The sequence below is a fragment of the Esox lucius genome, chromosome 4 (genome assembly GCF_011004845.1).
Source record: "Esox lucius isolate fEsoLuc1 chromosome 4, fEsoLuc1.pri, whole genome shotgun sequence".
In the NCBI taxonomy this organism is placed as follows: Eukaryota; Metazoa; Chordata; class Actinopteri; order Esociformes; family Esocidae; genus Esox; species Esox lucius.
The window spans coordinates 26,238,972-26,347,535 of record NC_047572.1 but is presented as its reverse complement, the minus strand read 5'-3'; the positions used below and the strand labels follow the sequence as shown (position 1 = coordinate 26,347,535).

At 42.3% G+C, this 108,564-nt stretch overlaps 2 protein-coding genes across 2 annotated transcripts; both read left to right on the top strand.

Moving 5' to 3' along the window:
• The first annotated feature begins 18,123 nt into the window (after window positions 1–18,123).
• Window positions 18,124–45,002, top strand: LOC105027796 (synaptopodin). Its single transcript, XM_010900078.5, has 4 exons — window positions 18,124–18,277; window positions 26,849–28,509; window positions 34,904–37,164; window positions 40,715–45,002. The coding sequence occupies exons 2-4, from the start codon at window positions 28,320–28,322 to the stop codon at window positions 41,618–41,620; spliced, it is 3,357 nt and encodes a 1,118-aa protein (XP_010898380.2). The 5' UTR covers window positions 18,124–18,277; window positions 26,849–28,319; the 3' UTR covers window positions 41,621–45,002.
• Window positions 45,003–49,016: 4,014 nt separating this feature from the next.
• tspan17 (tetraspanin 17) lies at window positions 49,017–73,531 on the top strand. Its single transcript, XM_034291862.1, has 8 exons — window positions 49,017–49,670; window positions 59,914–59,964; window positions 63,486–63,632; window positions 64,508–64,678; window positions 66,154–66,279; window positions 66,421–66,468; window positions 69,024–69,140; window positions 69,384–73,531. Exons 1-8 carry the CDS (start codon window positions 49,578–49,580, stop codon window positions 69,447–69,449), a joined length of 819 nt encoding a protein of 272 aa, XP_034147753.1. The 5' UTR covers window positions 49,017–49,577; the 3' UTR covers window positions 69,450–73,531.
• The last annotated feature ends 35,033 nt before the right edge of the window (window positions 73,532–108,564 follow it).

Genomic DNA, 108,564 nt, shown 5'->3' with positions numbered 1-108,564 from the left:
GGTGAAAAAGGCTCTGTCCTACGTAGGGGATAGTGTCATTTGGGACACAGATGGAACCTACAATACATTGAAGGGGAGCGTTTTTCTCAGTGTCTGGTGATTTCCATAGAGGAGTCAAGAACCTGTTAGATGTCAGGTTCACTGGGGAGGTAGGGAGAAAGGGGGTGGGGGAGTAAGGTCAGAGGGGAGGAGGGAGAGGAGGGAAGATGACTATCCAACACTTACGGGAAAAAGGAGTCATCTAGGAGTGTGTGTGTGTGTGTGTGCGTGGGGGCGGGTGTGTGTGGAGGGTGTCTTTCTGAAAACTGGATGAGGACATGTCTGGAGAGTAAATGGGAGAGCCCAGCATGGAAGAGAGATGCACTTGAATCATACACACACACACACCTCAATCATACACACACCTCATTTATACAAACACACCTCAATTACACAAACCCATGATTTACACACACACCTGAATTGTTTTTCTTTGCTGAATTGCTGGGGTAATAGGCCTGTGAGAAGATTTATCTTCTCCCAAGTCGCCAGACTCTTGTGGACTTCAGCAGATTTTCTGTACTTTACTGCATCCATTTTGCCCTTTATCTTCACAAGCTTTCCAAGCCCTGACACAGAAAAGCATCCCCTTAGCTGCCGCCACCATGCTTCATGCTAGGGATGGAGCATGGAGCAGCCATATTATGTTCATATCTAATAATGGACTTGACTCTGGGGGATATTCAATGCCTTGGAAAGGGGATCTGTGGGACCTCAAAGAGACAGGTGTAGTTAACCTGAAATAAGATAAAACATCTTAATTGCACAGAGGTGGACTACATTCAACTAAATACATGACGTCTAAACGACAGTTGGTTACACCACAGCTCATTCAGGTGTGTCCTAGGAAAGGGGGTAAGAAGCCTTCCTGTTCTCCATTCATTACCTGTATTAACTGTACCTGTTTGAACTCGTTACCTGTATAAAAGACACCTGTCCACACACTCAATCAAACAGACTCCAACCTCTCCACAATGGCCAAGACCAAAGAGCTGTGTAAGGACATCAGGGATAAAATTGTAGACCTGCACAAGGCTACATGGGGATGGGCTACAGGACAATAGGAAAGCAGTTTGGTGAGAAGGCAACAACTGTTGGCGCAGTTATTCGAAAATGGAAGAAGTTCAAGATGACGGTCAATCTCCCTCGGTCTGGGGCTCCATGCAAGATCTCACCTTGTGGGGCATCAATGATCATGAGGAAGGTGAGGGATCAGCCCACAACTACACAGCAGGACCTGGTCAATGACCTGAAGAGAGCTGGGACCACAGTCTCAATGAAAACCATTAGTAACACACTACGCCGTCATGGATTAAAATCCTGCAGCGCACGCAAGGTCCCCCTGCTCAAGCCAGCGCATGTCCAGGCCCGTCTGAAGTTTGCCAATGACCATCTGGATCCAGAGGAGGAATGGGAGAAGGTCATGTGGTCTGATGAGACAGAAATAGAGCTTTTTGGTCTAAACTCCACTCGCTGTGATTGGAGGAAGAAGAAGGATGAGTACAACCCCAAGAACACCATCCCAACCGTGAAGCATGGAGGTGGAAACATCATTTTTTGGGGATGCTTTTCTGCAAAGGGGACAGGACGACTGCACCATTTTGAGGGAAGGATGGATGGGGCCATGTATCGCGAGATCTTGGCCAACAACCTCCTTCCCTCAGTAAGAGCATTGAAGATGGGTCGTGGCTGGGTCTTCCAGCATGACAACAACCCCGAAACACACAGCCAGGGCAACTAAGGAGTGGCTTTGTAAGAAGCATCTCAAGGTCCTGGAGTGGCCTAGCCAGTCTCCAGACCTGAACCCAATAGAAAATCTTTGGAGGGAGCTGAAAGTCCGTATTGCCCAGTGACAGCCCCGAAACCTGAAGGTCTGTATGGAGGATTGGGCCAAATCCCTGCTGCAGTGTGTGCAAACCTGGTCAAGATCTACAGGAAACGTATGATCTCTGTAATTGCAAACATTGGTTTCTGTATCAAATATTAAGTTCTGCTTTTCTGATGTATCAAATACTTAAGCCATGCAATAAAATGCAAATTAATTACTTAAAAATCATACAATGATTTTCGGGATTTATGTTTTAGATTCCGTCACTCACAGTTGAAGAAAACCTATGATAAAAATGACAGACTTCTACATGTCCTTACACAGTCCTCTGGTCTTGGCCATTGTGGAGAGGTTGGAGTCTGCTTGATTGAGTGTGCTTGATTGAGTACTCTGGGGTGGAGGGTATACTGGAGTGGCTGGTATTCTGGGGGGTATACTGGAGAGTTCACTGGGGATGAGGGTTTACTGAATAAAATAATAATTATATTAGCAATTGTAACTTCCTCTTGGCTACTTACAGCAGTACCAGTGCCAGCTTGGATTTGACGGAGTCCAGGTTTTTTAGCCTGACCAACGGCAGTGAAGGGTTAGCAATGGAACAGGTAATTACAGTTCTCGTAGCAATGGACTGGGTATGATTAGTGTGAAGGACATGTGTGTGCTTTTTTGCAGCATCATTATAAATGTGTGTAGATGTTCTGTGTAATTGTGTGTGAATGGAGTGTAAGTGTGTGTGTGTGTGTGTGTGCGGGTGTGTGTGCTTTTTGGGGTTAATGACCACCTCCATGGTTTTGTCTGTTTCTAATGTGTAAGGTCCACCAGCAAGCCTTTGTCCACTGGATGAACTTCTATGTCGCTTCGGAAAAACACCATGCATATAAACAGAACTGAGAAGAGCTAATAAATTAAATTGCAATTCTAATCAGACTTTCTCCAAAATAACAGAGCAGATGCCAAGAGACACAAACAGATGAGGATGCAGTCAGTTCAGACAGTGGACTATATAATTTAACTAAGGCTTGGGATAACCTGACCCCGTCCAGCTTCAGGCCAGGCAACGATGTGTGGTCTGGGGCAGTGCTACCAACTATGACCTGCATGCATGATTTTGATGCATTATCCGTTGAGATTTGTGTCACATTTTCAGGCCCTTTAAGTAGTTTGTTATTTACCCAAAGCAGTTTTTCTGTATTTCTAATAAATAAATGTATCTGCGCCTCTTTTGGCCTTTAAAACAAATTTCATTCTGATCACCTGTTGTTGTAGAAAACCTTGGCCTGCTGATCAACCCTGAGAAAGCTTGGCCTGGTCTCCTTGGCCCTATACTGGATACCACAGAGGAAGAGGTGGGTAGCAGCCTTGACCAGGCCCCTGTCAACAACTGGTAGTCTTGTCTACAATACATTGGCCTGGGTCAGAGTGTGTGTGTGTGTGTGTGTGTGTGTTTGTGTGTGTATATGTCAGCCTGTGCTACTCACCCAAGAGAGGAATTTCCTTTGTTTCAAAGAGCACCAGGAACTGAGGGAGGGGAAGGAATGGTGACCTGGCCACTTTGACATTTCTGGAGACTCCTGGAACTTGAAGACTTGTGTCAGTCTCCTGGGCGTAGCTCTTTCAGTATGGATTAGCCAGTTTATGATTATATATCTCATTTATATATTAGGATTTCAACCCTGGATGGAAAACAAACATTAAGCAATTCTATCTTGCCAATATCAAGCATTGGCAGCAAATCGAACTAATACAGCTAAAGGAGTAGTCAGAGCTTTTTAATGAAGTCCTTTATTCTTAAACAGGAACGTGTGGATTGCGTTTTCTTTTTCTCTGTGCTTTGAGTTTGAAGGACCTTTTCGATTAACCCGTAATGCCTAACTTTAAACTCTATAAACCTTTTTCCCCTGAATCTGTCTCTCAAGCCTAGACATGACATTTTTCTAACTGGGGACAGAGAACATTTTCCCATTAATCAAATGTTCCTGGTTTAACAATATTACATATGCCTGGTCAGACATCAACTCCCTCTCTGAGGCTGATCCCAAGCAGCTTCAGCTCAATATTAGCATTTTGTGCTTGGTCCAACAGAATTGGTTGCATGGATAACAAATTCCATTACATTGCAATTTTAATATAATTGAGTCAAGTTTAAGTTCAGCTTTAGTTGGCTTTATATAGAATGCATAAAGAGACCTGGAGTCTTATCAGTAGCACATGGGCTTGTTCTTGAAAATGCACTTCTTAATTATAATGCACAGCACTACATTTTGTTGAGGAACTCCCAAACTTAGTCCAAAGTTGAATTTTTAAGGGAAGGAGTTAGACAATCAATTGACAGACACAGCTGACAGAGATCAATTGACATAGGACATTTCAGCAGACCACAGTGGAGTACTTAGAGTCAGTCATTTATTTTACTTGGAGGTATATGCATGTATGTATTTATCTATGTTGGGAACCTTATCTTACTATTCATTATGCTGCTGTTTTAAGTTTCTCAGGAGCCTTGCACCTTCCTCGTCTCACATTCTTTCCTGTGATTTTGAGCAGCTCCAGAATAAAGGGATGTCAATTCTGCTGTACTGGCATTGATAACTGACGGAGAAAAACTGTGCTTGTGTCCCAAATGGCATCCTATCCAGGGCCCAGTCAAAGATGGTCTTCTTTACAGGGGATGAGGCGCCATTTGTGACGCAGCCCCTTGCGGTTGCACAACCCAGAGAGCCCGGGGGATAAATAAAATGGAATAATTTACGAAGCCCCTGGTGAGTGTGTGTTTCGTGCGATGGCTTGGCAGTGGAGTGGCCCAAGAACCAGCAACAATCAACACACAACATCTACTGTCACAGTGACATCTTAACGGCTTCACCTCAGAAGATGAGGCAGTATGAAAGTATCCTGAGCTCCAGAAAGGAAAATATTTGACCTGGCCTCTTAATTCATGCAATGAAATGTAAAAAGGCCATAACTCTGATGGGCAGTAAGGGTGGGGTTTAATCACTCCCAGACCCAGACCGGGGGAGACCCCCCCCCCCCCCACCCCCCACCCCCCACCCCCCAGAGAGACTTGGGTAATGTAAACCTGGAGTCAGAGTCCAACCTCAACTCCCTTGTGGTCTGAGTGGAATTGTTTGGCCCCAGAAAACCCTAGGTTCTGTACTGATTTGGTTTCCATGTATTTGGCCGATCACTGATCAATAAAGGGGGTTTATTAAGAGGTCCAGAATCTTATTCTGTGGGACACCACGTTTCATTCCTCCATGTTCATTTCTCAGTCAACATTTGAAATTCTCCATATCTAAATGGGATGGTTCAGATGTTAGTGCAGGGCTTTTTGTCTCCGGCCATGGACCTATTAAAAGACATTGGATACATCCCAAGCACCAGCCACATCTCGCACTCCAGAAATACTGAGGTCATGAATCTCAGCCCTCCCCTAAAAGTGCAAAAACTGAGTTTTATAATCTGTTTCAAAGCATATATGTTAAATATATATATCTCTTCACAAAACTTTGTGTAATACTTTCTAGCCTTCATGATTTCACTGTTATATTTAAACCCAGAAAAATATAGCTTCTTCTCTTGTTTGTTGAAATAGACAGATATATTACAAGATTTAATCAAAAAGATGCCAACTGTCTGTGCCTTTCTGTTTCTCTTCTCGGGACCCCCCTTTCTGATTTACTGTTTTATTATACAAATGCAGTGGTCTCAATTTTTTCCGGATCTGTATATGTGAGATTGTATAACTTTTTCAAGTTAGAAATGTGTCAGGAGGAGCATGTATAGCTTTCTTAATTAATATCTGTTTTATAAAAATACCAGTATTCTGAAAATGCCTAAATGCTGTGAACACAACAGCAGATTTCCCCCGCCTAGTGTGCACATATTGTCTGTAAAGGCCTTTTCCACAAATTCCCACACTATTTAACCTCTTTAATTACAAAGAAAAGCAGTTCCTACCAAACAACATCATTGTTCTGGCTAAACCTTGTGGTCCCTTCAGTTTCCAATGATCTTGACAATATCTGCAAGTTCTCCATCATTTCACTTTCTCTCTTTTTCTATGCTTTCTATAGTTTTTTATTGTTCTATTTTTCTGTCTCTTGCCATCCCAAAGTTTAGGTGTACCTTTCCATTTTCGTCTCTGTAGGTCAAGAAAGGATCTGGGTCAAACGCTGTATTGATTGCTGTATGTAACAATAATTATATCCCCCCAATATCACACTCACTCCTATAACCTGCCTTTTTATTAGGACAAATACATTTACAAAAGTACAATCCCATATCCAAAAAGATTTGGGACACTGCATAAAATGCTAATAAAATCTGAATGCAATGATGTGCTAAACATCTATACCTGTATTTAATTGAAAATGGTGCAAAGACAACATATCAAATGTTGAAACTGAGAATGTTTTTTTTGGTTTTTGGAATAATCCATGCACATTTTGAACTTTTCAAAAAAGTTGTAACAGGGGCATCAGAGGCATTACCTCTTCTTTTAACAACATTCTGTAAGTGTTTGGGAACTGAGGAGACCAGTTGCTCTAGTTTTGAAAGTGAAATCTTTTCCCATTCTTGCTTGATATAGGATTTCAGCTGCTCAACAGTTCGGGGTCTCCTTTGTCGTATTTTCGTTTCATAATGCGCCAAATGTTTTCAATGGGTGACAGGTCTGGACTGCAGCCAGGCCAGTTAAGCACCCAGACTCTTTTACTACGGAGCCATGCTGTTGTAATACATGCAGAATGTGGTTTGGCGTTGTCTTGTTGGAATAAGCAAGGCTTTCCCTGAAAAAGTCGTTGTCTGGATGACATCATATGTTGCTCCAAAGCCTGTATATATTGTTCAGCATTAATGGTGCCTTCACAGATGTGCAAGTCACCCATGCCATGTGTACTAATGTGCCCCGCCATACCGTCACAGATGCTGGCTTTTGAAATGTGCTGATAAGAAGCAAGATGGTCGCTCTCCTCTAGTCCGGAGGGCGCGGCGTCCATGATTCTGAAAACAAACTGTTGATTCATCAGACCATAGAAAAGTTTTGCATTTCGCTTCTGTCTATTTTAAATGAGCTCGGGCCCAGAGAAGGCAGCGGCATTTCTGGATCTTTTTTATGTATGGTTTTTAACTTGCATTTGTGGATGCTGTAACATACTGTGTTCACAGACAATGTTTATCAGAAGTGTTCCTGAGCCCATAAAGTGATTTCCACTACAGAATCTTGTCTGGTTTTAATTCAGTGCTTCCTGAGGGCCATCCAACATTGGTTTTTGGCCAATATTGATCATGACCATCCAACATTGGTTTTTGGCCTAGTCCCTTGCATACAGAGATTTCTCAGGATTCTCTGAATCTTTTAATAATTTCATGTACTGTAGATAATGAGATCTTCAAAATCTTTGCAATTTTAAGTTGAGAAACATTATTCTTAAATTGTTGCACTATTTTCCTGCACAATCTTTCACAGAGTGGTGAACCCCTACCTATCTTTTTACTTCTGGAAGTCTCATCTCTCTCTTTTTATACCCAGTTATGTTACTGACCTGTTGCCAATTAACCTAATTAGTTGTGAGGTGTTCCACCAGGTTTTTTTTAGCATTACACAACTTTTCCAGTCTTTTGTTTCTTCTGTCCCAGCTTTTTTGAAATGTGTTGCTGGTATCAAATTCAAAGTGGGCATATGCTGTATTTTTCAAGAAACAATAACATTTCTCAGTTTCAACATTTGATGTATTGTCTTTGTACTATTTTCTATTAAATATCGGGTTTAAAAGAATTGCACATCATTGCATTCTGTTTTTACATTTACATTTAAAACAGTGTCCCAACTTTTTGGGAAATGGGGTTAATAATATAGAACAGTGTCTGTGTGTCTCTTCACAGTGGTATTGATCCTATGTGTTATTTTGTTTGCTTTTTTAATACGATTACATTTTCTTATTTGATTTACCTAAGGTGGTAGATATTTCCTTGCAGCTATGGCTTGCATTTAGTGCTGTGGGCCTTCCAGCTTCCATTATGGACTTGGGAACTGTGAAAATACCTCTGATGATGTGCTATGTCACATCGATTGGTGTTTTAACCGATGACCTTTAACATATGAACACGTCTTACTTGTTAAAATGCAAGCTAGTTTTGAATTGGAGACTGAAAAAGTTGTCGAATGTTCGCAATTTCCACATAATTCTTTTGTCATGATGTGTCCAAAAGAAAAGAAATTCAACCCCTTGAAAGATGTCCAGGTCACAGTATATTATCCACAAAAGAATTCACTTTTCCTGTTGTTGCCTTGTTTTTCTCCTTGCTCCGATTAAGACCTAGCATCTGTAGAGGACTTGGCAGCGTACAAAGGGTTCCTTCTTCTCCCAGACGTGCACGCGTTTTCACAGGCACACACAGACACGGCTGTGCTGACTTTGGAACCTGGCGTGTGGAGCGATGTCGCGTGTTTGAGGTTATGATCTGTAACACTGGGCACAGACGACACTCAAGGACCACGATAACCACAGTGTAATGCTGATGTGACGACAAACTAGCTAGTAACACAGACACAAGCGCACACAAATGTTTCATGCCCAGTCCCTAGTGCAATTAGGTTTAATGGGAAAGGAAGAAGAATACCTAGTTCATTGTTTGACATAGCTGATGCATGCTTGCCTGTGTGCGTGTGTTTAAGGGATGTGTTTGCATGTGGAATCGGACCAGCCTAGACTGTGCTGGGACTGATGTTTGGGCTATGTTGTTTGTGTCTCCTGTTGATAGGATTTTGATTATATTCAAGAGAGCGTTGAAACAAACAAAGAGAGAGACTCTTGTTGGGAGAATAATTCCAGCCTTGTTCCCAGACCGAACCAGAGAGAGAGGAGGCTCGGCCCAGAGAGAGAGAGAGAGCGAGCGAGCGAGAGAGAGAGAGAGAGAGAGAGAGAGAGAGAGAGTGGGGGCCCAGTTCAGAGAGAGAAGGCACTGAGTGAGGTAGGAGTGGGGTGCAACAAGCCAAAAGGGGGAGGAATGGACAAATGAGCTTTGGATCTTTATTTCAGCCAGTTTTTTTACCACTGTATAATCATTTTGCAGAAACAGGGCATTTGGAATTACTTTTTTGGAAGTTGCTAATTGGCCCATGAAGCAAATTTAATCAGACACTTAAAAAGTGGACTTAATAAAAACATGTGTTGGCTACAGCAACAGGATGACATAATTTACATTTACTTAATGAGGGTTAGGATTATGTCTAATCCTAACCCTAGGAAATATCCGTTCCGTTGAAAAGTTGATTTATATAGCATAAATTAAAACATTATTTTGAGAAATACAGCATTCACAGGTTCTTTGAGGTGAACAGTACCACTAGTCTTAGGTGGAAGTGTTTTTTCAGTAGGTTTCCACTGGCAATGCAGCTTTTGTAGTTCAGGATGCACAGTTTGAATTCTTGAATCTGGACTACTAATACTCCTGGCTGGAACAGAGGCGAATAATGGCTTGTTGTGAGAAATGACTCCATGGGTCTTGACGAACAACTCAAAATAAGCGTTATTTCACCCAAGTATGAATCTAGGTCAAACTGCCCCTTTAATCTCATTCCCATCTCACTTACACCCGCATTTGTGGAAGGTCAGTTTAAAGCAATGCAGAAAGGCAGAGTGTTTTAAGCTCTTAAAGACACCATGTATTCATTTGGTGTTCTGCTATTTATTTATATTTTTTCCCGTATATTCCAGGTTTAAAAGCCTTTGAAAAATGTGTAATTTCCATTCTAAAATGTCAGACTTGATTTACTCAGACGACAAAGAATGAATGAACTCCCAGACATTGTTTTTTATTTAATGATAAATCACATGAACAATTCCCATTTCCTGTTGCTACAGGATTAGTTTCCAGCTGCAATACACTGGGTCAATTAAGATGCAGCATCTGTGCCCTGTATTTTCTCTCCACCCTAGTCAGTGTCGACTAATAATTGCTGTCCGAACCATTTCAAAACAGTTATTAAGTATTTGGGGAAAAGGCTCCCACCCATTTCCTTTCATTCTTTAACACTTAGGAATCGTAATGCTAACCCTTAACTCCTTAATACTATAATCGAGGGAGTGAAGAGGTAAACACTGCAAACCGACAATGGCATCCGGAATGTCTTGTATGCAATACCAAGTGCGACCTGTAATTTTACACACACACGTACAATAACTAATTCAGTCACACCTCTCCCCAGACTGGCTTGGACAGCATGCTAGACATCAGTGAATGTCGTTTTGCAGAGTGCCCTTTTAATAAGGCAACGCGGGGTGCATAATTGAGAGGATATGAACGATGATGGTGAGATAACATTGTTATGTCACTGGAAAGACGTCTGATTTTCTCCCTCTCTTTTGTCCTATCCCAGCAGCATCCGGTGTTTGTTTGTATTGGTGTGTGGCTGTAGCCCGCTGTTGCCTGCTGGTGCCCTGACTGTATGCGCTGAGCGTGATAATGTACTGAGAACATGAACTGATGTGTCTTATTATAAACCCATGCAGAACAGGAGGGAGGGAGACCATCTAAATAACACGGAGAGAAGTCGAAAGAGAGGGACAACAGTAATAATGTGGATTGACTACGGCTGTTGTGTGACTGTCCCACACAGGAAAGTTCAGGATCGTTGCACTAACTGCAAATAGATTAGAGTGTCTGCAGAATGTAAAATGCTATTGAAGTTCTTTCTAGTAGTCTTGCCGGGCTCAGGGGTCAGAAGCGTGGTGTGTTGAAGAGAGAGTTAAGGGAGCACTTTTCCATGTATTTCTATATGAAACTCCACACAACCTTGAAAGTGTCACAACCTCAATCTCTCTCATGGACTTATCTGGACAAATAATGTTCACAGATCAACATGGGTCTTCCCACTTGGTACGAGTGTCTGAAGAATGTTCAGGGTGTGGAGTTGACCCATCTACTTCCTGAGAAGCCTGTTGTCCTCCCCCAAAGGCTGAGATAGAAAAGAAACACTTGGCTATTTTTTTTGTTTTTTTTGTTATTCTAAGTTCTCAGAAGAGAGAGACGAAGCTGAAGCTGAAATAAAAATAAACTGAGAGAAAGAAAGAACTGGAGGGACAGAAAAAGACAGAAAGACAGCTAGATAGATAGAGAGAAAGAGAGAGCTAGAAATACAGGCCCAGGACCTGCTGACTGTGGTTGAGACAGTCTTGGCCGAACCACGGACGCTCCCACCACATCACCAGCTCAAGAGCTCAAGTCCTGCCCCGCTCAGCCCTGAGCTGTCTGCCCAAGCCATTACGACCACACAACTATGTCAGCGCTGGCCCAGAGCAGTCTTACAGTACTATTAGACTCTACAGGGTATGAGAACCTCGGCTTCAGAATGGGAGCCATGTTGGAAATGAAAGTGTCAAGACCATAACATTTTAGTAAAAACACAACAGTTGGTATATAATTCCATGCAATCTTTGTCTCCAAGGACAAACTATATTCCCCATTCTGTGTATTCAGCTGAGAACCCAAATGTGGCAGGCTGAAGCTCTATGTGGCAGGATGGGAGCTTTATTTAACAGGTTGAGAGCTTTATGTGTCAGGATTCAAGAATGTCTTCGTATTTGTCACAGGGAAACACCCAGCCTCCCTACCAAACAGCACCCTGTCCACTTTACCATGCCCTACTCCTGACCAGAGATATTGAAGTAGATTTCTGCCCCTTGTGGGGTGTTTATTGTCAGTCTGTTAAACATACTGAACTGTACATGTATCTTTTGTGTTGTGTGAAAAAAAAAAAAAACACGATACTTGATAGAAATGATAGTGAACCTACAGAACATCTATGAAGTTATTTGTGTCAAATTAAAGCCTGACTGTCTTGGTTAGAGGTTTATAACACGCTCACATGATGATATAACTTTTATCTCTTTGTACATTATTGAAACTGAATGATTGACATTTCAGTCACTGACTGTAGGAATTCTTTATTGGTTTGAGTGCCTTGGACACTATTAAAGCCAGATGAATATGATGTCTTCATACAAACAGCAAAAACCTTATGTGATCTTCTGCATCCGTCAACAGCAGCACAATGTCTTTCACATCAAAAACAGACATCTCAGATGTCATGAAGATATTTATGTGTGACGTAAATATTGCAATAATTCTCGCAATTCAGTTGGCGAATATCAAGTGTTGTGAACCTGTGTCCAACTGCTAGGTAACCATAAATCCATGTGACTGCGGGCTACAGAACACAGACAGCTTTTCATCATGCACTTTTCTCTCTCTCTCTCTCTCTCTCTCTTTTTTCCTCCATTACTTCCTCCCTTCACTCTCTCCTTCCTTTACCCACTTCTCTTACCCCCTCGTCCCTCTTTCTTACCCCCCCCCCCCCGCCCCCTCCATCATTGTGGATACTCTAAAGCTTATATGAACTGTCCCATGACTGTATCACATATCCTACTGTGATCTTTTCAAATGGCGGATGGTGGTTGTGACTTATGGAGCCTTATGGAGTAAAACAGAAGAGATGTGTATGATTTTAATCAGAGCAGTCCAGGCCTCATGCCGCATCAGAAATGACAGCCTGTTCCCTAAGTAGGGCACCTCTTTTGACCAGAGCTTATGGTTTAAAGTAGGTGCTATGTAGGGAATTGCATCCCATTTTGGACACATACTCAATCACAGAAGACCTCTGTAAAAGCCTCTCCCAGAGGTGGAGGGATATAACTGACTAGTGAGGGAATGCAAACCAGATCAGTTAGGAAATTCCACTCTGCTCTCTCACTCCATTTGTCTGTCTGTTTGTCTCCCTGTCTCTCTCTCTCAATCTGCAGCAAAAGCCCCTCTTTCTTCTGATGGAATGTGTGCTAACATTTCACATTTCCCCTTGTCCTGTCTCATCTCCCTCCCTCTGCCTTTCGTTCTCTCACCCACACACACAGCTGCCCCTAGGAGATGAATGCCAGCACAGAGGAGAGGTGGAAGAACAGAAAGGTAGGGAGAGCAATGGGGGGAGGGGGGGTGGCCGCAGGGAGACATTCTAACATCCACTCCACCAGCTGCACAGGGTGACTACACACAAACATGACAGCCAGGGTCAGAGCTCAAGTCAAAGAAGAGAGAGAAGGAAGAAGAGAGAGGGATTTAAATTGCCAGGGAGACAGAAGGAGACAGGAAGTAGAGAGAGAACATGACTTGTGGAGGATAAAGAAGGAAGAAAGGAGGTGAGATGAGCGACATGTTGGGGTGACAGAGGTGAAGAAGTGGATTGAAAAGTGTGAGAGTGAGAGAGGGATGAATGAACGGAGGTTAAAATAAATCTAAATTACTGTAACCCCGCGACTGCTCAACAGAAAGCCAAAACATCCCCAACCAACTTTGCATTCACTCGTCATGTCCTGAATTGCATTTTGCCTATTTCCACATTCCAGGGGGAATCTGAGAAGTCTTTGGTCTCAGCACTAACTTCATGTGGTTTTTAAAAAGCCCTGTTTGAAAACAGCGGTGTACCACATGCAGAAGAAATGCACCATTAAGTAAAGTGAATTCATCCTCTATTCTCAAATGTATCCTACTGTACATGGCTTCAGCCTGATGAAGTTATTACTCAAGCTCATAGACTCCTGGATCATTGTCTTTCTCTTTTGCTAAACTCGGCTGGCTTTCAGGCAACAGCCGGAGTCCTGTGTTCACAGCAGTTACATGGCATGGATTCCTGGATAAAACATGCCAAATGATGTGGCTACTGGGCTGCGTCTACTAGGTGTGTCCTACGGGTTTCATAAGACCACATTAACCCACTGAGCTTAAGCCTTGGAATCTTATGGAGATGAGATTTTCTTCCACATATATTTAAAGTAGACACCCCATGAATGTCAGACCTTTTCATGACTCTAGTACCAAGAAAATGTATTCAAAATAGATTAAGCATAATTGTTTGGGGGAAATGTGGTAATGTTTTCAATTCCTGGAATATGTCTCTCTTGGAGATATTTGTTTTTTACCCAACAACGAGATGTTGAATACATATTCAGTTGAAGAGACAACTCAGACTTGAATGACAATGCACATTCTATTTATTATACTCTCTTTTAATGGGCGGTCAGGAGGTAAACCCGTTTTGGTCAGTCCCACAGATAGCAGTGGGATGGTCTGATTTGGTCTACTGCATGGAACGCAGAACTCAAGCCCAGAAACTGATAGTGGGTTAATCTGCTGCCGTGACCATGTAATTTACAACCTTCACCACAGCTCTCAGTACTGTCCATGGGCTGAAGCAAAACTGGAGAGTTTAATAGCTGTTTATTTAGATTTTATTATGAATGAGAAGTTGGAAATAGGCGGGTAGTTTGATAATATGTTCGAGTCAAAGGATGGTTTCTTTGTCAAGGATGTGGATAGTGAATGTATCTGCTCAGTGTGGAAGACTCCTTGGTTTGGTTTGGTACCAAATCGGATGACAGTGGCCAAACCTTTTAAATTGTGAAGAATAGGTTCGAGGAGGCCACTGGAAGTTTTATTTTTTGGGGGGATTATTTATAAGACAGGAGCAGGTGACACAACAGCAAAGTTACTAAGACAATATGTACACCATATGCTTTTGGTCAGGGAGAAGCCAGAGTGGTGAAGGGGTTGGAGGACACAACGTTCTTTAAGGTAGTGTTGTACTTCATCTTTTAAGAACTCATCAAAGATGTTGTAAAAAGTTATCACACCCCTGGTACATTCTTGAATTAAACTGAGTCATGCCAAGAATGGCAAACTTTTAAACCAGTGAGGAGTGCATTTTTTAAACTGCCTTATGAATTTATAATGACCCCATTTATAACTGCACTGGTGAGGGTTCAGTTAAACAGGTTTTTAGAATGTTTAGAAAATATATAAAAAAACAAAACAGAAATATCACATTTACAAAAGTATTCAGACCCTTTGCAATGACAGTATACAAAGAGTTTAATGTGCATCCTGTTTCCATTGTTCATCCTTGAGATGTTTGTACAACTTGACAGGAGTTCACTTGTGGTCAATTCAATTGATTTGACCTGATATGCACTTTGAGATTATTCCTTTATAATGAAAAGTGCTTTACAAATGCAATAAAAAAAATGTTTTATTATTTGGAAAGGCACACACCTGTGTACAAGGTCCCACATTTAACAATGGACATCAGAACAAAAGCCAAGACATGAGGTTGAAGATATTGTCCGTAAAGCTTCAAGACAGGATTGATTCAAGGCACAAATCTGGGGAAGGGTATCAAACAATATCTGCAGCATTAATGTTTTCCAAGAGCACAGTGGCCTCCATCATTCTTAAAAGAAAGATGTTTGGAACCACCAACACTCTTCCTCGAGCTGACAGCCAGGCCAAAGCGAACAGTCAGGGTCCTTGGTGGTGATCTAGAACCTGATGGTCCGGACTTTGACAGAGCTCCAGAGTTCCTTTTTAGAGATGGAAGAACCTTCCAGAAAGACAACGATATCTGCAGAATTCCACCAATCTGGCCATTATGGATGCCATTCCTTAGTAAAAGCACAAATGCAGCTAAAGGCCTGTCAGACCATGAAAATCAAGATAATATGTTCTGGTGAAACAAAGATTCAACTCTTTGGCCTGATTGCCAAGCATCACGTCTGATGGAAACCAGTCACCATTCATTACTTCAGCAATGCCATCCCAAAGGTGAAGCATGGTGGTGGCAACATAAATCTGTGGGGAATGTTTTTTATGAACTAGTCAGGATCAAGGGAAAGAAGCAAAGTACAGACGTATCACTGATGAAACCTGACAGTGGTTGAGAGGATCTGCAGAGAATACTTTTTTGAATCTCCACAAATACAGGTGTGCCAAGCTTGTAGCATCATATCCAATAAGACTTAATGGTGTAATCACTGCCAAAGGTGCTTCAACAAAGTACTGAATAAAGGGTTCTGTAAATTTTTTGGGGGTTGATACATTTGCAAAAATTGATAACGAAAAAAGAAACGTAATCCATTTTAGAATATGGCTGTAATGTAACAAAATGTGTAAAAAAGTGAAGGGGTCTGAATACTTGGCAAATGGCTGTACATCAGTCAGGTTTTAGGCCATAACTTTGCAAAGTGTCCAGCCCCACTGGAATACTTTATTTTTCCTTGTAGTTACAAGTCTATTTTTCCAAATTATGCCCATGTTGCTTTCCCCTCTCTATTATTTTATGCTATATATTTGTAGATGCTGATGTAAACAACATCACAAATGGGGCTCTGCTCTTTGTTTGCATTACCACTGAATTAGTGGAAATACAAACAAAACAAAACAAAACACATGCTGTTCTACAGGACCTTCCTACTACTGTGGGCAGACCACAAATATAATTAGTTCTTTTATATGTTTTTCTGGCTTGATGAGTAGAACACATTTTACTGAATTAGTAAAGCAGCTTAAGATTTTCTTATGAATGTTGTGTCATTATACAAAAATTTTTGAGTTTCTTATCTTCTCTTCCTGCAATTTGTTGTAGTGATTCAGTGAAAACGAATCTTTACAAGCTGCATAGCTTTTAGTATCATGGTGCCTTAAGTCTGTGGATGTTGTAGAAAATAAAATGTGTCATTCTAAAATGTATCTCCATTTTGTGAGAGTTGAGAGGTCTTAGGTTATGTCAAATTTAAATACTTTAAGCTGAAAACTGAGTTGAAGTTATAATATCTTGTGTCTTTAAGCTAATTGAAAAGCATTTTTAGAAGTTGTACTTGAGAACATATGTGTCTTTTAGATGTCTGATTGTGTGCTTGCTTTTTGAAATGTTTCTGTTTGCGTTGGTTAATCTTTTTGCAAAATATGTATTGTGTATACAGGGCACACTTGCAAAAGAGAATGCGTTCTCAATGTGGTTTCACTGATTAAAAGGAAAGTTAAATAGAAATGAAATAAAAACAACTCATCACCAGTTACTGGCCCTATCCAATCCTAAACCTTAAGGTGTTCAACCTATCTTGAGGTCTCGATCCTCCTCTTGTAAAAGGTATTATGCTTCAGTTACCATAGCCATGTCCTGAATGGCTTCAAATTCCTAGTACAGCTGTGGTCTGTGTGAGTTCTAAACCTTTTTTTGTAAAAAAAAAAAAAAAAAAAGAAGTGGCAGTTAGTAGTGAAAGTGTGATCATTCACAATTTGTTCTTATTTTCAAAAATACATCCGGATCACAATAGTTATAATTATGCTAATATTAATAATGTAATTGATACAAAATTGACACTATTTCTCCTGATATATATTAGATGGTAAAACGAATCAGAAGTTATTCCTTTAAAGCTTTTGACAGTGTTTTGTGGTCTCTGAAAAAGGAATGGCTGGGGACCACTGAACACAATACTCTTACATTGCTGTTAGTACATTGCTCTAATCTACATTGCTCTACTATGAAAGTACATTGCTCTACTCTGCATTGCTCTACTATGATATTACATTTCTCTGCTATGATAGTACATTGCTCTGCTCTACATTGCTCTACTATGATTGTACATTGCTCTGCTCTACATTGCTCTACTATGATAGTACATTGCTCTGCTCTACATTGCTCTACTATGATTGTACATTGCTCTACTAAACATTGTTCAAATATGATAGTACATTGCTCTACTATGATAGTACATTGTTCTGCTCTACATTGCTCTACTATGATAGTACATTGCTCTACTATGATAGTACATTGCTCTACTATGATAGTACATTGCTCTACTATGATAGTACATTGCTCTACTATGATAGTACATTGCTCTACTCTACATTGCTCTACTATGATAGTACATTGCTCTACTATGATAGTACATTGCTCTGCTATGGTCTCTGGTCAGAGAGAGTGCACTCTATAGGCCTGTAACTCACAACACTCAGAGATCACAGTTGATCAGATCACTGATCATTTTGGGGACCAAAAATGATCAGTGTTTCCCCTCATATCCATGGTGCCATCCTATTGTTATATTTCCTTGCATAATGTCTTTCTTTGTGTAGCCAATTTTCAGCCTTTAATTTTGTGGAGGGAAAACGGGGGCAGAGAATGAGAAAATCGGGGGACGGATGTTGAAAGGGCTACCCTCTCATTCGTCCCTCTGTTGAATATGAAAATACATTATGGCATAATGTGTTCAGTATGCACATTTGAAGGAAACCATATGAACAGGCGACCAGACAAAGAACCTACTGTGCTCCAAGTGCCGCTACTCAACCCCTCCTCTCTTTCCTCCTCTCACCCCCCCCCCACCCCTTTCTTTCCCCTCTGTCTGATTCGATCAAGGGAGAAAGAGAGACAGTCCGACCCAGGGAGAGGGAGAGAGAGTGAGACTCTGACCCAGGAAAAGAGGTGGAAGGGGGAGGTTTACCCAGCCTAGAGGAGCAGAAAAGGGGCCGTACAAACTAAATGTGTGCCTCACACAGACACAGACCACCGTAGTACAGGTGAGATACGACTTCTATAAAACAACTGTTATTTAGAAAATCTGCATGTGTTTCAATTGTTAGGCATTCTATTTTCTTTATTTTTTAACCTGCAGTCAATTGTGTTTATCTGGTTGTAAAATGTGTCTCTCTCTGGGGCGGGAACAGAGAGAAAGCGTGGGACTTAAAAAGAAAGAGGGAAACTGAAATGTAAACGCATGTTTCAACTGACTGATGACAAACATCTGTCGGTACTGTTACTCTCTCTTTGTGGAGGCTACAGACTGGCAGAAGAGGGTGGGTTACGTTAGCTCTGTGATCATTTATTGCTGTCACTGATAGTCTGTCTCAGAGCCATGCATTTAGAGAACTGGATCAATGCAGTTTCTGCATGATGCTGAATTTATGTTGACACTTCAACAGTATGAGGGAGCCATGTTGGCTTCCCCTTCACAACACATGAGCAAATTCATGTCAGCAATGCCTTCTAAATAAATGTCCATAATTAGAACAATATCCTTGACTCGGACAGTTGCTCTAACTCTAAATTCTGTGTATACATTAGATCTGACCTAGTGTATAATCTTTGCTGACTGGGTGTAGCCAAGCTGTGGCTCACCCTGCTGAGGGACTGAGGCAAAGGGGTTCTGTAATGCTAGAAGGTGTATCGGATGGAGAGGATGCCTGGAGACCGTATTGTCTTACAAACAGCAGTCATTCCATCCTGTAGTGCAACATGTCAGGACCAATGCAGAGGTTGTACCGGCACTATACAGGTTCTACAGGGATGGTTGGGGGTTCTACAGACATGATACAGGTTCAGCAGGGATTATAGGGGTTCTACAGAGATGGTAGAGGTTCTAAAAGGATGGTAGGGGCTCTACAAAGATGATAGGGGTTCTACAGAGATAGGGGTTCTACACAGATGATAGGGGTTCTACATGGACAATAGGGGTTCTACAGGGAGTTTAGGGGTTCTGCAGATATGATAGGGGTTTTACCAGAATGGTAAAGGTCCTACAAAGATTACAGGAGTTTTACAGAGATGATAGGGGTTCTACTGGGATGATAGCAGTTCTACTGTGATGGTAATGGGTTTCTACAGAAATTATAGGGTTTCTGCAGGAATGATGACACCAGTGTTTTGTTGTATGTTGATGCATTGTGTCTTAGTTATTGAAGACTGATGTGAAGGACAGTGGCTCTCAAACATGTTCACCCCCTTGCACTTTTCCCAGTTTTATTGTGCTACAACATGAAATCAAAATGGATTAAATTAGGAGTTAATCATGCAAAACAGTCATGCAAAAGTGAAAATTTAAAATGTACAAATTATTCTAAATGTATCAAAAATGCAAAACATAAAATATGTGGATGCATAAGTATTCACCCCTTAAGTCAATATTTGGTAGATTCACCTTTGGCAGCAAATATAGCCATCAGTTTATTTAGATAGTCTCTTGTTTCCAAGCCACTCCATTTTGTTTTGGCTCTATGCTTGGGGTTATTATCCTGCTGGAAGATACATCTTCTTCCAACTCCCAGGTCACTTCCAGGATGTCTCTGTACTTTGTTGCATCCATTTTACTCTCTTTCTTCACAAGCTTTTCAGGTGGTAATATAGAAAAGCATCCCCATAGCATGATGATGTAGAGATGGTGTGCAGGATGCTAAAAAGCTTTCTTTTGATCTCATCAGACCATAGAATATTCTTTCTCTTGGCATCAGAGTTTCCCACAAGCCTTTTGACAAACTCTAGCTCAGAGATATGGGTTGTTTTCTTTTTGCCATTCTCCCATAAAGGCCACTTTTGTGAAGCACCCAGGCTATTGTTGCAGTATGCACAGTGTTTCCCAGATCAACTGAGGAAGACTGTAACTCCTTAAGAGGTGCCAAAGGCCGCCCGATGATCTCCCTGGCTGGTGCCCTTCTCATCTAGATACTCAGTTTGTGAGGACAGCTAGCACCACAGCTCAAGTAAATTAATACTAATCTAATCAATTGTTTTCAGCTTTACACTTGTAATAAATGTAAACCTATTTGTTGATTTAGTATTTCACTTTGATATTGTTGAGAGTTTTGTTTGTTCATCAGTGGATCATTAAATCCATTTTCATGAAATTTTGTAATACAATAAATTGTGGAAAAGGGGGGAGAATAATTTTGAGAGCAACTGTATTTGACACATGGCTTGGTAGTCATGGGTTTGGTGAACTTTGTTGATGTCTTGGGAATTTAATAGACATCTAGATAACTTTTTGTTAGAAGCTAATCTCAGTGGTGGGGGGTTGACAAAAATTGGCAAGGGGCCACAAATATCAAATATTAGTTTTCTCAGAGATGTCAATCAACATACTCCCCACCCCCTGCCCCCCCGTTGATGCTTTAAACTTTTGAGTGTTTTATTCAAGGCTTATCTTTGCATGCCATGTTGGTCTTACACTTACATTACCCACTGTGAATACAAGCTGTGGACATGCGCTTTTCCTTGCAAACTTAAAATGCTCAATGCTCCATATGGTACACACTAAGTTACAAGCTTTGCCCTGAAATAATTCACGAGACACTACAGGCTTTTCCTATACAGCAATGGGAAGCGAGAGGGAAAGAATGAGACCGTGGGGGAGACAGCGAGGGGGAGAGAACATCATTTCTGAAGTTCTTTGAAGTTTGTAACCAGTGTTTTGATTGTCAGTCATCACCTCCAACACAGGCCAAGTCATGCCTTCCTCACCCCTCCTCTCTCCCACCTCTTTCCCATCTCCTCTCCTCCCTCCTCTTTCCCATCTCCTCTCTCCCTCCTCTTTCCCATCTCCTCCCTCCTCTTTCCCATCTCCTCTCTCCCTCCTCTTTCCCATCTCCTCCCTCCTCTTTCCCATCTCCTCTCTCCCTCCTCTTTCCCATCTCCTCTCTCCCTCCTATTTCCCATCTCCTCTCTCCCTCCTCTTTCCCATCTCCTCCCTCCTCTTTCCCATCTACTCTCTCCCTCCTCTTTCCCATCTCCTCTCCTCCCTCCTCTTTCCCATCTCCTCTCTCCCTCCTATTTCCCATCTCCTCTCTCCCTCTTATTTCCCATCTCCTCTCTCCCCCCTCTTTCCCATCTCCTCTCTCCCTCCTCTTTCCCATCTCCTCTCTCCCTCCTCTTTCCCATCTACTCTCTCCCCCCTCTTTCCCATCTCCTCTCTCCCTCCTCTTTCCCATCTCCTCCCTCCTCTTTCCCATCTACTCTCTCCCTCCTCTTTCCCATCTCCTCTCCTCCCTCCTCTTTCCCATCTCCTCTCTCCCTCCTATTTCCCATCTCCTCTCTCCCTCTTATTTCCCATCTCCTCTCTCCCCCCTCTTTCCCATCTCCTCTCTCCCTCCTCTTTCCCATCTCCTGTTTCCCTCCTCTTTCCCATCTACTCTCTCCCCCCTCTTTCCCATCTCCTCTCTCCCTCCTCTTTCCCATCTCCTCTCTCCCTCCTCTTTCCCATCTCCTCTCTCCCATCTCCTCTCTCCCTCCTCTTTCCCATCTCCTCTCTCCCTCCTCTCTCCCTCCTCCCTTCTCCCCCTCCTACCTACAGGTCCTGTGAAAGTTAGTTATGAACCAGGAATGGCAATTTTGGAGCACAACATTTCTGAAGGTCGTTGAATGGCCTTTTGTCTGAGCAGGAGAGAGTGTGACCTGCCATAAGTGTGTTAGCGTGCATGCTTTCATGTGTGTTTATGTCTGAGCGGTGTATGCCAAACTGTAATGGATATGTAAGTAGACCAAGAGACCACCAACAAATAGACATTCTACAGCCTCCAGGGATTCGTCATGGCAACCTGGAAATTATGGGCTAGGTAACAGATACACTTGAAATCCTGTCAGGAATGCTCTCCCTCTCTTTGTCGCTCTCCCTCTCACCTGAAACTCATGTAGACATCAGGCATTCTCTTATTACCACCTACGCAATGCAGGGAGGGGTTGATTGTTTGTATATGCATCTACATAATTATAAGTGCACTTTTAATACAAATTATCAGCTTGAGCTTACATTCAAAATATGAGAGTAATTCTACCTTTAGCTAAGGTAAAACATTATATAATTCACAACCAAGAAATAAATATTGTTCACAAAAACATACAGTTATTAGCACCCCAAGACGTTCTTACGAACCAAATCTAACAGAAGTAATCTCCCTATTGATATACTGATATGTGTTTCAAGTTCATCACAGTGATTAGGAACTCTTTCATATTCCGATGTACTTATCAATCATTAGCATAACAATACTGAACATATTGGTGGAATGATTCTTGAGACATGACACTCTCATCTGACCTGCTGAACACCCCACACTCCACCCTCACACATAGAGGGGTAATGTACCAAATAAGGCAGATTGTATTGCAGTCTGTTTGTGTACGTACGTGTGCGTGTGTGTACGTGTGCGTGTGTGCGTGTTCGTAAGTGAGAAAAGGTAAAGTTGAACACTTGTTTTTGACTCAATACACCTGGAAAGCCGGTTTGTTGAGTTCGTCAGTCACTGGAGTGATGGACATCCTTTGGACCTCAGTACAGTGTCTTGGTGTCTTGGTGTCTTGGTGTCTTGGTGTCTTGGTGTCTTGGTGTCTTGGCCCATCCAGTAAACCCATCAGTGGGGGAGGTACACAGGAAACACAGCGTCCTCCCACAGCCAGAGGATACAGACAGTATCAATTATATTCTTAGATTGAACCCGGGGAAGGTGTGTGTGTGTATGTATGTGTGTGTGTGTGTGTGTGTGTGACGGGAGCAATGGGATCGTTGAGAGTTGTCTAGTGTCATGTTTCATAGCTTTACATCCATAGTTCAACATCATAATTCAAAAACACATCCAAAGTCTCGGCAACCAGAACAAAACATTCCCCACTGGACAGATTGGCCAACAGGTGATTAGGGGAGAGACTATCCAACAAAGAATCTCATCGGTGAATTTATGGGTGGCTCTGAATAAGGCCAAACAGTTCAGGATTTGAGGGTTATATATAGTTGTTTTTTTATTTTTTTTTATGTTCTTGCTGATGTTTCTAGCAGAATACAGCCAACCACTGTGGATTTACTGATAGTTATACTTTCAGGGTTTCGAGGGATATACTCTTAAGTCTACAGATGTCACATCTTAATTTGATCAGCCTGTCGTTAAAGTTATTTTCCTGAACATCATGTATGACAAACTTCATCATGTATGAAAAAGTCTGTTCAAAGTTTTTGTGATTGCCTTTTTTAAATGTCAGACTACAGTATTTGCACTAACAACAAGGATGTGTTAACACTTTTATTGTTTATTTTAAGGTAAATTACATTTGAAATGTTCAGTTGCTGAAGGATAATTATCTTGCTATGTGATACTGGCTCAAATATAGACACAGTATCTGTATTAAGACTTTTTTAGATAGTGTTTTCTGCATTGCCAGATTTTCATTTATACTTTCCCAGCAACAGTGGATTTATGACTACTTCAAAAGTGGAAAGAAAAAAAATTAAGTTTGTTCCGGATGATTTGTAGAGAGAGTATACCATTTGTGATGTCCTGATGATGGTTTACTGAATTTTTTGTATCTCTGTATTGTGAAAGAGTTTTGCAGTACAGAATTTGAGGAATATACATTACGACATTCAGCTAATGTTCCTGCTAATGCAGACAGACTTAGTAACTCGGGGCTTTGGCTATTGATATAGGTCTGATGAATTCCAACTCCCGCATGTTCACTGTCCTGTGGTGCACAACTTTTTACACATTACATCAAAGATTCCAATCAGGACCGAATTCTAGATATCATTCCTACAGATGGCCTCAACCGAGCAGATGTTGAGATCAAATATTGTACATATCAACTGGGAGTGAAAGTGTTGAAATCTACTCATCATAATGATGGCATGAGCGCACAATACTGTATACTGAGACATCCCAAACCAATCACGTATGATTGCGAAACATGACAACGTTAACAGGACGATGAGCATGTTGCCACAATGCAACATCCACGATATGCTAAGCCATCTAAATGGCATCCAGATTGACGTCAACATGTGCATGCGCTCCCTTACATCAAAAGGCATCTAAAAGGGCCGTTGTTAGTGAGCCTAAACAACACAATCATTCTTCTCTGACGGGTCTCAGTGCCGCCCAACTCCTCAACTATTGTGTGAAATGCATTGTTTTGTTTGTTTCCGTGTGTGGGCATGGCTGTGTTCTGGGGAGGGATTGTCTTTGTTTTGGGGTTACAGGGGGGGTTATAAATAGAACACTTCTCTGATTATTTGCGAGTCATGTCTTGACTACCACATCAACTCTGGCTCAGAAACACTGCAAGCTCAAACCCCATCTGCTCTGAAAACAGCCAGGTTCGATCAGGGATGACTCACACACACACACACACACAATTATTTTTCTATCCTTGTATGGACCAAAAACCAGAAGTACCTATTCTCCATCCCCTACACTTCACCTCAGTAACCAATCCTTTACGTGTAAACTTAAGCTAGCCCTAACACATAACCCTAAACCTAACCTATTATGCTTGAACATAAAAGGAACCTAAATTCTAACACTGTCTGATTCGTTCATTGTATTGTTTCACTTACACCTAACACCTTACCCAGGAAATTGCGTTTTCCCTCTTGGGGATCTGCCAAAAAACCTTCTTGGGACCTACAGGGGCTGGACAAAATAACGGAAACACCTAACAGTTTATTAACATCCATGACATAATACAGAGTAGGGCCCCCCTTTGCCTTCAGAACACCTCCAGTCCTTCTTGGAATGCTATTATACAAAACAGTGTGCGCTTGCATATTGCGACATTCTTCAAGAAGAAAAGCCTCCAGTTGTTTGACTGATGATGGTGGAAATCTACTTTGCACTCATTGCTACAGAAAATTGTATAAAGGTTCAGTGATGTTCTGATCTGGTGATTGGGGGGGGCCACGAGAGGTGTTTGATGTCAACCAGCTGTGCATACAACCACTCTGTATCAGACATGCTCATTCAATTTGGTGGTAATTTATGAGGCATTTTGCAACTGTCCTGTAAAGTATCGGTCTGTCTCTATCGATCGACTCGCAACCCCTGTTTCAATGCAATTCTGTCAATGTTCAGCATATGCTGTCATTATATTTAAGGCTGTTCTCCTTCAAACATTGACATATTTTTGTAGTTTTTGTAACTGATGCATGTGCAGTTCAGGCACTGACTATTTGGCCTCTTTGGAACTCTGTTGGTTGCCTCATTTGAACACTCAAATATGAAAGTATCAATTGTCAGACCCCTTTTATAGCTGACACATATGTACTGCTAACAGGGAACCTACTGACTGTGACCTCTGCAGCTCAGTTTGTGATTATGATCAAGCTGCTTCAAAGTAACAGTCCTTTTTCTATGTGGTGTTTTTGTTATTTTGTCCCTGTATTTCCTCTGTATTTCTCATGTTTAACCTGGGCACCTGAACACCATGACCTGGATCTTACACACTCATACACACACATACACATGCACACACATGTTTATCATTGGAGACACCGTAAGACAGACAGACTGACAGGGTGGTGTAAGAGATGTGTTGTAATACCCTCCAGGAGAAGAATGACACTCCTTGTCTAATGTAATAATTTAGAGGCTGAGACATGACAGGTGAGGGATAGGATATGGAGAAGTTCACAGTATATCCAGGTCTTGGCAGGGATCCCACATGACTGGTGACAGGCTAGTTATGCCTGTATAGTACTGAGCAGTGGTATTCTGGGTCAGCGGTGTAGGCCTTTTGAGCAGTGGTATTAAAACACTTTAACCACAGCTTTTTTTAACAATAAATAAAATCCTAATTTCACATGACAATTGACATGTTGGATTGTAGGATCATTTTCCTCTGGTGTGAAACCGGCTCAAAGTGAGACGCTGCCTCTGAACAACACTACATTTCCTCTTTGGCCTGAGGCAGTAGAGATAATGCTAATGGTTGACAGCTTTTATTGTGTACAGAGATTATCTTCATCCAACTACTGAATGAAACAAGGTCTACCTTCCTGGAACAGAAGCTCCTGGAGGTTGTCATCACATTCACAACTCTTATTAAGACATCAAACTCAGTCCAATCCAATAACGTGTGTATGTGTGTGTATACAATTGTGTGTGTGTTTGTGTATAGTTTTTCAGTCTCTGACATTAGGTGGGTGGTTAGTTAAGATATTCACCCTATTTGGCAGTAAACAAGTGCTCATTAAAAAGCATTAGAACTCTTTCAAACCAGAGGAACAGAGTACAGTATATTAGATAAAGATGTGGAAACCAAAAACCTCTCAAAAAAGGAGCCAGACTTTGTTTCGACACACAAAACTCTGCTCGGTTTATTTTCAAGTCTCCCAGGCTCATGAGCACTGTGAATCTGATTGAATACAGGACCGTGATGATTTGGCATTTCACTTAGTGAACCAGTGGACACTTGAGGATTCATAGGTCTGGAGACAGACAAAGGTGTGGACTGCATTTTGTTCTGCGTCAAACAGCTGTTTTCCAAAGGTACTAATGAATTTAGTTGTAAATGTGAATGCAGAACCCTTATTTTTTTCTTATTCTTCTGTATTTCAGGTGGAAGATGTGAACACTCTATGGACTCAGAGAATAGTCTCTCATACCAGCCTTTCGCTCATGAATCCTTCATCAGAAACGTCCTCCACATATCTCCTTAACAGAGAATGAGAGCTAGTCGCTTGGAGACTGATATATTACCAGCAGTAAGAGTTGACATATCACCCAGACTGGATAAACAACTTCCCTTCTCATAGACATCGTAATCTCAACTGAAACAAGCAAAATAAACCAGCTGACAGCTTGAATGGGAGCGGGATCTGAAGGAGAACTGGGATTTAGAGCTTATGACTATGCATAGATATAATGTATGGATAGAATGTGTGGACTTAACTAGCTAAGAGTAAGACTAGCTTGACTCCTGCATGATCAAAAATCTGGCTCCAAGTAAGATATTCATCTTTCTGTTTACAGAAGCTTTTGTTGGTATAGTGTATCTATATACGTAAAGTATGGTACACGCTAATGTATATTAAATGTCACACAGGAAGCCAGTTAAGATATGATTGTCTCAGCGAGCAGCGAGTCTCCAAACTGCTCTTCAGAGTGACCTTTCTGGAGTGAAATGTTGTTTCTGACACAGTCCGAACAGAACAGCAGGAAGCTTTGAAACACGACTACCCCGGTCACCTCCTCCTGGCTCCTACAACACCGTTTAGTTATGTTTTTTTAAGATAAAGAGACGCTTGATTTCTCCACAATAAATTATCTGCCTGGGAGAGATTGTGATGCAGCCGACAAGAATGTTTTGGTGGCTGGCATGAGGGAGAATACAAAGGATTGAAAGAGGGAAAAAGAAAAGCCTGGGTTTTAGCGAAATAGAGAGCAAGAAAGAACTAGAGAGAAATAGAAAATGAAATGTGATGGTTTCTCAGCCTCTCTCCTTCAGAGATTTGCAGCAGAGATCATTGTTGTTGTGAAAGCGTCTTGGCGGTGTTCCATGGGAACTGATCCAGAGTACTGTATGTCTGTGGATCTGTAGAGCACCCGGGCCTGGATCACTCTCCTGGGAGGTCCCTGCATGTCTTACTGGTAGGTCCTGAGTAAACCGCTGCAGTGTCAGAGTCAGGCCCAGAGGAGGACGAGTGTACATCTCCATCAGCCCCCACCATGCTTGACTAAAGGACTAAACTACTCCCTCCCCAGCAGTCACAGATCATTCGCTTTAAGACATAACCTCAGGAAGGACAACTGCAGAAAGTCAAGGAGAGATTGTTTTCCGGCAGCAGGAGAAGCCAACGCAAACCGCAAAGCTTCTCTTCGTCTCCATTTATGATAAAACATTTTGCTCTGCTTTCATCTGAGAGAGGTCTCTCTGAGTTGTCCCTGAAAGCTGCCCAAACTGCGAGACTGAAACGGACAGAAAGGAGCAGAGACTGCAACTGAGACAAAACCAGAGGCGATCCAGAGCTCCCCGGCAGAGTGAGCGACACATCTCCCCCCTGATCGAGGCACTGCACTGGGTATAGAGATGGAGAGGGGTCATATGTCCATGAGGAGGGGTGTCAGCTTGAGCCCAGCAGGGGTGAGGAAGCCAATTCAGGGCGGAGACACGGAAACCCTTAACAGACAGAATGATTCCTCTTGGGAGAGGAGGGACTACAGAGGGGTCAAAGGACAGGTAACCTCAGCCTCAACCAATCAACTGGGTCGGAAAACCAGTAAGTTTAATGTTTGTTTTATTTCCATGCCTTTGTAGTTTGGGTTTGTAGTCGCCCACAGGTTCTTGTTACCTTACCGGCTACAGTTCATCAGCATGTGGGAACGTGACATATGAGGAAACCATTTCCAAGACGAGATGGCTGGAAGGCCTTTAGATGAAGGACATACAACTGGCTTAAAAACATTTAAGTGACTTTACAGAGTTTAGATATATCCCAGAGTATTCCCTATTTAGAGATTAGTCCTGGTAGAAGAAAGGAAAAGGCTGAACAGAAATAGTAGACATATGGAGAGACCAGATTTAGAGTCACACACACACACACACACACACATACACAAGGCTGAATTTCAAAGGGCAATCCCCAAAATTCCAAATACCCACTCCAACAACCAGACCATAGTGGTCTAGTTTGTGTGGAAACCGTTTTGGAAAATTATTCCTAATAAGTTTTCTGGATCATTATGATGGTCCTGTCATGGCAAAAGTAAAGCAGTTTCTACTTTTAGAAAATGTGTGAAAGAGAAGGATCCACACTTCACTGAACAAGGAAAAACATGCTGCGCTAACTCATTAGAGAGTAATGTGGAAAACCCCTCAAACCATGTGTGTGACTGTGTGTGTGCGTGTGTGTGTGTGTGCGCGCGTGTGTGCGTTTGTGTGTGTGTGTGTGTGTGTGTGCGCGCAACTGTGTGTGTCATACCCAACTGTGATAAAGATTGGCCTCCTAGCGTTGAGGCAGTGAAAACATTGTCAGAACAGATGAGCTCATTAGAGTGACTTACAAAGACTACATCCTAAATAGCGCCCTATCCCCTTTTCTAGTACACCACTTTGACCAGGACCCAGTGGGCACTACCTAGGGAATAGTGTGTCAGTTAGGCCCCAGAACAATGTTGTGCTTTAAAGGAGAAACACAGGAAAGATGAATGTAACAAACTATAGAGATTACATGCAATCCTTCCATTAGTGTCATGTTCAACCCACTGAAGAACTGAATGACTATTTCGTGCACAGTATAATGCTGATTGTACATGCAGTCCTGTAATAACTGGAGACTGAGACGTTATGCATCTTACTCAATACGGTAAAATACTAATTCAATAATACAATGTAGACAATGTCAGTGAATCCAGCGCCAGATGACAGTGGGTGAGGAAGGCTTGTTTCCCCCTGGGTCTTGGAAAGGGATGAGTCACATTCATCAAGGCCTGACCCCAGGACCTCTACCTTAATCCACGTCTTTCCACACCACTCCACATTAGAATGCTGTCATCTCTCTCCGCACACTCCCCCACCCTTGCCTCCTCACCCAGTCACTCACCACTCCCCCAAACGAATCCCGCCTCTTCCCTTCTCCCCCTAATTCACCCTCCCTCCCCAACCACCCCACCTCCCCTGTTCAAATGTGTGAGACAACGTCCGACAGGGTAATCTGACCTTTGATGTACACGTTTCAGCCACCTCACCCTCATCTCTGCCATCATCCCTACTTTATCCTCTCTTCCCACTACTCATCCTCTCCTCTCATCCATCCTTCATCCACATATCTTCTTCTCTCCTTCAGGCTTCAGGTTGAAGGTCACAGAGGGCAACGCCTGAAGCAGGCTGACAGAAAGACAGACATACTGATGGGGGGGGGGGGGGGGGGGGGGGTCTGCATTGTTCAGCATTCTCAGAAAGACATTCTCCATTTCTCCAGAGTGGCAGACAGCCCCATAGAGAACAGAAGCTCAGGTGTCAGTCTGGGGAGAAAACAAAAAAATGCCTCAGGCGTGTCTAATAGACTGGCCCATTTTCTTTTTTGAGGGCAGAATAATAATGTTAAGCCTAAATATGGCCCCACCCCAGCAGTACAAATCATTACACCTGACGTTCACCCCATGGTTAGATGATAGGGGTCTTTCTCATCCAGACAATTTAGGATGAGAAAGTGGTCTGCCCCCAATGAATCAAATGGATGCCACTGTTTGTTGCTTATGTTTATGATCAGCATCAGCTGAGACAATAAATATGTGTGTATATATACACACTTAAATAATGAATCCCTCAGTGGACATTTCTAAAAGTGGTTTAAAGTTTAAACTATTAAACTTCTATTACACCTACTCCCTCTCTCACTGGGGTTCTAGGGGATTTCTGTGCGTTTGTCTGGTTCCACTCTCCTTCTGAGTGTTACCTCAAGTTTATTACATCTGGGAAATATGGTTAGGTTTAAAACGTAAAAGTATTCTGCGTCTTGTAGTCTACATATAAAACGGAACTCAGTTAATTCACTACTCAAGATTTGGATCTAGATGCCCAAACACACCCATATTCTCTCTCCGCGCTACAAATCAGTCAGCAGAACTCGGCCAGTCACTCTCAGTGTGCGCTAGACTAGATGGAGGCTGTATCGTTCGCTCTGTAGGGACCAGCAGCATTTGCAGCGAAAACGAAATCCGATCCACTGTCGAGCAGCAGAGGGGGTGTGGGGGAAGCAGATAGAATACAGATAAATTAGAAAAGCTTGTGGAAAGGCAACAAAAGCGCTGAGCTCTCTACTGTAGCTGATCTTTTACAAGGTAAGGCGATAGAGAAGGAGAAGAAACTTTTTAACTTCCTCCTTGAGCTGAAAACTTTTCCCTACTTGGTTGTATCATTCCTGACGATTTCTTTTTCCACTGGTGGAAATAACCTTGAAGTTAGAGCGTGTGATGTGTGTATGCGTTTTATTTATCTCATTCTGTGCGGTGAAATAACGGTTTATTGGATGCGTATATTTTCTTATGTATAGGAACATTTGGATGTGAATGCACATTATATCAGTTGAATTCATCCGCGATGAACGTTCCACCATGTGATGTGGTAATTCTATGTACTGAAAGTAAATGTGCGCTATTTCCTGGTCATTTGAAATATGCGATCTATGTCCTGATATTCGTATCGTATAGCGGTTTAAAGTTTGCAGAAACATTTGGAAAACGCGTGGACTGTCATAGTTATTCTTTGGAGAGGTTTTTTACACGCATCACTTTTTGGCATCAGTGCGTAATGGATTATCCAAGTAAAGTAGCCTGTAACATTTTTATTTTCCTGACCACTAATTTGTAATGCGCAACTTCAGAGTCCCTCAGTTCCATAAGGCAAAAATAGCGACGATATTCAAAAGCAACTATTTTGGTTGGTGATTTTTCATTGTCATGCTCAGTGACAGATCAGTGATTAGACGTTTGGATGTTTGCGTAACTATTCGTCACCTGATAGGTGGGTAGCATAAATGGCCCTCTATTCCCTATGCACTACTAGATCTCTATGGACTCTAGTCAAAAATAGTGCACCCTATAGGGAATAGAGTGCCATTTAAGATCGTCTCTGGTGTCTGGTAAGGCAACCACACCACTGGTTGAGGTTACCTTACTTATGCCATCTGCTAAGTGTTATGCAAGGACTGTGATGTTATGTCCTTGGTAGAACAACACATAAAATACTTTATCGGGTTGTCTGGGACCCTAGAGTTAGTACTGCCACTCACCTGAATAATACACATACACACATGCTGTATCCTTCACTTGAGTCAGGTTGGGACAGCAGGAAAAATTATTCTGCAGCAACAGGATGTCTTGATTAAGTGGAAAATAATGTCTGACGTTGTAATGCAGGAATTATGAACTTTAGAGGCTTTATATCAATTGAACAAATTAAGAGACGGAGTCAAAGTTTTAGCACATCGAATTCTGTCTGGAATTTTTGGATTTTTAATTAGCTTGCTCTCATTTGTTTTGTGTTGTATTGCTGCATGTATCTAGGATTCAAGAACTTCAGGGCCTCCACTGTGCTGCTGAACTGTAATTGTAAAAAGCAGGGTAATTTGTGTTCCAGGGTCCACTGTAGCACATCATGGAGAAGGAATTTGGTAATATTGACATTGATTCCCTTCCTCCTGGTCATGCCACTTTGATTAGCCAATCAGTACGTACATTCTAACACTTCAACCAATGAGAGATCATTGCTAACTGCCCACAATTAACATAACCTGGCATGCATTTCTGCCCGGATGTTTATAAGCAACACTGGAATGGGTCACTCAAGCACAGCCAAATAAACAACAGGACGTTGTAACTAGTTGGGTCTTCTTATAAAATACTTTGTCTCTCTCTGTCTCTATCTTTCTCTCACTACCATCAGTCTCTTTCTTTCCCTTCTCTCTCATCTCTCTCCCTCTTCTCTCCCTCCCTTTTCTCTCTCTCTCCATCTCTCTCTGTGGGTTAGGTCAATTAAGGTCCAGATGCAGCCTGTAAAATCAAACACAGATGCAGATTACTCCTTGTCGGTCAGCTGCTTAGGGCTGCAACGATCACCATGTATATATGAGACCTCCTCTGAGCCAGGAAAACGTGCTTTCAAGAACACCCTGGACACGCTAGTCCATGTCTCAGACACAAGCTTTTTTTTCCTCACATAGGGAAGCAATGCCGGCCCATTTTTTCGATACAGTCCTGAGACATAGAAATCATCTGGTTGGCTGCTTCAGGCGTTGTTGTGATTGGCTCATCCACTGTGGTCCTATCACCTGTGTGACTACCTGCGTGGTCCTCATCGTGACAAGGAAGGGGGTTGTTTCGGTGCCAGGGTTCACAGGTGTTTTCTTCTTATTCTCACTGCATGTCAGAGGACATAGGGCTTAGTTGGAGGTAGCGTGCTAAAGGTGCTTGGAAGAAGCTTTTGTGGTTCTAAGAAGTTCCTTCAATATTCATGCATTCAACACATTCTAATATAATAATATGAAAATTGATTGACTAGTTGGGACAAACCTATTCAAATGCCAGTGCTCAACCTAATGGGATTAAAATAAGAACAGAACAGACGAACACTAATACAACTTGCTCTAACAGGTGTAAAATAAAATAAAAACATTCCCCTAATAAGCCACACCTCCACTTCAGAGACCCTCCGGGAACTTGTTGATATAAAGGTTCATCCCAGAACCAGTACATTAACTAAAGGTTAGCCAGGGTTCCTTGAGGATCTGCAGAGGTTCTTTGAGGATCTCCAGGGTGCTGAAATTCCTATTCAGTCATTTGAAAAAGGCCATCCTATTCAATAATATCTCTATAAAATGTACAATTTAAATGTTATCATATACATTACTTGATTTGGACCCAATGGATACAGATTGATGGACATTTACTTAAAGGAGCATGCTCCTGGTATCCATAATCAGGGTGGTTGGTTGAATATGCCCACACACACACACACACACAAACTAGAAATATCCTCACATTCCGTTCAGTTTACGAAAAAGCCTGAAGTAGGAATATTTTCTAAAGGTTTTCAAGCTCAGTCCAGGGGCGTTCCCAACTCTAGTTATACTGCTGATGGAGGGGTACCTGAAGCTGTGGCTGAAATGGTTTATGACTAATAAAGAGTTGAGCTACAACCTTGAAGACATTACCAAAGGCATGCCTGAAGCTCAGATGCTGAGACAACGAATCGGTCCCAAATGGCACCCTATACTCTACATACAGGACTTTATTGACCAGGGCCTTATGGGCTAAAAACTGTCTGTACTATGTAGGGGATAGTGTGACATTTGGAACAGAGACAGGGAATTTTCTAGGCAGTTGAGGAATGCTTGGGGAGGGACCATTGCTGATGGTAAAGGAAATACTCTCTCCTGCTCTGAACAGGGCTCTTAAGCTCAGACAACAAACCAAGCTGCCATTTTCAAGAGAAAGAATGTTGTTTTATCACTGTCAAAATAACGAGCCAGACTTTCCAAGTCATCACAGTCGAGATGTCATTTAAACCTGAAAAAGAGCTAATTTGTCTGAAACGCCTCGTTGCTAAACCTGAAGCTAAGAACCCAAACCTGAGAACTGAAGCCTGTTCTGCAGTGTTTGTTCAGCTTTAGTCCAGTCTGCTTTTCACATTTCTCTTTTGTGAAAGTGTTTATTTGAACGTTTTCCCTAACTGTCTACAGTAGGGTCTGGCTATAAATCACCAGTCTGACTATGAACCACCACACCAGTCTCACCACTGTCTCACCATTTCCCCACCCCCCCATAGAAATGACAGCACAGGGCTATTAAAAACATATGCAGCAGAAACAATTATGTGGCTTTTTAAATAGTATATGACTCCTCAGACTTGTTAAGAGCTTGTCCTCGTTGGTTCCCATTAGTTTTAACATTTTACAAGCACGTTGAGGGGGAACGTTTCTAACAGAGGGGTTGAAATGGTTTCCTTGTCTTTTATGCTATATGATAACTAACACCTACCGGGTGTTGTGGAGTTACGGAGTCACAGAATGTGTTCCAAGGTTGTGTTGCCGTCATCAACTAATGATCTCTCTCCTCCCCCTCACTTTTCCCTCTCCTCCCCTCCTCTCTCTCTTTTTCTCCTTCAACCCCCAGACCTGACTCGTAGTGCCAGCCTATCAGAGAAGGAGTTGAAGGAGGCGAGGGTGAGGTCACACATCATTGCGACTCAGCTGACCGTCCCATCGTCCGGTTCCAACTCACGCGGCGTCCAGCTCTTCAACCGCCGCAAACAGCGGGTCAACGCCTTCACGCTCGAGAGCTGTGGGGAGCAACCAAAGGAGGAGGAGGCCAGCCCTGTGGAGAACGACAGAGAGAAGACAGAGGACGGAGACGCCAGGAACAACAACCTGATATGGAGAGAAGAGAGGGGAGGGGCCAGTGAGACGGACAGAGAGCTGAACTCTAAAAACAACTGCAGGACTAAACCACCAACCTGGTTGTTTACTTCTGGAGGCCGAACAGAAAGTGAGGTCACAGTTGGGGACATCATGGAGGATCCCAGTAACGAGCACATCTACGAGGAAGTGGATGTGATAGAGGAGAGACATTTCCAGCCCGTGAATGTGAGAGAAGAGGAGGAGAGGGAGAGGGAGAGGGAAAGAGAGGTGGTATATGATGATGTAGAAGGCGAAGTGAAGGATGAGATTATCCCAGTAATAGACAACAACACCTGTGCGGTCAGAAAGGAAGCGGGGGCAAATGCGGGGTCATACAATGAGCCCGCAGCTCCCCCTGTGACCCGCAATGGCTTCCACAGCACCCAGACTGCGTGTCAAGAGATCCAAAATGGCGAGCGAGTTTCTGTGTCCCTGTCCGGACAGACCCCCGCCATTCTCAACCGAACAGCCAGACCCTTCTTTTCTCCACCCAATGTCCAGACCACAGCCCCAGGGAGTAACAGCATTCCCCCAGCCCCCTCCTACCCCACTCCCACATTTCCTCCTGCTTCTTCCTACTCTACCCCCTCTTGCCAAGCTTTCAACACTGCCTCTCGTCCTGTCACCTTCTCCTCTCCTCCCCCTCCTCCCTCATACCCCATGCCTCCTCTCCCAGGCTTCCCTGGCAATCCTCCTTCCCAGGCTCTCTCCTGTCCCAACCCCATGTCTCCTGTCACGTCTCCTCAGGCCTACCTCGTACCCCAGTACAGTCCTGCCCCTCCAGTTACCCTGGGGTCCCAGTACCTACACCCCAACCCAACAGTCTCCCAACACGTCCCCCCTCCAACCTACCCCAGACCCAACACCTTCATTCCCTACACCCCTCAGTCAATTGGCCAACAGCAGCAGCCAATCAAGACTGGCATCCTGGAGGAAGGGGCAGCAGCCATCAGGCGGTCGTCGACAGCAAGAAAGTCCATGTTCACCTTCAAAGAGAAACCCGTCATAGCACCTAACCCTGAGCTGCTTTCCCTTGTCCAGGGGAATGACGAGAGAAAGAAACACGGCCCCCACTCCGTCGCTGATCAGGCCCCAGAGGAAGAACTCTTGGCTCTCGGGGCAGAGGCCTCAAACTTCCTAGCCAAGGAGGAGGTTAGGGCAGAGGCCGCCAAAGTGCCGGAGTGGTCCTCCTGCCTCAAGAGCTCCAGGACCAGGGAACCTAGAGGCCAGCACCAGCCAGAGCAGACACTGACAAACGCATCCGGCAAGGGGGCCGAGCTGTTCGCCAAGCGCCAGTCTCGCATGGAAAAGTACGTAGTGGAGAATTCCTCTGGCGCTGGCCAGATGAGGCCCCTGTCTCCCACAGCGTCTCTGCCTCCATCATGGGTCTACCCATCCAACATGCCCGGCCGGGTCAAAGCCATCGCTAACAACGCTGATCTCAGCGCCCAGCTGGCCCGGCCCTTACAAACTGCTCAACCACTTAAAAGACGCCCCAGCCAGCAGGCTCCAACCCCAGATCCAGTCCCAGAGGAGCCGCCTCTGGAGAACGGCTGCACCAAGATAGAGATGGATCTCTCCAGGCACCGGCCTTACCAGCTCAACCCCTCCCTGTTCATCTTCAGCCCTGTGAAGGACCCTACCAGCACTCTGCCACGGGGGGCCCCACCACCACCTAAACCCCTGGTCTCCAGTGACATGTACTCCAGACAGGCCACCTCAAACCCTTCCTCGCACAACTCCAACAGCCTGCCCCGCTTCAGGACGAGCCAGTCGCCCTCATCTCAACCCGCACCGCGAGGGGTCGGCGGTGGGGATTATTACCCTCCACGCCAAGGGGGCACTGCCGGGCCAAGTGACCCCCGGATCACCTCGCCCGTCTCCGCCTTCTCTCCGGAGAAAGTGGTCTCTCCAAAGCCAGGCGTCCAGGCACCTCGGCCCACCTTCTCTGCCAAGAGGGCTGGGATTAAACCGCAGGTGTGGACGCCTTCTTTCATCTTCTACCGATAGATCTAGTCTGTTTCTACTCTGAACTCTACTCCGTTTCCACTCTGAACTCTATTATGTTTTACTTTTTTTTCTTCTCTGTTTCTTCTCTGAACTGTTAAGACAATCAAAATAAATAATTTTCCTACACCCAAGCTAAATAGGTTTTTGCTGGAGTTCCTTGTGGAAACCTAACTCTAATGTTTTGGATTTTCCCTACTTTATTAATGGTTTGAAAAACAAACAAGTCTGGTATGAAATGAGAAACAAACCTGTCCTTTTATGTCAGGGATAAGTGTATGTAAAAAAAAAAAGAAAAAGAAGAACCATTAATTGGTCTAGTGTTTGAAAAGACTCAATACTCTAAATATCTTTCAGATGACAAGTCAATTCACACATTTCAATGTTTTTCCATTCTAAGTCTCCAGAAAGAGATGGAGAGAAAGAGTGGGAAAGAGAGAAACAGAAAAAGTCCCAGAAATCTTACAGAGCACTTTAGCAGATGCTCTGGCGTCTACTTTATGATCTATGATATGCTATTTAATACAAGCTCACAGACATGAAAGACGCGGGCAGGGAACTCCCTTTAATGTCTCTGTTTCTGCAGGGGAATATGGACAGACTGCTGTTTCTAATGGCACACTATTCCCTTAATAGGGCCCATAGGACTCCACTCAAAAGTAGGGCTGTATATAGGGAATATGGGGCCATTTGGGATGCAGCACTGATGTTTTGCTGTTTCTCTGCCCTTGGACAAGAAGTACCAGATTACAGAGCACTGCCCTCTTGGCTCATAGACATCACAAATTTACAACCTGCACTGCTGCACACAATTTGACGCGATGTAACTTTTTACAACGTTTTCCGATTCAACCAAGCAAAAATGTCAGCTGATTAGTTATTTTGTAGAGAGAAAACTAGATGAAAACAATGTAATTGGAGTGTTTTTAGATTTAAAACATTGATTGTGCAATCTAATAGGGAAACCTTGAAAACATCTGTTTGAAACTAGTGGACAACATATAAACTAACTTTCTGTTATGTCTTATGCGCCATTTTCTGTTTTAATTGAAAAACAGCATAGAATGAAAATATATTTTGAGGGTTCTCAGATGTATAATGTCAATCAGTAAAGCTAGTTGACAATAGGTTACACATTGTTCTTGTGCATTCATTTTTGATGCGTTTTTTTCTCTTATTATTAAACTTATTTTTCTGATGGACCGTTTATATTTCTCTCCTGATTAAAGCTTATTCCTTTAACACCTTCCTGTGGCCTGCTTTTTCTTTATCTTTTCTTTTTCTTTCTTGTATCCTTCTGGTTTCCACTCACCTTTAAAGTTCTTTAAGCATTACTTTTCTTTCTCCGCTTTTCCTTTTTCACAATGTTCATATTTCAGTGCAATATGCAATACATTGAACAAATGTATTCAGTTTGTTGGCAAGACAACATCTGAAAGCATTTAATGAACGCAGCACAAGTCCATTTTCCGGAAGGCTGACAATCACTTTAAAACTGAAATGCAAAGACCCAGCTGTGTATACAACTGACGCTGCATATATCAATGTAAAACCAACTATTTTAAACAGAAGTAACCATTTAAAAGCTGGTTTCTCTCTGAAGGAAAAGGATGCAGCCTTTACAATGTTAGTGATGACAGTGCATTTCATTATCTGATCTTGGGAAAGGAAGGATCATAGCTTTCTAGAAGCCCCTGAGGTTTTAAAAGCATTCAGACGAATGGTAAGACCCATTGGCCCCTACCTTCAAAAGAATGGCACAACCCACTGGCCTCTCTTGTCTACCATGAAAACTATTCAGGCTCACACACCCTCTTAGGCTACAAGGTGACCTAGTCTTGCTTAACCGTGGACTTAATACTTACATGGCTAAATACATGGTTCAATTCTGTGTCTATGTGTGTTAGGAGAGGAAAGCTGAACAAAATAGCTCCATCCCTGTAACTCTGAAAGGTATTACCAAGGCAACTTGTTGTTTTATGACAGATATACTGTACCATTTTTGTTAACCCAGGCTGTCCACAACAGTTAAAGGCATGGACAAACCGGTAGAATGTTCCGGCTGAGAATAACGCTGATGAATCAGAATGCCGGCTGTAGCTTGTGATCCGACTGCAAAAAACAAATTCTACATCTAGAAATAAAAACAACATCTTGTCTGTTGTTACCGGCAAGGGTCATAAAAGCATCTAGTGCAAGTCATGAACAAAGAGCAAGTGAACGGCAGACTGTCATTTGGTGAAATGCGCCTTTATGCACAGTTCCTGAATCAACACAAGTTCTTACGCTAACCATTATGAATTCAAACAGGTTATCAAATCGAATCCATCTAGGGATAGCTTCATCCTACACAAAGTGCTCTTGGGGCCCATATGTACAGATCCTAGATCAACCAACTTTTCTTAAATCCTACCTGTATTAACCATTGTGGAGTAGGCCCTGGGCAAAGTCTATATAATCCAGAATCTGCCAGGAGGGGTTAAGATTTGTGAGATAACAAAAAGCATAATTCTTCATCACTGACTATTTGGTCAAATCGCATTTGGGTGAAGACTGTGCTTAAACTGGGAGCAATTTGCCCTAAGGCACAGGATAAATAGTTTTTTTTATTCGCAAACGTCCCAAACTTCATCTTTTACATTCTGAGAATCTGTCAGAGCCAAGCTCTTCAGGAGCACAGGGAACAGCAGGCCTCCATAAAGGTTAGTCACCTCTGTCAAGCCAAACTATGGAAACTTGAGAGGATGATTAGAGACAGTACCTATCTCTGCTGGTGTCCTGTTTTTGCTGAAGGAGCACAAACACACACGTGCATGGACACGCACACACAAGCAAACAGATTGGTTACTATGTTATCTGTGTCAGCCCAACTTGTTGTCAAGGAAACAATGTAGTCAAGGGGGTAGGAGCAGGAGGGACCAAGGGGACATGCGCCCCCCCCCCCCCCATGTTAGAAAGCAGGTAAATTGGTGCCCCCCATTTGCAAAGAAAGATCAAATGTGTCCCCCCTTATCAAACTCACTTCTGCACAATTGAATGTTGTAAAGTAGAATCGAGAAACATTTCCCAGGTCAGTTTCCTAAATACACTGAGCTTCATTTCTTAGTAGGTCATGAGTTTGTGTGTGCAGCAGTATGTGTAGGTAACCTAGTGTTCCAAAAAACTGGACCAGTAAACGAAAGGTCACTGGTTCAAATCCCTGAGTCAACTAAGTGAAAAACAATGTGGATCGGTCCTTGAGCAAGATGGTTTCCCCTAACTGCTCCCTGGCCCTTGCTGTGAATAGGAATCTGTTCTTAGCACAGTTACCTGCTACAGTAAAAACAAACCTTTGTTTACAACGCTTGTCCGAGGTCATTCAGTAGCTGGTACATTTAAATATAGCCTGGGCGGTTTAAAATGGTCCATTATAGACATCATCATTACTACTTTCAGCACACAAAAAATCTCCAGTAAGACCTTATCACAGTTTATTCCTTTCACGTCTTCACTTATATTTTTCCTTGTACTCTCTCCGCAGATGGAGTCCCCTCCAACCATCGCCTCTTCTCCAGCCAGGACACCCCAGTTCAGCCGTCATTTCAACAGCCCAGAAGGAAACCCCTCCAGTGTCGTCTGGTCCCCCACCCCTCAGTCAATAGTATCCTCTTCCAGGTCCCCTCGCCCAGCCGCCGCCGCGACCAACACCGCAGCCACCTCCTCTGTCGCCCCGGCTTGGGAGACACGGTGCCAGTCCCCAGGTGTCGTCAACCAGACCACCAAGCCCTTCTCCACAGCTTCTTTACCCAGAACAAGGTCATCCTCTACTGTCACCTCACCTATATCTCCCTATGGCTCCCGGTGCCAGTCCCCCAGTCCCAACCAGACCACCAAGCCCTTCTCTGCCACCGCCATGTCTTCCACCGCCAGACCCTCGCACCCAGGCTCCGTCAATTCACCCCTCTCCCCTTCTCCCCTGTCCCCTCCCTGGGGTTCCAGATGCCAGTCCCCCATTGTCAGCCCCGGCACAGGCGATTCTAAGGCCAACCACCGCCTATTGGCCAAGAACATCATCAATGCGGCCAAACGTAAAAACAGCCCGTCCCCTGGCGCCCTGAGTGGGCACAACACTCCCATCTCCCCGGTCGGCGGCAGCTCGGCTGCACAGCAACAGCGGAGCTCTAAGCCCCCTTTCAGCCCCTTCCAGTCCAGGGCCCTGGGATGCCGGTCTCCCCCCTTCGCCAGCCCCCCTGCCACTCCGACGGGGATGATCCGTTCTCCGGTGAGGCTCTACAACACCAGGTCCCTCACGGACTCAGACGCATCGGTGGAGTCTGAGGACTCTGGCCTGAGGTCGCCTGGCCTCCATCGTTCCCATAACACCTGCCCCCGGGGCTGGGGCGGCAGTTTGCGGGTGAAGAGGGGCAGTGTCGGCGCCGACCTGTAGGGGCCACATGGCCAGTTATTTAACGCACCGCGAGAGCTCAAGGTGCAGGGGACACCTCAGAGACAATCCACAGAGGCCTTTGGAAGAGACTGGATTTGGGTGTGTTTGTTGCTTTTCAGCATCCACACAGGAAGAAATAGTGATGTTGACCACAAAGAACAGACACAGCTGCCCTTACTGAGCAGCCAGGATACTAGTAGGGGCAACTTGATTGCTGATTGATGATTCTAGTCAGCTAATATCCACTGATTTAGCTGCTGACTGTAGAAGAAGAATCCACTGATTTGGCTATTTGGCTATAGAAAGGAAATCTATTGATCTTGCTGTCTGGTTATTAAATGATAATCCTTTGATTTGGCCTTCTGGCTTCAGAACGATCAGGGAACAAAAACATCTGAGATAACTCAGAAGTAGGATTACTAAGAGTGTAAAATACTTCATAAATATAAAACACCTCAAAAACACATTGACGGGATTCTTAAATCCAAAGCGGCTATAAATCCAAGCAGTCTGTACATTTCTATATGGACCATGTAATGGACAACAAAATTCGTAGTTGCAGACAGGTGTTGCTGAAATGTAAACCTAGCTTACTTGCATTTGACTACCACCAGCGTTCCATGAATAATCGCATTAATACAGTATTTTGCCTATGTTTACTCTAATTTGTACCAAAGAGTCTATGGGGCAAGAGAAAAATACCAAAGGTGATATCTGGCCTGGTACAGTGTGTTCAAAAACATACACTTTTCCTCCCAGATAATATTGCACTTGTAGACAGCCTGATGAGGTGATGCAGTATATAGGCTTTTGCAGTTCTTTTATATATATGGTACCAGTCAGACGTTTGGAGACTCCTGCTCACTGAAAGGTATTTCTTTCCAAAAAAAAAAAAAACAACATCTATATTTTAGGGTGTGCCAAGCTGTCAGTGAGGCACATTATCTACAATATGAAACGTATTTTGATCTGTTTAACTTGTTTTTGGTTGCTACTTGGTTCCATATGTGTTATTTCACAGACTTGATGTCTTCACTATTATTCTACAATGTGGAAAATTGTAAAACTAAAGAAATACCGTTGAATGAGTAGTTACGTTCAAACTTGTGATTGTTAGTGTATGTTTTTGTTAAGTTGCTGCCTATGCATTGGAGTGAAAAATAATTTAGGAGGCATCCCAAATTACACTCATTCCCTATACAGGCTCTGGTCAAATGTAGTGCGCTATAAAGGGAATCGAATGCCATTTCGGGACTCCTTAGTTGAACCCAAACAGACTGACATGATGTTTGCAGGTCTGACACAGGTCAAGCTGGGGATGATAGGGGGAGGCTGCATTAGACATGAAGCCCTCTTACCTACATAGTGACCTCCTTTTGACCAGAGCCCTCTGTTGCCTGGGCGAGAGTAGTGCGCTAAAGAGTGAACAGGGCGCAGTTGACTGGGTGGCGATGGATCAGTTCCATTACAGTGGTGGAAGTAGCTTTAAGTAGTGTGAAAATATAACATTGTATCTTACTGGTCTATACTTCCATCAAGAACACATTTTGAAAGTTGACATGGTAGATTGTAAAAACAAAGACTTTGCTCCGCAGTGGATGAGCTCTGCGTGGGTAGGTGGACTGGTTCCCACTCAGGCTGTGTGTGACCCTACGCTACTCGGAGCGCCAAGTCAAGCTGGTCCTTTCATTCTAAGTGATATGCTACCAGGACATGGGGGGGGAAAAGCCACAGTGTAACGCCTTCATTCCATAATCTCACTATGCAAATGACCTATAGGAAGTTTGATGTTAATGGTATTGGCAGCAATACTGAGGACCAGAATATACATTACAATGTATGCAATGCAGCACATCCTTGAAAATAACAATTAAGGGGAAAAAAATGCTTGTTATGCTGTCTTTACTTATCGCAGTGCAATAATGCCTATATAGGTGCTGTATCCCAGTTTGATTATCCTGCTGCAGGAGTTGAAATGGCAACATACAGATACTAAACCTGTATCATCTCTATGTATATAACATGACGGTTTGTTGTTGAACAGCTTTGTTTTAAATGAATGTACTGATTGGCAAGTAGAGGAAGGAGACAGCAATGGACAGTGTTGACTTCATAGAAAGTGTGTGTAGGTTTACAGAATACGTTAACCAGTGGGACACAGTGTTACCGTTTCTAACAATGTTGCGCCTACTTGCTAAAAAATGACAAGAAATACACCATTCGTGTTGTGGCCACTATAGTTTAAACAACTTTTTTTTACCATAACAATGATGATCAGATGTAGCCAATAGGGAAGAGCAGTGAAACGGCAATTCCTCAAGATGGTTGAGTGAACGTTGCAGTCAGACGTTAGGTTGGGATCGATGTTGGGACCGGAGGGCAGGAGTTAGTTTGTTTAATGACTGTCAGTAGAAAGAAAGACCTGTATTCAACAGAAGATACTCTAAATTTACATTTGCTTAAGATCTTCTATTTTATTTAATTTTTTCAAGTTTTGAAAAACTTTGCACTTCTATTAATTCCATTCCTATTGCACACAGTATTGCCTTACTGATCGGCTGAAACAGGTGCCGTTCATGCAACAAAACCACACTTCTGTCCATATTCTACCGAGCAACAGACACTAATCACAACACACTATATCGTCTCCTTATGTTACAGGGTAAAAGCAATTATCAGTAAACATAACCGTTGCACTTCAAACCCTCTGCAGGTATTGTATTTCAAGACACCCAGGCCGCCTCGTTGCCATTCCATCCTTCTCTCGGCCCGTGGCAGATTTCATGGAGGATCGCACACGAACGCGATCAGAGTTCATGCAGGGTTCTAGCCTATCTATCTCGGGTTCCTTGATACATACTATGTTCAACCAAAACACATCCTGTTGAAACTGGGATATGTAGTGCAATGACCAAGCTGCCTCAGAGCCGTGACAGAGTTGCGTCGTAATTTTTTGTTGCTAAATGTTTTGGCACGTTTTGCCCTATTGAATGCGTTCCCAGGGTTTACAGCGGTAGCAGTGGTTTGGACCCTGATTGGTCTGTTGCGCTCCTTTGACAGACAGGGACAGCAGGTGTTCTGGTGACTTGGCATCTTAGGTTAGCAAGAAATGACCTTCTGACTGTCAAGTCAATGTCTTCCTTATTTACCAGGAAACAGATTTAGCTAGATTGGTTTCTACAAATGACAGTTTGTCAGAACATTCACAACATTAAAAGGCTAAATGTAAACAAAGTTTTAAAGATAATAAATATAACTAACAAACAATGATTTGGTGTGATGTGCAACAACTGGGTTTAGCATCATCAACAATATCTCATCATATACCGTGCCTTCATTCTGTAATATTTAAATAACTGAAAAATAAAATTTATGACACTAATTATACAAATGTCATGTATGTGATTTCTATGTTGTGTTCTCACAGCACACTTCAGTGGCATCACAACAAACACTTCAGAGACATTACTAACACTTCAGTGATATCACAACACATTTCAGGGACATCACAACATGCACTTCAGAGACATCACAAACACTTCAGTGATATCACAACACATTTCAGGGACATCACAACACAATTACACTGGTGGCATAATAACATAATACACTAGCAAAACATACACATCAGTGAAATCTCAACGCACTACAGTGATCATTACTCAATACACTGGAGACATCACCCAATGGTACACTAGTCACAACACAATTCTGTGAGAGCAATGGTAAGAGGCTCTCATTACAATTTTTTACAGGCTAATATTGAAATATCCAAATTCAGGGTGCTTTAAACCTTATTTAGAAATAATGATTACACCAAACACATTGAGCAGGTCACTGAAGTTGGTACTGAATTATCTCAATCATAAACAAAACGGGACTGTTTCATGAAAATAAAGGTTTCAATGTGTTCAAGTCCACGTGTCAAGGGTTCACTCTAAACACTGGGCCTTTACTTTGGTACCCAGCATGACATGTTCTTAACCATGCTGCTAGCATTTTATGCTACCTGATAAGGAAAAGGATTACATCACCACTACAGAGTCATTATAACGTGCGGCAGCACACCAGAAGAAAATCAATACAGACAGCATCAGGCCCAGATGGCACTCTGTTCCCAAAATAGTGTACTACTATTCAGCAAGGCCCATGGAAAAACAAGCCAAAGGTAGTGCACTATATGCACTATATGCACTACATATAATAGTGTGCTATTTGGGGCCGAGGCTCTCCCACCATCTGGCAACATGAATATATTCATGAAGGAAATCTGTCATCCACAAGGCCAACCACTGAGGACCAACTATGGTGTATTGATTTTAGAGGGCAACATCCCCCGGCTATAGGAGCCTTACTGAAAGAATAACCAGGAACTAAATAGGCCTCAGACAATCCCCACAGAATTAAAGAGCACACTATATTAAGTGGATTTCTCATCAGGTCATAATGAAAACATTGCAACACAGCAGCCTCGAAACATCACGCTGACCTCCAGACATGGGGGACATGTTTCCAATGTATCACGTTGACTGAAGTGAACATAGATAATGTTGACTGAAGTGAACATAGATAATGTTGACTGAAGTAAACATAGATAATGTTGACTGAAGTAAACATAGATAATGTTGACTGAAGTAAACATAGATAATGTTGACTGAAGTAAACATAGATAATGTTGACTGCAGTGAACATAGATAATGTTGACTGAAGTGAACATAGATAATGTTGACTGAAGTAAACATAGATAATGTTGACTGAAGTGAGCATAGATAATGTTGACTGAAGTGAGCATAGATAATGTTGACTGAAGTAAACATACAGTAAATCAAGTAATTCCAAAATCTCAGTGAAACACCTTTTAATTTGGACCATAGGATTGGGATGGTTCTTACCAGAGGTGTCGCTAGGATCACAATACATTCGGGGCTTAGCCCCACCACCTCACCCCACGCTAGCGGCCTACACGTCTACATTGTCAAAACGCACGTTCAGAATTTTAGATGAATAGATCAGGTTTTTTATTTTTTATTATTATTTTTCTGGTCAATTTGAGATCCGGGGCTATTCATAAAAGATCTGGGGCTATAGCCTGGGTCTCCCAGGCCTAACAACACCACTGGTTCTTACAATGAGCCTTGAGTGATTTAAAGCCATGCATAGACTGCCCCCTATAGGACTAAAAAGCATGGTTAAAAAACTGCATAATATGTTCCATCTAATGTTTATGTTGTTAATTGACGCTAATCATTTAATGCTTGAGGTTGTATACATCGAAGGGGTGGATTTTAGACAAAAGTCTTGCCTAACTATAGTTGCAGAATGATAATTATCTGGCTAACAATAATGGAATAAAATAGGGAGTTCCAAGCTGAAAGGGCTACTGTGAGCCTTTGTGTGAAAAGCAGTGTGTAACAGATCCACTGGCATAACTATCGGGGGTGCAGGGGTTCCATGGTGGTTGGGTGGCCCGTGCTTGTCGTCTATAATAAGAGTTTTTTGTATTTTCATTCTATTTTGTGTTTTTCTATCTGGTTATCACAGTCAAACGCCGACTGTGGGTTTAATCCACGCCAGGATCGGCTTTACATGCGTATATACTGCATCCTAATTTGTCCTGGCGGGGGGGGGGGGGGGGGGGGGGGTTCTGTAAGGCCAGCTTGCACCCCGGCCTGTCATCATCACATTACACCAGTGAACAGATTCAAGGGTGGATTATTCTATAATCACAGTTGAGTAGGAAATTGCAAGTTGTGTATTTGGCCTTGTTTTCTTTATGCATATGATTATTAAAACTTCTTACAGTCTGTTATACGAGAAGGTCAGAGAGGAGGGATCTCTGGCTTCCTCATCCAATGAGTTTTGAGATGGAGGCAAGGAAGGATACATTCTCTAACTAATTAATTCCTTTGGATGAGGAACCTCCCTTCTGACAATCTCGTTCAGCAAACCTACGGAAACATCTGTTCCACCAAATACAATACTATTTACCAGAAGATTGTAGATGGCATTAAGTATGGTCATGATAGAAAGTGTTGATGATTTGCTCAAAGAAATTAATAACAGGAGGATGGTTGGAGCTGTACTGTTAGGCTTCAGGGACTGATATTGATATTGTTCAACCTGTTGCTGAGAAAATGAGGCTTTAAGCAGATATTTTGATTTTAAAGTTACTGGCCGAATATAATAAAATACGTAGAGGGGCCGCAGTCCAATCAAATTTTTTCTGAATATATACCCTAAACCAGGGGTATTCAAATCTTACCCTATGAGCCTGCTGGTTTTCTATTCTATCTCATCATTAATTGGACCCACCTGGCGTCTTAAATCTGAATAAGTCCCTGATTAGGGGATTGCAATGAAGAAAGGGAATGGAACTGTCTTCGAGGGCCAGATTTGAATACTCCAGCCCTAAACCCTTGCCCTAAACATTTCCCTCTGGGAATCCCAGTCAAAACCAGATGCAGTTTGACCGCCATCTTGCGTGCTGGTCTAATTCACAAAAGCTGCCCCCTCTGCCCCTGCCACTTAGCTTGAGGAGGGAGGGAAGGTTTGGTGGTCGTACTAAACGTGATGTATCATTTACCTAAGAGATACCCTAGAGCCATTGAGCATCTGGCGTTGCCATCACCCATAAGCTGTTAAAGTAATGATTCCTTTGGAATAAATGACAGCTGCTATACTACCAGCTTTGCGACACGTCCAATGGCAGCATCCAAGAAAAAAGGCAAGGCATCGTTTATAATGTATCTGCTCTGTAAGAACTGAGTCTTCCTGATTTACGTAAATTATATGAGACCAGCCTGATATACACTGATGAGAGAACATTGTATACAGGTAAAACAGCAAAAGACATACTGTAAGTGAAATCGTGAATGAGGTGCTTCAGTCAGATTTGGAATGGTTAACTATCACAAAGCTGGTCCTAATATCACAAAAAAAGCTTCCCTGGCTTGGATTTACAGTAGGATTTGACAGTATGTAAATGACATTGTACACCACTGGTATGAAACGACATTACTTATACAGCTCCAATTGCGTTGGAAACAGGTTAATGAGGCATCTCTGGGGTTTGTGATTTATTGCCAATATAGGCTGCGTGATGCCAAGAAGAACTAGCCGTGGTGTATTTGTCATTGATAATTGCTTACTCATATTAGGTGTTTCTGCTGTTACATTACGTAACATTTTTTGTTGTGTTTTATTTATGTTTGGACACCACAATGAGTAGCAATTCCTTGATAATGGCGATCCAAATAAAATATCAAAAACACCAAATGGGTTTTGCGAAAGAGGCTGAGTGAGTGAACGCGAGGGGTGAGCATCTCAAGGTCTCTGCGTAATCTGCTCTACTGCAGAAGGCAAAAAACAGCAGTAACAATACATTTTCTCCTAACGGTTCCACTAGAGGTCCCCATTTGGACCTTCTTGGCTTGAAGATGTTTCCCTGCTATGATGACAGCGACTGTTGTCAGAACATTCACAATAAGAAAGGTGATATGACCAAATGATACGAACGGAAGACATCTACGAGAAATCAAGAAAACAAACATTACCATTGCCTTGATTTATCTTTCACCTAGCAGTTTAACTAGGGATAGTATCGATTGCGACTCAGATGAATATATTTTTTTATTTACACATTGAACGCCATTCTAGGTCTGTTGTTAGCTAACGTTAGGAAGCCTAACGCTAGCTTGCTAACTCCAGCGAAATAGCTACTGTAGTTAGCTAGCTAACGATGGCGAAATGTTTACGATTTGGTTGGCTGGCTAGCTAGTTGGCTGCTTGTTTCGTGTTGTTGTATGGAACTAGCTAGCTAGCGTAGATGCTTTAAAATAGCACCTACCTAAGTTGTCTTTGACTTGCATTGATTCTTGGTTAGCAAAAGCTAACTATCAAGGGGAACCAACCAACCAGTGGCGCTAAACAGCTAGCCCCAACGTTTAACGTTACAAGGATGAGTAGCAGTCGAAAACACCAGCATTTTAAAGGAGCCGAAGTGAGCTGTTGTGTCAAATATTTCTTGTTTGGATTCAACATCATATTCTGGGTAAGTAGCTTGAAGCTTTGTTTTGCCATTACGTGATCACAACTGGCTGCGTTTGATATTTCTACTAAACATAGCCTACTACTAACTGCAGACCTTCAAGTGCTGCCCCAGTTCAGATGGTGTTGTCACAAAATGTATTGAGGAGAGCAACGTTCTGATTTTCATTATGAAACAAACAAACTGCTGTTTCCTTGTTAGTCACATCTGCTGTTAGTGGTTTCTATTACTGATATAACGAGAATATGTGAATGAAGACCTCTTCTGCGCCTCTAAACGAATTATGGTTTGAGAATTTGCTGTAGTTGCATAAACTGATTACCTATCTTAGCTGATTGGAAAATATCTGTCAGTCTCTGAAAGTAAATGCGTGAGAGAGTATGTGTTGAGTCTATTGTGTGATTCCTGGCAGTCATAGTGTAATAGTAATGTTGACCAGTAGAAGGCCAACACAAGTAGGTAGTAAATTACATTCTGCGCTGTGTGTGTGTGTGTGTGTGTGTGTGTGTGTGTGTGTGTGTGTGTGTGTGTGTGTGTGAGAGTGGGAGGGGTGTGTGCTGCCTCCCTGACTGTTAACCTTACAATGGCGACTCTCACAGCTTGTCTACTTTACCCACAGACACCACCCAAAGTATGGCAGGAACACTAGGTCAGTGTCAAGATGGTCACTGTCACACGAGGAGCTGATAGGCCGCTGGTCAGGGATAAGGGTTGTTGTATTCAGTAAGAAGCCCAGTGCCAGCCATAACTGCCCAGAGGTCAGCAGTGTGCTGTGGCCTGAACTTTGCTTGTACTGTTGGGAAGGTTAGCCCGGCTCAACATTCCCGCCGGGCTCAAAGTTCCCACGCGGCCCTCTCTCCATCCCTTCTCTCTTTCCCCTCTTTGTCCCCATGGCTGTCATAAGAAAAGCCTCTGTTCAAGCAACAATCCCCTTCCTCAACCTGCGTCACCTCTCAGCCCCTCCCTCCCCATTCTTCCTCGTTTGCCCTTTTGGTCCCTCCCTCACTCGGACTTGACGTCTCTTGTCTCCATGTTGCCAGATGTCCCATGTCAGTATAAAAACCTGTCATATACCATGTATACATTTGAATATACATTTTCCTCAGTGCAGAGAGTGTACAAGTAACATGTAACATGTCTGAGCTAAGGGGAAAGGTTACACAGCCCCCAAAGCACACCCTTTCCTTAATACCAGCCTTGCTTGTACCCCCCCCCCCCCTCGCCAAACAGTCCTTTCAGTGCATTCAGTGCTCTTGTGCTGACCTAGAGGCACTATGTGGCGGTATTGTTTCTCACACTCATTCATGTATGAATGTGCACACAAACACACACACTCATTTACACCTCTATTCTCTGTCTCAGACACACCGCGTCGCATGCAGGCGAGAACAAAGGCTGGGGGTGTTGTTGACTGCTTTCCCCTGAGATACAGCATCCCGCAATTCCCACCAAGGCTTGTCTAATCGATGGGTTTCACACACCCCCCCACACACACACACACACACACTCCGTCTCCTTACCCTAAGCCTCACTTTGTACACTAGAATTCCATCTGCCTGTTTTCTCCCAGCTCTAACATTATAGCACACTGTACTCAGTAGGGTGACTGAATGAATCCACCCCGTCCTAAGTGCTGCCAGGCAGCGGTGTGGAAATGACACATTCCAGTTCTTACAGTGTAATCCGACTCTCAGAATCAATGGGTTATCAGAATCAATTCCTGACGGGATCCTTAATTTGAATGTGTGTCACCGTATTTCTGCCAAGGATAATTAACCCCTGGTCGGGAAAAATAAGTCATCAAAATGTGCGAAAATAGCAGTGATGTATTGTTGTTATTATTGTTGTTATATTTATTAAAACATAGCATCATCAGTAATACATTAATATATGTAGTACATACATACATACATACATACATACATACATATATACATTGAGTGATTAGGTGAGTGATTTGGGGTTTGTTTCTGTGCTCAGCCAATACAATGTGTAGGTGGTTAGGTGTTCAGCAGTCTGACGGCTTACGGTCCGACGCCCTAGGCTTTGGTACTGTCCCATTCTGTCTGATGGTAGGCTAATGAACAGAGGGTTGCTGAAGTGAGAAGGGTCCTTGTTAAATGAAGCATGCTTTCGTCTGGCATTGATTGTATTTATGTCCTGGAGGAGTGGGATCATGGCTCCAGAGATGTGCTGTGTCTTCTTCACCACCTGTTAATGGGCCCTGAGTTGTGAGTGGACCATACCGGGCCCTGATACAGCCGGTCAGTTCCCAATACCGGTCCCTGATGCAGCCAGTCAGTTCCCAATACCGGGGCCTGATGCAGCCGGTCAGTTCCCAATACCGGGGCCTGATGCAGCCGGTCAGTTTCATTCAATGGCCAGGGTGGCGTGCCACACTTCTTTAGTCGCCTTTTACAAGTAAAGGAGCTGTGGCTTCCTCTTGACAACAGTAGTGGAATTGACGGGTCCTCTGGTTATCTCGAAACTGTCTCCACTGCAGCCCTGTTGACATGGATAAGAGCGTGTTCCCTCCTCTGCTTCCTGAAGTCAACAATCATCTCTTGCAGATGTTCAGGAAGAGGTTGTTCTCTGGGCCTCAGAGTATTCGTTTGACTTCCTCCTCACTGTCGACCGACTACTTTGAGTTGGTTTTGTTCGGCCTACAACCGTGATGCCGTCGGACAACCGTGATGCCTTCGGACAACCGTGATGCCTTCGGACAACCGTGATGTTCTGTCCGATGTGATGTTCTGTCCGATGTCGGACAGATGATGGAGTTGGTTTAGTACAGCCAGTGACGGACAGATGGACGATGACGCCAAAAACGCTGCATGCTGGTTGACACGCTTAAGGACTTGACTAGCGATGCCATCTGGACTGGCGCCTTTGAGTGTTCACTGAGTGTGTCACCCTCTGTGTGTCCTTAACGTCAGACCTAATGCAGACAAGGATCGAGGCAGTGAGGATAGACTCAACGATTTGGTGTTCAGCAGTGATGGATAAAGCCAGATCGGAATTAACCTAATTTAAGAAGATACTGAAATATTATACCTTGCAATAATTTATTCATAAAAATCTACAGAGAGGCAATTTCATTGTGCAGAAAAATTAAACACACCTCTAGCTTGATTAGCTTGTTACCCCCCGACTGAGGGGAATGTTTCCAACTCTTCTTTATAATACTTCTTCAACTGTCATGTTTGAGGGCTTTTTCCCCCTCACTGCATTTTGATGGGATTGAGGTCTGTTTTGGGTCATTTTCATATTGCAAGATTCATGTTTGGTTCAGCTTTTTGACAGATGGCCACACATTCTGGTGCAATATGAAATTCATTGCTGAACCATGGTAAGTCGGGCCTTGAGGCAGAAAACCAGCCCCAAACCACAATGCCACCGCCTCCATGCTTTGTGGTTTTCTTGACGTTCTTCTTTTTATAGACAGTGTTTTGTTTTCACCAAACTACTCCATATTTGTCTCCTCTGTTCAGAGCACATTGTTCCAGTAGTTTTGGTCTTTATCCAGAAATTGTCTGGCAAACGTCTGTTGTGTCATGATTTTCTTTTTTGAGAGCAGAGGCTCCTTCCTTCCTGACTTCCCATGTGGGCCAAATTTGTTCAGGCTATTTCTGGCAGTTGACTCACGCAATCCAACATTGATTACGCCAAGAGAGGTGTGTAGGTAACTTGATGTTACCCTAAGATTCTTACAGAATTCTATTAGCATCTGACAGCTCTAGGGCTGAATTTGGTGGGGCGACCTGGCCTGTGTAGATTGTCATTGGTTTGAACTTTTCTCCATCTGTAGGTCATCCTTCTGACAGTGATGTTCTTTGCATTCCCCCCCCCCCCCCAAAAAAATTAAATCTAGTTTCTGCTTAGGGTGTCAAATAGGTCTTGTGATCATGGCGTGATGTGTCACCGCACAGCCATATGTTTTAGACCAAACCAGACCCACGTTTCTAATCTTTATGGAAGGCTAAACCCTCCCAGGTTACTTTCCTTTTTTGGGTCCAACTGATTACTAACATTTTCCGCAGTTGCATTTATTTTTATTGCAAAGTTAAATCTTTTTTTTGTGTAAATTGTAAACTTGGGTTACCTTGATCAATGAGTGTAGATGAAACTATCTACGTGTCCAAATATGTAAGATTTCCTGGTGGTACTTGCACATGGCTAACTGTATTTGCCATAACTACTTTTTCTCACCCTACAAGGTCGGGAGACTGCTGGTTTTCTGGAGTACCTTATCACTAATTACACCCACCTGGTGCCCCAGGTCAAAATAAGTCCCCGATTGGAGGGTTGATATGAAAAACGGTGTGGAACCGGCCTCAAGGTCTAGATTTGAGTTTGAGGGTTACTGCTGTAGCCTTAACTGCCGCAGCATAAAACTGCTGAAACACATCTTATGTAGCTAGAACTGTTGGAGCCATAACAACTGGAGAAACACTGCATGGACTGCAGGCATGTTTCTTTAGCCCTGGGGAAATGTTTTATTGAGTCCAATGATTTAGCTACTTTATTGATTTAAACAGTATGAAATGTAGAGTAAACTGGAAATGTGATCTAGTTTGAATGTTGTCTTGGCTCTTATCTTTTTTCACTGGCGGTTTCAGCATCTTGTTTTCAACAGAGTAGGGCTGCAACTAATTATTACTTTGGTAGTCGACTAATCTGTTGATTATTATTTCGATTAGTCACTTAGTCAACAATTTATTTTGTCACACCCTCCATCTCTGCTTCCTGTGGGCGGGGCTCCTGTACCGGGCTCCAGTGCATGTTTTACTTAACCTGCTCAAGTCTGCACACCTGTGAACGTCACCTAGTTGTCCAGTCTCTGCCTTAACGTAACATAAGTTCCCATAGCAAATTCAAATAATGACCCATGAAGCATATGAATATGAAATGTAAGCTTGATAGCTTAATTAAATCTATTTCTAACATAAATATGTGATCACAATAAAAATAAAATACATTTAAATGAGGATGCTCTCTGTCAAGACTTCAGCCATTTGAGGGGTGCATGAGCCTTTCTTTAGGACAAAGTCATCCAGACGCCTTTGCTTAGTACTACTAAAACAGAAAGAACAAAACAATAAGCTGCATTTATTAACAAGTTGAAGGTAATGTATCATAGCATAGCCAATACCCTATCTGTGATAAACTAATTAAAGCATTTAAATATCTTACAACTGAATTACTGATATACTCCAACACACAGACTAACTAGCTACCATTAAGTTGCAGCAGGTTTACTATTCAGAATGAACAATAGTATCAACACAAGGAAAAAAATTGGGAAGAAGAGACAGGGTAACGCGTTAGCTAACAACTGAAATAGCGTTCTCTCAGCCAGCACCATCCATGAGACCTTGATTTCAGACAGGGGTAAACTAACAAACATTACGATACTAATATTATAGCTAGTTGACTAAAGTACAAAATGGTCCCAAACCTACCCATCTGGAACAAACATCACAGTTCCAGGGTGCTTGCATTCAGTGGCGTTTTTATATGTAAGATATATATATAGATATGTAAAATATAGGATACGTACCATTAAAGCTACAAAACTCCCTCTACTGATGTGTTTGTTTAACACAACAAACAGCGTGGCTCCACAAAACACTTTTAATGACAGAGCAGCTTGCTTCTACCAGGTGTTGTAGAACACAAACTGGGGAGAGAGAGAGACCTTGTGTAATTGCTCTCCTTCTCTCTCACACACATGTAAAATTACCACTGTCACATTTACAAACCTTAATTAGGAATGCAACCAAGCTCAGAACCAATGTGCCTACAGGGCCATACGCAAACAGCAATGAGCTCAGCACCACTGAAGGCCACAACGAAGTGGAAAGACAACTTTTTAGGGAAACAGATCCATTCTTTGACAACAACCTTAATAGATAAGCATGGAAACACTGACACTCGTCACCATCTATATCACACGATCCAGCACAAAAATATGACCAATGCACGGACCAGCACCACAAAGGCAGGATGATAAAATATGCTTTCACTCACCAAGGCTGAGGGCTCACTTGAAGAGAAAGGTGGCACGGCGGTTCTTCCTCTGGGCAAACTTTTCAATGACTTTGGGAATGAAGTCATGTACCTGCTGAATCAGCTGGCTATCGATGGACAACCTGACCAATGGTTACTCGTCGGCCTGGCTCGTCTGTTCCATCGTGAACGGTGGCAGCCCATTCATCCGTTTGCTTCCGCATATTCTGGACATTCTCCTTGAAACGGGTGAGCGCACTGCTAATCCCAGATCCATCGATGCTCTGTTTTTGCAGAGTGTTGTATAAAACATAAACTTCTGGCATAAAGAAGAAAAAAATTCCATCAGCTGCAGAAAGGCTCGGTCCCAGAGTTTTTTTGACAAGCCGTATGCCTCACGTTTGGTGGCCTCATCCCATCCTGGTTGTGTGCGTATGTCCTCCATACACAGGAGCAGCGCAGCACGGTTTTCCCGAACTGCATTGACAGCTCGAAAGCGGGTGGCCTTGGAATGCGTCTCTGTGTGGCCTCAGCAAGTGCCACAACACGTTTTGGAGCGCCAGAGAAAAAGGTGGCAAAAGCAGTTAAATCTGCAAAAAACACCTTCAGGATGTTCATCCTTGCTGAACAAAGTTGCTGCAAGGTCAGGTTCAGCTGGTGAGCAAAGCAGTGTACAAACTGGCCATGTTTCATTAGCGTTTGTACCCCTCGGACGTTTCCACTCGTTACAGCCGCACCATCATAAGTCTGAGCGATAGGCTTTTCTCCCCGCTTCATTGGTTCCAGCACACCCTTGATGCTATTAGAGAGGCTGAGTCCAGTTTTATCTTTCACTTCCACAAACTCCAAAAACCTCTCTGTCACTGTATTGTCAGGCAACATGTATCACAAACAAACCACCATTTGTGATTTACAGGAGACATCTGTTGTCTCATGGCAACAAATTATGTCTTGTTCACTTGCTTGGCTATCACCTCCCTGTACACTTCATACATACAGTCTAACAGTTTGTTTTGTACAGTGCTAGATGGGCTGAGTGTCATAGGGCCTCTGAAGTCTCAAATCGCCCTCACACATATTCTCGAAAATGCATCTGAATATTCCAGGATTCAGGGAGTCCACCGACTCGTCGTGCCCCCGCAGTGCGGTTTCACATTTTCCACACAGTTTAATACATGTTATGATCCGACTGAGAACGTACCTGTTTTCCTCCACCTGTTTGTAATGCTGCTCAATGGAGCGCCTGTATGAACTGTCAACTTGGGCTGCGACATTTACCCTTCCAAGTAAGCCCAGTTTCACAGCATTGTCCAGATGACTCCCGCTGCTCTCATGTTCTGCAATCCTCTCAGAAAGATGTCTTTGTAACCTGTCCTCGACCAAGTACCATCTCCACCAAATGGCAGACATGGAAAAGCTAATCGTTAGCCACTTTTTCTTCAAAAACCACTCCACGTTAAACCTGTGGTTACTTTTACCAGCAGCCCCACTTGGCATCAAATTCGTGTGATGTACATTGATCACACTAACATTCTGAGCATGCGTAGTAATATTTTCGCACATACAATGTACATTGAATTGTGAATGAGGGGCTAGCCCCACATTACTGCGAACTCGAATCGGCAGAACGCAGTCTGAAGCAGCAAGAAAGGGACCAATGAACATGAAATAAAATCCTAACACAAATGATATGCAATTTAGGAAAATGCTATATTCATAGATAAATTATAGGAAGTAATCTTTGAGAAATAATTACATAATTCTGTTGTAGTTCTCTCTGTGGACAATAGGTGGGGCTGCGCCCCTGCTTGCTTTTAAGATGCTCATGCATCACCGTAGTCCTGCCGTGAAATGTCAACTCTGCTTTACAGTGTTTAAACTGAACTTGTTTTGCTGGTATGTTTTTGCTGAAATGCTCCCGTACTAATGAAAGTTTTAGTCTTTCATACTTCTTCGTGAGTACTAGCGTTGCAGTCATGGCAGACAATGGAAGCGATACTGCCCCCAGCACTTCCTGTAGTGTACTGCAATTACAAATGAACAACCAGAAATATTCTGAAGGAGAAAATTGCCAAGATTGCCGTCTCCCCCCTTAAGAACATCTCTGGAACGACGGGTCAACACTGAAATTCCGAGTTCGATGAATGTTTATAATCGACATCATCGGGAACCTAGGTGTAATTCATTGAATGATTCATTGTGTCCATAAAAGCTTATGTAGACCTCTGAGTCATCCTCTGAGGATTTGCTGTGTGGGCTAGGTTTAGACTGATTAAGGATATGGAAAATGCGCGCGCACACACACACACACACATTATGGGAGACTATGGTTAACAGGATCACATGGATTTATGAGTGCTTCGCCCAAGAGCCCACAGGCTAATCCTACTGTTATGGAGATAATGGGGATTTGCTAGCCGCTGTGTGACCATCCATACACACACCCAAAAAGAGGAGAGGGACTGTTGTTTTGCCCTTGTCCAGCTAGGTCCCACAGGCAACCTCACCTTCAACACAGTGCTATTCTATAGACCTACAGTAGAAACACTGGCATACAGGACCTATACAAAGTACTGGAAGATGGTAGCTTGACTATCTGGGGGATTCCATGTTAACTTGACCATTCAACATTGCATTATTGCCAAATTAAATAATCTTACATTTTAGTATCATTATTATTATAATTTGTATTATTATTTGGTCTACAATTTTTTAGGGTACACTATTATTTTAGCAGGGTTTATTGGAAATGGCCTACATTTTGGCCAAAGTAGAGTAAGTGGCCTTATTTTGAATAAGGCATGTTTGTAATACATTTTTCATTTATTTTTAAAATAGAATCAGAGTTTGTTTTTCATAGACTTCTTTGACATCCTTCTACACACAAAACCCCATAATGACAAAGCAAAAACACATTTTAGAAATGTTTGCCAGTTTGCTGAAAATAAAAAATGGAAATATCTCTTGTACACAGGTATTCCGACCCTTTCCAGCATTTTGTAGGAAGAAACTCCGCAATCACAGATCATCTCAAGCTCTGTCTGAGTGGATGTGGAGCATCTGTGAACTGTTATCTTCAGGTCTTTTTGGCTGGGCCACTGATGGACATTCCTAGACTTGTCCCAAAGCCACGCAAGCAAGGTTGGCTGTGTGCTTCGGATCATTGTTGTGCTGAAAGAAATCTTTGCCCTAGTCTCAGGTCCTATATGTGCTCTGAAAAAGGTTTTCTTCAAGGACCTGCCTCTGTTTTGGCTCTGTTAATCCTTCCCTCAATCCTGACCAGTTTTCTGGTCGCCGCCACTGATAAGCATCCCCATAGCATGATGCTCCCACCACCATGCTTAACCATAGGGATGGTATTAGCCAGGTAATGAGCGGTATCTTGTTTTTGCCGGAACGAGCACTTGGCATTCAGGCCTGTTAGTTTGAATTTGGTTTCATCTCAGAAGGATATTCTTCCTCATGGTTTCAGAATCCTTTGTGTGCCATTTGGCAAACTCCTGACAGCATATCATAAGTTTTTTGCTCAGGAGTGGCATCCAGGAATGCATTATACCATAAAGGCCTTAACGATGGAATGCTGCACAGATGGTTTTCCTTCTGGCATGTTCTCCCATCTCTGCAAAGACACTCTGAAGCTTTATTAGCTCTGGCCGTTGGGTTCTTTTTCACCTCCCTGTCCTTGCCTAGTAAGTGGATTTTGATGGATGGCCAGCCCTGGAAAGTGTCTTCGTTGTTCACAATGTCTTCCATTTCACAATGAAGGAGCCAACTGTGCTCCTGGGGACTTTCAGTACTTAGCAGTACTTGTATAGTCTTCCCTTTGTGTGTAGATTGATGCTAGAAATACATCCAATAACACAGCAAAATGTGGAATAGTGAAGGTGTCTGAATACGTTCTGAAGCCACTGTATTTCCTACTGGTGCTGCCTCATTGCGTAATGCCTACCCAGTGAATGGATGTCTGGCGTAGGGAAGTTAACATTTGCTCAGGGTTGCTCTTTCTCATCGCATTCTGGTGACTGTTGTTGTCGTTTTGGTGCAGGCATTCTCAGTCGCGGTGGCTGGCCGTTGAATGTGCTCTGGGACAACCAACAAAAAGAACATCTGAGAATTTTGTCTGTGCTCCGATGGGAAGTGAATTATGTCCTGGTTACTGTATGAATATCATTTGTTCTCTGGTGGATTATGAAAGTGTTGGAGTTGAGTCATCTAACTATTTTCTTCTTTTAAACAGCTCCTGGGTGCATCCTTCCTGGGAATAGGGCTGTGGGCATGGGCAGAGAAGGTAAGAACACACACTCCCAAACACAGCTATTGCTGCAGTAGCATTTCTGTAGTTCTTCTTGTTTTTTTTTTACGGCTGCCTGTTGTAACCAAAGCAACTAACCAGAGGCTATTTAGAACTGGGCTGATGGAACAAAGTCATTACACACAGAGGACTCGTGCTGTTGACAGTTTTGTCTTATTAAAATACAGCCTGTATCAAACATGCCCGTGTTTTTTGTTTTCCATTTTTCCACCCATCGTGTCCCAACATACCATCATTGTTATGACGTACATGGATAACCCAGTACATTTCTACTGCAACGTTCCACTGTCCACAGATCAGCCCTTCAATCCCAGGATTTGCTCACATTATTTAATTTTGTTGCAAAACTTCCCTCAATTAACTTCTTGAATGTGCCTATCTGGATCTACACCGTGACCTTTCAACGAAATCCTTAAAAACTAAACAAAGGGGTGTGCTATTTGCTCTAGTAGCGAACCGAGCGACTATATGTGCAGGACCTTTACATCATAAGCAGGTTGAAAACAAAAATCTACTTAATTAGCTGAACCTTGGAACCAGAGTAGCAGGAGAAGGTGTCCATGTGGGTGATGTTAGCAATTAAGAAGAATCATGCTGGCCTGCCTAACCGAGATTTTACTTCTGATTACGCACTTGCTGTCTCAACTGCATCCATCCAAGAGAAGTTAATTCAACTTGCCAGCTCATTTTAACCAGGGTAATTGCAAATATGGAACTTAAAACAACTATGCGCTTTCTGCACCAACTACCAACGCCATACAGTTTTTTCTTTTGTGTAAAGGAAAGCCAACTTGTTTAGTGCTGCTGTCTGTTCTCATTTTGACTTCTGATTCTGTCATTATAATTCCATCTTCCATTGATTTCCGATATCCTCCTCGTGTAAAGAGGTCGCACCCCCCCCCCCCCCTCTCCCGTGTGCAGTACAATACCGGGTGCTGTTCTGCGAAGCACCCCGTTTAACTTCTTCCGTTGGAGAACATGTGACGCCCATTACTTCACCCGTAGAGTGCGTTCTGTTTGTCGTCAAGCATCACATGCAAACAGGGTTTTCAACAGCGATTTGCCTGGCCCGAGTTATTTGCGATCCCAGTGCAGAACAGTGTTACGCGTATAAATGCGCACACGTTCTGGCAGTCAGTCCGCTGCACACGAAATAAAAGAGATGTTTATAAAAAAAAATTGAGGCCAAGTTAAGACAGACGGACATTCTGCCCCGTATGCTCGCAGTACGATCGACAACCTTACTGTTGCGCTGTCACTGCCAAGGACGTTACCTTATGGTTTACATCGTATATTCATCTTGCGAGGCAGCTATCACCATCAGATGTTATTTATTTCTTTGTATCTAGGCTGTTATTGGTACAACACAGATTATATGGATTACACTGATAAAACAGATTACATGGATTATATACTGTAGATTAAATTAGATATTAGATCATCAGTATAGGAGAAAAGTGCATTCTCTCATTTCTGTCTGTTTCTTTTATGCTCCCCTTTCTCTTTCCTTATTGCATCTTTCTTAATATCCGCTCTCCCTATTTCTCTGTGTTCTCACTCTCTTGCTCTCCATCTAGCCCCTTAGCTCTCTGTTACTCTTTTTCCACTGCTCTCTATTCTGTCTTTTGCTCTTTTGTTTTTTCTCTCTCAGTAAACTGAAGGTCGATGTTCTGTGAAGCATTGAGGGACCTGTGCAGTATGAATGCATTACTAGCCTTGTTAACGATTAACAGTTACTTAACGGTCAGTTAATTAATGAATTTGCCAGAAAAGGATCCGTCACAAAGCTAATTGCTAATGCCAACGTGGAAACGTGTCGGTAATGCCCTGCGGGCTTATTCATTCAAAGAATAGATGTGTTTGTAACAAAGAGATTCTTTACCAGTACAATGGAGGTAGGCTACATTAAGTACTAATGATGCCATATAATCCATGATGATTAACCGTATGGGCTTATGATCGGATTGGCCTATCCGAGACAAACAACCGTTTCCTCTGTAACCATGACGAATAGATCTTGGCTGTGGTGCCGTCGAGGTCTGTTCCATATCTGGACATGAAGCCTGACATGCACGTGTGGGTACGAGTGATAGGGTGGTAAATAAGCTGGAGCTCAGACCTCCGACCAGAGACGGTTGACATTATTCCAATCCTTAATTGTGTGAAAATGTGCATTCTTTCCCATCGTGCATTTAATTGGAAAGGCATGTTTTTTTGACCTAAAAACCTGCGTTCTATTAAAAATATACAGTGTCAACTTTTTCAAGCAGTTTACACCATATATATATATTTTTTTTCGGAACGCAGGTTTTTGGTGTGTGAACAAGCGCTCGTTGACTTGAGGGAGAAAGCGGGTGAATAGAACAGCTAAAGAGACAGTGAAAGAGTAGTCACCTGTAATGCACCAGAACATGGCCTCAGGGGGTTATAGAGGAAGCTGGCTGTTGGGGGAGGGAGGCCCGCCTTCCTGCCTTTTCCTGCCAGTCTGTAATTGTGCATTTCCACTGAATCCATGTTATTTGTGATGTTTAGTGTTAGGACTCCAGGAAGAGTAGCTGCTGCTATGGCAAAAGGGGATTAAAGGGGTTTACTATAAATGAATAAAAAGTATATGATCTAAATCAGCTGGGTTTAAATACATGTATTAAAACCCAGTTGATTTAGATCATGTACTTAAACCCAGTTGATTTAGATCTAAATCACATGTACATGATCTAAGTCAACTGGGTTTAAGTACATGATCTAAATCAACTGGGTTTAAGTACATGATCTAAATCAACTGGGTTTAAGTACATGATCTAAATCAACTGGGTTTAATGATGCACTAGAGCTGACATGAACATGTCACACTGCTGAAACCCATGGCACCAGTCCTCAGATTAAAGTACATCACATTTCCATTTAGGGAGGTTAGGCAATAGTCCTAAATAGGTACATTTTTTAAAGCCGCACCCAGACCCCGTTGAGTCTCTGATAATCACCCGAAAACTGGTTTGTTAGGCTTCCTAGCAACGTGTGTAGATGATCCTGCTCCATTTCCTCACTGTGTTGTAGCTGACTATCTATCTCAGCCCACTCAAAAAAAAATTCTCTTTAAATCAAACGTTTACATCACGCTAAATAGTAGTTCTGAACCATGAGCTGACCCGAGGGTTCAAATACATTTTCTATTCCACCTTGCAAGAGATTTATTGCGGTTCAACCTCAAGATCCTATTAGGCAATGCCCACAGTGAGGTTGTCTCTCACAGCCAATAATGTTCCTTTTAGGACTTTCACCTGCATAAAAACATGTTTACCGTTGTCTAAAAGAATGACAGACACGCCTACCAAAACATACCTTAACCGGCTCGTACTTAAATGGAAAACCGATAACTGTGGCATGTAATGAACATTTAAATTATTGTGAAGTCTCCCTTTAAAAAAATATATATAGTTGGGGGGGGGGGGGGGGGGGGGTCAGTGTGTTCTGACTCTCTGGTTCTTGTCTTTCCTCAGGGGGTGCTGTCCAACATGGCGTCCATAACCGACCTGGGGGGTTTTGATCCAGTGTGGCTCTTCATTGTAGTCGGCGGAGTCATGTTTATCTTGGGATTTGCCGGCTGCATCGGAGCGCTCAGGGAAAACACCTTCCTGCTCAAATTTGTGAGGAATCATGATTTTACTTAACTGAATCCAGCTTGTGGAACCACCGTTTTATGATGTTATATATATTCATATTTATCTGATTCGCTGGTTACTCGCTGCTTGCCTTCTGTAAACTAACTGGGGGGGAAAAAGAGCTATTACCGAAGGGACCTCGGACCTTCTCATCCAATGTGGCCAGGTGATAACATCCTAGGATCTGTGATGAGAGTAATTGGCATGAAGCCTTTTTCTTTGATTCTTTTCATTTCAACTCGGTAAGCCGAATGTTTTTGATGAGCCATAACGCCTGCATGAGGTTATCTCCCAGCTTCGGTACTGCTCTTTACACATTCAAAAGTCGCACACACATTTTAGATTTGTTACTGAGGTATTGCGCGCATTCATAAGAGAAGGTACATGCTGGTACCAATAGGATAACCTGTCAGCTTCTACAAGTAGTTTAGAACCAAATTGGAAATTACCACTAGTCATAAAAAGCCTGAAACATGTATTGCTCTACACAAACCTTGAGCATAGCACAACGTGTCACTAGGTTCAGCTCACTTGACAGTGGCCTGTGAATGATAGACCGGTCTGCACCACAAGGCTCATTGTCACTCTGTGTCTTAGCTAGCTTACTTATCTAGTGCTGGGAAGCTGATGGAGCTTTTTGGCATGGGAAAGACCTCCTAACCCTCTACATGTTTAACATTTTAAAGTAAATTGATGATTTGAGACTCTAGTCTATTTCCGAGCTGCTTTCAGTTGTTCAGCGCGCAAGGCTAGAAATGGGACCGTATATACAGTTATCTATATGGGCCTAATACTCATCTTAGAACCGATGGTAGGCATTGTGTTCTAACATTCATATGTTTTAATGTTTTCTGGTGTAGTTCTCTGTGTTCCTGGGCCTGATATTCTTCTTGGAGCTGACAGCAGGCATCCTGGCCTTTGTTTTTAAAGACTGGATAAAAGACCAGCTCAACTTCTTCATCAACAACAACGTCATGGCCTACCGCGATGACATCGACCTGCAGAACCTCATAGACTTCACACAGGAATATGTGAGTATAGTTAGATGTTATAGACTTCTCACAGGAATATGTGAGTATAGTGAGATGTCATAGACTTCAAACAGGAATATGTGAGTATAGTTAGATGTTATAGACTTCACACAGGAATATGTGAGTATAGTGAGATGTCATAGACTTCAAACAGGAATATGTGAGTATAGTGAGATGTTATAGACTTCACACAGGAATATGTGAGTATAGTGAGATGTTATAGACTTCACACAGGAATATGTGAGTATAGTGAGATGTTATAGACTTCACACAGGAATATTTGAATACAGCCAGATGTTGTAGACTTCACACAGGAATTTGTTGCCTAAGCAGATCTAGGTTAAAGATATAAATGCCCTGTTTAAGAACCAATTGCGTTTTGTAGGACCTGAAGGGATCATCTGGAATTCTGAAGGATTTTTGCATTGTGGTTGATGGTGGGGGTCAAGTACAGAAGGAACCTGCATTTAAAGACACAGCATTGTGCAAGTGGCATAGCTAATAATGCAAGGAGGTAAATGTGGCGTTTGCTGTTAGCTTGTGCAACATGTTTAATTGACGGTGCCTCCTCCTACAGTCCCTTATACAGGGCTGGGAAGGTGGTCAGTGAAGATGGGTGGGTATGATCCCACTTTTGAAACCAGGACAACCTAAGACAAGCACAGCCGTGCAACCGGCCACATCATATGTACGTACGTAGGTGTGTACACACAAGTACAGTGTGATGAATAAAGAAGACAATGAATAACGAAGACAGTGGATAGAATGAAATAAATGAATGAGGAGGAAGGCCTGTGAGGGCTGAGGGAACTAAAGTACAGGGTTGTTTATGGAGATTTACGGTCCCCTTCAGTCTGGCATAACACTGATTCACAGCCTAATATATTTGTCCAGGGTTGTGGGTCCCTGAGCCTGCTGCGGATCGCGGTGCTGTGGTCCGTGATCGTTTTGTTTGTTTGCACGTGTGTGTCTGTGTTTAGGTGGGTTTGTGTTGGGTTGTTGGTGTACATAGAAAATAAGTGGATTTGATGCTAATCAAGATGTTTATGGATCGTGGCTTATCTCTCGGGGAAAAACAATTCCTAGACCAGGTTCTGTAGAAGATAATCTTAGATCTCGCGTTCTGTAGAATCTGACGGGGGAGTTGGATCAAAATAGCTGACATGTCTGACAGACAAGAAATAATTGCTAACTTTAGAAGATTTGGGCCAAAGGTGCTTTTGATTAGTTTTATAATCTAGACTGACTTCTCTTGATCTGTGGATACACAAGACCTAATGAAATCGGTTGCTTTAGTGGACACCTTCTGTATGGTGAACTTGTTGATCCTCTCCTTGTGTTGCAAGTTGTGTTTCTGTAAGTTGGACTGCGTTATATCTGATTCCTTTAGTTGGACTCTTGCGGCAGGAATTCATGAAGGCTCATAAAAGCTTATAAAACGTGTAATAACCATTATTCCTGCCCCCATGTTTAAGTGGTCTTGTTGTGGAGCCCACGGCCCCAATGACTGGAACCTGAACATCTACTTCAACTGCACTGAGTTCAACCCCAGCAGGGAGCGCTGTGGAGTGCCCTTCTCCTGCTGCATCAAAGACCCAGCCGTAAGAAACATGCTAACGTGGATCCTTATGAACTACAATTACATGCTGTGAATGGCAAATAACAAAAACAGCTTGCATTTGTGGGTGGGTGAATTATCAGTTACTTCTTCTCACAACCTTTCTCGTTGTATTTTTTTCAAGGAGGACGTCCTGAACACACAGTGTGGCTACGACGTGCGACTTGAAGGGGTTGGTTTTACTTTCTCCCTACCTGTGAGGTCCTGTGCAGACTGTTTTATCCTGTATCAGAAGATTTCCGGCTAACAGTCCATACATGTATTGTTCTTAGTTAAAAAATAATAATAGGTCAAATTGAAGAAAAATTGCTTTTTAGCAAAGGTGTTTTTGAGCAAAGGTTTTGCTAGGGCTTGTCTGTAAGTGACACACTAACCAGTATACTGCCAGGTGATGTCACAGGGCCAGGCCGAAACTTCGTCCCAGCCAAACCGTCCGACGTTTCAGGCCATCTTTTTAAACATGTCTTTCACAAAACGGACATTATAATTTTCACAATTTCCCTGTATTTTTAACCTTATGTCGTGGCAGTGTACTGTGTATAAAACACAGGAAAAGCGCTGTGACTTTAAGTAGCTAGCTAGCTAACATTCAGGACTCTAGGTTTTAATAACAGTGTGTTCTTCTGACAGTGCTAATTAGGCTACAGTTATAGCCCTGGAAAGGATCCCAGCTCTGTAATTCAAGATTCAGTGGGTTAAGCTTTCCTCTGCTGTCTGTGTGTGTTTCTTTACTCTGTGTGTGTCTGTTACTATTCTTGGAAGGTCCACATGTCCTCATAAGTATAGGATCAATAACCATTGCAAATCATGACTAGGGAGGACTTTTTGCCAGTCCCCATTTGTATAAATAGCTTTTTTAGGCTTGCTGATAAGGTTAGGGTTATTTTAGTGGTTAGGTTTATGGTTAGGTTAGGAGTTCGAAATGTTATACTTTTTAATAGTTAATTGTGATCCCAAAAATGTTCTTACTAGTATAGTAAAACAAATGTCTCCACTCACAACACTCGACCAGAGTTCACTGTTACATTTTTTTGATTTCCTTATTGTTTATAGACTGATAGATTTGACTGTTTTGTACTGTTTCTAGACTGATAGGTTTGACTGTTTCGTACTGTTTATAGACTGATAGGTTTGACTGCTTCCTATTGTTTTTAGACTGATAGGTTTGACTGTTTCGTACTGTTTATAGACTGATAGGTTTGACTGCTTCGTACTGTTTATAGACTGATGGGTTTGACTGTTTCGTACTGTTTATAGACTGATAGGTTTGACTGTTTCATACTGTTTATAGACTGATAGGTTTGACTGTTTCATACTGTTTATAGACTGATAGGTTTGACTGTTTCATACTGTTTATAGACTGATAGGTTTGACTGTTTCATACTGTTTATAGACTGATAGGTTTGACTGTTTCGTACTGTTTATAGACTGATGGGTTTGACTGTTTTGTACTGTTTATAGACTGATAGGTTTGACTGTTTCATACTGTTTATAGACTGATAGGTTTGACTGTTTCATACTGTTTATAGACTGATGGGTTTGACTGTTTCATACTGTTTATAGACTGATAGGTTTGACTGTTTCATACTGTTTATAGACGGATACGTTTGACTGTTTCGTACTGTTTATAGACTGATGGGTTTGACTGTTTTGTACTGTTTATAGACTGATAGGTTTGACTGTTTCGTACTGTTTATAGACTGATAGGTTTGACTGTTTCCCGCTGCAACAGACTGGTAGATTGAGTTTATTTGTGCGTTGCTGGTGTGGGTTGGGTGGGGGAAGTAGTAGAATGGGAGAGGGAGGAAGAAAATAGCAGAGGAAGGTAGAAAAAAGGAGAGACAATTAAAGTTCACTGTCATCCTCAGAAACAACCAGCAATGTCCTAGCCTTTCATTGGACGCCTTGGAAAAACCATTACCTCCCCATTGGTGGAGAGTAAGGTTTCCAGGTTTTAGCCTGGGAACAAAAGGCTCCATGGTGGAGTGTCCCTGGGAACAAAGATGCTTTTGTGTAGGAGGGCATTTCCATCCCCTCCTCCTGTTCTCCCAGTGTCTCTGTGCCACGTCTAAATTACACTTCTTTATTGCTGTAGTCTAATCTGACACGGGAACAGAATGACAAGGCTATATTCTTAAAATCATTTATTCAAAATTAATAATTTATTGTGGTTAATACATCGTGCGTACATCACAGTAAATACATCATGCTTTATGCACGCACGCACTCACAAAAAAACACACACACATACTTTAGGAATGTCTATCCTTACGGGCAAAGTTATTGACCTTTGCATAACTTTATCACCAGAAACCTAAACTTAACCCTTACCCGAATTTTAACGTTTACACTAAACCTAACACTTAACGAGTATGAAGTATACAGGGTTGTAATTCTGCCACTAAGTCAGTACTACACAGCCAATCCGTCCCAAACGGCTCTCCATTTCGCTTATAATGCATTTATAGTACATGTGTTTATAGTACATGTGTTTATAGTACATGTGTTTATAGTACATGTGTTTATAGTACATATTTTTTATGTCCTGTATGAAATGGGATAGCACTCCCTTGAGATGCATGTGTAACTGGTTATTCTTGCATGTTCTGAGTTACGTTCCGACAGCCAGTGGTTTTGTTTGGCTTAACCAAGTGTTCAAAATGTTCCTCTCCAAACTGAGGAAGGCACTTTATTTAAAATGTTATTTTTTCCTGTTTTCTTCACCAGGAGCTGGACCAGCAGAAGTCTATCTATACCAAGGGTTGTGTGGGGCAGTTTGAGAGGTGGCTTCAAGACAACCTGATCATTGTAGCTGGCCTCTTTGTGGGCATTGCACTTTTACAGGTAAGGAGGGGAGAAGCCAATTTCAATTGTAGCGCCCTACTTTGATGACGTATTCAATCATCTGTAGAATTAAAAAAATATAGTAGCTGATCATGTCTGTATTCAAAGTCACCATCACTCCTGGGTGATTGTGCTTTGTTTGACTGCCACCTGTTGGTGATCGAGAGTAACACACGTTTCCTGCCGCGTGTCAACTTCAGGCAATTTAACTAACGTGTGGTGTTGTATCCTGTTCCTGTTTAGATATTTGGCATATGCCTTGCTCAGAACTTGGTGAGCGATGTCAAGGCTGTGAAGTCCAACTGGTGACGCCAGGACCCTCTGGAGAGGGTGGGGTACGTCTGACCTTTGACCTTCCACATCAAGTTGGAGGACCTTTCCCCCCGAAACGCTCCGAGGCTGAGCTTTGAAAATTCAAAGAGCACTGTTTAACCTATGGTCCTGTCTGGACTGGGAACTAACAACACACCAAAACACACAGGCCAAGACCCACCACACCACACAACACACACACACACACACACAACACACACACAACACAGTTTATTACACGCAATTATGCAGACAGGTTAAACTGGCTGACTTTGTAAGTGCTACTCTGTTGTTTAGACTTTGATTCCCCTGGCTGTATTCATGTGGTACAGTTTCCCAGGAATATTCCCTCCCGATGAGGATGGTGGGTTTAAGGAGAACTAGATGGGTAGGCCTGGATGAGATGAGACCAAGAAGATGCACAAGAAGAGATTCAGTCCCATATAGATGCAACGTTTATCTTTTAAGAATTTTCCTTGGTTTTACAGATATTTTGGTAAGAGGATTCTGTCATCTAACAAATCCCCCCCCCCAAACAGGATTTTGGCAAAACCTGGGAATGTTTGTTTTTCCGACACTAGTCACATCAGGATCCATATCAGCTCGTTCCTAAAACCCCTTGGCTCTCTGACACCCATTCGAGAATCTGGGTCTGTCATACCTAACTACCATCTGTTCTTCAGCAGCACTTTGTCTAATATATGGTGGAGTGGACTGCTCCCTAACTGGTTGGTTGGCTGACTGGTTGGTTGGCTTGCTCGATGACTGGTTGGCTGGCTGACTGGTTGGTTGGCTTGCTAGATGTCTGGCTGGCTGACTGGTTGGCTGGCTGACTGGTTGGTTGGCTAAATTAATGGTTTGTTGACTGGCTGACTGGTTGGTTGGCTGGCTAGCTGAATGACTGGTTGGCTGGCTGGCTAGCTGACTTGTTGGTTGGCTGGCTAGATGACTAGTTGGCTGGCTGGCTGGCTGGCTCACTAGTTTACCGGCTGGCTGGCTGATGTGACCACTGAAAAAAGCTCAGTTTGTGTGAGCTGAAATAACTTTAGCGCAAAGATAGGAAATGTGAGAATTGGCTTCCACAGATAATTATTGAGATAGCCAGGCCTTTCTGAAGTCAGATAACCGCTTCTTTTTGTTCAGATTTATGATACACACCTGTGGTAAATATTACAGTCAAAGTTGTTTTATGCTTTTTCTTATCCTTTTCTTAACCCTGCTAATGTGTGTTTTAAAGTATATATTTTCTTTGTCCCTCTTCTTTTGACAGCTTTTTAACTTGTTTGTATAGAATAACAAATACTTGTTAATATCTTTATCAATAGTTACAAATATTCTCAATATAACATGAATGCTGCTTTTTGACCTCTTAGAGGATTGATATTATAAAGTAAGTTTGCAAAATGATGGTCCTTTATTTTAATATTTCCAGCTTTTACCTATATCCTTTTTGTAGGTTTCCAAATTTCCAAATGGGATCTTCCTACCTGGATTTAAAAAACCATGGGAAATTGTGGAATGTTACCTGAATCTTATATCTAAGTAACAGTAACCAGGTTGAAAGCTTAACAGTGTTGGAATAGAAGTGGTTGCCATAATATTATCTTTATTTTTAAATACACAATGTGGCGTTGTGTCATGGTGTTATTTAACTTTACTGAGTTTAGAGTTGGTCGTCCGAGGACATTTTCAGCACCTCTGATAAGTAGCATTATACATACATTGGTCCAAGTTTGGAATTGAATTTGCCCGTTTAAAGTGCAGCTTGCCACTGGACAGTTGGTTAACTTATCATACCTCCTCCCATTGGGGAAGTATTCCGAGGTGGTATGGGTCCCCCAGCTACATCCACATTTTGGGGATTCTGCCTAGTTGGTGGATGTAGTAATATCAGACTTGACTCTAGCTGTGCATAATTTACTATGCTTCTCTGCTAGTCCAAGAGCTCTGTTATCTCTCTCTTCTATACTGTCCAACTGCCTTGTATTTCAAGCAGGTGTCTACTTGTTCTACATTGGTGACAATGTAGTAAACCCTTGTAATGGTGATCAGATTAAAGCTATTGACTATTTATGGACCAGTCGCTTCCCCGCTGGTTGCCCTGAATATGTCAGACGTAAGTCAGTGTGAACTGGATTTGATGTAGACAAAGAAAGATTATTTTAACATTTGAGTCTCATGTTTTTTTTTTTTTTTTTTTAACCATTTGAGATTATTTCTTTTTTGTATACTTTTCTCTGTTTACTCGCCATATGTAGCTGATTATTTGTTTTTTACCTTTGTCTCTTGTGGCCTTCGTAACATGATACCTTGTGATACCTTGTCTGATATTTACTTCTATGTTAAGTTCCTAATGGCCTAATTTTCACTAAGTAGGCGTGTCTCTAGTTAAAGGAAGTGTATAGGACTTCAATGACATAATTCCTTAGGGTGGAGGAGTTTCCATACCATGAATGTATACCTGTGGACGAATCTTAATTTCCTTGGTTCCTTATGTAATTAATTCCTTGCATACTCTGCCTTTTTCTCAAGTCGAAATGTATTGTAGGAGTAGTCCCAAGGGAAAGATTGATGTTCACCAATTCCATTGGCTTTCACTCCTCAGACTACATTCATCCATATTTCACGTTATCTCCCGATCTCCCCTTCAGTAGAGAAAAGAATGGACATCAAATGTGAAACAGAAATGTGAATAGAAAACGCAACACAAATATAGTCAATGTTTTTTTTTTTTCAATTTTAACAATTTTTTCATCTTTTGTGCATTCCATTTTCAGTTGTTTTACTGTAGTTCCTTTCTGTGTCCAGTCACTTCCCACCTACTTTAGAAAGGAATCGGAAATGTTTCTTCTGCTTTATCAATTTCATTACAGCAAAACATTGTTTACGTGGATGATTTCTATTCCATACGATTGCCATCTGTTTTGTGTGCGCTTGCCGTCTCGCAAGTTGTCATTATCCAGCAAAACAAGGCCTGACGGTGAGGGAGGTTGGTGTGGTTTCCCAACTGACTGGCACGTAGACTGACTGGCACGTAGACTGACTGGCACGTAGACTGACTGGCACGTACACTGACTGGCACGTAGACTGACTGGCACGTAGACTGACTGGCACGTAGACTGACTGGCACGTAGACTGACTGGCACGTAGACTGCCTATGTGGACTTGTTCCCAGTGCATGTGGGTTGGTTCGAGGTCTTCTCAGAGCTCAGAGTGAATAATCCATTAAGTAAACTCAGCCTGTTCGTCTCGTCGTGGGTCACGTCCAAACGTGTGCGTTCATGATTAAAACATACTGGACTGGTGCTAAATAGAACATGAGTCATTTCTTTGTTTTGTAAAATCCAACATTTTGCCCTTGGTTTAATACATTAACCGGTTAGTTTTTGCTGTTGCTTTTTCCCCCTCAAAGCCTTTAAGACACTTGTGTTTACATTATCCTGAAAGCTTATAGCTTTTCCTACATCTAGCTTATCTGAAAGAAAATGTCCTTTAAAGCTAGAGGTGGGATTTGTTTCCGTTTGCCTGTCAGACGGACGCGGAGAGGTGCTGTGAATCTCGTAGTCGTTCAGACGAGTCCCCCAGAAGTGATGTGCCATACTGTACATTCCCTTGTACCTTGTGAGGATGTGACGGTTCAGAAGAAAAGTGACAGTATGCGAACAATGTTTGTAGGTTTATCTGAACTTGAAACAGTGTTGTAACATCTTATCACTACAATGATGATGCCAGGCCTGACATAGCGATGCATTCCCATTCAAGATGACGAAAGAGACATTTTTATGAAAACAATTCTTATTGTAGCATTTGTGTATTTTCACTGGGGACATTTTTAAGACACTATTCCCTTCACTGCTTGAATTCCCATTTGTCGATAAAACAGACGTGAATAAAAAGAAGCCTCTTCAATTGGTTTGTTTTAGCCATGTTTTTTTTTTAAAAAAACATCTTAAAAGGTCGTGTTGTAAAGAAATTTAGATAATGACTGAGGAATGATTGTCGGATGTGGTCTGTTACACTGTAAATTGTTACAAGTATGCTTCTTTTTCATATTAAATAAAAAGGATTTATGAAAAATATCAGGCCTTTATTACAAGATTTGATTCATTAACAAATATTTGTCAGTCTCCACCTGTTGACTGGTTTGGAGGAAGTCTCCATAATCTTGTTTTATTTTTATTGAAAATGTAATGTTTAATGTGTGCCACTAGATGGCGACAATTGTTAAGGGATTATTCTGCTAATTGTAGGTCATGTACTGAAAATCTGAAAAAGTTTGGGCGGTCATATGTACAAGAAACACAAGTTACGGACCTGGAATGCGTTCTTTCCGGTTCCCTCTCGACAGAGCAACAGTTGGAATAATAGAGTAAAATAAATAAATGCATTTAACAAAAATAATGGTAATTTGGATGCCATTGATTAATATAGCAGTATATACATTAGTGAAAATTTATGTTTTTCATAAACATAATTCGATTATGGATGTCATCTAGGCTTCACTACAGACCGACATAAATTAACAAGTAAACACTAAAATATTATTCTTTGCTATCATTTATTTCTACAGAAAAACAAAAGTACACCCCTTGTTTAAGAACAGCTGGTGTTGCCCCCCGCTGGCTGAAATAACTTAATGGAGCCTTTTCTTGTAACTCTATCTCTTACATCAACTTGAAAGAATGTTTGCCCACTCTTTACAGTACAGAACATGATATAGTGCTACAGCTGTATCATGTTCCTTACAGTACTTCAACTGTATCATGTTCTTTACAGTACTGGTTCAACTGTATCATGTTCTTTACAGTACTTCTTCAACTGCATCATGTTTGAGGGTTTTCTTGCATGCAAGTCCCCAACATTCTCCGTAGGAATTCTCTGGTACAAACTCAATGATGGCAAGATGGCCTGTCCCTGAGGCAGCAAAGCAGCCCCAAACCAAAATGCCACCGTCTCCATGCTTAATGGTTAGTATGAGGTTCTTCTGTTCAAACACAGTGTTTCATTATTGTCAAATTGTGCCTGTCATAGCGGCCCAGTATCTGTGCAGGGGTTCTCTTCAAGAAATAGTAAAGCTAATTCATGGCGTTTTCCGTCTGAACTGCAGAAATGGTTTCAAAGTTACTTCTTGTTCTGTTTTGTTCAATTGGGTTACCTTTATCAGTTAATATGGTATTGGAATTTAGCTCAGAAATTCACGTGTCCAAATATGTTAAAACCGGCAACTTTCCTGGGGGTGGTTGTACTTTTTCACTTGACAATAGGCACTTCAATACAGATCCTATAATGAGTAGGGGGGCTATCCCGGGTGCCATGGAAATATTTCTGATCCGGCCATCATATCATCATGGACACATTATTATCCAGACGATCCAATTGGCTCATTCATCTACCTGGTAAAAAAATTATACTTTAGGCACTATATGTATGCAATCAATATATGTTGCTCCACAAGATCGAGTCATCCTGTTCATGTAATCTGGGCAAGTTCCCTTAAAGCATCGTACGGCTTAATTTATTGTTAGGACCATAGGTTCCTGTGGTTACCACAACAAACTTCTCTGCTTCTAAACATGTACTTAGCCTTAAGATGCTTTTGGGAAACCGCTGTGGTGTGATAGCTGGTCACCATCAAGATTTTATTACTGCTAAGTGTACTTTGTAAGTCATGACTCAATGGCGTGACTTACTTGTATGCTGAGACACAAAGACAGGCCTCTTATTTGACAATGCCTGTGAAGCTACACTAATATTTGAGTGTAAGTGTTTTGCAATTGTCTCTATGGATTAATTCTAACAAAAAGGGTAGACACAAATACGAGCCCTGAGTTCATTTAACTTGAAAAGACTAAATTGGGACACATTCTTTTCACAAGGGGATTCAATTTACAACATCTTGCAGTGTGTGTGGCTGATTGCAGTCAATCTGTTCTATCACAAAGTAAAATGTATTTGAGTTCCGAATTGGTAAGCAGTGTGTCCGACAGTTATCAACAGAACATGCATTTCTTCAAAAAATAAAATAAAATAGGCTAGCTGGCTGAACATAGAACTTTTGCATTCTCCTGTGACTGAACAACACTATCTGAATCAATCGGAGCTTGAAATAAGTGCTTTCACTGTAAAGTTTGACTAGCGTGAAAATTGCATACAGGATCAGTGAAAGTCTCCAGGTTGTCCATTGTCATTACCCACGGCTGTGTGTTCCGTTATTTTTCCTCTTCTCTCTGCTACCTTTGTTATCTGCTTACCTCCCCTGTGACAAATGTTTATAGGGAAGAATAAATCGTTTTTCTACCCCATTTTTTCCACCCTATTTCCTGATGTCCAATTATGGTCTCATCGCCAACAGTTTAATGGTGCCTGGAGAAGTGCTTATACTCTAATGTTGCCAGATATCTACTAAATGGTCTGTCTGTCACAGGAAAGGTGGCCTTTGTGAGAAATGTGATGTAAAAAACAATGCAATGCCCTCGGATTTATCTAAAAGCATTAATCCTAAATTGGTCGTTCAGTATGGCCAAACCTAAGCTATACTGTAGTGTGGTCCTACTATTAAAATACATAGAGGAGGATTTAAACCTGGTCAGAATTGCATAAGTTTTGGGTTTTCACTCTTGTACCAGAAAAACAACAAACTGAATGTGCTAAATTTCCAATAAACAACTTAAACCACATCAGAAAACCTCTTTTTTGGTCTGGGAAATAATTTATAAATATGCATTAATGAGTGTTGTCACCCTTTAATTAAAATGACCATGCTTTATGCATTTGGGCCTGTTGTTTGGTTATTAATGTTTCTGTAGCATTGGTAGCATAATAGATCGTCTTGATGTTAAACGATCTTGCAAGGTGAATGTCCTGAAGGTGTTTAACCCTGAATGCATGCTGGGTGCTCATCCCGTTAACTCCATACACCGTTCGAGTGGTTCAGTCAAATGTAAAATAATGATGTGCCTCGCAAGTCTTTATGCTACCCATGATAGTTAGTTGAAGCTTCAATTCTTCCCTCTTTATTTTCAAACTGATACTGAAAACTCTTCAAACTACTTGCGTGACAACACTCCTGGGTGCACTGCACCTGTTAATTATATATAATCTATTAGCGTTAATAATAGATGATCCGATTAATGCCGTGTGCTGAACTACTTTGAAACACTTCAGTGGGTATTGGTTAAAAAAAAATTCAAAAAAAATGCCTACTGAAAGAAAGAGTTGTTATACAGTGTTTCCCTGTGTATTGCCCCCACTACACCACTGATAATGCATCAACTACCCAGTGGGTTCAGAAGAGTCGAAGCTTGTAAAATGTGCCCTCTGATGCAGATCTCACCAAGCTGTACAGCTTCCTATCACAGCTCGCTCAATCAGAACGTTTATTTCACTGCATAACGAAGGCAAGAAAACACCCGGTTTCACATTATTACTCCCACAAACATTGTGAAATGTAATAGGAATGAGAACATTCATTTGTTGTCTTTCGACGCAATATGATGTGATATACATGTACAGTTTATACAAATGGTTCTCAGTTCTCACCATGTAAGTTGAAAGTATTTGCTGGTACTTAGGGTCTTGGAGGACAGCGTGCAGGCATTTGACCTACCACAAGGGGTCACTGGAACTCAACGACAGAGCAGCCCTGTCTGATATCCTACCCATCCGGATAATTTGCACGGTCGTCTGCAAGTCTGCTTGGAGAAAAAAAAAAAACACGACGTGTACAATGTATGTTTTCTCTAGTTTTGCTTATTCGTTTGATGATGCATAGAACACACATTGGTTTGATAATCAGATTTCCCTTCTTTCTTTTTATTCTCTATCTCCACTCTTTACAGGTCTGTCTACTCCGATGACTGTATGTTCATCCAGTAATAAATATGGCAAAAAACTACTCAAGTTTGCAGGTGAAAACGCTCTGATCCGTCTCATCACTGACCCCATATGCATTGTACGTTCTGCAATCAGTAAATGTATGTTGACCGAAGCTAAGCAGATATCAAGCATTTAATAGATTCATTTATTCCAGTCAGTGAGTAAACACTCCAGGGCGACTCTCAGTACTGAGTGCCTACATTTTCAACATGAGTGCATAGGCTTCCATTGATCTATAGCTATGATGGCGAGGTGATGATTGTCAAGTACTTGTGGTCTCAAGTAGATTATGTGTAATATATCCCTATTTTGTATACTGTTCTATTGGTTCTCTACCTCTACAGTACCACCACCATGGAATCAAATAGAAATAATGTAAAATTGTGACATAATGACTAATAATGTTTTGTAAATTCTGGGTGGTAGAGCCAATGTAAAAACCTCCCTGTCCAAATACTTCTGTTCACTGAATTTAACTGAAATTCAGCTGATCAAGTCCCATTGCCCTATCAGTGTGATTTGTCCATCTTCAAACAAATCACTTTTCAAAAGGTTACTGAATGAAGGATGAATACTACAGTACCCCTCTCCTTGAACTGCCACCTTAACGTGGTGGAGGGGTTTGAGTACCCGAGTGACCCTAGGAGCTATGTTGTCTGGGGCTACATGCCCCTGGTAGGGTCTCCCAAGGCAAACAGGTCCTAGGCGACGGGTCAGACTAAGAGCGGTTCAAAAACCCCTTAATGATGATAAATAATTTGTGTCCTGTGACGTCGCCCGGCATGGCGCAGCCGGGGCCCCACCCTGGAGCCAGGCCCGGGGTTGGGGCTCGTTCGCGAGCGCCTGGTGGCCGGGCCTTTCCCCATGGGGCCCGGCCGGGCCCAGCCCGAACGAGCGACATGGGGCCGCCCTCCCGTGGGCTCACCACCCACAGGAGGGACCATAAGGGGCCGGTGCAGAGAGGATCGGGTGGCAGTCGAAGGCGGGGGCCTAGACAACCCGATCCCCGGACACGGAAACTAGCTCTAGGGACGTGGAATGTCACCTCGCTGGCGGGGAAGGAGCCTGAGATGGTGCGTGAGGTTGAGAGGTTCCGACTAGAGGTAGTCGGGATCACCTCTACGCACGGCTTGGGCTCTGGAACCACACTCCTTGAGAGAGGATGGACTCTTCACCACTCTGGAGTTGCCCATGGTGAGAGGCGGCGGGCTGGTGTGGGTTTGCTTATAGCTCCCCAGCTCTGCCGCCATGTGTTGGAGTTTACCCCGGTGAACGAGAGGGTCGTTTCCCTGCGCCTACGGGTCGGGGATAGGTCTCTCACTGTTGTTTGTGCCTACGGGCCGAACGGCAGTGCAGAGTACCCGACCTTCTTGGAGTCTCTGGGAGGGGTGCTGGAAAGTGCTCCGACTGGGGACTCTATCGTTCTACTGGGGGACTTCAACGCCCACGTGGGCAACGACAGTGACACCTGGAGGGGCGTGATTGGGAGGAACGGCCCCCCTGATCTGAACCCGAGCGGTGTTCAGTTATTGGACTTCTGTGCTAGTCACAGTTTGTCCATAACGAACACCATGTTCAAGCATAAGGGTGTCCATCAGTGCACGTGGCACCAGGACACCCTAGGCCGCAGGTCGATGATCGACTTTGTTGTCGTTTCATCTGACTTGCGGCCACATGTCTTGGACACTCGGGTGAAGAGAGGGGCGGAGCTGTCAACTGATCACCACCTGGTTGTGAGTTGGATCCGATGGCGGGGGAGGAAGCTGGACAGACTCGGCAGGCCTAAGCGTACTGTAAGGGTCTGCTGGGAACGTCTGGCCGAGTCTCCTGTCAGAGAGATCTTTAACTCCCACCTCCGGCAGAGCTTTGACTGGATCCCGAGGGAGGCTGGAGATATTGAGTCCGAGTGGACCATGTTCTCCACCGCCATTGTCGAAGCGGCCGCTCGGAGCTGTGGCCGTAAGGTCTCCGGTGCCTGTCGAGGCGGCAATCCCCGAACCCGGTGGTGGACACCGGAAGTAAGGGATGCCGTCAAGCTGAAGAAGGAGTCCTATCAGGCCTGGTTGGCTTGTGGGACTCCAGAGGCAGCTGACGGGTACCGACAGGCCAAGCGGACTGCAGCCCGGGTGGTTGTGGAGGCAAAAACTCGGGCCTGGGAGGAGTTCGGTGAGGCCATGGAGAAGGACTATCGGCTGGCCTCGAAGAGATTCTGGCAAACCGTCCGGCGCCTCAGGAGAGGGAAACAGTGCCCTACCAACGCTGTTTACAGTAGAGGTGGGCAGCTGTTGACCTCAACTGGGGATGTCGTCGGGCGGTGGAAGGAGTACTTCGAGGATCTCCTCAATCCCGCCGTCACGTCTTCCATTGAGGAAGCAGAGGATGAGGGCTCAGAGGTGGACTCGTCCATCACCCGGGCTGAAGTCACCGAGGTGGTTAAGAAACTCCTCGGTGGCAAGGCACCGGGGGTGGATGAGATCCGCCCTGAGTACCTCAAGTCTCTGGATGTTGTGGGGCTGTCTTGGTTGACACGCCTGTGCAACATCGCGTGGCAGTCGGGGACAGTGCCTCTGGGATGGCAGACCGGGGTGGTGGTCCCTCTTTATAAGAAGGGGGACCGGAGGGTGTGTTCCAACTATAGGGGGATCACACTTCTCAGCCTCCCCGGGAAAGTCTATGCCAGGGTTCTGGAGAGGAGAATACGGCCGATAGTAGAACCTCGGATTCAGGAGGAACAGTGTGGTTTTCGTCCAGGCCGTGGAACACTGGACCAACTCTATACCCTCTACGGGGTGATGGAGGGTTCATGGGAGTTTGCCCAACCAGTCCACATGTGTTTTGTGGATTTGGAGAAGGCATTCGACTGTGTCCCTCGCGGCATCCTGTGGAGAGTGCTTCGGGAATATGGGGTCCTGGGTCCTTTGCTAAGGGCTGTCAGGTCCCTGTACGACCGAAGCAGGAGCTTGGTCCGCATTGCCGGCAGTAAGTCAGACTTGTTCCCTGTGCATGTTGGACTCCGGCAGGGCTGCCCTTTGTCACCGGTTCTGTTCGTAATTTTTATGGACAGAATTTCTAGGCGCAGCCAGGGGCCGGAGGGTGTCAGGTTTGGGGACCACACGATTTCGTCTCTGCTCTTTGCGGATGATGTTGTCGTGTTGGCCCCTTCAAGCCAGGACCTTCAGCATGCACTTGGACGGTTTGCAGCCGAGTGTGAAGCGGTGGGGATGAAAATCAGTACCTCCAAATCCGAGGCCATGGTCCTCAGTCGGAAAAGGGTGGCTTGCCCACTTCAGGTTGGTGGAGAGTGCCTGCCTCAAGTGGAGGAGTTTAAGTATCTAGGGGTCCTGTTCACGAGTGAGGGAAGGATGGAACGGGAGATTGACAGACGGATCGGTGCAGCTTCTGCAGTAATGCGGTCGATGTATCGGTCTGTCGTGGTGAAGAAAGAGCTGAGCCGCAAGGCGAAGCTCTCGATTTACCGGTCAATCTACGTTCCTACTCTCACCTATGGTCATGAGCTTTGGGTCATGACCGAAAGGACAAGATCCCGGATACAGGCGGCCGAAATGAGCTTTCTCCGCAGGGTGGCTGGGCGATCCCTTAGAGATAGGGTGAGAAGCTCGGTCACCCGGGAGGAGCTCAGAGTAGAGCCGCTGCTCCTCCACATCGAGAGGGGTCAGCTGAGGTGGCTTGGGCATCTGTTTCGGATGCCTCCGCAACGCCTTCCTGGGAAGGTGTTCCGGTCCCGTCCCACCGGGAAGAGACCCCGGGGAAGACCTAGGACACGCTGGAGGGACTATGTCTCCCGGCTGGCCTGGGAACGCCTCGGTGTCCCCCCGGAAGAGCTGGAGGAAGTGTCTGGGGAGAGGGAAGTCTGGGCATCCCTGCTTAGACTGCTGCCCCCGCGACCCGGCCCCGGATAAGCGGAAGATGATGCGATGCGATGCGATGCGATACTACAGTACCACAGAGAACACAATATGTTGGGATGTCCTCTTGTGTCCTCTTCCCCTTCTCTCGTTAATCTATAATCTATACAACACTCTGTTTGTCACAGTGGTGCCAGGCAGACCACAAACTTAGCAGACAAGAAAGAAAGGAATTAGAAATCAAGACGTGGAAACCACAAGTAACCTGGAGACTATCTCTGTCCACTAATGTAATTTTCATGTAGGTCAGGCCAACATTTCAAAGGATTTTATTTTCAAGATCTTGTAGATTAAAATAAGTAGCAATAGAACCTCATGTGTAATTGTTTTGTGTTTCATAAATTATCAATATTTAAAAATAATTACATTATATTAATTAATATGACAAATTATCAACAATGATTACTTTACTGTCAAACCCGTCATCAGAAAATAAGAACTGTCTCTGATGTTTCTTATGCAAATATATTATACTTATTTAGTCACAGACCATTTCACTGTCTCAAATATTGTCATATATTGATAGATGCGATAGAGCTTCCCAGGGAGACTGACTTGTCGAACAAGGAAAATGTTTTCTAAGCAGGTGTTAAACACCAATTTATCCAAACATAATTCAGATGAACTATACTGTCTCTGGGCAAAACTGGTTTTATTCTGAACTGTCTGGCACTCCCTCTTTCCCTCTTCGCTACTTACGTTTTACTTGGGCCATACACTAAATTCACTGCAATACACCAGACCTGAGGTAAAACCAGAGATCTTAACATAAAGTTAAGATGGTAAACATTTGCCCCTAAAAACCTGGGACCTTTTCTTAAAACGGAAGTGGTAAGCATGAAGCAGCTTCCCCCTAGCATTTTGCTTTCTTCGTAGGTCACCGCTCCAGGTTATGGAAAACGTCGGTCTCAGTCCCAATGCTGCTGTATTATTGTGCCGGGGGAGTAGGGTCAGTTCTCCTTCTCCACTAATTTCTCCTTTTCCTCTATAAATCTTTGTTGACATGAGGAGTGCATTTTCTGAATTTTCCCAGTCTCCTCCTGTTTTGAACTTAAGAGGGCATGAGGTCCTGGCCCACATCTGCGGATTACCTGGCTTGGGGGACCCGTTGCTGTCCCTGTCCAGAGGCCTCCTGGTTGTGTTTCAGATGGAGACGATGCCTGACGATTTCAGCTGCCACTGTTGGCAGCTGAAAATGCCTTGTTGATGCTAGAGGTCAGAGGAGAATGGGCCGACTGATTCAAGCTGATAGAAGAGCAACTTTGACTGAAATAACCACTCGTTACAACCGAGGTATGCAGCAAAGCATTTGTGAAGCCACAACACGCACAATCTTGAGGCGGATGGGCTACAACAGCAGAAGACCCCACCGGGTACCACTCATCTCCACTACAAATAGGAAATAGAGGCTACAATTTGCACAAGCTCACCAAAATTGGACAGTTGAAGAATGTTGCCTGGTCTGATGAGTCTCGATTTCTGTTGAGACATTCAGATGGTAGAGTCAGAATTTGGCGTAAACAGAATGAGAACATGGATCCATCATGCCTTGTTACCACTGTGGAGGCTGGTGGTGGTGTAAAGGTGTGGGGGATGTTTTCTTTGCACACTTTAGGCCCCTTAGTGCCAATTGGGAAACATTTAAATGCCACGGCCTACCTGAGCATTGTTTCTGACCATGTCCATCCCTTTATGACCACCATGTACCCATCCTCTGATGGCTACTTCCAGCAGGATAATGCACCATGTCACAAAGCTCGAATCATTTCAAATTGGTTTCTTGAACATGACAATGAGTTCACTGTACTGAAATGGCCCCCACAGTCACCAGATCTCAACCCAATAGAGCATCTTTGGGTTGTGGTGGAACGGGAGCTTCGTGCCCTGGATGTGCATCCCACAAATCTCCATCAACTGCAAGATGCTATCCTATCAATATGGGCCAACATTTCTAAAGAATGCTTTCAGCACCTTGTTGAATCAATGCCACGTAGAATTAAGGCAGTTCTGAAGGCGAAAGGGGGTCAAACACAGTATTAGTATGGTGTTCCTAATAATCCTTTAGGTGCGTGTATATAGAAAGAGGCCTTGTCTACTCACCGTTTATGTTTAAGCAATGTTATAATCAAGCCAAGACAGAAAACTGAAAAAAATACAATTATAGACTTAAATGTGTTTTTTAGAGCTAGGCATTAATGTTTAAGAGGTTAATTAAATGGCAAAATGAATGTGTGTCTTTTCTCTCATGCTGATTCTTAGGCCCTGTAAATGCAGTTTGAAAGTGTGGCAATGTGAAAGTAAATGTAAATAACTGTCCCCATGAAAAAGGACGCCTTCCCAGCATTTCTGACCTATTTTGTTACTGAAATTAGCTCTTTTCGACAGGTAGGCAATAGCCGGGGCTGAAAATGTGGTTTTCTTAGAAATGTTTGTTTGAGTGGGATGAGTATTGTCTTTTTCACATAGAAACTTAAACCATTCCTGTTCCAGGTTGGTGATGTTTCCACTCGCTAGTGCAGAAATAGGTACTTTGATGAGATTCATGTGATTTTGGAGATTGAGCTTGAGGTTTTAGTCCAGGACTAGGCTTAATCTGTGTGCACAATACCACCCTTGTGTTTAATATGCCTTATTTTTGAACATATAAAAAATAAAGTTCATAGGACAATAGACTGTTTGCCCTTTGAGTAAAGCATGCAGGGTGCACTTAAACAATTACATCCAACATCAACATGAGATCTTCTCATGATTCGAGGGGAGGAGATTGTTTGATATTATTCACATGATATAATTTTATTGGTCATAGGCCAACCAGTCCATAAGACAAACAATCAAATTAGAAGATTGCTATCATGGTTTGATGGCTGCTGGACCAACTCATATCCAGTCTGCATTTTATAACGATTGTATTGTTATGAAATTGTTTTCTTTCGGATACTTGGATCCAAGGAGGGGAAGTGAATGTTAACCTCCACAAGTAAATAGAAATACCAATGTATTATTTCAAAATGCATTGAACCCAAGACTGGTTTCAACACTGAATCCCCATTACGCAGAATATACATTACGCAGAATATACATTACGCAGAATATACATCACGCAGAATACCCATCACGCAGAATCCCCATCACCCAGAATCCCTATCACGCAGAATCCCCATCACGCAGAATCCCCATCACGCAGAATCCCCATCACGCAGAATCCCCATCACGCAGAATCCCCATCACCCAGAATCCCCATCACGCAGAATCCCCATCACGCAGAATCCCCCATCACGCAGAATCCCCCATCACCCAGAATCCCCATCACGCAGAATCCCCATCACGCAGAATCCCCATCACCCAGAATCCCCATCACGCAGAATCCCCATCACGCAGAATCCCCCATCACGCAGAATCCCCCATCACCCAGAATCCCCATCACCCAGAATCCCCATCACCCAGAATCCCCATCACCCAGAATCCCCATCACCCAGAATCCCCATCACCCAGAATCCCCATCATGCAGAATCCCCAACAACAGGGACTTCCAACTCCTGTTCATAATAACGCAGTCATACGATGAGAGCCCTTGTACAACTCAGGGGCACCACTCAAATGTCAACTCCAAATGCTCTGGCACAGTGAATACAATACATAATGATATGTGTGATAATTGTACTGGAATACTATTTGGAATTCATGTGGTTTCCCATGGACACACAATTTAATACTTGTTGGGGACTTATTTTGTCCCAAACCTCACCCGTCTCAAATTAACACAAACTACACTGATAAAATCTTTCTGCTAGAATGTATATTTCAGAGACATCAAAACATATGCAAGCAACACTAAGAAATGGAGGCAGATAATTGGACTGGTAATTGAGGGGATGGCCATTCCTGTCGGAGTTGTGCTGGGTGGAGATTGAGTACATGACCTTTTAAGGGCCTCATTGTTCATCAATATATAAACTTGTTAGTGACCAGCAGGTCAGTCGTTGTAGGTGGGAACAGGTGGCCTGTAGCTTGAGTGTTTAGGCAGAACTCAAATCAGCAGCACAGCCAGGTGGATTAGACAAGGTTGGCCAGGTGTGCTGTGTGCAGTGACAGCAGGAGTCGTCTTGCAGAAAGTAATTAATATCAGTAAAACAATTATAATTACGACCCACGCAAATACAGCTCCTACAGGTTAGTCTCTTGGCTTCTGTTGATGACACTATCAGTCAGGACCTGAGCTCTATTGCAGGAAGAGTTTTTGCAATTGCCTGAAGTAGTAATCTTTTGGGATGCTGAATACTGTAGGTATTCAAATCTATTCACAGCCCTTGATTAATTCAGATTTGGTTAAGTGATTAAATCATGGATGATGGGTTATGTAATCATCTTCCAAGGTGAAATATTGGCTGATTACTTCACTCTATTTCGATGTGCAGGACACTAGATGGGAATGTCCATTTTGTGGTTATTATTAGGAGAAAACCCATATATATATCCCTACAAACAAATGAAACTTGCTGCTATGAACAGAGCTGTTCTGAATCACAAACTAAATGTACACAGACAACCTTCTGCATTACAAAGATGACAACATTCTTTGATACGCAGTCAAACATCTGCTGTACACAGACAATGTTTTTTGGTCTGTTGATCAAATTGTAGGATCTTTCATTTGGAACGAAAACAAACCAACAGTCCTTAAACCAGTTCTGGGAAAACCGAAACCCAAAGAGGAATTGCTTTTCCACATTTCCCCCATTAACATGGGTCAGCCAATATACCTAGACTTGATTAGTGGACATGTACACAGTAAAAAAAAATAAAAAAGGAAGGGCTCATTTAAGCTGTTATGGAGAAATAACTCTGCACACCAATTGTCACTCCTCTGCTCTCTGCTCCCCACAGACCTCCCACACAGTGAACCCCATAGAGAAGTCTGAAAGTGAGGATCACCTTAAGGCCATTATGTATTCACCTTTCCTTCCAACTTTCCTTGACTGACTCAGCTTTCCGAATACAGCATTCCCAATTCAAAATGTAGGATATTTACAAAGACACACCTGTGTTTCAAATCATTTCAGCCTGTTCCCAGGGGTTTTCACCTCAGGTCAGGGATTAGAAACGGCAACATATCTGGCCCAACACAGCTGACCACTAGGCTACCCTGCCATCCCAGAATCACGTATGAACAATATATAAAAAAAAATTATGTGTAAAGGTAAAATAATAAAGTATTCCCAGTCACCCCTAACAGTTACTGAACTGTTCATGTATGTGGATGTGTTCTTTTTAGCCAAATTAGAAGTAATCTACCGTATGATCTTAACACAGAATTAATGTTGAGGAAGCTTGAAATTCAGCAATGAGAATATGAAACGTGACAGTGTGACAGTTAAACAATCAAATCCTTTTTGTGCTCTTCTTTGTACATATGGGACAACAATGTCATGCAATAAAAAATATGGATGCAATAAAATAACAAAACAGTAGTTTTCAATGGCCCCGCCCACCCAACTACCCACTACACACTACCCCTTACCCACTACCCCCTACCCGTTATACACTACCCACTACACACTAGCCCCTACCCCCTACACACTACCCACTACACACTACCCCCTACCCACTACACACTACCCCTTACCCACTACCCCCTACCCGTTATACACTACCCACTACAAACTAGCCCCTACCCCCTACACACTATTCCCTACCCCCTACACACTACCCACTACACACTACCTTCTACACACTACCCCTTACCCACTACACACTACCCCATACCCACTACACAATACCCACCCTACCCCCTACCAACTACACCCTACCCCCTACCCACTTGCTCGGAGTACCCTTGCTCACAGTGGTCCATGTTGCTGACAAAACAGTGAGGGTGAATTCCACAGAGCCAGGGCTTTAATAAATGCATCACCTTCGGGAAACACTCATGACTTGAATGATGCAATTCATGATCCACTTTTCATTCATTAAAAAAAGCATGACATTCTAATTCACGTTTAAGTAAACATCAACAATCAAATATTTATTTTAGGGCATTTACTTTTGCATGAGTCATGTCTCAAAATCTGATAAACAAATTCACATCATATCATTAGGTATCCATTACACATTTTATCTATTCTGTTGTGTGAAATTGTGCAAACTCCAAAGTAACCCAGTGCCTTATGGGAGTCCACTTCGCTAATGGAGGCTGCATCGTTGCACACTCGCTTGAAGGGGCCACTGGAGGGTGTAATTAGCCCCTACAGCACAGGTGTCAAACTGGTCCCGTGGAGGGCCGAGTGTCTGCAGGTTTTCACTCTAGTTTTTGCCCTAGTATTCACACACCTGATTCAAATTAAAGACTTGTTAATAGGTTGATTATGTCATTCAAGTGTGTAAGTAGTAGGGTAACATTTGAAACAGGTGTGTGAGTACTAGGGCAAAAACAAAAATGTGCACCCCTTTGGGTCCCCAGGACCAGGATTGGGAAACATTGTTTTAGGTCTGAACTGGGAACCAATTTAAAGGAAAAAACCTGCAGACACTCGGCCCTCCGTGGAACCAGTTTGACACCTCTGCCCTACACCCTTGATCATCTTCACTTGTTCAGCTTTGGGACACTTCAAATGACAAATGGAGGGCCATGTGTGGAGTGATTGAATGAAGGCGTTCATTTCAAATATACCATCCCTCAATCCACCCACATAATATACCAGCCCTCCACCCACCCAAATAATATACCATCTTTCTACCCACCCACATAATCTACCATCTCTTTCTACCTAAATAATATACCATCCCTCTATCCACCCAAATAATCTACCATCCCTCTATCCACCCAAATAATATACCATCACCTTATCCACCTAAATAATCGACCATCCCTCTATCCACCCAAATAATCTACCATCCCTCTATCCACCCAAATAATCTACCATCCCTCTATCCACCCAAATAATATACCATCACCTTATCCACCTAAATAATATACCATCCCTCTATCCATCCAAATAATCGACCATCCCTCTATCCACCCAAATAATATACCATCCCTCTATCCACCCAAATAATATACCATCCCTCTATCCATCCAAATAGTATACCATCACCCTATCCATCTAAATAATCTACCATCCCTCTATCCATCCAAATAGTATACCATCACCCTATCCATCTAAATAATATACCATCCCTCTATCCACCCAAATAATCTACCGTCTCGCTATCTATCCAAATAGTATACCATCACCCTATCCATCTAAATAATATACCATCCCTCTATCCACCCAAATAATCTACCATCCCTCTATCCACTGAAGTGCACTATTCCTTTAAAATGTTTTATGCACCATACTCAACATCACCATACTCAACATCAACATACTCAACAGCAGCAGTGTAGAATTCATGTAAAAGTCAATAAATCAAGTAAGAAATGTATTCTTTCTGACTGGCATTGCTAGCGAATGTCTCAAATTAATGTTGTGTGACTCTAAATTGCATTGTTTGTCAGTAGCTAATATGCATTTATTTAAATAAAATGATAAATTTGTTCTCCATCTTTGTCAGCAATGAATATTGTTCTTTGTTGTTTTTCACATTTTAACCAGCATTTCAGCAACATCAATCTGCTTTTATGGGGCTGCTTACAAAGTAACATAGAGGGAGCTCTATGGAGACAAGGCCCTTTTAAGAGTCTTTTGAGTTTCTGAACTAGAAATCACCAGACGAACTCAGTCAATTTGGCTCGCTGGAACCCACATGTATTAGTACACAAGAGCCAGACTTTGTTTTGTTGCAAATGTATTGTGATACATTCAAATCAAATTTGCCAATCACATCACCCAGTGACAGCTATACTTCAGGAATGCTGCTCAGGTGAATGTAGTCAGGTGTTCAGTATAACCTTCCTCGGGATTTAAAGAACTATGATGTTTCCGTGGAATCATTCTAGAATCATTTCACATCCCTCAACTAAACTCAAAGATCTAATCCATTTCTATCAAGTGAATGCACTTTAACCAATAAAAAGAAATACTGATGAAATGAACTGATGGAAAACTGCAGTTCTGAAATAGGTTCCGGATTACAGCTGAAATCCCTACCGGATATCACTGGTTGTCCTTTTACCAATGGTTGTCCTTTTACCAATGGTTTTTCCTTTCACTGAACCGATCAAATCTGCCACGCTATTCATACTCAACTCTAAAATGTGTACATGAAGAGACTCATAGGCCATGGGAAGTGAACTAGGTCCAAATATCAGTGCTTTATTTGAGAGACGTCAGGGAAAGATGGAGCAGGACATTTTTGTTAAAGTGGTTCAGATGTGACCCGTGACGTGAGAGCATCAGGGTTTGATTTGAGACAGAGCCCCGGCAAGTGTGGCCTCCTTGAGGCGAACTGGATAAGTCCAGAGGCCTCGTCTTCTATCAGATATCCATGGTCATTACTATATTGATCTGATAAGCAATTCACATATCAGTGAACAGTGTGTAGTCTGCGTCCCTGATGGCACCCTATTCCCTGTTCACTTCTTTTAAACAGAGCACATAGGGCTTTTAGGGTATCCGGGTCAAAAGTAGTGCACTATGTAGAAAACAGGGTGCCGTTTGTGACGCAGACGAAGGTTCCTTGGCTGGTGTTTTGAATGAAACCCATTCAGTCCTGTGTGTCGTCACATCTGCGTCATTCAGCTGGGAGATGAAGGCACCATCACATGAGGCCAGTGAACTCTGTCTGCTTTTCATGTGGACAGATAACTAAAGGGCTGTTTGGGAGAGACAGACAGACAGACAGACAGAGAGAGAGAGAGAGAGAGATTGAAATGGGGAAAGAAAGAGAAAAGGTGTCAAAAGAGGAGAGCAGGGGAGAAGAGAGGGGAAGAAAAAAGCAAGGCCGAATGTAGGAGAAATATAGGAAAAGGGTGAATGGAAAAGAGAGAGGAAACCAGAGGAAAAACATTTTTGGAGAAAATCGCGCTTTGGATTCCACGGAAAGTGAATAATAACAGGACTCACAGAGTCCCTTTAAGGGTATATCCCCCCTCTACCTCAGCACACTCCTGAAACACCCGCAGTTCCAATACTAACCTGCAGCCTCCTCCTTTGGCTGTCATCCGTATCTCTCATCACACTTCACCCCATCAAAGACAAACTAACTAAGCGGCTGTCTGATCAATGAGCCTGCTGAGCATCAAATCTATATGTATTTGTGTCTTGGTGTATACCAGTGTTTCCCAATCCTGGTCCTCTGGACCCAAAGGGGTGCCCAATTTGATTTTTGCCCTAGCACTCGCACACCTGGTTCAAATTAAAGACCTGATAATACGTTGATTAGGTCACTCAATTGGGTAAGTGGTAGGGCAATGTTTGAATCGGGAGTGAGAGTGCTAGGTCGAAAACAAAAACGTGCACCCCTTTGGGTCCCGCGGACCAGGATTGGGAAACCCTTGTGTATACTGTCATTTGTGGATTCTGGTTAAAACCCTGAAACTTTGTCTCCTGGTTTACCAGGGTTATTGTTTGAGACCAGAGTAGGTTTACCAGATCATCTGTTAGGAGAATGATGAGGTCACCACAAAAGGTTTTGGAAATAGAGTACTTTTCATCCGCTGCGACTGGTGACTGTGGGTGCATGCACAGATACATCTACGAATGTAATCTTCACTGTGTGACTTAAATGCGCCTTGTAAGACTGCCTTTAGAAATGCTTTGCTGTGTGACCTACAGGGCCGGGATATGATGTCGGCACTAGCGAGGCTGAAGTTCATGGCATTTATTGAGCCTCTAATGTGTCGTTACTGGGTGATTGCCTAATTCAATTGGAACTTTCAGTGGTTACCAGGAAGTGATAATCAATTGGATTAGACAGCTATTCAATTAATTCAGAGGAGGATAGGAAGATACTGATTCTGAGTCTTTCTCGATTGGCACACTATTCACTATGTAGTCCACTGTTTTTGACCAGAGCCTTACAACTCTGTAGTGAAGAGAGTGCCATTTGGGACACATACTTGATGTTACTCTCACTCCAGATGGCCACTGGGGCCTGCATGTCACTGCTGTCCCTGAATGGCCCGGTCAGTCCTCGTCACTCAATCACGTAGACCCCTAAAGGAGCTACTGATGGCTAGTGTGATTGGGCAAGTGGGGATGAGGGGAGAGAGGAGGAAAGAGGGGAGGCTGGTGCGATGAAAACAGGATGGCAAACAGAGAAGACAATACTGACCCAGACAGCTGACCTGAGGATGAAGACAGTGACACACTATCAGACTGTATAAATAGCAATCTATTACCACTCGATTCCAGCCCGTGATTTTTTGACATTATCAATCCGACAACAATAAGATGACTTAAAACGAATCACAGTTACGTGTGTTGAAATTATAATGGACGCACAGAGGATTTATAGTCTCTTCGTGTTGCCCAGCTTAACAGGAAAACAAAAGCTAGACAGTCACGTTTTCTTTCACAAAACATAAATGACAAATGTGAAACCCCCTGCACCTTGGTAAAGACCATATTCAACATGTGGGATATATATATTTTTGACACCTAATCTTGACGCTCCAACTTTTTTGTCACGCATGTTTTATTCTTTTAAACGTTAACTTGTTTATATCTCTTTCGTGCGCTCTGAATTCCAGACAAAAAAAACAAAAAAAAAGTTTAAACAGAAATCCATGTGTTGAACATGTTGTAACATGTCTCTTCAGTTGAACTTGACTCTTCCCAGCTTTGTCCTGATCGTCACAGCCTCATTGCCCTCCACTGCGTGCTGTAGCCATAAAAGCCTAACGGAGGGGAATCTCATAATCTCCTATAATGCATTCATAATGGCGATCTATTTACACACTTTCACTAAATTTAATTACTTTTCTTTTTCAGACTATGTAGCTAATAGCATTTTTTTCTGTGTAGCTGACACACCTGTTCTTGATGCTCCATTTGTTTTTGATGCTTCACATATTCGAGCGTCTGAGTGTAAACTTGTTGGTTTGTAAAAATGAGTTATGAATGGGAAGATTTTAATTCATTTGCTTTAATACAGCTTGAATTCCAAAAGTACAAACCTATTCGCATGTTCTTCAGAGAGCATGAGCGTTTCTGTCAATTATGTCACACAGTTCTGAAGCAAAGAAGGTCAAGTTATAATGAAGTGAACTGTGTGTGTCCAAGTTCCATTAGTGTCTCTTATATTTGCTAGTATCTACTCTGTAATATTTCTTGATTATGTGTACTATTACCTTTGGGTATCGTTGTAGTATACTGAAAGATACTGTATTAAATACTACATTATTAACCACACAAATATGTTTTTGCACATTATAGTAATACAAGACTGTTACATTTACGTCCCCCTTTAGATATTGTGCATGTGTTATTTACACGAAAAAACAGATCCAAGTTCATTCAGACTCCAGTCCCACGTTCCTATAGGCTATGGAACATCTATTGTACTTGGCCTGTATGTTTGTTTTCTCAAGTGTGATCAAAAATAAACCCTTAATACAGTAACAACTGCAAAAACAGACAGTAGTTACTTTAATAACATTTTTTAGTAAACATACAATGATATACAGTATAATCATACTACAGTGATTACTACAATATGCAATGTCAAAACACTGCAGTAAATACTATGGATTAAAAAAATAAATAACACACACGCACACACACACAAACACACACAAATGTACATACACACACTCAAATTCACCCACAGACCTGTTCTACAGTCAGCCCCACTGATCTGTTCTATACTCAGCCCCACAGACCTGTTCTATACTCAGCCCGACAGACCTGTTCTACACTCAGCCCCACAGATCTGTTCTATACTCAGCCCGACAGACCTGTTCTACACTCAGCCCCACAGATCTGTTCTATACTCAGCCCCAGAAACCTGTTCTACACTCAGCCCCACAGACCTGTTCTATACTCAGCCCCACAGACCTGTTCTACACTCAGCCACACAGACCTGTTCTATACTCAGCCCCACAGACCTGTTCTACACTCAGCCCCAAAGACCTGTTCTATACTCAGCCCCACAGACCTGTTCTATACTCAGCCCCACAGACCTGTTCTACACTCAGCCCCACAGACCTGTTCTGCACTCAGCCACACAGACCTGTTCTATACTCAGCCCCACAGACCTGTTCTATACTCAGCCCCACAGACCTGTTCTATACTCAGCCCCACAGACCTGTTCTATACTCAGCCCCACAGACCTGTTCTACACTCAGCCCCACAGACCTGTTCTACACTCAGCCTCACAGACCTCAACAAACACCATAAAATATTTTTTTTCTATTCAGAGCGGAAATCTTAAAATCCATCAATGCATTCCAAGTGGCATCCACTTTTTATTGCATTTTGTAAAGAATTTAGTAACTTTTTTTCCAGAAGGAACCTCAGGTATGATAGGATAAAGAAATGTAGAGTGAGCACACTCTATAATCAACAAAATAAACACACAACAGATTAAAATGCTTCCATATACATTAGTTACAAAACACTGTGTTTGGTTAGAGCTCTATTTCCGATATTTTGGAAAGCAGTGCTTTTGAAATAGAATACATTAGCTTTTGGGACTCACTCTGAATAACAATAAAGATCAGAGCCGGCCAGAATACTGTAGATTCCTGTCCCCCTTCAAGACTCACCAAGATGGATGGACAGATCATGTTTTAAAAGAGACAAGCTCTTTTAGCTCTGCCTCACATACTTGATCTCATTTGAATTGAACCTGGAGCCAGTTTAAGCCAAAATTCCCTTCCAGTATTATGGGCCAGAAGTAAATATAGCACGCTGTGTATATTAAGGTCCTCTGCACTGTTTGGGCCCAAACTGTTTCTTTGCAGAGATATATTGCAGTGCACAGGTCTGGGTCATATCTTGACAAAAAAGGGTCCGGAAGATTCAAGACGGCAGAGAGCAAGCACTGAGAGAGGAATGGATTGAGGATGGTCCTTGGAGAGGTTGTCGCCTTCGCCCCACCGCTCTGCCAGTGAGCACGTGTGGGTCCTCCCGATGGTATGCCAACACCTCGAAGAAGCCCACATCATCAGGTCCTACAACCAGTCCTCTTGGACTTCCAGCCAACCGAGAAGATACTGTTTCCCAGAACCTTCTGCAGGTTCCTGGCCACCTGGCAGGGACCCTACACCATTGTGGAACATACGAAGCCTCAACGCTCCCCGAGCCCAGGGACCCAACACTCCCCGAGCCCAGGGACCCAACGCTCCCCGCGCCCTGGGACCCAACGCTCCCCGAGCCCGGGGGAACCCAACGCTCCCCGACATCTGGAGGGAATAGGAATATATTGGAAACATTGGATACATGATAAATATATAATAAATGTCCGATGTTTCCTATCATGTTCACAACGTGTGTAACAACCCAAGATGTCTCAGACGAGTCAGAGGAAAACATTCAATATCATCCCCGGACTGACTTCTCTGCGCTGAGTTCACTGGGCTGATTATCATGTATCCCAGTTAGAACCCTATCACTTACAATGTGCACTTATTTTGACTACACCACTTGTGGGCCCTGGCCAAAAGAAGTGTGATTGAAGAAACAGTGCACCATTTGGGACCTTTTGCACAGCGGAAAGGTGTTTTTCAGAGCAGAAAGTGATTGGCCCTGCTTGGCTCCAGGTTGCAGCTACATCTGGGGAGGATGTCATGTCACATTAAGATGGATATCTAGTCAGATGTGTTGCCAGGAAATGTGATGGAGAACAGTCCAGTCCTCCTGGCAGGGGAGGAGTGTGTGTCTGTGTGTGTGTGTGTGTGTGTGTGTGTGTGTGTGTACTTGTGTGCATATGTGCTGATCAATATTATCTCTAACTTACTTCTTCCTATCAAGTGGAAAATTATGATTCCAACACAGCTTGCATTTCTGGAGTACAATAAATAAATGTGCTGCAGGGGGATAGGGTAAAATCGATACTGCAAGACCAAAATTGGAAGTCATAAAGTAATAGTCTCACTGCTATTCAGACTGTTGATTCTGAACTATTATTGCTTACGTGCAGCATTATATGAATAAGATACTCTGTTCTTTCCCCCACAGAATGTAGGTTAACAAAGTAACCTGCGTTGAAGAAATGAAAATCTAAGAGAAAATCATGATCAGTTTCAAGGTTCTTACAAGTTTTTTTTTTTTTTTTTACAATATTACTAATAATAATAATAATCATATAATAATACATAATCATAATGAAAAATGTTTTGAAAAAGTCAGTTTTGATAATGATATAATTTAATATAAAAACACGGTTGGGAAGGTTAAAAGTGCGTGGACTATAATCTCACAGTGGACTATAATCTCACAGTGGACAATAATCTCACAGTGGACTGGATTCAAACCTATGAAGGTGTAATACATTTGAATAAATGGCAGCAGGTTAGGCCATTAGAAAATATTAGGCCAGATCAAATATTTATTAATCAAGTGTTACATGGCCATTGACCAAAGAGCAAGAACTGGTTGAATCAATATATTTCTAAAACCAAAAACCTACATGAATTCCTGTTAAGTAACTACCAAATCAATAAAATAAAATAGAAATTCTGTCTTTGCCCAGAGGGCAGTTACTCCACTGAGTCTGAGAACTGGCCAGTGCAACTTGCTGTCAGTAGCTCAAGGATTGAAGTCGATGGTGCTGATCGTAATACCCTTCGTTGACAATTATGGAGGAGCACAAATATTATTTTAAACAAAAGGACATTCGGTCCACATTGCAGGACAAAGCAAGGCCATCGACCAGCAGATTGCCACCAGGGACTTCTCTTCGGTCAAGACAAATGGCAAGGTCTTCTCAAGAAACCATTGTTTGTAAAGACTGGTTGAATCGCTATTAATAAAGTGCAAACTGTAGTGCAATGGTGAATTGGAAATCATAATAAATCTTAGCTAAATTATGTTATAGTTATGGGTATTGATGGCTATTTCTCAACAGCTGGTAAGACTGGGGAACCAAATTGCACTGATGAAAGTGCTGTTCATTTGGTTCTCTAACTGTGTGTGCTTTATTAAAACAAACAATTCTGGATATCATCCCGAAATAAATCACTTTGGGAAATATGTGCTTAAACTTACTGCTGAACTCTTAATGCCTTTAATAGTTCCATCACAAAACACCAAAACACTTTTTAAGATGTCAAAGGTTTAACGAAGGACAATTTGTCTTAAAAAGAAACCCTTGTCTCAAAACATTTTTGTTCATTTCATAACAGTTCTTGGTAGAAGTACCCAAACCCTCCTCAATGAACTCTTTAGGAATCCTTTCTCCAAGAGTGCACAACGGCTTTGCAGGTCCGATCTGACATGCCAGATATCCACAGCTAATATCTTCCAGCTACACTAGGTTTCATCAGTCTTCCCCTTGGTCATAAGATCTGGTGGTCACACAATAACAATCTCATATATACTGTTTCCTTATGTTTCACAAAGAATAATCAGCACCAGTGTCCTTACAGCTTGAAGAGCTTAGGGAGTTTGAGATTAAATCGTACAAGCCTTCAGTCTATTTAGTCATGAGGTCTGGCTTTCACACAATTAAGAAAGCTCATGTACTGTGCACTTGCAGCAGATCAACACCAGGGTCCTCTACTTCTCATACATTGTTCCCACGTTCCAAAATGTTTCTGAAACGTCACAGAAACATCCCTTAAACCAGAATGTTGGGAGGTTAGCTATACATTTCCATTGCTATGATAAGCCTCCCAGCTAAAGGCTTTCCTCAGTCTTTTGAACCATAAGGTGTCTCACAACAGGTATATCATATCTGCTTATTCATCATATTTCCTTTATATTATATAATCAACACCAGCGTATCCTAACCCCTCCCACCCCCATGTATATAAAAGGTTGAGCTTAAAGACCATCATAGTGGCCCCCATTCACTTTAGTCAAGAGATCTGGCTTTCACACAACCAAGACAGCTAATCTACTGTCTGCTTCAGACTGATGAACATGTTTTGCATTCCATCGTCCCCGCATGGCCCCAAAACTACACCCACTGGCACACCCTCCAGAGACAGATTAGACAGTGTTAGAGTAGGTGTGGTAATCAAGCAGGACCTCGAGGATTATTCAACCAGGTTCTGTGTTTGAGCAGTGGGTTGTGGATGGCCTTTAATGACTGTTGTTTTAGTCATGTAGCTTGTGGTATAGTGTCCGTATTGTACACACTACACACACAAACACACCCTGCACTGATATTCACAACACAGCTGGATTGCTGAATTTGGCTATTGTCTGTCTTTCTTGTTTAGCCCAGTCTGCTGCCCTGGAACTTTCTAGGAAGACTGTTAGATGATCTTCACATGACAACATCCACAAAGATCACTTATACTCTAACAATAACATTTTCATGGAAGGTCCTGTAGGGGTTATTTTAATTTGAAATGCCGGGTAACCCGAGAAGTTCTTCAAGGATTGTATTTTTTTTTTCAAATACAACCATAAAATCTCCTACAGTGGGGAGAACATGTATTTGATACACTGCCAATTTTGCAGGTTTTCCTACTTACAAAGCATGTAGAGGTCTGTCATTCCGTCTGTCACACTTCAACTGTGACAGACGGAATCTAAAACAAAAATCCAGAGTATCACATTGTATGATTTTTAAATAATTAATTTGCATTTTATTGCATGACATAAGTATTTGATCACCTGTAAGAATTCCGTCTCTCACAGACCTGTTAGATTTTCTTTAAGAAGCCCTCCTGTTCTCCAATCATTACCTGTATTAACTGCACCTGTTTGAACTATTTTATTCGAAAATGGAAGAAGTTCAAGATGACGGTCAATCTCTCCTGGTCTGGGGCTCCATGCAAGATCTCACCTCGAGGGGCATGAATGATCATGAGGTGAGGGATCAGCCCAGAACTAAACGGCAGGACCTGGTCAATGACCTGAAGAGAGCTGGGACCATAGTCTCAAAGAAAACCATTAGTAACACACTACGCCGTCATGGATTAAAATCCTGCAGCGCACACAAGGTCCCCTGCTCAAGCCAGCGCATGTCCAGGCCTGTCTGAAGTTTGCCAATGACCATCTGGATGATCCAGAGGAGGAATGGGAGAAGGTCATGTGGTCTGATGAGACAAAAATAGAGCTTGTTGGTGTAAACTCCACTCGCCGTGTTTGGAGGAAGAAGAAGGATGAGTACAACCCCAAGAACCCCATCCCAACCGTGAGGCATGGAGGTGGAAACATAATTCTTTGGGGATGCTTTTCTGTAAAGGGGAGAGGACAACTGCACCGTATTGAGGGGAGGATGGATGGGGTCATGTATCGTGAGATCTTGGCCAACGACCTCCTTCCCTCAGTAAGAGCATTGAAGATGGGTAGTGGCTGAGTCTTCCAGCATGACAACAACCCGAAACACACAGCCAGGGCAACTAAGGAGTGGCTCCGTAAGAAGAATCTAAAGGTCCTGGAGTGGCCTAGCCAGTCTCCAGACCTGAACCCAATAGAAAATCTTTGGAGGGAGCTGAAAGCCTGTATTGCCCAGCGACAGCCCCGCAACTTGAAGGATCTGGAGAAGGTCTGTATGGAGGAGTGGGCCAAAATCCCTGCTGCAGTGTGCGCAAACCTGGTCCAGAACTACAGGAAACGTATGATCTCTGCAATTGCAAACAATGGTTCCTGTACCAAATATTAAGTTCTGCTTTTCTTATGTATCAAATACTTATGTCATGCAATAAAATGCAAATGAATTACTTAACAATCATACAATGTGATTTTCTGGATTTTTGTTTTATATTCTGTCACTCCCAGTTCAACAGTATCTATGATAGATCTCTACATGCTTTTTAAGTTGGAAAACCTGCAAGATCGGCAGTGTATCAAATACTTGTTCTCCCCACTTTACAATCACAGGTTGAAATTGGTGTTCTTGGGACTCTTATTTTCTGCTCCCCAGATAGTTCCTGAAATATAATTTCTATAGGAAATATTTTTATGGTGGTTCTACATACATTCCCTGAGAAAGAACCTCATTTATGTATTAAAAAAGTATACAAAAGTATGGCTACCAGAGATGTGTTTGTCTGTGTTACAAACATCCACTATAAGGTGACCCCTTGTAATTAATGAGTCGTCACAGTAGAGGAAGGATGAGTGAAGAGCGGAAAGCAGAGAGTCTGCTTGGGGAACACCTACATCACGATTTCATTCGATTTGTTCTTATTTTGTTGTGTCCGCCATTGTAACAACGAAGCACCCTAGCTGACCTACAGGTCACTGAAAAATGTAAAGTCATGCCATGATCGCTCACTCAACTGCTCCTGATAACAAAGGGATGTTGAAAAGATTGAATTACTTGATCGTAAACAGTATCTCAATCCCGGAAATATGCTCCTTTAATTCAGCCAACAATCCCTCCTTAGCTAGCGAGCTGTAGTTAATAATTCTACTAAAAAAACTAGTTAGCTAGCTTGCTTTCATAACTTATTTAGTTTAGCATAACATTGTATACATGTTGCCAATAAATTAAGAGATTACTTTAGAGCAATTATTATTAAGAAAAATTATGTAGATCAGTAGTCAAACATATCCGTTCTTCAACTTTTGATCAGCTGTGTGCAGACTAGTAATGCATTACAATACAGTAAGCATTGCAGCAATGTGCTAACACTATCCCTTTCGTATTAGCTGCAGGCTTAGCTAACGTTAGAAAGCTTAGAATATTATGCTATTATTGTAACTTATTAAAAAATGATAATTACGTGCACAAAACTCTTTCGCTAGTTGGAACTAGGTTAATCTAAGTATGTCAACATTATTTAAATTATTTACAGATTTATATTCTAGGATTTATGCAGTTTGTCTGTGTTAAGATATTAACATACTGGCCCTAAAGATGGCGCCATAACACTGTGAGACATCGCATCCCATTGAAGTATATGACGTTTCAACACCCACAGGGTCCACATGCAAATATCAACACGAAATATATTATTGTTTTACGACCTCATCTAAAAGGAAGGTTAAAAGACAACATATGATTTACTAGGACAGGGGCCACTGCTGCCCTGGAGGGCTGAAATACTTCTGGTGTACATCCAATGCTGGGAAATCAGGTGTGTGCAATTCAAGAAGTTCAGGCCCTTCAGGGCTCACATTGGTCTATGGGGAATGAAAAAAAGACTGGGTTGTTGTACAACACATCACAGTATCACAGTTGTAAGCCCTCAATGTACTGTCATTCATGTTGAACACAAGTGGCAGTTGTATTTATTATAGTATAGGAATTCCCCTCATCTCCCCTTTAAAGACATCAGAAGTATTCCTCAACATCATGCAAGTTTTTTTAAGCAATGGTGACTCTGACACAATTCTTGTGTTGGCTTGTTTTCAACAATTCACAATGATATATCTAAGGTTTCATGAGGTTTACTGAGCAAGCTGGCTGGCCTGAGGAACTGCATGCACAGAACATCTTTTGTATGTCGATATCCATCTTTAGTTGCAAATGCTAAAGGGTTGTTGGTGAATAGAGGTTCATATTTTTTACATACAAAGTGTGTCATTATGTGTTGTTGGACTAAAGACATATATTTGCACTTACTGCTGCTTGGCCTTTATGGTCCAAGTCCCACATTCTCCACTCTTTAATTCAACATTGATACATTCTCACATTTGAAGAAAGTTTCTAGAGTGGATTAATAAATGTAGCCTTGTCCTAACCTTACTGGTCCAGTAAGTGTATGTTCTGTTTGACTGATTGACTGCTCATCAAACAGGCACAGCAAAGCAACAACCAATCACTTGCTTACACAACACGTTTTGTCTTCAACCTTCAGTTGCCTACAAAATGCCAGGTGATAACCTGATGTTATGTACTTTGAAATGTGCCACTACCGGCTCGCCAGCAGAGGAGTATCCCGATAAAGCCAATCCAATGAAGACACCAAAGAAGGGTCAGTTCTAACATAGGTAAATTAGATTACATTTGATTTTGTTGGAATGTTAACGGTTGGATCCCATCAGATAAGAATGCTGATAGCTTCTATCTAAGGGTAGCACCAGTCATGTAAGAGGAAGTTTCATTAAAAGTGTTAACACAAGAGGACGTCCTCTTAACTGCCCAGTGTTAACACAACAAATTACTTCTGAGACATCAACGTAGTGGTAAATAATGTTTAGCCTTAACTATGTATTTAGGTTGAGGGAGCAACAAGGATAAGTGCTGTACATTAGAAAAAGGTGTATAAGAATTCCTAGGGTTGCCAATATCTGTGAATCAAATATTAACGATCCATTAAGATAATTATTTTCTTAATTATCTAATTTAACGGATACATTTCTATGATATTGTAAGTGTATTCACATTTGTTCATATTCTTCTGTTTTGCTTCACCAAGGGGGCTAGTTATTCTATATACAGTGGATATAAAAAGTCTACACACCCCTGTTAAATGCCAGGTTCTTGTGAATTAAAAGAATGAGTCAAAGATAAATCATGTCAGAACTTTTTCCACCTTCAATGTGACCCATAACATGAACAATTCAATTGAAAAACACTGAAATCTTTGAGGGGGAAAAATAAAAAAACTAACAATATCCTGGTTGCATAAGTGTGCACACCCTTAAAGTAATACTTTTTTGAAGCACATTTTGATTTTATTACAGCACTCAGTCTTTTTGGATAGGATTCCATTAACATGGCACATCTTGACATGGCAATATTTGCTCACTTTTCATTGCAAAAGTGCTCCAATTCGGTCAGATTGTGAGGACATCTCCTGTGCACAGCCCTCTTCAGATCACCCCACAAATGTTGAATTGGATTCAGGTCTGGGCTCTTACTCCAAAACGTCAATCTTCTTCTGGTGAAGCCATGCTTTTGTGAATTTGGATGTGTGCTTTGGGTCGTTGTCATGCTGGAATGTGAACTTCCCCTTCATCTTCAGCTTTCTAATGGACGCCTGAAGGTTTTGTCCCAAAATTGCCTGGTATTTGGAACTGTTCATAATTCCCTCCACCCTGACTAAGGCCCCGGTTCCAGCTGAAGAAAAACAGCCCCAAAGCATGATACTGCCACCACAATGCTTCACTGTGTGTATGGTGTTCTTTGGGTGATGTGCAGTGTTGTTTTTGCACCAAATATACCTTTTGGAATGATGGCCAAAAAGTTCAACCTTGGTTTCATCAGACCATAACCCATTTTCCCACGTGCTTTTGGGGGGCTTGGATGTTTTTCTTTGTAAGGCTTCAGTCTTGCCACCCTACCCCATAGCCCATTCATATGAAGAATACGGGAGATTGTTGTCACATGTAGCACACAACCAGTACTTGCCAGAAATTCCTGCAGTTCCTTTAATGTTGCTGTAGGCCTCTTGGAAGCCTCACTGACCAGTTTTCTTCTCGTCTTTTCATCTATTTTGGAGGGACATCCAGTTCTTGGTTTAAAAATAAATAAAAATCCCCTCAAAGATTTCAGTTTGTTTTTCAATTGAATTGCTCACATTATAGGTCACATTAAAAGGGGAAAAAGATCTGACATGATTTATCCGTGTCTCATTCTTTTACATCACAAGAACCTGCTGTTTTAACAGGGGTGTGTAGACATTTTATATCCACTGTATAATGATCAATTATGATGTTTTTCTTAAACAGAACAAGGTTAGTTGTGGACTGGGACCAAAATAAATGTGTGCCCTGAAGCCCAGCACAACCCATTTCTTTTACCCTGACCAAATTGCCAGATGGTTAGTCTGCACATGCCCTTAATGACCCAAAAGGTTCAATTCCCACCTCTGACTTATTCACATCCATCCTCTTTGCAGTCTCTCATTCTTTGCTGTCTGAAAAAAACTGAAGCATGTTAAAATTCCATTCTCCTTCAAAACAGAAAAGGATTACTTCTAATGCTGTGGTTATGTCTACAGTGTTCTGTTCCAACATGCATTCCAATAAACTACATTAAAGTTCTCTCTTCTAATCAGATTTGAAGTCCTTTGATATTTTGATAATGATCCACTAGCTCCATGATTTGAACGATCCACGCACCTGCAGGGATCAGAGATGACTCTCCCAGGAAAGAGCTATCACATTAGTACCCAGCTGTTTGTGGGTTGTGTCCATGGCACCTTATTTCAAAAGTCTTGTTCACACCTGCTTATAAACGTGTCCTTTCTTTGTTCAAGTCTTGTTTACATTCCGATTGTGGCACATTGTAGCCATGGCTACACATGCTAATGAGTATGTCTCTGATCCGTCCGTTAGATCCACATTTTGAACAGATATCCTGGCCTTTCCATGTATGGACATTTACTAAGATTCTTTCAAAATAAGATTAAATTTTTTCTTTATTTAAAGACACAAAATAACATCCCAAAGTTGATTTTAGAGTTAGTGATAGGATAGTGATTAATAAAAATTTTCCACTGTCCAGATCAATCTACACAGTAATAGTTCATGCATAATCCATACTGAACTGCTCAACTACAATTATTCAGAATAAAAAAAATACTGATTTATTAATCTTTGCAAATTCACTTTTTTTAAATCCAAAAGCCGTCAAGGAATTTTAGAACAAAAAGAAAAACCATTTAAAAAGTTGTGGGGACATTAAGTGAACTATTAGGGAACATATTACACACTATTTTCAGAACATTCCAGAAACATTCATTCAACCCCTCAAAAGTTCAAAAAACCCAAACAAAACATCCATAGAAACCGTTATGGTGGAGTGTAAAGGGAACATTCCCACAACCAGAATTTTTTTGATCTACATTTCTGGCAAACATGTTTTGCCAGCTGAACAGTGATGGCCAGAGTCTGTGTCAAAAAATCTAATAATAATCCTATCTTTCTATTTAATGAAGGATAAAACAGATTAGTTACTTTTCTTTTTAGGATTATTGGCTAACCTAAACAGGACCAGGATTCACAGGAATATTATATAAGTTGACTACACACAGAGTTCATTTTTATACAGGTTACTATATACAGCTGAGTTGAAGGGGTACTTGAGAAACCAACACTAAACAAAAGACAATAAAAAGACAATATACAGTGGAATATGCAAGAAGTCAAGAAGTAACACAAAATGAAATGATACATATTCACATATAGAGGCATACGGTGCATCACCATGAGGTAATACCTATACTTACTAATAAAATACAAATGGAATATGATGCCAGGTTGCTCACCATATGAGGTGACATGGACACAGCTTGGTCAAGTGTTTAGCTGGTGCAATGATCAGAGAGCAAGGCAGTTTGATTTTGAACGAATGAGAGGTGACAAAACAGTCACGTTTTGAGAATCTTTTGCAACTCCTTCCAGTCACTGGTATTTTTGTCAGGACCCCTGTGAGAGATCTAGAAGAGAGCAGATTTACGTTCGGTTGGCTGATATTGGCGAGTAAGCGAGAGTAAATCCTGTGGAAATGTGCCTAAGATAGACATGTAGACAAGCTGGTACCACTGAGGTCCAGTGTTGTAGGAGGCAATGATCACAAAGCTGAGGTGTTGCAGTAAATTACACTACCGCTCAAATGTTTGGGGTTACTTTTAAATGTCCTTGTTTCCCATGAAAACATACATAAAACGACTTTGAATTAAAAATATAGCAAAATGAATTGGAAATATATTCATTGACAAGGTTAGAAGAAAAAAAAAGTTTTTTAATTGAAATAATTATGGTATCCTTCAAAAATTATTTAAATCAATTATTTGGTCAATTAATCCTCCATATTAAGCAATTACAGCCTTGCAGACTTTTGGCATTCTAGTTGTCAATGTGTTGAGGTAATCTGAAGAGATTTCACCCCATGCTTCCTGAAGCACCTCCCACAAGTTGGATTGGCTTGATTAGCACTTTTTTTATACCATACAGGGTGAGGGAGTAGAAGGTGATACTATACGGTCAACCCAGCCTTCCTGCGTCCGGTGTCTGTGCTCTTTGGCCCATTTCATCTTTTCTTTTTATTGGCCTGTCTAAGATAAGTATTTTTCTTTGCAACTCTGCCTAGAAGGCCAGCATCCCGGAGTCGCCTCTTCACTGCTGACATTGAGACTGGTGTTTTTGTGAATGTACTATTTAATGAAGCTGCCAGTTGAAGCCCTGTGAGACTTCTGTTTCTCAAACTAGACACTCTATTGTATTTGTCCTCTTGCAAACTTTTGAATGGTAGTGTACGTCTGATTTATTAAGGTGAATATTAACGCAGAAAGATCCAAGCAGTCATTCCTCATGTTAATATCAATCTACAAGCACATCAAGAGCCAGCGTCCTAATTTAACCTGTCCTTGTCCAACAGTGGTGTTAACTCTGGCATTAACACAATATTTTATTTTTAAATTCTGTTAACCTTGACGCACTGTAGCTTAGCCACTGGTGAGTTAAATCTTCCCTATCACTCCTGCGGTGTAACTATGCACAAATGATTTCCTGGCAAATGCATAAGCATTTGTCAACAAGTATCGTATGTCCAAAGCCATAAAGGGACTCGCTGTAAGAGCGTCTAAGAAAGATATTAGATCAAATTGAGAGGATATAGGTGATTGTGATGATATGGGTTGTAATGGCACAATCTGGGGTAGGAGCTATGGCCCAGTTTAAAAGTTGTTGGTAACATGAAGGATACAATAACATTCTACACTTAATTAGAATATAGTATTAACATGTATTGCAGTGTTGGTGGTGTTTTGTTGAAATACCATGCTACAAAGCTACTTGAAACTACACGATACACTTCATTAGTCTACAAGTGATTGAAATGTGTCCTTTGCCAAATGCAATCCCTCTGGCATGCACACACACTAACACAAAAGAAAACCTACAACTAATACCAGATTGGTATTGGTACTGCAGAAAAGCCTACAATTATTACCAGACTGGTCTTGGTACTGCATAAAAACCTACAACTACTTCCAGACTAGTCTTGGTACTGTATAAAAACATACAACTACTACTAGACTGGTCTTGGTACTGTATAAAAACATACAACTACTACTAGACTGGTCTTGGTATTGCATAAAATCCTACAACTATTACCAGACTGGTCTTGGTACTGCATAAAAACATACAACTACTACCAGACTGGTCTTGGTACTGCATAGACACCTACAACTACTACCAGACTAGTCTAGGTACTGTATAAAAACGTACAACTACTGGTAGTAGAATTCTTGGAACTTAAACTGTCAATACGCTAGGTGTTGGCCCCTTTCTGTATCCTTGAGGCTACCACCGTCACTCTACACTAAGACTGATAGTTTTATTACAATATATACTTTTAAGTTGTCAACAACTAATAACCATGTGCTTTTGACTGATGGGGTACAATGTGTTGATTCATAGTTGCCAGAAGAGATGAGGGTATGATGGTCACGCAAAAACAACATGTCATACAGCTTCTCTGGAAATAAACATAGCTTAGCCCTGAGGGGGGCTATGCTACGCTACAGTACAACACAAAAGATTATAGGGGGTGCTGTGTTGAAGCCATTGCCACCTCCATTTTGGTACTCTCCCCATTGGAAAACTAATGTTGGAAGCTAAAGAATGCATGTCTACATTTTGTTTTTGTACCCAATGGAGACAACAAAAATAATTCAGTAACTAATGACAGCACAATTAGAAGACTGGCCACCCCTGAGATTCTGTCTCCTCTTCAGTTTTTTTTCCTTGCCACTGTGCACTTTCTTGTTGTTGCTTGCTCTTTTGGGCATTACAATGTGTAAGTTTTAAATAAATAAAACGCCTTTTTAAAGCTCTTAAAAAGAGCTGTTACCATTGTGAAGAGATGATGCAAAAAATAATGCGTGGTTTGTGAATGCATTTCAGCTCTGGTCATGGGCAGTGGAACCATGATTTCAGTCAGAATGTTAGATGTCAGCAAGAAACTCGTGACAGTTGGTTGCTTTTCCCCCAACACTGTTGTTCATGAGGTAGATAGCTAGTACCAAGCTAGATAATTTAGCTAGCTACATACTGTAGTAAACATTGTCTGTTTTAACTTCCTTCAGGTACCATAGGAAAATGCTAATTCTATCTGAGGCTTTTGGACAACAGCAACTCTGCTTGGTGGTTGAAATCTGTTGAAGGTTAAGAAAACCAAGCTCCTCCAACAAATGCCCGGCATTCCTTAGTTCTGTTTGGTCAAAATTCGACAGTCCCTCAAATTAGTACAGCCAGTAACGTTATTGTTAGCAGTAGGCCTACTGCTCTAACAATGGTGAGTATATCAGTCAAATTGGTATCCTTATATATTTTTTCCATGGGTGTTGTAAAATTGGTCTTAAATTGCATTTGAAGTGGCATTAAAAAGTCTTAAATTTAACTTGCTGAAAGTTACTTTGTGACAATTGATGTAGAAAAGGCTTTATTAAATATATTTATTTGAAAAATACAAATTTGATTGAACAGATATCCAAGGCTTGTAGAGCTCATATAATTCAATTTAACCGGACAGGAAAGACATCTTATGGCTTTGCCAATGTGCAGGAATCAAGCATCTAGCCAATGAAAAATCATTCAAACCAAAGCTGAATCTTTCTGGGGTGTTTTGACTCACAACTATGGTTTGGAAAAATATACAAATATTTTAGTTTATGGTGTAGTGAGCTGAAGTGATACATTGTAAAATTGAAGTACTACAGTATTTATTAATGTTCTGAATCAGATCACTGTGGCTTTTTACCACTATAACAGCAACTATCTTTGTAATATAAACCATCCAATGACACTTACCAGGTTCAGACGTGGACAATACACACACATTTATGTAATATTTATTTTGGAAAAGTAAGGACAATATAATGAAGAAGACATATTTCTCCGTGATATAAATTTAATATTAATGTGTAAAGTGCACAATGCCCAGATGTGTATCAATTGTGCAGAATCAGACTGCAGAAAGATACAGCGAGATCATACAACAATGCAAACACAATCATAGTAAGAGTTAAATACAATGTTTAAATATAATGCTTAAGCTTAAATTTGTCTGAGTACAGAGGACATATACTTTCATACACATTAACACTGTACTACTGTATCAATCAATCAAATTTATTTATAAAGCCCTTTTTACATCAGCAGATGTCACAAAGTGCTTTTACAAAACACCTGGCCTTAAACCCCAAGGAGCAAACAACAGTAGTGTTGAATTTCAGTAGTGTTGTATACGAACTACAGTGAGAAAACACATATTTGCATGTGAATGTGAAAATGTAAACGTGTTTTTTTTTTATTGTGTTTAAGAATAGAACATTCTGGCATAATATGTCATGCTGCAAGTAATATACCTCGCTAATTTATTTTCTTCGCTATACACTAAAAATAACCCAAACA

Excerpts from the sequence above, each read along its gene's own strand:
- LOC105027796 (XM_010900078.5), top strand. The coding sequence starts at position 28,320 with ATGGAGAGGGGTCATATGTCCATGAGGAGGGGTGTCAGCTTGAGCCCA. Across the intron at positions 28,510-34,903 it reads TCAACTGGGTCGGAAAACCA|ACCTGACTCGTAGTGCCAGC; the intron begins GTAAGTTTAATG and ends TTCAACCCCCAG. Across the intron at positions 37,165-40,714 it reads GGGCTGGGATTAAACCGCAG|ATGGAGTCCCCTCCAACCAT; the intron begins GTGTGGACGCCT and ends CTCTCTCCGCAG.
- tspan17 (XM_034291862.1), top strand. The coding sequence starts at position 49,578 with ATGAGTAGCAGTCGAAAACACCAGCATTTTAAAGGAGCCGAAGTGAGC. Across the intron at positions 59,965-63,485 it reads TGTGGGCATGGGCAGAGAAG|GGGGTGCTGTCCAACATGGC; the intron begins GTAAGAACACAC and ends GTCTTTCCTCAG. Across the intron at positions 63,633-64,507 it reads ACACCTTCCTGCTCAAATTT|TTCTCTGTGTTCCTGGGCCT; the intron begins GTGAGGAATCAT and ends TTTCTGGTGTAG.